Raw genomic sequence first — 144,179 nt, 5'->3', positions numbered from 1 at the left:
TCTTCTTCCGGTTCTGATTCTTCTTCCGGTTCCTCTTCGGGAACTTGTGAATCAGTCCAATATATATTCGACTCTTCGTTATTATTAGGTGAGTCAATGGGACTTGTGCTAGAGGTAGACATCTATCACACAATATCAAACATGTTAAGAGATTAATATATCACATAATATTCACATGTTAAAAATATATAGTTTCCAACAAAAATGTTAAGCAATCATTTTTAAAGAAAACACGGTCGAAGTCCAGACTCACTAATGCATCCTAACAAACTCGATAAGACACACTAATGCAGATTTTCTGGTTCTCTAAGACCAACGCTCGGATACCAACTGAAATGTCCCGTTCTTATTGATTAAAAACGTTCCATATTAATTGATTTCGTTGCGAGGTTTTGACCTCTATATGAGACGTTTTTCAAAGACTGCATTCATTTTTAAAACAAACCATAACCTTTATTTCATAAATAAAGGTTTAAAAAGTTTTACGTAGATTATCAAATAATGATAATCTAAAATATCCTGTTTACACACGACCATTACATAATGGTTTACAATACAAATATGTTACATCGAAATCAGTTTCTTGAATGCAGTTTTTACACAATATCATACAAACATGGACTCCAAATCTTGTCCTTATTTTAGTATGCAACAGCGGAAGCTCTTAGTATTCACCTGAGAATAAACATGCTTTAAATGTCAACAAAAATGTTGGTGAGTTATAGGTTTAACCTATATATATCAAATCGTAACAATAGACCACAAGATTTCATATTTCGATACACATCCCATACATAGAGATAAAAATCATTCATATGGTGAACACCTGGTAACCGACATTAACAAGATGCATATATAAGAATATCCCCATCATTCCGGGACACCCTTCGGATATGATATAAATTTCGAAGTACTAAAGCATCCGGTACTTTGGATGGGGTTTGTTAGGCCCAATAGATCTATCTTTAGGATTCGCGTCAATTAGGGTGTCAGTTCCCTAATTCTTAGATTACCAGACTTAATAAAAAGGGGCATATTCGATTTCGATAATTCAACCATAGAATGTAGTTTCACGTACTTGTGTCTATTTTGTAAATCATTTATAAAACCTGCATGTATTCTCATCCCAAAAATATTAGATTTTAAAAGTGGGACTATAACTCACTTTCACAGATTTTTACTTCATCGGGAAGTAAGACTTGGCCACTGGTTGATTCACGAACCTATAACAATATATACATATATATCAAAGTATGTTCAAAATATATTTACAACACTTTTAATATATTTTGATGTTTTAAGTTTATTAAGTCAGCTGTCCTCGTTAGTAACCTACAACTAGTTATCCACAGTTAGATGTACAGAAATAAATCGATAAATATTATCTTGAATCAATCCACGACCCAGTGTATACGTATCTCAGTATTGATCACAACTCAAACTATATATATTTTGGAATCAACCTCAACCCTGTATAGCTAACTCCAACATTCACATATAGAGTGTCTATGGTTGTTCCGAAATATATATAGATGTGTCGAAATGATAGGTCGAAACATTGTATACGTGTCTATGGTATCTCAAGATTACATAATATACAATACAAGTTGATTAAGTTATGGTTGGAATAGAATTGTTACCAATTTTCACGTAGCTAAAATGAGAAAAATTATCCAATCTTGTTTTACCCATAACTTCTTCATTTTAAATCCGTTTTGAGTGAATCAAATTGCTATGGTTTCATATTAAACTCTATTTTATGAATCTAAACAGAAAAAGTATAGGTTTATAGTCGGAAAAATAAGTTACAAGTCGTTTTTGTAAAGGTAGTCATTTCAGTCGAAAGAACGACGTCTAGATGACCATTTTAGAAAACATACTTCCACTTTGAGTTTAACCATAATTTTTGGATATAGTTTCATGTTCATAATAAAAATCATTTTCCCAGAATAACAACTTTTAAATCAAAGTTAATCATAGTTTTTAATTAACTAACCCAAAACAGCCCGCGGTGTTACTACGACGGCGTAAATCCGGTTTTACGGTGTTTTTCGTGTTTCCAGGTTTTAAATCATTAAGTTAGCATATCATATAGATATAGAACATGTGTTTAGTTAATTTTAAGAGTCAAGTTAGAAGGATTAACTTTTATTTGCGAACAAGTTTAGAATTAACTAAACTATGTTCTAGTGATTACAAGTTTAAACCTTCGAATAAGATAGCTTTATATGTATGAATCGAATGATGTTATGAACATCATTACTACCTCAATTTCCTTGGATAAACCTACTGGAAATGAGAAAAATAGATCTAGTTTCAAAGGATCCTTGGATGGCTTGAAAGTTCTTGAAGCAGAATCATGACACGAAAACAATTTCAAGTAAGATTTCCACTCGAAATAAGATTGTTATAGTTATAGAAATTGAATTAAAGTTTGAATATGATTATTACCTTGTATTAGAAAGATAACCTACTATAAGTAACAAAGGTTTCTTGATCTTGGATGATTACTTGGAATGGATTTAGAAAACTTGGAAGTAAACTTGCAATCTTGGAAGTATTCTTGATTTTATGAAACTAGAACTTTTGGAATTTATGAAGAACACTTAGAACTTGAAGATAGAACTTGAGAGAGATCAATTAGATTAATAAAATTGAAGAATGAAAGTGTTTGTAGGTGTTTTTGGTCATTGGTGTATGGATTAGATATAAAGGATATGTAATTTTGTTTTCATGTAAATAAGTCATGAATGATTACTCATATTTTTATAATTTTATGAGATATTTCATGCTAGTTGCCAAATGATGGTTCCCACATGTGTTAGGTGACTCACATGGGATGCTAAGATCTGATCATTGGAGTGTATATACCAATAGTACATACATCTAAAAGCTGTGTATTGTACGAGTACGAATACGGGTGCATTCGAGTAGAATTGTTGATGAAACTGAACGAGGATGTAATTGTAAGCATTTTTGTTAAGTAGAAGTATTTTGATAAGTGTCTTGAAGTCTTTCAAAAGTGTATGAATACATATTAAAACACTACATGTATATACATTTTAACTGAGTCGTTAAGTCATCGTTAGTCGTTACATGTAAATGTTGTTTTGAAACCTTTAGGTTAACGATCTTTTTGAATGTTGTTAACCCATTGTTTATTATAACAAATGAGATGTTAAATTGTTATATTATCATGATATTATGATATATAATATATCTTAGTATGATATATATATAGTTAAATGCCGTTACAACGATAATCGTTACATATATGTCTCGTTTCGAAATCATTAAGTTAGTAGTCTTATTTTTACATATGTATTTCATTGTTAATACACTTAATAATATATTTACTTATCATTTAACATAATTAACCAAGTGTATCAATATCTTAATATGATTCATATGTACCTAATAAGACATTATTATAACGATAATCGTTATATATATCGTTTTCGAGTTTCTTAAATTAATAGTCTCATTTTTATGTATATAACTCATTGTTAAAATACCTAATGAGATACATACTTATAATAAAATCATGTTAACTATATATATAACCATATATATGTCATCGTATAGTTTTTACAAGTTTTAACGTTCGTGAATCACCAGTCAACTTGGGTGGTCAATTGTCTATATGAAACCTATTTCAATTAATCAAGTCTTAACAAGTTTGATTGCTTAACATGTTGGAAACACTTAATCATGTAAATAACAATTTCATTTAATATATATATAAACATTGAAAAGTTCGGGTCACTACAATTTTGGATCAACAAAGCCTTCAGGCTGAACCATATAGACATGTTCCTCAAGATGTCCATTTAGGAAAGCGGTCTTGACATCCATTTACCATATTTCATAATCATAATGAGCAAAAATGGCAAGCAATATCCTAATAGACTTTAGCATTGCCACAGGCGAAAAAGTTTCATCATAGTCAACCCCTTGAGTTTGAGTGAAACCTTTTGCTACAATTCTAGCTTTATAATATCCAAGTTTCCATGTATGTCGGTTTTTATTTTGAAAATCCATTCACAATCAACTAGCCTTGAGTTAGTAGGTTGTGCAACAAGTTCCCAAACTTAATTGTCATACATGGATTGCATCTCAGCGTTCATGGCTTCCTGCCATTTATCCTTATCAATCCTTAATAAAGCATCTTGGTAGTTTGTTGGTTCATCCAAATCAACCACATAACAACCATCCATGAGAAACCCATATCTCTCAGGAGGATTACTAATCCTACCAGATCTGCGAACGTCATGTATACTTTGATCATCCATTTGATCATTCTCAACATTTTCATATTGAGTGCTAGTGTCAACCAATTGTGTATCATCTACTTGATCTTGAACCTCTTCAAGATCTATCTTCCTTTCACTATTACCTTTCATTAGGAACTTAGTTTCACGGAATTCTGCCTTTCGAGTAATAAATACATTCTGCTCGGATGGATCATAGAAATAATATCCCATATTCTCCTTGGGATATCTTATGAAGATACACTTCGTGGATCGAGCATTCAACTTATTAGGGATGTAACACTTAGGATAAGCTTCACATCCCTATACCTTTAAGTATGATAGAGATGGAGGTTTTCCAAACCACATCTCATGAGGTGTTCGTTCCACTTTCTTGGTTGGGGCCATATTTAAAATACGAGCCGCGGAGCATAGACAATAACCCCAAAATGATAGAGGCAACGAGCTTCTAGCCATCATAGATCGAACCATATCCATTAGGGTTCGGTTCCTCCTTTCGAAAACTCCATTAAGTTGGGGTGTTCCAGGAGGAGTGAGTTGCGAGATAATCCCACAACTTTTAAGATGATCTTGGAAAGCATCACTTAGGTATTCACCTCCTCTATTAGTATGAAGTACCTTGATTGTCTTATTGAGTTGATTTTGTACTTCGTTTTGATATTTCTTGAATGCTTCAAAAGTTTCGTCCTTATGTCTTAACAAGTAGACATATCCGAAACGACTAAAGTCATCAATGAAAGTGACGAAGTATCTTTCACCTTTCCTAGTCATGGGTTTAAAGGGGCCACATAAATCCGAATGTATTAATCCCAATAAGTCTTTAGCCCTTTCATAGGTCCCTTTGAAAGGTGCTTTAGTCATTTTACCTTGTAAACAAGATTCACATACATCAAACGAGTCTAGTTCATTTGATTTCAAAAGTCCATTCTTTTAAAGTGTATGCATTCGATTCTTGTTTATGTGACCAAGGCAACAATGCCATAAGTAGGAATCACTCAAATCCCTTTTGAGTTTCTTGGTGTTTGCATGGAACATTGAGCTATTGAATGATGTGTCATCATAAACCAACTCATAAATACCATTCAAAGGCGAAGCCTTAAAATAGAACACATTATCTAAATAAACATGGATATCATCATTAATGAAATTGAGATTAAAACCATATTGTTTCAAACGGGATATAAAAATAATGTTTCGTGATAAATCGGGTGCATACAAAACATTTTTCAAAGTAAGCTCCAAACCACTTGGAAGCTTTAAAACAAAGTCTCCTTGAGCTTTCACTTGCACCCTTGCTCCATTTCCCATGAAGAGACTTGTTGTTCCCGCATCTTGATTACTTCTTTTGAACCCCTGCAAAGAATTGCAAATATGAGTTCCACATCCTGTGTCTAATACCCATGTATTAGAAGAAGTAATACTAAGCTCAACGTATACCATATATACATTACCTGAGGTTTGCCCTACATCCCTCTTTTCTTTCTACTCCTTTAGGTAGACCGGGCAGTTGCGTTTCCAGTGACCCATTTCACCGCAACCAAAGCATGGATCTTCCTTGGGGTTAGCTTTACTGGCAACCTTTTGCTTCTTGTTATTGTTGGTTGGGGTAACCATCTTCCCCTTTCCCTTGACCTTGCCTTGGTAGGCGGGTCCTTTCCTCTTAGTCGTCTTTGGCTTAGAAGTGTTATTGTTTTTGGACCCGCCTTCATTGATCATAAACATGGGTGAAGCCCTTTTATCCATGCTCGCTTCGGCCTTCTTAAGCATGGAATGTAATTCGCCAATGCTCTTATCCCATCCATTCATGTTGTAATTCATTACAAATGTGTCAAACCTCTTTGACAAAGAATTAAGGATAAGGTCCGTGGCTAATTCATTAGACATGTTGCAGTTTAGACGGTTCGCTCGATCAATTAGGCTCTTCATCTTAAGGACTTAAGATGAAACGGATTGGGAGTCATCCATCCGACATGCATGAAGCGCTCGAACCGTTTCGAAGCGCTCGACACGAGCTTGTTGAAGGAACATCTCCTTCAATTGTGTGATCATGTCATATGCACTATGATGCTCGAAATCCTTTTGGAGTACTGGTATCATAGTTCCAAGCATGAGGCAAGAAACTTGCACCGAATCGGTGCAATATTTCTCCCAATAAGCCATGCCTTCCATATCATCCTCGTCCGGTTGATCGGGAATGTGGTCTTCCAACACATACGCCCTATCCTCAAGTTTGAGGACAATTCTTAGATTGCAAAACCAATCCATGAAGTTCGTATGGTTGAGTTTTTCCTTTTCGAGGATTGACCTCAACGATAGGTTGTTAAAGTTGATTGGTGCGTTTGGGATGTTGTTGTTATTGGCAGCCATCTACAAAATTTAACAAAGTTGTTTAAGTATCAATTTTAATTTAACAATAAATACCCTTTAAATCCAATTGATATATATTAAATTTTAGAATCCAACGGTAAACCAAATTTCGATTAGGTGACCTTTATCCCGTCATTTGATTTAGCTAGGTAGTCATTATATGACAATTGCAATCCTTTTGCAACTTCTAAGTTATGGAATCATGAAATCCTTTTGCATGGCATATTTATTCCATCAACGCCTATTTGTTCCTCATGCTTCGGTGACCCTAAGTTCATGATTCCCAAATCAAGTCGTCCTACTTGCGTTAACATGTAAATTCAACATACACGTGGTTAGGTGACCTTTATCCCACAAGTGTGCGAAATTCACCTTAATCATGTTAGTTTGCTCATAATGGTTAGGTAACCTTTATCCCATTATGAGTTCCCTAATATTTTTAAGTGTCACACAAAAGGATGGCGTTTAACTTGTTTGCCTTGTTAATAAGGGATTTAAGTTTTCATTATTTCTAGTTTAAGAAAACTTTTATGCCATACACCAACATGCATTTAGTGTATGGTACTTATGGAAAACCATTTTCATGTCTTGTAATTAAGCCAATTACTTGATATAAACCATTTTATATATATGATCCTTTTCATGTTCTTAATAACCGTTTATTAATGTCCTTTTGCCACTTTTAATTTAACCAATTAAATTATCATTTTGCATGTCGATAATAATGTCTAATTTAACCAATTAAAATGTCATTTTGCTTGTTGTTAATATGTGATTTACTTGTAGCAACCAAACATACAAACACAATAAACAACCATGCATGCAAAACAAATATGTTCACAATCAAGCCATTTTGGTAGACATTTGTTTAGCCGAAAACAAATGCCACCGGTTAAGGGGTTATAACACAAAGTAGGAGATTTCAAAATCTCCCACTTAATCTTGCATCCTTCCTTGTGTTCTTCATTATCATCTTCTTGTATCTTCATTTTTACAAAATATATCCAAATACATTTTTCTCTAAAAAATGAAAATACAACCTAATCTATTTTACATGCCAAATATAAAATAAATTACATGACTTAATGAATAATATTACAAACCAATTGAATAAATATTATTACAAACCAAATGAATGAATAAATCAACCAAACAAACACAAGGTCAAGGCTATGATTGTGAACAACAACATACCACAAAAATGACCAAAATGGAACAACCCAAAACCCATTTTGGGAGTCCTACAATTTGGCCAAAATCATAAACCCACCCAAACCCTTTAATTTTTGCATTTTTCAATCATGCATGTACATAAAATGCAAAGATATAGTGGGTTTTAATAACCATCTCGAAGCATATTTCAACAACTTCGGCTCTAGATACCATTGTTGGGATTTAACAAGTTCATGTATCTTAAAACCATTTAAGAATTAAATTAAAATGGAAGCATGTAATTACCAATTTTAGACTTGTTATACATTGACCATTTAAGGTTATATCCCAAGTAGGATCAAGTTATGAATTATGCTTACAATTTAAAATGATGTTTAGAGATTATACCTTCTCCAAGTTAGGAGGTTAATAAGTGATGATGAAGATGATGAACAAATGTGTAAAACCCAAGCTTTTGTGCTCCAACACCACCCTTAATTTAGTTAGGATTTAAGACTATTAATCACCTTAAACCCAAGCTTTTGTGCTCCAACACCACCCTTAATGTACACGGGTCACGATACGTATTAATTAATTCGAATATTATATATTAAACTATATATGAATTATTGGACTGTAACTGTGGACTTTGAACTATGGATTACCAACATTGGACAATTAAAATAAATTAAAATATTGATTATAACATATGAAACTAAACATTTCTTCAAGTTTGCCACTTGATTTCATCTTAAACCTCATTTGTATCTTGACGATTACAATCTGCGTTCAAACCTTTCATGATTATTGAAAACACCTCAATCGAGAGGATGAACCAACCGCACTTCATCTACGGAAGAAAAGATTGATGCATATAGCCATACACCTGGAAACACTCGGAACCTGAGTAAACATTTAACACGTATCTGTGCTAGCTTCTTTGGCGTAGCAAGTTTTGTCACAGCTCCATCAAATCAACTTCGACTTTTTGTTCGAAACAACCTTATTATAACTTTGATTTACGCGTGCTCTTTTATTGTTACTGGAGAACCTTTCATATTCCACCATATTACCATCAGCGTTTAATCATCTAAAAACACAATTCTCCTAAATGATTCAGATATGGCAGCATTAAATGCAGACGAAACAGTAAAATTGTAGATGGCCTAAATGACCAAGAGTCTGACGATAAGGAATGTAGTGTTGGGAACGCTCGATTAAAAATTTGGTACTGAAAAAATGGATTAAGCTAACCATGAAGGAGACCAAGGACAAATACAAGGACCAAACCCTATATTCAAAGAATCCAGGTAATTCTGGATCCGCCGAAATCTTTAGAGAATATCTTGTTCCGAAGTCATGTTAAAATCTTGCGAAAAATTTTTCTTCATCAACCTTCGAACTTAGAAATTCCAAAATATCATCATAAATATCTTCGATATTTTTGAGAATATTTTCATAAATATTCTTGTATGAAATTATCTACCTCTTCGTGTTTTCTGTATTCCATTATATTGAAAACTTCTGTAAAATCTAAGTATAAATTATGAATGAATTGTGGAAAGGTGTTGGGAATTGAAGCATGGGTTAATATAATATAATGACGCTTGGCCAATGTGATTATATTACAGTAAGTCATGCGGAGTTTCTAATGGGACGTGATGATTCATAGATCATAACATCATCATGTGCCATGTTACATAACTCTTTCATTCTACTTAACCTCTGAACATAGCAAGAAAATATATTCTTGATAGTTCTATCCTCTGTTATTCTGGTAATTTACCAAATCAAATCTTGCTATTACGTTCCTTTCTGCTTAGAACATTATAATCATTCGAAACTCTATATCTACGAATTTTGGATCATTATTCGTTTGACTTAAAGTTGGGAAAAGAAGACAAGAGCATGAAACTCCGATATATAAGGGAAAATACAAAGTTCAACAACAACACCAAAATAAAAAAAACCGTGGATATCAGTGCGTATAGCAATATAAAGACACGGGAGGATTATAAATACAATAATCACTAGAGCATAGTAGAAATGAACAGATTCTTTCGGTGGGAGTTGGAAAAGAAGGACGATCATTGCGATAGTCAGAATGAGAACAAGGATCAGAACCAGATTAAGCATTATTATAATCTTTTGATATATGAACTGAAAAAGAAGGTATAGAAGTGGTGAGAATAATAAAACTGAAGAAATTAATTTATAATGGAAACATCCGACATAGCAATCGAGACAGATGATCGCACTTAATTATAGAGATCTTAATTTCCATAAATTCCGAAGAATTGGATCTTATAGATTTCCAAGATTTTCTTTTAAATCCCTTGAATGCTGGAATTCAACCATGACTACTCAAAAGTATGATGAAACTAGTCTTTCTCATTTCACTATTTTATGATAACTTCATTCGTACGCTTCACATGATCGAATCGTTTTATCTATATTAATCAATAATGATAAAACTCTATTTATCCACTCAAATTCATCATGAAAACATTTTTATTGTTAGCCATGACCACCTCACTCAAATTTCGGGACGAAATTTCTTTAACGGGTAGGTACTGTGACGACCCGGAAATTTCCGACCAAATTTAAACTTAATCTTCATATGATCTCGACACGATAAGTAAAGTCTGTAATGTAGAAATCTTAAAAAAAATTTGAACTATGTTTAATATATTCATTTGACCTTCGACTGATCTCGACGATTCACGAACAATTAATTGTAAATAAATATGTATAAATATTTATATATATGTATATATATATATATATATATATATATATATATATATATATATATATATATATATATATATATATATATATATATATATATTCTATACATAAATAATGTTATATTATAGGTAATAGATATTAAAGATTCAATTTATTATAATTAGTAAATATGATAAAATTTATAATTTATATTATATTAAATAAATTACAAGCTTGAATATAATTAACATTATCTTCATTATAGATGTATATATCAATATTTGTATCATTAAAATTATTATTTAAAAAAAATAAAATATACATATAAATTGAAACATTAATATATTAAAAGTAATTACAAGTAAAGATATAGTTATTAATAGTATTATTATTATTAATTTCATTATGATTAAAAATAAATATTAATGTTTATTATTATGTTTCTCTATATACTGATATATATACACATGTTCAATATATAGTTATACAAATACGTATTTTTTTTTTTACAAAATCCAAATCAGGTTTAAACTGTTCAATTTGTATACATCATTGGTAGCTAAGTTCACTGAATTATAAGTTTTGTTAAACATCATAATCAAGTTTTTGTATCTTTCTCTTGTATTTGTCAATCCTTTTCTTACTTGTGAATCTGCTGTCGACCACTATCAAATATTACAAACATAGAACAAATCCAGTATCCATCTCAATCGAACTGTTTATAATTGATTCTACAAAACTTAATTTTTGTACGAATTAGATAAAAATCACTATCTGCTTTTTATTTTTATCTTATTCATTTGTTTCTTCTTTTCTGATGGAACCTGTCGAATCCAATATCACTTTAAAACAATTAATTTCTTGTTGTTATGGAAGAATGCACGCGAACTCACCACCTTCTCAATATCACTCGTTTCTTCATCACCACAGTCAACCGCCACCATTTCCACCACTTCGAACCACCCAAGCCGCCACCTCAACACCATTGTGTAACAACACTCAACCACCACAACCACAAACCATCAACCACCTTGTATTTGTCTTTCGTGAAAACTAAACCGAACACCAACCAAGTTGTTTCTTGCAAAACCAAGGCAAACTATTATTATTATTTTCTATTTAAACCGTCACCCTAGAGAAACACCGCAGCACCATCAATCTTTTCGACACCCTCATCATCATCTTCAATCAAAACCAAAAACTCTCAAACCCATTGTGAAGCTATAAACCGAGAACCACTTGTTGATCATGAATGAAAAAGAAATCTATGGACAACTTTGGTAATACAAAGGCCGTGAATCTTTTTCCTTTCATTGGACCGACACCCACACACCTTTCCATTATTGGGATTACATGGGTGAAATTATTATACAACAAAGGGACGTCCAAAATTTTAATCATGATAGGGACGCATTCTTGGATACTCTATTCCACATTCATCAGTACCTTTAAATTTAATTAACCAATGCATATCTCGAGTAGGGCCAAGATCAAACTTTATCATATTGGATTGCTTATCCAAACAGTCTGCTTTACGTGTGTATCTATTTGTTTCACTTGGGCCGTATTATTTTTTTTATTGATAGTAGAACAAGTGAGGCAATTTGGGATTGGTGATACTCGATCAAAGCAATAAGGGGACAAGAAAATACATAAAGGACTTCTACCTTTTATTACACCACGTCTACTTTTGTTACTTTACATGATGGAAGGGATATAGTGGGAATGGTAGCATGGCATACTGCAACTTGCTTATTTCTCTTAAAAACTGAATTTTAAATCCAAGTGTAACTTTGTTGGGCCGCTAAATTGAAACTTGAAATGCTCATCTGGTGATTGGGTCGCCTTATTATTTTTCCTAGTAGTGGAAACACTTTAACATATTCCTTGTTTCTTTGGAGCCTACAATTTAATTATTTAATAGAGTGCCATGATTTGATACCAGCGAACTAATCAAACCTATCTGTTTTAGAATCGGCCAAATAAACATTTCCTTTTGGGCCGAGAAGCTTTGTTGGACTTCTGCATTTCCGTTGTTCTCCTATTTCTCTGTTGGGCCGGAGAAATCTTGGGCTAGAACAAGAACTCACGATATATTTTTTTGGTGTTATTAGTACAAGATCTTGATAATAGCAGTATAGTATGATGATGATATCATATGAGAAAGAAGATGATGAGATTAGAGAAGAATGACTAATAGTTCGTATAGATTATATAGTTAGAGACGCGAGTTTTATCCAAAGAGAACCGATGGTTCAATGGTTGGAAGTGTTGATGTTGAGCTAGAGGTCTCGGGTTCGAACCTGCAATGAGGCATTATATTTTTTTATAAGGGCTACTTCGTTGAGGTAGTTATTTATTTAATTATTTATGATTATCATGATCTTATTATTATTATTATTATTATCATTATTATTATTTTTATGAAAATTACTATTATTATTAATTTTATGATTATTATTATTATTATGATTATTATTATTATTATTATTATTATTATTATTATTATTATTATTATTATTATTATTATTATTATTATTATTATTATTACAACAAATATTCTTTATATACATAAAATATAATTTTTACATGTAACATAAATATAACTAATATTACAAACTATCATGTTTTAATATATTAACTAATATATTATATATATATATATATATATAATATAATCTATTATAAGTATTAATGTAATTATATATAAGGATATTAATCATAACACATTATAAAATTTATAACTTAGTTGATTAATATTATGTGTTAATATATATATATAATTGATATAGGTTCGTTAATCCGAGGCCAACCCTACACTTGCTAAATGACGTCATATGTATTTTTACTACAAAATACAGTATGGTGTGTTCATTTGATTCCCTTTTACTCTTTACATTTTTGAGACTGAGAATACATGCGCTGTTTTTACAACTGCTTTATTAAATGCTTTTGAAATATATTTTGAACTGTGAATACATGCAATGCTTTTATAAATGTTTGACGAGATAGACACAAGTAAAACATTCCTCAAATGAATTATTATGCAGACAGAAGTTCTGCGGATTATCATTGAATTATGTGGACATGATAATTGCCACCATTGAATTATGTGGACATGATAATTGCCACCATTGAATTATGTAGACATGATAATTGCCACCATTAAATTATGTGGACATAATAATTGCCACCATTGAATTATGTGGACATGATAATTGCCACCAATTGATGTGAATGTTATGTGTAGAGAGAATAATTTTTATACACAGGTTATGTGTATTAGTTTTTGTGCACGAGATATGTGTACGGTTACTAAGATTTATGAAAAAAAAGATTTCGTACACGAGAAACTGTACTGTATTTAAAAGATATCGCATGTATATTACATGTGGGTATAGGATTCGGGCCCATTTGTACCATGCAGCATTTAAATCTTGTGGTCTATCAAAATAATGAATTTTATTGTTTTATGATAAACCTATGAACTCACCAACCTTTTAGTTGACACTTGAAAGCCTGTTTATTCTCAGGTATGAAAGAAATCTTCCGCCGTGCATTTACTCATTTTAAAGACATTACTTGGAGTCGATCATCGCAATGGGACCAGATGTTGGTGACTTCGTCCAGATGGATTAGGACGGGGTATGACATAATACACCCTCGTATATACTTTATTATTATTAAACTTAAATTAAAATTAAAATTAAAATTATAAATATAAATTTAAATTATAGAAGAAAGAAAAGAAAGAGTGTGAAGAATTCGTCGAGCAAACTGGCGTATTTATAGTACTTTTCCATTTCCTGTAGCCCATGCGATCACATGGGTTTGTAGTGTAGTTACCATGCGATCGCATGGGCGCCTGATCCGCTTTTGATTGCTAGTTCGTCGACATAATGTACTGTAACAAATAGTGTTTACTGTAGCAAATAGTATTCACTATAGCAAATAGTGTTTTAATGTAGCAAAGTCGTTTTCACTGTAGTAAATAGTATTTTACTGTAGCAAAGTCGTTTCACTGCAGCAGATAGTGTTTACTGTAGCAAATAGTGTTTACTGTAGCAAATAGTATTTGATGTAGCAAAGTCGTTTTCACTGTAGCAAATAGTGTTTTACTGTAGCAAAGTGATTTTTATAATTATCACAGGTGATGACGTTCGTGAATCGTCGAAAAAAATCGAAAGGTACATGAATGTGTAAACTAGTTCAAAAAGTTTTAAGACTCAACATAATAGGTTCGCTTATCGTGTCGGACACATTTATCCTGTAATTAATTTATTAATATGAAATTTTCTAGGTCATTACAGTACCTCCCCGTTAAAGAAAATTTCGTCCCGAAATTTTGAGTAGTACCTGTTTTATATGCGATATCAGTGAATAAATGTGGATATTTTTCCTTCATTTGATCTTCACATTCCCAAGTAAACTTGGGTCCTCGTCTAGCGTTCCAACGAACTCTAACTATCGGTATTTTGCTTTGTTTTAATTGTTTGACCTCACGGTCCATGATTTCAACAGGTTCTTCAATAAAATGGAGTTTATCATCGATTCGTATTTCGTCAAGAGAAATTACGATATCCTCTTAAGCTAAACATTTCTTCTAATTTGACACGTAAAATGTGTCGTGAACACTACTAAGTTCTTGCGGTAGCTTTAATCGATAAGCAACTGTTCCAATTCTTTCGGTGATTTCAAAGGGTCCTACGTACCTAGGACTTAGCTTTCCTCGTTTACCGAATCGTACAACGCCTTTCCAGGGTGACACTTTCAACATGACTTTGTCGCCCATTTGAAATTCTAGCAGTTTTCTTCTTACATCAGCATAACTCTTTTGGCGACTCATGGCCGTTTTCAATCGCTGTTGTATTTGAATGATCTTTTTGGTGGTTTCGTGAATAATTTCTGGTCCGGTAAGTTTTCTTTCTCCTACTTCACTCCAACAAATAGGAGATCTGCACTTTCTACGATAAAGCGCTTCAAATGGCGCTGCGTTGATGCTCGTATGATAGCTATTATTGTATGAAAATTCTACCAACGGTAAGTGTCGATCCCAACTGGTTCCAAAGTCAATCACGCATGCCCGTAACATGTCTTCCAATGTTTGTATTGTTCTTTCACTTTAACCATCTGTCTGTGGGTGATAAGCGGTGCTCATATCTAATCGAGTTCCCAATGCTTTTTGTAATGACTGCCAAAAACGTGATGTGAATCGGGTGTCACGATTAGATATGATGGAGATGGGTACACTATGCCTGGAAACTACTTCCTTCAAATATAGGCGTGCTAATTTTTCCATACTGTCTGTCTCCTTTATTGGTAGAAAGTGAGCTGATTTAGTTAGACGATCAACTATCACCCAAATAGTATCATGACTACTTGCAGTCCTTGACAATTTTGTAATGAAATCCATGGTTATTCTTTCCCATTTCCACTGCAGAATTTCTGGTTGTTGCAGTAATCCTGACGGCTTTTGTGATGACCCGTCCTAATCCACCTGGACGAAGTCATTAACATCTGGTCCCATTGCGAGGTACTGACCTAAATATGCCATGAATGACTCCAAGTAATATCTTTAAAATGAGCAAATGCACAGCGGAAGATTTCTTTCATACCTGAGAATAAACATGCTTTAAAGTGTCAACCAAAAGGTTGGTGAGTTCATAGGTTTATCATAACAATCATTTCAATATATTAATAGACTACAAGATTTCCGTTTATGAATATATGTACACTCGCAAGTGTATAAAACCATTCTGCTTATGTTGAGGCCTCAATAACCAACCTTAACAATAATATAATAAGTCATCTTCGCAAAGATGGATATGTACACTCACAAGTGTATAAATAATCCTCGAAGTACTAAACATCCGCCCACTAGCTCTTATGTCTAGTGCAGCCTACAGGATGGGGGTGTTAAGCCCGATAGATCTATTTTTAGGATTCGCGCTTACATGCTCTTATAACATGTAACTAAATTACCTAGAACATCAATCCGCAGAATATCATTTTTAATCACTTGTCTCTATTTCGTAAAGCATTTATAAAAGAAGTACATGTATTCTCAGCCCAAAAATATATATTGCAAAAGCAATTAAAAAGGGAGCAAATGAAACTCACCATACTGTATTTTGTAGTAAAAATACGTATGACATTGAACAAGTGTAAGGTTGACCTCGGATTCACGAACCTATACCAATTATATATATTAATACATATAATCGTAATTAAACAAGTTTATATATTATTAGTGATTTAATTATTATTTTAATTAGGTGTTTCATTAATAATCTAATTAATTATACTTATTAATATTTATTAAAAGTATTAATATTGTGATGACCCGGAAATTTCCGACCAAATTTAAAGTTAACCTTTATATGTTTCCGACACGAAAAGCAGAATTTGTAATGTTGAATCTCAATAAGTTTGGAACTACATTCATGTAATCAATTACCCTTTGACCGTGTTCGACGATTCACGAATAATTATGAGTATATAGATATGTATATATAATATATAATATTAACTAAAAACATTAACAAAGTATTAGATATATGATACTTTACATGAACGTATTTGTTTCGATATATTTATCGACAGAATTAAGAGATAATATCAAATGATTGAATTATCAGATACATTATAGTATGATTACGGGCCTATGTTATGAGGTCCACTGTGATTTAAGAAATTTATTCTTTTTGACAACATTCGGAAAATGGTAAAGTGATTTATAAGTAAGAACAAATGTGTCAATTAACGGAAACTAGACAAGGGTTAGTGGAAATTCCTGTTTAATTTCCAAGGCATGTTTTATAATATTTTCCTCGTGACCTTGATAAGATAACTATGTTAACTTTCATTTTATTTAATATAAAAATAAGAACGTGGAGTGTAAATAACTTAGATGTTGGATATCGACAAGTTAAGTAACTCGACATTTTTTATTAAGATGATTTCATACGTTTATTTAACCATTGGACTTTATCCCATGCTTCACCAACATACCGTAATTTAAAAACTTGAAACCTATTATGAATATATATAATTCTACTTTTCTAAAATGTTTTATGATATAACGATTTCCATTATTTTAACCTTTTAACAAAATGATTCTTAAATATATTTAGTTTTGGAAAACAAAATTATCATATTTATTTGATTTAGTTTCAAAAGTACAAAAAAACGTTTTCAGTTTAAAAAGAACTTTATTATTAAAACGTATATATCTTTTATAAATATATAGAACCACTTTTGACAACTTATTACTTAACCAATATGATAAAGATAACGATATTTATATTTTATTTTATTAAATATATATAACGATTTAAATTAATATTATATATATTTATACGCGTAGTATACATACATAGTTTTATACTTTTACTATACTTTACCTTTACTTTACTTTTACTATACTTTAACTTTAATAATTCATACTTTAATAATTCACTTTAATAATTCATACTTTAATAATTCACTTTAATAATTCATACTTTAATAATTCACTTTAATAATTCATACTTTAATAATTCACTTTAATAATTCATACTTTAATAATTCACTTTAATAATTCAAAAATCTATTATAAATAGAATTCAATAGGTTTCATTATTTCATAGAAACTTGAAAATATATTTCTCTAAACTCTCTCAATCGAATTACATATAAATATTTTCTTTGTATTATTTCAAGATATTATTAGTATACATAAAATACTACGACGGAGTTATATTCAGACGATTTCAAAATACGTTTTCAAATGGGATAGAGCTAAGGAAATTATAGGTTATAGCTATGGAGGTTATGGGTATTGATCGAGGGTATTGCTCGTGAGGTCAACCTAACGTTTATCATTTTCGTTGCGTCTACGTACTTTCCTGCAATATTGAATCACAATATTGATACGTTCGTGAACCCGAGACAAACCCTGCACTTGTTCAGTGCCGTCATATACATAATTGCTACGAAATACAGTATTGTGAGTTTCATTACTCCTTTTTTATATATATTTTTGGGCTGAGAATACATGCACTGTTTTATAACTGTTTTACGAAATGGACACAAGTACTAAAAACATATTCTACGTTGAGTTGTACCACTTTACATATTTTTCCCTAATAGCTTGGTAACTAATATTTACATGTTGTAAGAGCATGTAAGCGCGAATCCTATTGATAGATCTATCGGGTTTGACAACCCCAACCGGGCTAGTCGCTCTAGTATCGTAAACGGTTGCATAATACTTCATTTTTACTACACTTGGTACAGTGTAGGGAGATTTTATAATAAAGGGAATATGCCACATTAATTGTTAAGTATGGTTACCGAAGCTCTCAATAACTTATAGAATACTTTTATACACTTGCGAGTGTACGGATATTTATGGAAACTGAAATCTTGTGGTCTATTACTATTACGAAAATGATTGATTATGATAAACTAATGAACTCACCAACCTTTTGGTTGACACTTTAAAGCATGTTTATTCTCAGGTATTAAAGAAATCTTCCTCTGTGCATTAGCTCATTTTAAGGATATTACCTGGAGTCATTCATGACATACTTTGAAAGACGTTGCATTCGAGTCGTTGAGTTCATCAAGATTAATATTAAGTCAATTATAGTTGGTTGTAATATGAAATGGTATGCATGCCGTCAATTTTTGATGTAAAGAAAGTTTGTCTTTTAAAAACGAATGCAATGTTTGTAAAACGTATCATATAGAGGTCAAATACCTCGCGATGTAATCAACTATTGTGAATCGTTTATAATGTATATGAACGGGTCCTTTCAAATATAGTTATGTTATATGTAGTAAATATGGTTTTTATATAACTGATAGTTATTTGATAAAATAATATTGATAATCTTAATAAATAAATAAAATGTTGTTTTATTTTACAATAATATTAATAATGGTTATTATGATAATAATATTGATACTAATATTAATAATAGTAATAATAATATTAATGTCAAAATAATAATAATGATAGTAATAATAATAATTTTGATAAAAATGATAATTTTTCTAATAATGATAAGAAAAATAATAAAAATGATACTTTTAATAAAAATGATAGTTTTTAATAAAAATGATACTAATAATAATAATAATAATGATAATAATAATAATAATAATAATGATAATAATAATAATATCAAATTTTTTTTAAAAAAATGAAAACTACCTTAAAAGGATTTGTTAAAAAGAAATGCTTAGGACGGGGTTCGAACCCCCAACCTCCCTCTCACCCAAACTAGCCCCTAACCATTACGCTGCTGTGTGTCTCTCTACTAAATATCACTTCCAAATAAATAAAACTTGTATCCTCTAATCACCATTAACCTTGGGCACAGCCCAATAAGTCGTTCAGCCCATACTTAAACTAAAAGAATTCGTCCTGCTATAGCTAAAACCCAGTACCATTTATTATAAAGTCGGTGGGTTTGATTCTGCCCTTCTGGAACTCGACATACATAAATTAAAAAAATATTAATCAATGTAACACGTCTTCTTCGTGATAACCTCACGGTTACATCATCGTTATCTTCATCATTCATAAAATCATGGTTTTATCATTTTTTTTTTCGTTTCCTTTTTCATCATCATCAATCTCCTCGTTGTTGTAGAACAAAAGCAGCACCGTTGCAGGTGATCCTTCATGGTGATTATCGATTTAAACACTAAACAGCAAAACTTACTGCAGCTTCGTAATTAGTGATGTTGAGTGGCGATTTTTGATGGTTTACGATCAAGAAGAGGAGAGATATAGAAAGAGATGGTGATGTGGTGAACATTGGTGAAAGACGATGGTTATCGTTTTTTGGGTTCCGTTTCTTGTTGTCTGTTGGTTGAATAGGAATAGACGGTATAGCAGATTCAAGCAGAAATATAGGATTTTTGATAGTAGTTTTGAGATGACTTTCGAGTAGAAACAGAAAAATAGAACTAGAAAGAAAGAAGAACAAAAGAGAGGTAGTGGTGGATTTGATGAAGATGATAAATGGTGTTGTTGTTCTCGGCTATAAACAGACATCGAATAGCAGCTGCAAATAAAGATGATGGTTCATAATTGGTGTGGTTAATAGCTGTGAACCGAAGAGAGAGAGAAGACGAGAGAGAGAGAGAGGTGTGGTTGTATGATGTTTGGTGGTTGATGGAGTGATGAAGGTGGTCATGGTGGCATCATGGTGGTGATAACCGGTGATGGCGGTGGCATGGATGGTGGTCTCGGTTGTGAGAGGAAGATGAACACAAGAGTAGTGTGTGTGTGGGTTATCCTAACTATCTATATGTATATGTATTGTTATGTATATGTAAAAGAGAGATAGATTTAATAAATATAAAGAGTCACATGGCAACAGTAATATAAACAACTCCATTTAAAATAAAACGTGTGGAGTGTGGAAAACTGCCGACAGTTTATTTTCGAAAAGGGTATCGTGGTACATTGCTAATCAGTTAATATATAAAAGTGTTCCTAGAAATCCCAAATTTTTAAATTAAGTCCACTTATTTATTCTGGTCATTACCTGTTTGAAACCTGATAAAAAAGATTCGATAAATATTTATTTTCTGTTCCAATTTATATGTACGGAGTACAAAAACTTAGATTGAAAAGGTAAAAAAAATATTTATCAAAACTATTATCTTTTTAATCAAATTTTGAAACAACTATTATTTTTAAACTTCATATATATATATATATATATATATATATATATATATATATATTAGACTTATTTAAAAATAATTAAACGTCAACCGAAAGTTACAGACATTTACCATTTAAACTCAAAATTAATTATATTCAATATACAGTATGTATATATATAAACAGTTTTTAATAACAAAATTTACTATGCAAATAAATATATACTAACTAATTAATTTAAATGTAACAATATATTTATATACAAGAGATATACATATATTATATATAAAATAATAGTTTTTTTTAATACATTGTATTTTATTTTACATATTTATTTATAACCATAAATGTATATAATAGTTTATTAATGTTCATGTTATTATATATATTATACATATATTTATATATACACATATTTATATATATCCACATATTTACAAGCAATGGTTCGTGAATCATTAGGAACAGTCGAAGGTCACATGAATATCTGAAAATAGTTCAAACTTTTTGAGACTTAACATTATAGACTTTGCTTATCGTGTCGGAATCATATAAAGATTGAGTTTAAATTTGGTCGGAAATTTTCAGGTCGTCACAGTACCTACCCGTTAAAGAAATTTCGTCCCGAAATTTGAGCGAGGTGGTCATGGCTAACAATAAAAATGTTTTTCATGACGAATATGAGTTGATAAATAGAGTTTTATCATCATTGAGTAATATGGAATAAACAATTCGTTTATCTGAAGAGTACGAGTGAAGCTATCACAAAAGCATGGAATGAGTGAATGCAGGTTCGACTTAACCGGTGACGTAGTCATAATTGATTTCCGAAATTTAAGGGATTTAAAGAAAATCTTGGAAATCTATAAGATCTAATTCTTCGGCGAGTAAGGAAATTTAAAATCTCTATAATTAAATGTGATTATCTGTCTCAATTGCTTTGTCTGGTATTTTCACTATAAATGAACTTCTTCCGTTCCATTATTTTCACCACTCCAATTCTTTCTTTCTCGATCCATTCTTTCAAACGATTGTGTAAATGATTAATCCAGTTCTGATCCTTGTCCTCATCCTTACTATCACAACATTCATTCTTCGTTTCCAACTTCCACCAGAGGAATCTGCTTTCTTCTACTTCGCCCTTAGGGTTATAGTGTTTTTAATCCTCCCGTTTCTTTATGTTGCGATAAACATTGACATACACGGTTTGTAATTTATGTGTTGTTATCGGGCTTTATATTCTCCCTTATATTTCGAAGCTCTATGATTTTGTTTTCTCTTCCCAACTTCAAGTCAAGAGAATAATGGTCCAGAATTCGTAGGTATAGAGTTTCGAATGATTATAATGGTCTAAGCAGGAAGGAACGTGATAGCACGATTTGATTTTCAAATTTATCAACATCATGGAAGATAGAACCATCAAGAATACATTTTCTTGATATGTTCAGAAGTTAAGTAGAATGAAAGAGTTATATAACATGACACATGATGATGGTATGATCTACTGTGAACCATCATCACATTTCATTAGAAACTCAGCATGACTTACTGTAATATAATCACGTTGGCCAAGCGCCATTATATTATACTAACTCATTCTTCAATTTCCAACATTTCTCCACAATTCATTCATAATTTATTCTTAGATTTTACAGAAGTTTCCAATATAATGGAATACAGAAAGCACGAAGAGGTAGATAATTTCGGACAAGAATATTTTTGAAAATATCCTCAGAAATATCGAAGATATTTACGATGACATTTTGGAATTTCTAAGTGTGAAGGTTGATGAAGAAAAATTTTTCGCAAGATTTTAACATGACTTCGGAGCAAGATATTCTCTAAAGATTTCATCGGATCCAGAATTACCTGGATTCTTTGAATATAGGGTTTGGTCCTTGTATTTTTCCTTGGTCTCCTTCATGGTTAGCTCAATCCATTTTTCAGTACCAAATTTTTAATCGAGCGTTCCCAATACTCCATTCTTTATCATCAACCTCTTGGCTATTTAGGCCATCTACAATTTTACTGTTTCGTCTGCATTTAATGCAGCCATATATGAATCGTCGGATATCAATCCGAGGTGTTTTCAGGAGAATTGTGTTTTTAGATGATTAAACGCTGATGGTAGTATGGTGGAATATAAAAGGCTCTCTGGTAACAATAAATGAGCACGCATATATATCAAGGTTATAATAAGGTTGTTTTGAATGAAAAGTCGAAGTTGTCTTGCTGGAGCTGTGACAAAATTGGCTATTTTGAAGAAGAATTGCAAAGTTATTTTGGATAATAATAACACTAAAGGATGTTGTGATTCAAAAGATAACCAAGTTTCCATATCCATATATGTATATGTCTAAAATCATTTTTATAAACATAGAAAGCGGAAGCATGTTAAAACAATCTTTACAAAGTTTAACCATTTAAACATGAATCCCAAAATAGATCAAGTCAAGATAATATGCTTACATACAACAAGTGGGTTTAGTATTTTACCTCCTCAAGCTAGTTGAGGGTTACTACAATATGATGAAGAAGATGAAGATGAATGGAGCTCCAAATGTATGAAACCTCAAGAGATAATACCCCAAACTTATCACCAACACCCTAGCCTTTAGTTAGGATTTATTTGACACTTAAAATTGAGCTTCCAATAAACTCAAAGAACCCTTTTTGATGCTCAAAAGTTTCGGCCAGATTAGGGGAGAAGGAGAGCAAAAAAAACTTTGTTACTTGATGGAAGAGAGAAGTGTGCAAGTATCAAAACAAGTGGGATTGGTTAGGTGCATTTGTAGAAGCAAAAGTCCCTTAAGAAAGAGCCAATCACAATCCATGCAATGCACCAACCTCCCATGCCCATTTAATAATATAAATTTGAATTTTAAATAAATATAAACTTATATTAAAAGTATTATAAATAATACTTGCACCTTTTATTTTATTTTATGCTTACATTATATTTTATAAAACCTATATATAAAAAAATGTAACATAAAATAATTAATTATTTAACCTATAAATAATTAAATCCTTTATATATAAATTATTCCATAATTTATATATATACATCAAGTGATATATATTTTAGAAACCATTTTCTAAAATTCAAGTGTCGCGTATTTATTTAATGATCCAACCGTAAAGATCAAATACGTATAAGGTGTCGGTAAGCTTGTTATTAGGTATGACCCGACTTGGATCATAACATGTTAGCCACATTAGTTTAATATGTCTCTCGGGCATATGAAATACCTTCAATCTCCCACTTGCACGAGAAACATAAGAAATTAATGCAAGTGATGGATACCACCTAACGACCGTCCATCACCCCTAATATGTTATGACTTAGTGCCATTCAATAACATCATCCCTTTCGAGATCCCATCTCGAATATGATTTAGGTGAATCTTTCAATATATCCTTTTGTCCAAGATGTCATGTCAAATCCAAGAGACATAGAGTGATCACTCTCTTATAGATCTAACTTTATCAGGCCTTAGACATCCGACTCTCAACAAATAAGAGGGACAAATTCCATCTTGACTACATACGTCCTAAACACTACACTTCGTACCATACCTGAAGCCTCCCTTATGTACTACCATATTTCAGAATAGCGAAGGAAAGAATCAAGGCACAATATTCGGTGATTATCCGAACCCAATATGTGTCTCAGGTCAGAGGATATAATGATATTCTCCTTTACTCAAGATTACATGTGATCAACCACAAAGGCTCCATATAGTAAATCTTAAGAGCGGGTCTTCCAATATTTGTGTCCCACAAATATCTATGAACCTTGGTTGCAACCTTGCCCCACATTCACCATTTGAATGTTAACCAATCCAAGTTCACAATAGTCTAGACCTCACACTTGTTCCCACAAATGTGATCAACTACGGAATTTAGAATAATAGTTTATTCATGGATAAAATATGCAAAATTGGAACATGACTCATAATTAAATTAATACCATAATTATATTGATGAGTTTGAACTAATTAGTTCCATCACAATACATAAAATAGATCATTTCCAATCACTAGAATATCGAAGCCCTAATGCACAAACATATCCCTCATGTTTTGGCCCATGTAAAAGCTTCGTGAGTGGATCCGCAACATTTTGATCTGTGTGAACTTTGTGAATACATATCTTTCCCTTTTCAACCTCATCCCTGATGTAGTTGAATCTCCGCTCAATGTGACGAGTCTTTTGATGAGCACGAGGTTCTTTGATTTGAGTAATCGCACCCTCGTTGTCACAAAAGATCTCAAGAGGGTCCTGAATGGAAGGGACCACTCCTAAGTCGTCGATGAATTTCTTCATCCATGCAGCTTCCTGGGCTGCCAATGAGGCGGCAATGTACTCCGACTCTGTAGTGGATAACGCAACAACTTCCTGTTTTGAGCTCTTCCAAGAGACCGCACCACCATTCAACATGAAGACATAACCGGATTGTGATCGAGAGTCATCTCGATCAGTTTGGAAACTCGCGTCCACGTAACCTTTTACCGCGAGTTCCTCCTCACCAGACCCATATATTAGAAACATATCCTTAGTCCTTCTAAGGTATTTCAATATACATTTAACCGCAGTCCAATGACTATTTCCTGGGTTATTCTGGTATCTACTTGTCAAGCTTAGAGCGCATGACACATCCGGTCTAGTACATATCATTGCATACATGATGGACCCAATAGCAGATGCGTATGGGACTTTCTTCATTCTCTCTTGTTCATCTTTCGTGGTAGGACACTGAGATGAACTGAGAACGGTTCCCTTTTGAATAGGTACCAAACCTTTCTTAGAGTTTTCCATCTTGAACATTTTCAAGATTTTATCAATGTATGCACTTTGACTTAAACCTATCAATCTCTTGGACCTATTCTTATAGATCCCAATCCCTAATATGTATTGTGCTTCTCCAAGATCCTTAATGGAGAAGCAACTCTTTAGCCAAGTTTTGACTTCTTGCATTGTGGTAATATCATTCCCAAATAATAATATGTCATCCACATATAGCACAAGGAACATTATAGAGCTCCCACTAGCCTTCTTGTATACACAAGCTTCATCACCATTTTTAATGAAGCCAAATTTCTTTGCCTCTTCATTAAAACGATGATTCCACATTCTAGATGCTTGTTTCAATCCATAGATTGATTTCTTTAACTTGCATACCTTTTTAGGATTTTTCGGATCAACAAAACATTCGGGCTGTACCATATAGACATCTTCCTCAAGATATCCATTTAGGAAAGCGGTTTTGACATCCATTTGCCATATTTCATAGTCATAGTGAGCAGCAATGGCAAATAATATCCTAATAGACTTTAGCATTGCCACTGGCGAGAAAGTTTCATCATAATCAACCCCTTGAGTTTGAGTGAAACCTTTTGCTACAAGTCTAGCTTTGTATGTATCCAAGTTTCCATGTATGTCAGTTTTCTTCTTGAAAAGCCACTTGCAATCAACTAGCTTGGAGCTAGGAGGTTGCTCAACAAGTTCCCAAACTTGATTTTCATACATGGATTGCATCTCGGCGTTCATGGCTTCCTGCCATTTATCTTTATCAATCCTTGATAAAGCATCTTTGTAGTTTGTCGGTTCATCCAAATCAACCGTATAGCAACCATCCACGAGAAACCCATATCTCTCGGGAGGATTACTAATCCTACTAGATCTTCGAACGTCTTGTGTATCTTGATCATCCACTTGATCATTTTCAACATTCTCATGTTGAGTACTAGTGCCAACCAATTATGTATCATCGGCTTGATCTTGTACCTCTACAAGATCTATCTTCCTTTCACCATCACCTTCCATAAGGAATTTGGTTTCAAGGAATTCCGCCTTTCGAGCAACAAATACATTTTGCTCGGTCGGGTCATAGAAGTAGTATCCCATATCATCTTTGGGATATCCTATGAAAATACACTTTGTGGATCGAGCATGTAGCTTATTAGCTACATAACGCTTAGGATAAGCTTCACATCCCCATACTTTCAAGTATGAAAGAGAAGGAGGTTTTCCAAACCACATCTCATGAGGAGTTTGTTCCACTTTCTTGGTTGGGGCCATATTTAAAATACGAACCGCGGAGCTTAGACAATAACCCCAAAATGATAGAGGCAATGAGCTTCTTGCCATCATAGATCGAACCATATCCATTAGGGTTCGGTTCCTCCTTTCGGAAACTCCATTAAGTTGGGGTGTTCCGGGTGGAGTAAGTTGTGAGATGATCCCACAACTCCTAAGATGATCTTGGAAGGCATCGCTTAGGTATTCACCTCCTCTATCGGTACGAAGTACCTTAATTGTCCTATTGAGTTGATTTTGTACTTCGTTTTGATATTCTTTGAATGCTTCAAACATTTCGTCCTTGTGTCTTAATAAGTAGACATATCTGAAACGACTAAAGTCATCAATGAAGGTTACAAAGTATCTTTCACCATTCCTAGTCATGGGTTTAAAGGGTCCACATACATCCGAATGTATTAATCCCAATAAATCTTTGGCCCTTTCATAAGTCCCTTTGAAAGGTGCTTTAGTCATCTTGCCTTGTAAACAAGATTCACATACATCAAACGAATCCATTTCATTTGATTTCAAAAGTCCATTCTTTTGAAGTGTATGCATTCGGTTCTTGTTTATGTGTCCAAGGCGACAATGCCATAAATAGGAATCACTCAAATCCCTTTTGAGTTTCTTGGTGCTAGTATGGTATATAGAGCTCGATGATGTGTCATCATGAACCAATTCATAAATTCCATTTGAAGGCGAAGCCTTGAAATAGAATACATTATCTTTAAAAACATGAATATCATCATCAATAAAATTAACAACATAACCACATTGTTTTAAGCGAGAAATAGAAATAATGTTTCTACACAAATCCGGAGCATACAAAACATTTTCTAAAATAAGTTCCAATCCGCTTGGAAGCTTCAAAATAAAATCTCCTTGAGCTTTAACATGCACCTTTGCACCATTGCCCATATAGAGACTTGATGTTCCCGCCTTATGATCACTTCTTTTGAACCCCTGCAAAGAATTGCAAATATGAGTTCCACATCCCGTGTCTAATACCCATGTATTAGAAGAAGTAATACTAAGCTCTATATATACCATATATATATTACCTGAGGTTTGCCCTGCATCCCTCTTGTCCTTCAACTCCTTAAGATAGACCGGACAGTTTCGTTTCCAATGACCCATCTCACCGCAACCGAAACATGGGTCTTCCTTGGGGTTTGCCTTCTCGGCTACCTTTTGCTTCTTAGCCTTGTTGATGGTTGGGGTAACCATCTTCCCCTTCCCTTTACCTTGATTGGCGGGTCCTTTTCTCTTAGCCACCTTTGGCTTAGAGGTGTTACCTTTGGATCCACCTTGATCGATTGCTAACACGGGTAAAGCCCTTTTACCCATGCTAGTTTCCGCTGTTCTAAGCATACCGTGAAGCTCACCTATGCTCTTATCCATCCCATTCATATTGTAATTAATTACAAATTGATCAAACCTTTTTGATAGGGAGTTAAGGATAAGATCGGTGGCTAACTCATTAGATATGTTTAGGTTAAGACGGTTGGCACGATCGATAAGGCTTTTCATCTTAAGTACATAAGATGAAACCGATTGGGTATCGTCCATACGACAAGCATGTAGCGCCCGAACCATTTCGAAGCGCTCGACACGCGCTTGTTGGAGGAACATCTCCTTCAATTGCGTTATCATGTCGTATGCACTATGATGCTCGAAATCCTTTTGGAGTTCGGGTATCATAGTCCCAAGCATTAGGCATGAGACTTGAAGGGAGTCGTGGCAATACTTATCATAAGAGGCCATTGCCTCCACATCATTCTCATCCGGTTGATCGGGAATGGGGTCCTCAAGTACATACGCTTTATCCTCTTGTTTGAGGACAATCCGAAGATTACGGAACCAATCCATAAAGTTGGTATGGTTGAGTTTGTCTTTCTCTAAGAGAGACCTTAATGATAGGTTGTTCATGTTAAGTGGTGCATTTTGCATGTTGTTGTTGTTATTAGCGGCCATCTACAAAATTCAACAAAGTCCTTTTAAGTACCGATTTCAAATTTAATAAACAATACCCTTTTAATTTGTTTTATTAAATATTAGAATCCAACGGTAAATCAAATTTCGGTTAGGTGACCTTTATCCCGTCATTTGATTTAGCTAGGTAGTCATAATGACAATTGCAATCCTTTTGCAACTTCTAATTTTATGGGATCATGCAATCCTTTTGCATGGCATATTAATCCCATCAACGCCTATTTGTTCCTCATGCTTCGGTGACCCTAAGTTCATGATTCCAAAATCAAGTCGTCCTACTTGTGTAGACATGTAAATTTAACAAACAAGTGGTTAGGTGACCTTTATCCCACTAGTGTGCGAAATTTACCTTATTCATATTAGTCCGCTCATGACGTTTAGGTGACCTTTATCCCATCAAGAGTTTCCTAATACGTCTAAGTGTTTTCATAAAAGAATGGCGTTTAACTTGTTTACCTTGTTATAGTTAAAGGGATTTTAAGTTTTCTACATTCTAGTTTTAGAAAACAAAAGGCTATACACCAACATGCATTTGGTGTGTAGTATATTATGAAAAACCCATTTTCATGTCTTTTTAGTAAAACCAATTACTAGTTATAAACCAATTTAATACCTTTTATTAAACCATTTTATTTAGGTCTAATAACCAATTATTAGTGCCGTTTTGTTATGTTTTATTATAACCATTTATAATGTATTTTGCAAGTTGTAAATATGTGAAATTGTTGTAGCAATCCAAACATACAAACATAATCATACAAGCATGCAAAATAAAATGTTCACAATCAAGAGCCATTTTGGTGGACATTTGTTTAGCCAAAAAACAAATGTCACCTATAAGGGTTAACAAAAGTAAGAGATTTTATACAAAATCTCCCACTTAATCTTGTAATATTCAAATGCTCCAACTTGTAATCTTCATCTTGAATCTTCATTTTCATTTTACAAAATTTTATCCTAATACAATTTTTCTAGAAAATGAAATAACAACCTATTCTATTTTTACAAACAAATAGAATAAATTACATGAAATACAAGATTACTTACAACTTATTACACACCAAAATTACAAAATTATTACAAATTATTACAAACCAAATGAATGAATATTACAACCATGAATAATAACCAAATCATTCAAACATTCAACCACATGGTCTAGGCTCGATTGTGAACAACAACATAACAACAAATCTTGGCCAAACTTGAAATCCCAAACCCACTTTTGGGACACAAAATTTCGGCCAAACCAACAAACCCACCAAAACTCAAGATTTTTTACATTCTACTTTCATGCATGTTGGTAGATTGTAAAATAAATGAGTTTACTAGCCAAAAACAAGAAGCATATTAACAAGACTTTGGCTCTAGATACCATTGTTGGGATTCAAAAGATAACCAAGTTTCCATATCCATATATGTATATGTCTAAAATCATTTTTATAAACATAGAAAGCGGAAGCATGTTAAAACAATCTTTACAAAGTTTAACCATTTAAACATGAATCCCAAAATAGATCAAGTCAAGATAATATGCTTACATACAACAAGTGGGTTTAGTATTTTACCTCCTCAAGCTAGTTGAGGGTTACTACAATATGATGAAGAAGATGAAGATGAATGGAGCTCCAAATGTATGAAACCTCAAGAGATAATACCCCAAACTTATCACCAACACCCTAGCCTTTAGTTAGGATTTATTTGACACTTAAAATTGAGCTTCCAATAAACTCAAAGAACCCTTTTTGATGCTCAAAAGTTTCGGCCAGATTAGGGGAGAAGGAGAGCAAAAAAAACTTTGTTACTTGATGGAAGATAGAAGTGTGCAAGTATCAAAACAAGTGGGATTGGTTAGGTGCATTTGTAGAAGCAAAAGTCCCTTAAGAAAGAGCCAATCACAATCCATGCAATGCACCAACCTCCCATGCCCATTTAATAATATAAATTTGAATTTTAAATAAATATAAACTTATATTAAAAGTATTATAAATAATACTTGCACCTTTTCTTTTATTTTATGCTTACATTATATTTTATAAAACCTATATAAAAAAAAATGTAACATAAAATAATTAATTATTTAACCTATAAATAATTAAATCCTTTATATATAAATTATTCCATAATTTATATATATACATCAAGTGATATATATTTTAGAAACCATTTTCTAAAATTCAAGTGTCGCGTATTTATTTAATGATCCAACCGTAAAGATCAAATACGTATAAGGTGTCGGTAAGCTTGTTATTGGGTATGACCCGACTTGGATCATAACATGTTAGCCACATTAGTTTAATATGTCTCTCGGGCATATGAAATACCTTCAAAGGAATTAGCACAGCTACGTGTTTAACGTTTACTCAGTTTCCGAGAGTTTTTCAGGTGCATAACTATATGTATCAACCTTTTCTTTCGTAGATGATGTGTTTTTGGTTCATTCTCTCAATCGAGGTGTTTTCAAGAATCATGTTAGGTTTGAATGCAGATTGTAATCGTTAAGATACAATTGAGGTTTAAGATGAAATCAAGTGGCAAACTTGAAAAATTATTTAGTTTCATATATTATAATCAATATTTTAATTCATTTTAATTGTCCAATAATGGCAGTCCTTAGTTGATAGTCCAATAATCGGTTTATATATATATATATATATATATATATATATATATATATATATATATATATATATATATATATATATATATATATATATATATATATATATATATATATATATATATAATCTTATAATTACCCCACGACGTATTGTATATGTATTGTCTTTGCATCAACCCAGAGACGTATTATATACGTATTGTCATAGAATTAACTAAGAAGTATTGTGTACGTATTGTCTTAGGATTTATCAAAACATATTGTATACTTATTGTGTTAGGATGTACCAAAAATATTATTATACATATATACAATTACAGAATTCGTGTACATGTCTCAGACTAGATCACAACTCAAAGTATATATATTATTTTAGAATCAACCTCAACCCTGTATAGCGAACTTGAGCATTACAGCATATAGAGTGTCTATGGTTATTCCAAATAATATATATACATGCGTCGATATGATATGTCAAAACTTTGTATACGTGTCCCAATATTTAAAGTGCGTAAAATAAATAACAGAAATTAAATGACGATAAATAAAATTGCGAGAATATAAATTGCGATAAATAAATTGCGATAAATAAAATGTAATCAGTTAGCTAGGAATAGTTAGCGTGGATTCTTAACAATATTTTGTTCATAGTTAATTTGTTTGTTTCTAACAAATTTTATTTATCCAATGTTTTCTTCATTATGCCACTTGTTGGATTCTGTGAAGTCAGAATCCAAATATGAAATTGAATGAAAATGATTATTTTGTGGTGAACAGATTCGTATATCGGTGAATGTATGTAGGATAGTAAATGACTGTTGAACCAGATTCGCAGAATGTACCGTGTAACTGATTAATGTGCAATCTGAATATTCCTCGGGTATTACCTACCCGTTAAAATATTTTTACCATTAACAGTTTGTACAAAAGAATTTTTAATTACAATCTTTATGAAAACATATATACATATATATTTTCTTCAGATGTAATCATAGATTTAATGAGTTAATATGATATTAAACTCATATGATTTTCGGTTTGAGCTAGAATAAGTAATCTCTAAGACTATTAGGAACCACATATTCTTCGCAGAATATTAATGAAGTTATGGATCAATACTTCATCATTAACTATTAGGAATCATATATTCTTCGCAGAATATTAATGAAGTTATGGATCAATACTTCATCGTTCATTGTTGTTGGTACTCCTTGGTATCTATGGTGCGTATGATGTTGATGCTCGTAGGACAGATTGTGATGTTGAGGTGTGGGATGCGGATGTTGCTGTTGGTGGTACTGTTGGTGCCGGTGTTGTTGTTGAAGCTGGTAAATTTTGCACCATATTTTCTTAATTGATTACTCGAGCGCAAAGTTCGTGACTTCTTCGATTACTCCGGGATGATTATCGGTCTGAACAAGCGGGTGAATAAGGTTTAGAATTGTAAATATGATATAGTCGTGGCGAGATACTCCGAAAATGAAAGTGAAGATGATGTTTCGAACTGGTTCGCCGACAAGTGCTTCAGGTTCTTCGCCCAAAGGTGAATTCGGTTGATGGAAGGGATCGCCTTCTTCGCATCTCCATTGATTAAATTGACTACGAACCCATCAGATGAATTGGGGATGGATGATTAGTTGATCCATTCTGGTGATGATGCTTTTGGAGCTTAGGTGATTATCTATGTCGGAATAGCTGACGGATTCCGAAGAATTTGAACTAGTGGTGAGTTCTATTTCGTATGATTGAGTAAAGGTTTTTTTTTTTTTTCAATATGAAATGATTCTCGGATGTCGGATGATATTCTAATTACATAGAATATAGTACAGAAGATCCCGTAGATTACGTATGGAATTAAGGAAACGTGTAAGACAATGTTTAATGTGATGGGATATGAATTTGTCTGTACACCATCTATGCAATAGTTGCAATAAGACGCGTCGAGACTGAAAATGATAAGTAGATATCTTTCGACAAATGGTGGTAAGTAAAAAAACTTTTGACATGCAGACCAGGTTCAAGTCTAGACTTATTACTGTATCTTAACAACTACTAAGTCGAAGTCCAGACTCACTAATGCATCCTAACAACTACCAGATAGACACACTAATGCAAAACCTGGTTCGCTACGACCACCGCTCTGATACCAACTATGATGACCCGTCCTAATCCACCTGGATGAAGTCATTAACATCTGGTCCCATTGCGAGGTACTGACCTAAATATGCCATGAATGACTCCAAGTAATATCTTTAAAATGAGCAAATGCACAGCGGAAGATTTCTTTCATACCTGAGAATAAACATGCTTTAAAGTGTCAACCAAAAGGTTGGTGAGTTCATAGGTTTATCATAACAATCATTTCAATATATTAATAGACCACATGATTTCCGTTTATGAATATATGTACACTCGCAAGTGTATAAAACCGTTCTGCTTATGTTGAGGCCTCAGTAACCAACCTTAACAATAATATAATAAGTCATCTTTGCAAAGATGGATATGTACACTCGCAAGTGTATAAATAATCCTCGAAGTACTAAACATCCGCCCACTAGCTCTTATGTCTAGTGCAGCCTACAGGATGGGGGTGTTAAGCCCGATAGATCTATCTTTAAGATTCGCGCTTACATGCTCTTATAACATGTAAATAAATTACCTAGCACATCAATCCACATAATATTATTTTTAATCACTTGTCTCTATTTCGTAAAGCATTTATAAAAGCAGCGCATGTATTCTCAGCCCAAAAATATATATTGCAAAAGCAATTAAAAAGGGAGCAAATGAAACTCACCATACTATATTTTGTAGTAAAAATACATATAACATTGAACAAGTGTAAGGTTGACCTCAGATTCACGAACCTATACCAATTATATATATTAATACATATAATCGTAATCGAACAAGTTTATATATTATTAGTGATTTAATTATTATTTTAATTAGGTGTTTCATTAATAATCTAATTAATTATACTTATTAATATTTATTAAAAGTATTAATATAGTTATGTTATATGTAGTAAATATGGTTTTTATATAACCGATAGTTATTTGATAAAATAATATTGATAATCTTAATAAATAAATAAAATGTTGTTTTATTTTACAATAATAATAATAATAATGGTTATTATGATAATAATATTGATACTAATATTAATAATAGTAATAATAATATTAATGTCAAAATAATAATAATGATAGTAATAATAATAATTTTGATAAAAATGATAATTTTTCTAATAATGATAAGAAAAATAATAAAAATGATACTTTTAATAAAAATGATAATTTTTAACAACAGGAGGTAGATAACTACTACAAACAAGATATACCTCATCCAGTCATGACATTTTCTGATATGCACTTGGAAGATTTGCACCCGAACCTGAGATTTGACAGACTTTGGATAGATTATCCAAAATACCAAAGGGGTTTGCAAACTCTTCATTCTAAAGTTGTTGAGGTACCTAGGGTAATAGAATGGGGACCATTAGAAACTGTAGAATTGGCCGGGCCAATTAGGGAATTACTTGCACAGAGGTATGGTAATTCTACTTTTAACGACTGGGTACGTTTATTCACCATGCGTAGACCTGTATATAAAGTATGGTGTGAAGAATTGTTGTGTAGTATAGAATTAAATGATCGGGTAGCTAGTTTAACCGATCGATCTTTTATTAGATTTTTGTTAGGAGGTTCGATGCGCCACATGTCTTTACTAGACATGGCTCAGGCTTTACGTATATATACGCCTGAGGAGTTAGTATCTGCCGATTGTAGAGGGTTGATACTAAATGGTAGAAAAATAGATGAAAATTTTGATACACATGGTGTATGGAGTCAAATGACAAGCCATCACCGATTCAAAGTGGGAAATTACTCTTATTTGGATATAGATAGAGCTGAATTAAGAGTAATTCATAGGTTTTTAGCTAATTCGATTACACAAAGAGGTAAGAACAAGGAAAAGGTAAATGAACAGGATTTGTTTTACCATATGTGTATTCGAGACCCACAAAGCGCTGTAAGTATACCTTATTGTGTGGGTTATTATTTAGCAGCTATGGTTAGGGGGATGAGACCGCATAGCATAATAGGAGGTGTTATATTTATTACTTTGATTGCTGAATATCTCGGTGTGGATATAAGTCGGGGGGGATTATTAGTCGAAGAACCAGAACCCCGCGATACAATAGGTTTAAATGTATACCATGGTGCGAAAGTTTTGAAGAGGCGAAATAACGCCGCAGTACAATACCATGGTAGACATCCACAGGTTGAGAGAAACCAACAGCAAGGTAATGTAGGAGGGGGAAATGAAATGCAAGAAATGCAAAGGTTTATAGCTTCACAGGAGTACGAAAATGCTAGACATAGAGCATTTGAAGATTGGCAAGTTCATCAAAACCAAATCATAGCTTATTGCCAACATATAGGTAGAAACTATATTCCTACTCCAAAGCCCATATTCCCTCCCTGGTCTATAGAGATTCAACCACCGTATCCTACGTATAACCCAGCCGAAGCATTTTATAGCACCTATGGTTATGCATGGAACCCCTACTGGTATCAGTATCATCCCTAGTCTACTTAGTTTTATTTATTTTGTAATTTGTAACGTTGATACGTTTAATACTTATGTTAATATTGTAATAGTTTTTATAATTTTCTAACTTTTATTCTTAGATTTTAATAATTTTTTAATGTGGGGTAATATACCAAACTTCAAAAATATGTATATATGTTTGCAGTTTATCTTATGTAAACAACAGGGTAAAACAACGCATTTTCAAAGACTGGCATTAAGTTCAGCAAAAGCAACTAATTTTGACGACAAGATGCAAAATATATGTGAAATAACAACAAGACGGAATGAACAAATGATATGCACCATTTATCATTCAGCAAGCAAACACAAATATGTTTGGAAACTTTGGTAAAATTTAATCATTTCCACACAAATCACCCTCAATAATTTAAATTGTTACTGATTTCTTGCAAATGAGGGCATTGCAAGATCTTAAGTGTGGGAAGGGGTTAAATTCTTTCGGAATTTAAAATTTTTACTTTATACACTTGGTTACCATTAGAAATACTAGTAAAGTAGTAGTTGTATTAGAATCTAGTGCTCTCTGATAATAAAGAACAGCCCTAGTCTTATATACTGACTACCCAATTCTAGTAAAATTTTTCAAAATTTTTAATTAAATGAACTCAAAATCATGTTTATACATATTTATGAATGATAAAACTAGGTTTTAACACCGAAATTATTGTTACCTCAGAAAGGACATAAATTGATAAACAAACCAAAATGTTAAAATTCATTTAAAATGGAATAGAGGACAATAAAAAGGAAAATAAAAGCCAAGTGTGGAAAAATTCTCTAAGTTATTCAAAACATATGTCACATATTTTTGTACAAATAACTGAAAAAACTTTTGCTTTGGACTAAACTAAACGGTTTTACCCGATGAAAGAAAAGAAGAGATGGATCTACACGATGAATCAATTCCATCATTAAAAGGAAGTAAAGTCTTCTGAAAAAGAAACGCGCTTCTTGATTTAGGTCAGGAAGTTGTCGTCCAGACCAACTGTAGGTTGACAAAAACCTAGAAAAGTCATCACTAAAATCAGCAGGAAATCCACGGACCTCAGCATTAAACAGGGTCGCCAAGTGGTCAGATTTATCCTAACCATGAGAAGAATTTATCTCGTACAATGGGGGGGCACCATGCAAATTAGCTGGATAAGACTAATGAATCAGATCCCCAGAAAGGATAGTCTCCTTAAAGATTAAAAATTAGCTTTTAAGCCTGATATTACTCAATCCTTGAGATTGACCTTAAAGATTGAGAATTACAAACTCATGGAATTCAATGATATCTAAACTCGAGCCTGAACGAGAAAATATTTTGATCAAAATTACAAACCGATTTGTTTTCTAAAAACCCATTTTCAATGCGTTCATTAACATTGAACGTAAAATCCTAGGAATTCACCTGGAATTCATTAGGTCACCTGAACCAAATTGGGTGTCAACCGTAAGAACGGTGGTTGCATAGCATGGTCAAGGACAGGACCTTGTGCCAGACCGAAAAATTATAAGGGTGAGCTTTACTATTGCTCCTACCAAGGATAGTAATTGCGTCCGACACGTTATAGACCATAATTAAAAGCATGTCAGGGGACATTGCCTTAACAGTTGCTTGTTCAACGCTTTCCTTTACAACCGGACGGTAGTTTACCGAAAGGTAATACACGGGACAAGTAAACTGGACGTGTTGCTTTCTAAATTCAAGGTTAGCAAGTGGGTGACACAAAACCATAAGTTTTGAGCTAAAATTTTCAAATCTGAAACCCACCAAACCCACAAAAATATTTTGCAAACACCGGTGAAGGGTTATTCAGGAAAACTTATCTAAGGTAAAAGCTAGATTTAATTTTCAAAAGATCAAATGTTTTCATAAAGATCCAATTTCCTTAATGGATCTAAATTTTTATAGTCATGTGGGGCTGTAAACCATATCGTTACTACCATTGTTTATACCGCCGTATAGAAATCACTGATGTACAAAGTGTGAAGAATAAAGAAGTGATTCTAGTATTTCAAGACGATATTACTTGAGGACAAGCAACGCTCAAGTGTGGGAATATTTGATAATGCTAAAAACGAACATATATTTCATAGCATTATTCCTCAAGAAAGACAAGCTTTTAGTTGCAATTGTTCTATTTACAGGTGATATTCTTTTAAATAATAAAAGGTGAAGACAAAAGACAGATTCGACGAATTGAAGACGCAAACGACCAAAAAGCTCAAAAGTACAAAAGACAATCAAAGAGGTTCCAATTATTGATAAGAAACGTCTCGAAATTACAAGAGTACAAGATTCAAAACGCAAAGTACAAGATATTAAATTGTACGCAAGGACGTTCGAAAATCCGGAACCGGGACCAGAGTCAACTCTCAACGCTCGACGCAACGGACTAAAAATTACAAGTCAACTATGCACATGAATATAATATAATATATAAATAATTCTTAAAATATATATATATTATATTAATATTTAAAATCGTCGGCAAACAAAGAGCCAAGGATGAATGAGCTGTAAAAACGAACTCCGCGACTTGCGGAGTTTGAAGGCCAAATGTACCGCGAGTCGCGGAGATTACCTGGACGAAAATTCCTATAAAAGCAAACGAATTCTGATCATTTTCACAATCCATAATCTATCTCTCTCTCAATATATACGTAAATATATATATATATAATTTATATTTTAATTTTAAATCCTAATAATAAGGGTATGTTAGCAAATGTTGTAAGGGTGTAAGTCGAAATTCTGTCCGTGTAACGCTACGCTATTTTTAATCATTGTAAGTAATGTTCAACCTTTTTAATTTAATGTCTCGTAGCTAAGTTATTATTATGCTTATTTAATCCGAAGTAATCATGATGTTGGGCTAATTACTAAAATTGGGTAATTGGGCTTTGTACCATAATTGGGGTTTGGACAAAAGAACGACACTTGTGGAAATTAGACTATGGGCTATTAATGGGCTTTATATTTGTTTAACTAAATGATAGTTTGTTAATGTTAATATAAAGATTTACAATTGGGCGTCCCTATAAATTACCATATACACTCGATCGGACACGATGGGCGGGGTATTTATATGTACGAATAATCGTTCATTTAACCGGACACGGGAATGGATTAATAGCCACTAGAATAATTAAAACAGGGGTGAAATTATGTACAAGGACACTTGGTATAATTGATAACAAAATATTAAAACCTTGGGTTACACTCAGTCGACATCCTGGTGTAATTATTAAACAAAGTATTAAAATCTTGTTACAGTTTAAGTCCCCAATTAGTTGGAATATTTAACTTCATGTATAAGAATAATTTGACGAGGACACTCGCACTTTATATTTATGACTGATGGACTGTTATGGACAAAAACCAGACAGACATATTAAATAATCCAGGACAAAGGACAATTAATCCATGGGCATAAAACTAAAATCAACACGTCAAACATCATGGTTACGGAAGTTTAAATAAGCATAATTCTTTTATTTCATATTTAATTTCCTTTATTTTATATTTAATTGCACTTCTAATTATCGCATTTTTATTATTGTATTTAATTGCACTTTTAATTATCGCATTTTTATTATTGTATTTAATTGCACTTTTAATTATCGTACTTTTTAATTATCGCAAGTTTATTTTATCGCACTTTTATTATTCGCAATTTCATTATCGTTATTTACTTTACGCTTTAAATTAAGTCTTGTATTTATTTATTATTTTACATTTGGTTTTAACTGCGACTAAAGTTTTAAAATCGACAAACCGGTCATTAAACGGTAAAAACCCCCCTTTATAATAATAATATTACTTATATATATATTTGTATTTTTATAAAAGTAAACTAATATAGCGTTAAGCTTTGTTTAAAGATTTTCCCTGTGGAACGAACCGGACTTACTAAAAACTACACTACTGTACGATTAGGTACACTGCCTATAAGTGTTGTAGCAAGGTTTAAGTATATCCATTCTATAAATAAATAAATATCTTGTGTAAAATTGTATCGTAATTAATAGTTTTTTATACCCCTTAGCTTTAACTATCAGTATATACCAATAGAAATCTGCAATTATTTGTGTAATATGTCATCCATGACCTAATCAATTTAATATGTCATGCATGACTTAATACAATTTAACTTATCTTAGATATTTTCACTAAAAGTCAAAATTATAAGCTTATAAATAAGGACCATTTTAACTCATTTTTACTCCACATTTTCTTAAACTAAAAACACACACTTAAATGCTCTCATATCATACTTTAATCTCAGCAACTTTTCTCTTCATAATCAAGGTAAAATACTTCTCAAAATCCTTGTTCAATTCCTTGTATAGTTGCTATCTTATTATACTTATAAAACTTGTAAAAACTAGAACTTGTATTGGTGAACACCAAACTTGTTTGAAAAACTAATCTAATCTTTCTAACTTAACTCTAATAACACTTATTTATATGTATTATGATGTTATATTAAGTTAATATAAGAACTTATAACTTGTACATATGAAGAACACCTTGAAACTTAACATATATCATTTAATCTCCATTCGGTAAAAAGCGGGCTGTTTTGGGTTGGGAATTAAAAACCTATATTATACTTTGAGTTCGAGGCTAAGACTTTGAAAATATGTTAATATATGTAAATAAGACTTCCAGTATTTTTTTCATTATTTTAGACAAAGTGGAAGTATTTTATCAAAAATCATATATTGGGTGGATGCCGGGATTTTTCCAAATCTGTCCACCGACACAAAAAGAGGGTAAAGCTCTAAAAATTACTACTTGGGATGAACTTTTCGAATTGGTTTTGTAAAATTTACTTCTTAATAAATCCATAGCAATTTGATTCACTTTAAACGGAGTTGTAATGAATATTTGGCGAGCAAAACAAAATCTGCTAAAATTAACGTTGTATGGACGAAATTTATATTATAAAAACTATATTAACCTGTGATGACCCGGAAATTTTTGACCAAATTTAAACTTAATCTTTAACGTTTCTGACGCGATAAGCAAAGTCTGTAAAGTTGAATCTCAAAATTTTTGAACTATTCAATTACCTTTCGATTGTTCTCAACGATTCGCGAACAATTATAGGTAAATAGATACATATATATACCATAACTTGAAAACGTAACAAAGTGTTGAGTATATGATACTGTGCATTAAACTTATTGGTTTGATTATCTGATTGGTATATTTAGATACAGAGTTAAAAGATTATGCCAAATGATTGAATTAAAAGATAATTATTGAGTCCCTTAAGGATTATGATATTATTACGGGTCTCTGTTGTAAGGTCCACGTTGATTTGGGAAATCATTCATTCTTAACGGTATTCGGAATCAATGGTAAAGTGTTTGTTTAAATAACATAATTTGGACATATACAATAATAAGGAATATCAACTGTTGGAATTAGATATATGAATAACTTGCGATATGTATTTTAAAACGTGTTTATTAATATCTAAAATATATATTTAACAATACGATAAAATATAATATTAACTTGGTCATAAAAATGAATTGTTATTATATATATATTAACAAATACCGAGATGATGATTTATAGAAGTAAATGATCAAAATACTCGAAAGTTTAAGATATACTTTGAGTGGTATAGTTTAGGGATAATTTAAGGCTATATTTTGACAAAGGTACGTGACACGAAATGTAAAATACAAGTTTTCTCAGCGTACGAAAGGACATTTGAAAAACCGAAACCGGGACATAAGTCGAGTGATGACGTACGACTTATCGGAACAAAAATTACAAGTCAACTATGCATGTGAATTTAATATAATATATAATTAATTATATATATTAAATATATTATATATTGTAACATCCCGCCTTTTTCCGTTTTCTTTTCCGTTATACTAATTTAAACTCCGTTATATGTTTATAACATCTCCCGTTAATACGCGTTTTGAAATATTCCGTTTAGGTATTTTCCGCACTCGACTACAAACTCGAGGGACTAAAATTGACACGGGGCAAACTAGTTGACTAGGTCACCTAGTCCACCCCAATCACCACCATTCAACCATCTCTCTCTCTCTCTCTAGCAAGAACACACCCAATTTCCAAATTCATTCAATCATCATCTAAATTCGATCTAGGAGGCTTACAACAAAATAAATTACATATTCGTGATACTCTCTTCATCCTCTTCATTTTGGTACCAACTTCATCTTATTTGGGTAACATTTCTAAAACACTAGTTTTCTTTAAATTTGTGTTCTTGACTTAAAAGTATGTTAATTAGTGTCTATGGCTCATTGTGATGTCGTGTATGTAATTTGTATGCTCGATTTGTTGTTTTTGGTGTAACTAGATCATTATGAAAATTAATTGCTAAATCCTTGATTTTGGATGATCAAATGTTATTAGATTGTTAATGTGCATGTTTTAAAAGTGTTACTAGTATCATTAGCTTCATTTGGATGTAAAGATTGATCTAAGAAACCTCTTAAACTTGATTATGAAATTTGGTGATTTTTGGTTAGGGTTTCATGAACTAGGAATGGATTTTTGATGCATTAAATGACATGAAATGTTAATTGTAAGTGTTAGGTTGTGTTGTATGCTTAATTACCTTCGAAACGGCATATTGTTCATGTAATTTGGCTATCGAATCATTAAATGGCGTTTATGACTTGTATGCATTGAATGAGGAGCATTGATTGCGGTTTTTGGTTGTTGTAAATGAAAGTTTGAATGATAAAAAGTGCATAGTTGTGTTCCTTGTCAAAATACCTTTCCGGTGATATAAAATGCATGCCTTGAATGTTTGCGGTTTGTAAATTGTGTTGGGTTGAGTTTTGATTCGTGCACTTAGGAGTTTCAGCAACCAGGGCCTGGAAACACCTCAGGACGCCGTCCAGATACCCAGGACGACGTCCCACTTTTCTAACCTAGACGCCGTCTAGGAATTGGGGACGCCGTCCCACTCTTTTAATCGAGACGCCGTCTAGCCATTTGGGACGCCGTCCCATTGTACTAAAACTGGCTGTTGCGTTGGTCATTTGACATAAAAATGTTTGCTATGCTACGGACCTCCGATTAACATGAAACTTGGCCAACATGCTCATATATGATTATATAACTTAGAAAAATTGTCGGATACCCAACCCGACCCCGTTGACTTTTCCGTTGACTTTGACCCGACCAAGTTGACTTTTAATCAAACTTAACCAAATACTTATACAACCTTTCTAACATGATTATTTACTTGTATCTTGCATGAAACTTGACTAGTTGATTCACATGCTAATATAATCGAGTCGTAACGAGCCATAGGACTAATTGAACATCTTTACCCTTCGTGACTATCGTTATTGATACAACCTAATTGTTTAGGTCAAGACTAGCATTGTTCTTTGCACACGTTACTTGTCGAAGTACTTTTTGGTTCGTGCATACAAGGTGAGATCATAGTCCCACTTTTACTCTTTTAAACTTACTTTTGGGATGAGAAAACATAAACGATTCTTTTGAACTAAGTGAACACAAGAACGGGAAAACAAACATTCTACATACGAGTTTAGAACGAAAATCCTCAATCCGATTATCATTAGTTACATCAGATGGTGTAAGCGAGAACTTATGTTATATGGCCATATGGGTTGACAACCCTCATCTTTGACGGTTCGCTACCGTCTACGGATGAAATATATTTTCGGGAAACAGTGTTGTTCTAGCACTAATTTATGGGGTATTCAACGGACGGAATGTTAAGCTTTGATAATTGGGTGCTCGTGAATATTAACTTTTAGAATGTACTATGACTTTATCAATATTGCAACTCTTGTGGTTCAGCTTGCTTTTACTCATTTACTTATTTAAACCTATGATTTCACCAACGTTTTCGTTGACAGATTCTCTATGTTTTTCTCAGGTCCTTGAACTTAGGTGATATATGCTTCCGCTCATTATTTGATACTTACATTGGATGTCGAGTATACGTGCATTTCATGGAGCATCTTTTGACTTTACTTTAAACCGTGTCGCCTAGATTTCATTCGTATTATAACGTTGTAACTTAACTATTGGTTGAACAATTCTTGTAAACTTTGAAACAATCTTTATTTTGAAATGAAGGCGACATATTTTGGTCAAAAGTTATCTAAAAGACTTATAATCAGGTAATGGGACCCACGTAGCCGATGCCGTCACTTGACGATTTGTCGGGGTCGCTACAAGTGGTATCAGAGCCTTGGTTGTAGGGATTTAGAGTTCATTTGTGTCCACCCCGAGTCATAGGGTACATAGGTGAATCTAGACTACAACCGGCATATAGACTTGACATAGGAATTACTTGACAAATTGTGCATTTATACTCTAACTCTTCTACTCATATCTACTCTTATTCTATCTAAGTCTTGCGTTATATAATTTAATTGACACGCCACCTTGACTATATGATGTAATGTCGAATGCACATATGAATTAGGGTAATATAATTCCCGGAAATTATATTACGGTGACTCATATGAACATACCGACATTATGACATAAAGAATTTAAGGCGGGTCAAGGATAATTTTCTCTCTACCTTTATTCCATATCACGGTTAGTATTATTTAGAATACTAACCAACGGTATTCTTTTGTTTTGAAGGAACAATGGCTCCTCGTCGTGTACGCCGCAATGAAACTCCCGAACAAGCTCTCGAACGGATGATAGCTACCGCCGTAGATGCGGCCATGGCCGGTCACTCGTCTAACAACAACAATAACACCAACCACAACAACAATAACCAAGGAGCCGGTAACTCTAGCGAAGGGTGCTCCTACAAAGCTTTCATGGGGTGCAAACCTCACACTTATGATGGAACCGGGGGACCGGTTGTGCTTACTCGTTGGTTTGAACAAACCGAGGCCGTCTTTAGCATAAGCGGTTGTCGGGATCAAGACAAGGTCAAATACTCCACCCACACTTTCTCCGGAATTGCTCTAACATGGTGGAACACCTATGTTCAATCGGTGGGTACCGATGAAGCTCATGCCCTCTCTTGGGCCGATCTAAAGGAAAAGATGATTGTTGAATATTTTCCGCGCGAAGAAACCCGAAAGCTTGAGGAAGAACTAAGAGCTTTGAAAGCGGTCGGAAACGATCTTAAAGCTTATAATCAACGCTTCGCCGAACTATCCTTGATGTGTCCTAATCTTGTTAACCCCGAATCTCAAAGGATTGAGCTCTACATGCTCGGTCTTCCAAAAAGCATCAAACAAGGGGTGATGTCATCCAAACCCACTACTCATCAAGCCGCTATGAACATGGCTCGCCAATTAATTGAAACGGTTGACGAAATCGTAGTACCGGCTCCTAAGGCCGAAGACAAGTCGGGTGGCAACAAAAGGAAATGGGAAGCCACTCCATCAACTAACTACAACAACAACACCTTCACCAAAAAGCCCTTCAACAACGACGGCAAGAAGGGTTATGTCGGAAACTTACCTTTGTGCAACAAGTGCCACAAACATCATTACGGCGAATGTAACAAGCTAATTTGTCACCGTTGCCAAGGAGTTGGTCATAGGGCCAACAATTGCACAAGCACCGCCCCCGTTGCTCGAAAGGGGCCCAATCCTCCAAAAATGGTCACTTGTTACGAATGTGGCCAAACGGGCCATTATAAGAACGAATGCCCGAAAAAGAAAGCCAACCCCAACAACCGAGGTCGAGCCTTTAACATCAACACCGAGGAAGTCCGAGATGACAATGAACTAGTCACGGGTACGTTTCTTCTCAACAACTCTTATGTTACTTGCTTATTCGATTCGGGTGCCGATAAATGTTTTGTGTCCAAGACTTTGGCTCCTACCCTTTGCACTCCACCACACCCTTTAGATACTACTTATTCCATCGAAGTGGCCGACGGAAAACTCTTAAGTGCCGACACATATTACCGGGGGTGTACTTTGAACATTTTGGGTAAGGACTTTGAAATTGACTTGATACCCATGGAATTAGGGAGTTTTGATGTAATAATCGGTATGAATTGGATGGTCAAAAATAAATCTCACATTCTTTGCGATCTTCACGCAATCCGAATTCCTATCGAGAATGGTGAACCATTGATTGTCTATGGCGACAAAAATTGCACCGGACTCAATCTCGTTTCGTGCCTTAAAGTTCGAAAGCTACTTCGCAAGGGTTGTTTCGCGATTCTTGCTCACGTTAAGAAAGTCGAGGCCGACGAAAAGCGCATCGAAGATGTGCCAATTGTTAGTGACTTTTCCGATGTATTTCCCGACGAATTACCGGGTCTTCCACCTCATCGACCGGTTGAATTTCAAATCGATCTTATTCCAGGAGACGCACCCGTAGCGCGTGCACCATATAGACTCGCTCCATCTGAATTGCAAGAATTACAAAGTCAAATCCAAGAGTTACTTGACCGTGGTTTCATTCAACCTAGCCATTCACCATGGGGCGCTCCGATTTTGTTCGTCAAGAAGAAAGACGGATCCCTACGAATGTGCATTGATTATCGTGAACTAAACAAATTTACGGTTAAGAACCGATATCCTCTTCCTCGCATTGATGACCTTTTTGATCAACTACAAGGTTCTCGTGTATACTCAAAAATCGATCTCCGTTCGGGTTATCATCAACTAAGGGTTAAAGGGGAAGATGTCTCCAAAACCGCTTTCCGGACTCGTTATGGTAGTTATGAATTCCTTGTCATGCCTTTCGGTCTCACTAACGCACCGGCGGTGTTCATGGATCTCATGAACCGCGTGTGCAAACCTTACCTCGACAAATTCGTTATCGTGTTCATCGATGATATTTTGATCTATTCTAAAAACGAAGAGGAACACAAAGAACATCTCCGACTCGTGCTCGAGCTCTTGAGAAAAGAGCAACTATATGCCAAGTTCTCCAAGTGTGAATTTTGGTTAAAGGAAGTTTAATTTCTTGGTCATGTTGTAAGTGATCAAGGCATTAAAGTCGATCCCGCAAAAATCGAAGCCATTAGTAAATGGGAGACTCCTACTACTCCTACTCAAATTCGACAATTCTTGGGTCTCGCCGGATACTATCGTAAATTCATCAAGGATTTCTCCCTAATCGCTCGTCCTTTAACCGCGTTAACTCACAAGGAACGAAAATTCGTTTGGACATCCGAACAAGAAACCGCTTTTCAAATCTTGAAAACTAAGCTAACCACCGCTCCTATCTTGTCACTTCCCGAAGGCAATGATGATTTTGTTATATATTGTGATGCCTCGAAAAACGGTTATGGATGCGTATTAATGCAACGAAAGAAAGTCATTGCTTATGCCTCTCGACAACTCAAAGTTCACGAACGAAACTACACGACACATGATCTTGAACTCGGTGCCGTCATCTTTGCACTTAAGCTATGGAGACATCATCTTCTTGGTACCAAGAGTACTATCTTTACCGATCACAAAAGTCTCCAACATATCTTCGATTAAAAGCAACTAAACATGAGACAACGAAGGTGGATTGAGACCTTGAACGATTATAATTGCGAGCTTCGTTACCATCCCGGGAAGGCAAATGTAGTAGCCGATGCCTTAAGTCAAAAAGAAAGAGCGGTGCCTCTTCGTGTCCGAGCTTTAAACATCACCATTCACACCAACCTTAATAGCCAAATTCGGGTAGCCCAAGATGAGGCTCTCAAGGATGAAAACCTTTCACACGAGCTCTTAAACATTCACGTCTCTCGATTCGAAATTAGGGAGACCGGACTCCGATATTACGCCGGAAGGATTTGGGTGCCTAGTTATGGGGACCTACGAAGCCTTATTTTAGATGAAGCCCATAAGTCACGATACTCGATTCACCCCGGTGCCAATAAGATGTACCACGACCTTAAACAACTATATTGGTGGCCGAACATCAAAAGGGACGTAGCTACTTATGTTTCCAAGTGTTTGACATGTTCCAAAGTCAAAGCCGAACACCAAAGACCGTCCGGATTACTTCAACAACCTGAGATCCCGCAATGGAAGTGGGAAAGGATAACGATGGATTTTATCACCAAGCTACCAAAAACGACGGGCGGTTATGATACCATTTGGGTTATTGTTGACCGTCTCACCAAATCCGCACACTTCCTTGCCATGAAAGAAACAGACAAAATGGAGAAACTTGCACAACTTTACATTAAGGAGATCGTAGCCCGACACGGTGTACCTTTATCGATTATCTCCGACCGAGATGGCCGTTTCGTTTCTAGATTTTGGCGTACATTGCAAGAAGCGTTGGGAACGCGTTTAGACATGAGCACCGCATATCATCCTCAAACCGATGGACAAAGCGAACGTACAATTCAAACCTTAGAAGACATGTTACGAGCTTGCGTGGTTGATTTCGGAAAAGCTTGGGACAAGCACTTACCTCTCGCCGAGTTCTCTTATAACAATAGTTATCACGCGAGTATTAAAGCCGCACCTTTTGAAGCGCTATATGGCCGCAAATGTCGTTCACCTCTTTGTTGGGCCGAGGTAGGTGACGTGCAAATCACCGGACCCGAACTCATTCACGAAACCACCGAGAAAATCATTCAAATCCGAGATAGGCTTAGGACGGCCCGAAGTCGTCAAAAGAGCTATACCGACAAACGACGCAACGATCTTGAATTTCAAGTCGGTGACCGAGTAATGTTAAAAGTCGCACCTTGGAAGGGTGTAATCCGTTTTGGGAAACGCGGGAAGCTAAATCCGCGGTATATTGGTCCTTTCGAAATCTTGGAGCGTATTGGAACCGTTGCTTATCGTTTAGATCTTCCGCCTCAATTGAGCTCCGTTCATCCTACTTTCCATGTGTCCAACTTGAAAAAGTGTCTTGCCGAACCCGATATCGTCATTCCTCTCGAGGAGCTTACCATTGATGACAAACTTCATTTCGTGGAGGAACCGGTTGAAATTGTGGACTACGTCGAGAAGGAATTAAAACAAAGCCGGATCCCGATTGTTAAAGTCCAATGGAACGACAAAAGAGGACCCGAGTTTACTTGGGAAAGAGAAGATCAAATGCGAAAGAAACACCCTCATCTATTCCCAGTTCCGGAAAATTCAGATTCCGAGGAAGAAACAACGACTACTACGCCTACCTAAATTTCGGGACGAAATTTCTTTTAAGGAGTAGGTAATGTAACATCCCGCCTTTTTCCGTTTTCTTTTCCGTTATACTAATTTAAACTCCGTTATATGTTTATAACATCTCCCGTTAATACGCGTTTTGAAATATTCCGTTTAGGTATTTTCCGCACCCGACTACAAACTCGAGGGACTAAAATTGACACGGGGCAAACTAGTTGACTAGGTCACCTAGTCCACCCCAATCACCACCATTCAACCATCTCTCTCTCTCTCTCTCTAGCAAGAACACACCCAATTTCCAAATTCATTCAATCATCATCTAAATTCGATCCAGGAGGCTTACAACAAAATAAATTACATATTCGTGATCCTCTCTTCATCCTCTTCATTTTGGTACCAACTTCATCTTATTTGGGTAACATTTCTAAAACACTAGTTTTCTTTAAATTTGTGTTCTTGACTTAAAAGTATGTTAATTAGTGTCTATGGCTCATTGTGATGTCGTGTATGTAATTTGTATGCTCGATTTGTTGTTTTTGGTGTAACTAGATCATTATGAAAATTACTTGCTAAATCCTTGATTTTGGATGATCAAATGTTATTAGATTGTTAATGTGCATGTTTTAAAAGTGTTACTAGTATCATTAGCTTCATTTGGATGTAAAGATTGATCTAAGAAACCTCTTAAACTTGATTATGAAATTTGGTGATTTTTGGTTAGGGTTTCATGAACTAGGAATGGATTTTTGATACATTAAATGACATGAAATGTTAATTGTAAGTGTTAGGTTGTGTTGTATGTTTAATTACCTTCGAAACGGCATATTGTTCATGTAATTTGGCTATCGAATCATTAAATGGCGTTTATGACTTGTATGCATTGAATGAGGAGCATTGATTGCAGTTTTTGGTTGTTGTAAATGAAAGTTTGAATGATAAAAAGTGCATAGTTGCGTTCCTTGTCAAAATACCTTTCCGGTGATATAAAATGCATGCCTTGAATGTTTGCGGTTTGTAAATTGTGTTGGGTTGAGTTTTGATTCGTGCACTTAGGAGTTTCAGCAACCAGGGCCTGGAAACACCTCAGGACGCCGTCCAGATACCCAGGACGACGTCCCACTTTTCTAACCTAGACGCCGTCTAGGAATTGGGGACGCCGTCCCACTCTTTTAATCGAGACGCCGTCTAGCCATTTGGGACGCCGTCCCATTGTACTAAAACTGGCTGTTGCGTTGGTCATTTGACATAAAAATGTTTGCTATGCTACGGACCTCCGATTAACATGAAACTTGGCCAACATGCTCATATATGATTATATAACTTAGAAAAATTGTCGGATACCCAACCCGACCCCGTTGACTTTTCCGTTGACTTTGACCCGACCAAGTTGACTTTTAATCAAACTTAACCAAATACTTATACAACCTTTCTAACATGATTATTTACTTGTATCTTGCATGAAACTTGACTAGTTGATTCACATGCTAATATAATCGAGTCGTAACGAGCCATAGGACTAATTGAACATCTTTACCCTTCGTGACTATCGTTATTGATACAACCTAATTGTTTAGGTCAAGACTAGCATTGTTCTTTGCACACGTTACTTGTCGAAGTACTTTTTGGTTCGTGCATACAAGGTGAGATCATAGTCCTACTTTTACTCTTTTAAACTTACTTTTGGGATGAGAAAACATAAACGATTCTTTTGAACTAAGTGAACACAAGAACGGGAAAACAAACATTCTACATACGAGTTTAGAACGAAAATCCTCAAACCGATTATCATTAGTTACATCAGATGGTGTAAGCGAGAACTTATGTTATATGGCCATATGGGTTGACAACCCTCATCTTTGACAGTTCGCTACCGTCTACGGATGAAATATATTTTCGGGAAACAGTGTTGTTCTAGCACTAATTTATGGGGTATTCAACGGACGGAATGTTAAGCTTTGATAATTGGGTGCTCGTGAATATTAACTTTTAGAATGTACTATGACTTTATCAATATTGCAACTCTTGTGGTTCAGCTTGCTTTTACTCATTTACTTATTTAAACCTATGATTTCACCAACGTTTTCGTTGACAGATTCTCTATGTTTTTCTCAGGTCCTTAAACTTAGGTGATATATGCTTCCGCTCATTATTTGATACTTACATTGGATGTCGAGTATACGTGCATTTCATGGAGCATCTTTTGACTTTACTTTAAACCGTGTCGCCTAGATTTCATTCGTATTATAACGTTGTAACTTAACTATTGGTTGAACAATTCTTGTAAACTTTGAAACAATCTTTATTTTGAAATGAAGGCGACATATTTTGGTCAAAAGTTATCTAAAAGACTTATAATCAGGTAATGGGACCCACGTAGCCGACGCCGTCACTTGACGATTTGTCGGGGTCGCTACATATATATTATATAAAATTATGTCGACAAACAAAAAGTTAAAAGTTTGTGAGCTGGATCAGAGGGCCATGCGATCGCATGGCCATGAAGCACAAATCCCATGCGATCGCATGGGGTGCTTTTTCAGAAAAGGTTCTATAAATTGCACGATTTCAGTTCTCACACTCTTAATATTACTCCTAAGTATTTATTTATATTATTATTATTATTATTATTATTATTATTATTATTATTATTATTATTATTATTATTATTACTATTATTATTATTATTATTATTATTATTATTATTATTATTATTATTATTATTATTATTATTATTAAGATTAATATTATTATTAATCTTATTATTATTAGTATTATTAATTAGTATTATACATAAAATACTACGACGAGGTTATGAGCGTGTCACCTTCAAAATGGGTTTTCGAGCGGGATAGAGCTAAGGAAATTATGGGTAATGTTCGGGGGTTTATTTATGAATCAAACCTAGTGTTTATCATCTCTGTTATGTTTACGTACTTTTCTACAATATTGAATCTCAATATTAATGCGTAAGCGTTTGTATTTTATATTTTATAAATTAATAGTGTATACATACTAGTGCTCGAGTGTATATATTTATACATGCTTGTATGCTAAATTTCATCGTTAAACAGTTTATAATAAATCACGAATTAAATACATATATTATGGGTAAAAGGTATATGATATACATGTTTTCGGAAAGCTGGCGAAAAATCAATAACTTTTCATTTAGATATCGAATAGTTTCGAGGAACGAATCAAAAGATATGGTCAACTGAATTATAATTGACACTAATTGGAATTGCTTTTTGAATCTGCAATTAATACTTAAACAACTTGTTTACGAGATTGATAAAATAGATTTTTGAATATTAACAACCGAGTAAATGAATCCTTATATAAGGTATGTCTCGTTTGTTGAACTATTGTCAAAATTAACTTTTTGAAACAACTTGAATAACTTTTGTATGTCAATTTCGAGCATTAGGATTGTGATACACTATGACCTGACCTAGCTTGATAGACATTTATTGACCAATATATGTTCTCTAGGTTGAGATCTATGATTATTTGATATACCGAGTTTCGGTCACATTACGATGAACAACTTTATGTGCTGCTAAGGTGAGTTTCATTTGCTCCCTTTTTAATTGCTTTTGCAATCTATATTTTTGGGCTGAGAATACATGCACTTTATTTTAAACGCAATGGATACAAGTACATACTAAATTCTACACTGAGTTTGAACCAAAAATCCCTTAGCTTTGGTAACTGTTAACTGCCAGTTATAAGAACTGGTGGGCGCGAGTAGTAGTATATGGATCCATAGGGCTTGATATCCCCGTCCGAGCTAGAGCACTAGCCTTTTAACGGACGTATGCTATTTGAGAAGCGTACATGTTGGTTTGCGTGTATTATTAAGATGATTATACAAAGGGTACAAATTATATATACGTTAAGTTTAGTTACCAGGGTGCTCAATTTCGTAGAATATTTTGATAAATGTTTCTGGATGAAACAACTGAAATCTTGTGATCCATCTTTATATACAGATTATGTGAAACATACAAACTATGAACTCACTAACCTTTGTGTTGACACTTGTTAGCATGTTTATTCTCAGGTTCCATAGAAGTCTTCCGCTGTTTTCTTATATGATAGACAAGCTATGTGCATGGAGTCTTATATGGCATATTTTTCAAGAAAATGTTGCATTCACCAATTCATCATCATGTACCTTATTTTGACTGCATTGTCAACGGAAGTACTATTGTAAACTATTATATACGGTGATTGTCTATATGTAGAAATCATCAGATGTCGAAAACCTTTGATTTAAATATTCATTTATGGTGTGCCTTTTCAAAAGAATGCAATGTTTACAAAACGTATCATATAGAGGTCAAATACCTCGCAATGAAATCAATGAATGACATGTTCGTCCATATGGATTTGGAGCGATCGTCACAGTTGGTATCAGAGCCTTGGTCCTAGTGAACCAGGTCTTGTATAAGTGTGTCTAACTGATAGTTGTTATGATGCATTAGTAAGTCTGGACTTCGACTGTGTCTGCATGTCAAAAGTTTTGCTTATCATTTCTTGTCAGAAATTACCTGTCTATCATCTTAAGTCTAAACGCGTCTTATTGCATTGATTGCATAGATAGTATATAGACAAAATTCATATCTTGGCATATCTATTACAGTAAACTTTGACTGCCATCTTCCGAAAATTTCTCCGTAATTTACGGGACTTTGGTATTATATATACATATGTAAATTATGTATTGAAGAGTACCAATCTAAATTCTATAATCTATTTCATATCAAAAATCATCTCTCTAATTATACAAGATGGATCCCGTATCTAGTTCAAATTCCTTAAATTCCGACAGCTATTCTGATATGGATATTCATCTGAATTCCGAAGACAGTGTAACCGGAATGGATCAACCAATTAGCCATCATTTATTCTGGATGAATTAGGGATGGGTTCGTAGCTAACTTAATTATTGGAGACAAGAAGAAGGCGATCCCTTCCATCCACCACATTGCCCTCTTGGCGAAGAACCTGAAGCACTTACCGGCGAACCTGTTCGAGACACCATTTTCTCTCTCATTTCCAGAGTATCTCGTCATGACCATATACTATCTCAAATTCTGGATCTTATTCATCCGCTCGTCTGAACCGCCAATCATCCCGGTGTAGTAGAAGAAGTCAACGAGCTTCGTGCTCGGGTAGTGGCTTTGGAGAATATGGTGCAAAGGTTACAAACACCAACAGCATCACCGGCATCAACAGTACCACCGACAACAACACCAACAGTACCATTACCACCACCAACAACATCCGCATCGCAAACCTCAACTTCACAATCTGTTCCACGAGCATCAACGTCATACGCACCGTAGTTACCAAGAAATACCAGCAACAATAACCGATGAAGTATTAACTCATTTCCCCTGAAGAAATTTTATGTATATTTAATATATATAAATTTTAAAACCATCATAAATCTTTTCGTACTAAGCTATTATGTATGAATTGAAAAAGGGTAAATACTACTCGGTTAAATTCATATTATTAATGTGCTATGATGTACATCCTTCGATAACAACTTAACCTTGTTAACTACAATCTCTGTTTCAACGCAATGAATTCCATTTCCTAATAAACTAAGTGTATTATTCAATTACATAATTGACTCTACATTTTCATTTTCGATGTACTCAAAACTTTCCAGAAAACATCATCTGTGCCTTGTAAGGTTCACAAAAATTCCCCGAGCATCAACATCCTTCACCAAGGAATAAGAATAAATAATGAAGTATTGATTTCATTAGTGAGATACTCCGCGAAGATTATGTAATCTCTAATGTTTTAGAGATCATTTATGTAACGACCCGTCAAAATCGCTATTGACGCAGCACGTTAATCATTGATTCCACAGTGAGGTTTTGACCTCTATATGATACGTTTTGATAAAATATTGCATTCATTAAAATAAGTGACTTTCTAAACATAGAAAGTTATAAACATGTGGGCGAGTGCTTAGGTATAAGCAAAACCCCAAAATACATAAGTCTTTAATTTACAGGTTGACTTCACAGTCCAATTATTTATTACACAACGCAGTTTTATTTTGAATGCAATAAACTTTGTACAAAGCATGAGAGACTCCATGCAGGCAACAAGCACATCACAGCGGAAGCATTCTAAGGACCTGAGAATAAAACATGCTAAAAAGTCAACACGAATGTTGGTGAGTTATAGGTTTAATTGCTCGAGTCATAAACATATATAAAGATAGACCACAAGATTTCATCAAAAGTTTATCAATAGATTCTACGTAACAGAGCACCCTGGTAACTAAACTTAACGCTATAGTGATAATTACCCCATTCGTTTTAATACACGCAAACCAACGTGTCTTAAACTCAAATAACATACGTCCGTTAAAAGGCTAGCGCTCTAGCTCGGACGGGGATGTCAAGCCCTATGGATCCATATACAATTATTCGCGCCCACTAGTCCATATCCTATGTACTGGCAGCTACTAGTTACCAAAGCTAAGGGATTTTCGGTTTAACTCAGTGTAGAATTTAGTATGTACTTGTGTCTTATCGCGTTTAAAATAAATTGCATGTATTCTCAGCCCAAAAATATTTAAAGTATTTAAAAAGGGAGACTATAACTCACAGTTCAATATTGTGATTCAATATTGTAGGCAAATTGCGTAGACGTAATGATGGTAGACGACTGTATGGTTGGCCTTGGATTCAAGAACAATACCCCGAACAATACCCAATATTTTCTTAGCTTAAAGCGGTTTGAAACCCGAATTAAAATACCCTCGAATATACTTTATTATTATTAAACTTAAATTAAAATTATAATTATAATTATAAATATAAAAATTGATTAAAGAAATTTAAGTGTGAAGAGTTCGTGCAGGAATCTGGCGTATTTATAATACTTTTCGATTTACTGTAGCTCATGCGATCGCATGAGTTTTCAGTGTTTTTGCCATGCGATCGCATGGCCGCCTTTTCCGTTTTTGTTTGCTAGTTCGTCGACATCAAATAGTATTTACTGTAGCAAATAGTGTTTACTGCAGCAAATAGTGTTTACTGTAGCAAATAGTGTTTTACTGTAGCAAATCACTGTAACAAACTCGTTTTCACTGTAGCACTGTAGCAAAATACGGTTTCACTATAGCAAATAGTGTTTTACTGTAGCAAATTGTGTTTTACTGTAGCAAAGTAATTTTTACTGTAGGAAAGTCGTTTTTACTTGTACATATATATATACATACATATAATTGTTCATGAATCGTCGAGAGTAGTCAAAGGTAATTGTATATATGTAACAGTTCTAAAATTTTGAGACTCAATCTAACAGACTTTGTTTAACGTGTTAAAATAATAAATCGTATAGAGAATTGGTTTAAATAAGTCAAAAATTTTCGGGTCATCACAGTACCTCCCCGTTAAAGAAAATTTCGTCCCGAAATTTTGAGTAGTACCTGTTTCATGAGCGATATCAGTGAACAAATGTGGATACTTTTGCTTCATCTGATCTTCACGTTCCCAAGTAAACTCGGGTCCTCGTCTTGCATTCCAACGAACCCTAACTATCGGTATTTTGCTTTGTTTTAATTGTTTGACCTCACGGTCCATGATTTCAACAGGTTCTTCGATAAAATGGAGTTTATCATTGATTCGTATTTCGTCAAGAGGAATTACGACATCCTCTTCAGCTAAACATTTCTTCAAATTTGACACGTGAAATGTGTTGTGAACACTACTAAGTTCTTGCGGTAGCTTTAATCGATAAGCAATTGTTCCAATTCTTTCGGTGATTTCAAAGGGTCCTACGTACCTAGGACTTAGCTTTCCTCGTTTACCAAATCGTACAACGCCTTTCCAGGGTGACACTTTCAACATGACTTTGTCGCCCACTTGAAATTCTAGCGGTTTTCTTCTTACATCAGCATAACTCTTTCGGCGACTCATGGCCGTTTTTAATCGCTGTTGTATTTGAATGATCTTTTCGGTGGTTTCATGAATAATTTCTGGTCCAGTAAGTTGTCTTTCTCCTACTTCACTCCAACAGATAGGGGATCTGCACTTTCTACCGTAAAGTGCTTCAAATGGCGCTGCGTTGATGCTCGTATGATAGCTGTTATTGTATGAAAATTCTGCCAACGGTAAGTGTCGATCCCAACTGGTTCCAAAGTCAATCATGCATGCCCGTAACATGTCTTCCAATGTTTGTATTGTTCTTTCACTTTGACCATCTGTCTGTAGGTGATAAGCGGTGCTCATATCTAATCGAGTTCCCAATGCTTTTTGTAATGACTGCCAGAAACGTGATGTGAATCGGGTGTCGCGATCAGATATGATAGAGATGGGTACACCATGCCTGGAAACTACTTCCTTCAAATATAGGCGTGCTAATTTCTCCATACTGTCTGTCTCCTTTATTGGTAGAAAGTGAGCTGATTTAGTTAGACGATCAATTATCACCCAAATAGTATCATGACTACTTGCAGTCCTTGGCAATTTCGTAATGAAATCCATGGTTATTCTTTCCCATTTCCACTGTGGAATTTCTGGTTGTTGCAGTAATCCTGACGGCTTTTGGTGTTCAGCTTTAACCTTTACACACGTCAAACATTTGCTTACATAAGTAGCAATTTCTGTCTTCATATTAGGCCACCAATAGAACTTCTTGAGATCGTGGTACATTTTCCCATTTCCTGGGTGAATTGAGTACCTCGTTTTGTGTGCTTCATCTAGTACTAGTTGCCTTAGGTTACCATGTCTTGGTACCCATATCCTACCAGCAAAATACAGGGTTCCATCGGCTTTTACTTCAAGTTGTTTTTCTAACCCTTTGCTCATTTCACCTTTTTCGTTTTCTTCTTTTAAAGCTTCTAACTGTGCTGCTTGAATTTGCTTTGTGAGATCAGTACGAATTGTAATATTCAAAGCTCGGACCCTAAGAGGTTTTACTCTTTCTTTTCGACTTAGGGCATCAGCTACAACATTAGCTTTTCCGGTGTAAGACCCAAATATTTATTGTACATAATGTATTTAAGGTATACTATGTGTGTATGGAGTGTGCACAACATGTAGGTGTTGCTTGCTCGACCGTCGAAGGAAAACTGGACGTTGTTTGAGGTACAAGGTGTGTACGTACCTTTTCAACCCCAAATAAAGTTTGTGTTGATGTTTCAAAGCCTTACCATTGGAAAGAAAATCTTATTACGTTTCCAACGATATTTGATTCATCGAAAACGGAGCTACGGACAAAAAGTTATGGCCAAAACAAGTTTCTGAAATCTGACCTGCAGAGTGGAGCGGCGCTCCACATTGTGGCGCGGCGCGCCGAATGGGTCAGAAGCAATTTTCAGCCTTTTTAAAGGCTTTAAATGAAGGGTACTTTGGTCTTTTCACTTGGGGTCGGTTTAGGGTCATCAAAACTGATCCTTTGATCAGTTTGGATCAAATTCTCACCAACCAAAACACTCTCAACCATTTTTTAGAGAGAGAGTAAGGGTTTAGAGAGAGAGGGCTTGATTTGGGGAAGAAGGAGTCGATTTCTCACCAAAGCTCGGGTTCTAAAGTTGTTCCTTTCGTCCTTGGCTACGCGGTGATAGTATTGGTAAGCTCAAACTCCGAGTTTCAATTGTTTGATTTGATATTCAAGTTAGGGTTTGAGTTAATTTGTTGTGAAACCCTTTTAGGTGATGAAATGGGTTTAGTGATGCTAGTAATCGGGTTTGTTGTTAATTGTTGGTGGATTTCGGGTTGGTGAACTATTTGGCCATGTTTAGAACTTGAAATTTAGTTTAATCACTTAAGTTAGTGATTATGGAAGTATTGGAACCCATTTAGAGTTATTTGGTTGACTAACTTTGACTTTGGGTCAAGTTAGGGTTTCGTGGTGATTATGACCCAATTGGCGATTTAATGAAGTTTATAAACTTAAAATGGATTAAGTTGAAGTATAAAACCGAGTTAAATGTGTTTTGGTGTCAAAACTTGCAAAGAATGAGATTTTGACCTTTATGGGTCAAAATTAGGGTTTAAGTGTCAAAATGGGTATGACACGTGTTTAACACTTGAGTTCGGGTTTAATTGGCATATTAGGACCATTCTCACTTGTGTTAGTGACTATTGGTTAGTTTGGGCACGGTTTGTGCTTGGAAGTGCATTTGGGTCGAAATTGAACTTAGTGACGAATTGGGTTGATTTGTAAATCCACTCTAAGTGTATTATTGTAATTGTGGTAATGGAATAGGTACTTTCCATTGGCGAGTTGCGGATTACTTGGAAGCATTCTTCAAGACTTCAAGGTGAGTGGAATATCTATATATGTATGTATATGATTTATGTGCCCGTGGAAATGGTGTCACATAGCCGTTTGGTGACCATAGTTGTGAGATATAGACGTTTTGTCCACATTGATAGTTGCCCGTAGTAATGATGTCACATAGCCGTTTTTGTGACCGTAGTGGTGGGACATAGCCGTTCTTGTCCATAATGATTATTGTGAGTGGAATATGTATATATGTATGTATATGATTTATGAACCGCGTTGATGGTGTCACATAGCCGTTTTGTGACCAAGGTTGTGGGACTTAGCCGTATTAGTCCATGTTTTGTACTAAGGCACATAGCCGTGTTTGTGCATTTAGTGGCAAGTAATAGCCGTGTTTTACTCCCACGTTGTTATTTGAGTTACCCGTACACATAGCCGTGTTGGTGTACGAAAGCGTGAGTAATAGCCGTGTTCTACTCACATTGAGCAAGTGATGCCATAGCCGTTTTTGGAACACTTGAGGGGTGATGCCATAGCCGTTTTTGGAACACCTCGGGGGGTTAGCATGCCATAGCCGTGTTTGGAAGCTAACGAATGTTATGAACATCGATGACTTGTTTCGCGAAGTCGTTCCCTAGCGAAGAGATTGGTTAACCATGAATTGTAATTGTTGATGCTAGCATTTAATTTGATTTATTATTTATATTTATTTATGCTAATGATGTTGCTAGTTGTACGGTTTGACGTTACTAGCTATTGATTGCTTATGAGGTTGCTAGTTATACGATTTGATGATACTAGCGTTTGGTACAATGAGGTAAGTGATTTATGTGTATTTATGTGATGTCGTGGATGCGAGTAGGTAAGTTGTATATGCATGTATATATTTATTCTACTCACTAAGCATTAGCTTACCCTCTCGTTGTTGACTCTTTTTATAGATTGCATGCGGATTGGTGGCTCGGGTAAGCGCGAGGACTAGAAGACTTGCATAGTTTGCTTTAGAGACTTGCTTTTGGATTGTTTAGGATTGGGTAGCGTATCCCCAATCGCCATGCTCGGCTTCGTTTTGTATTAAAAGTCTTATGGTCAAATATTGCATTTTGGTACTCAAGGGGTAATTTGGGTCGATGTGGGACCCGCTTCGTAAATTTGATTTTATTAATTAAACGTGCTAGTTTTTCATATATGAAGTCATGGTTAAAAGCGTTTTAGCTAAATGTGTCGGGAACTAGTCAAACATTTTCATTAAATTGACTTCCGGGGACAGCGGGCTGTCCAGGTGGTTTGGCGCGCCGCGCGGCCACCTGGCGCGCCGCGCAGATGGCCTGCACCAGAAAATTTTTTTTTTTGTTTGAAATTTCGTCGTGTTTGGTCGGTTACGGTTTGGGTTGTTACAAGTGGTATCAGAGCATGGTTTAAGGGATTTAGGTGACTTGAGATAGGTGCCTAGACTTAGACTTTTGTGTGTGCTTAATTTGTTGCGGGACTTGTAGGATTACGGGTCGGAATGGGTTTAGTTAGTGCCTTGTTTATAGGTTGACTAACGTTTATATTAGTAATGCGGATATTATTAATATGCTCTTGTGTTGTGATAGTAATTCTCGCGTGTGTTTGTACCGCGTAGAATTTTAGTTGTGTTTGTTTATATCATCGAGCGAGGCGGTCGTTGTACTAACAAGTCGATGCGGCGTGTGTGCGTAATAAGAACTTGCAGACCTTATTACGGGTGCAAATCGTGTCTAACGAGTGATGTACGACGAGTGTATAGCAAGATGGGACGGAGTTGTGCGTGCGATTTTATACGTTCGTGATCTAATCGTTTTGCATTTTGAGATTGACGACGCGAAACGAGATCGAGGCGAATAACGTGGAGTTTAACGCTAGAGTTGCGGCCGCCGTTGCGGAGCAAATGAGAGCGTTTCGAGAAGAAATGGATAGGAAGTATTCCAAACTTCAAAGTAGTGGCGAAATGAAGCGTTATCTTAAGAGCTTCATGAGGACTAAACCACCGATGTACGACGGGAAACCGGATCCATTGGTAAGCACAACTTGGATTTCGGATGTCGAAGGGCGTTTTCGCACGATTGATTGCCCTCCCGAGAAGAAGACGAGGCTCGCAACTAGTTTGTTGCGGGGTAGGGCAAGGGATTGGTTGGATGGTAAGATTGATCTTGTTGGTGGTGAAACGTTTATGGTCTTATCGTGGGACGAGTTTAAGGAGGAATTCTTCGAGGAGTTCCGGACTTCGGCCGATTTGTGGGAATTGCGTAATGAGTTGCGAAACTTGCGACAAGGATCTATGGATTTGAGTACTCTCAAGACGACCTTTATGGCGAAGGCTCGTTTTTGTCCGGAGTATTTGGGAAGTGATCGTTTGTTAATGGGGGATTTCTATTGGACTTTGAATGACGACTTGAAAAGTAAAAATTAGTCGTGGTCAAGCGAAATCGTTTTCAGAATTATTCGACTTGGCTAGGGGTTTCGAGTCGCATACACGATCGAAGAAGGGTGAACCTTCAAGGGAGATAAGGGTTGTTTCTTATGGTGCTCCGAGTAAGAGGACTAAGGGTCCGAGCGTGAGCACGGGTGGTACACGGACGGGTATATCGGATTCTAGTGCGCCTAGGTGTTACAATTGTGGCGTGAGGGGTCACAAATATTGGGAATGTTCGGTACCAAAGGGTGGTAGTATGGTGTGCATTAATTGCCAAAAAAGAAGGACATCGTAAGTCGGAACGTCCCAAGTTAGCGGGGACGGGTGCGGCGAGGAGACGTTAAGGCACGTTTCATTTTAATAAATATGTCTTTTGATTGTTTATCGAGTGCCGTTTGGAAGTGAGTTGTTAAATGCCTTGGTTTGTGCATATTGTTGTTATGGGTGACGTTCCTAATGGAAGTACCCTATGGTAACGTTTTAATTGATTGGTGAAGGGTGTAAGACTTGGTGCAACCAAGCATTCCTTATTGTTTGGGAAATGTTTCTACCAAGCCACGGAAATGGTTTTGGTGTCCGATTGTTAAGCGCGTGTTCGCTTTTATGTTGAAGTGATGAACCATGAGGTTCGCCGGGTGATTGGAACCCTTGAGATCGAGTGTTTGAAATCTCGATGTATGTCGGTAATGGAGTCATTATGACGCGACATTAGGTGCCTCTTTTATACCTACTAGCGTGGTGTTCGACTCCGACTAGGTTATGGTTGTGGTTGCATTGTACTTAGGGTACCGGAGTAAAACCCTTAGATACATGAGTGACTAGGTGGAATTTGACAAACTAATGAAATTGGATGATTGCGAGGGTATAGTTTGGGTATTTGTGGTACACTTTTCATTCGAAGTGTTTAAGGATTGGTCAAGTCCTTCGTGTGCTCAAGGTTTGGAGCAAGGTATGGTAACGGGTCGTGTGAACCCAATTGTTTGTAAAGTCTACCTTTGGTAGCATTGTACGGTTGTACGAGTTGTGGATATGGAACGTAGTTCCAAGTGAGGGAGTGGCACTCCCGCACGAGGAGGTTTTAGTGTGAGATTTCGGATGATGCTTTTGTTAGATCCGGAAATTTGGTCGAGACCTAGTAGTGGTCAATTGATGGTAGAGTACAATTTTTGGCTCATTGGTACTTATGATATTGGATTTGTAAATTACCACCGAGGTGGTAAGTTTGGTGAATCTCGTCGAGAGATAATGGACGTGTTTTGGCGAGCAAGGTGAAATCCCTCGGTTAAGGGATGTGCGTATCGGATTCTCTTCTAGAGAAATATTGTTTTGTGCCTATGTTTGATATAGGTGGTTCTTGCTCGATAGTGTGGACGGTTAGCGGTATCCGTTAGGGTTCACTATAGTGTAGCGGAGCGCGATGTTGCACTACTCGTTGTGTGAGGTATTGTTATAGTGGTGAAGCATGACTTTCGGGGTCCGCTGACTTCATCATGAGGTATTGTTATATCGGTGAAGCATGACTTTCGGGTCCGCTGACTTCATCCGGTGTTGAGTGATCTATCAGTTGTTTTATACTCCTATGGTGGGATCGTGAGGACCGTATTGTGTGATTACTGATGCGATAGCCGTATTTCGCTCACATGTCGTTACGGGCGTGACAATGGTCGATTTTGTACGCCTAGGGTTTTAAGTTGTTATAGTCGATTGGACGCTAGCGGTTCTAGTCGTTCGCTTATGATGTTACGGTAGTTGCGTATTGGTTGTATTATGCGCTACAAGGGATGTTTAGTGATTGGTGTTATCCGTAAGGATTCGTTTGGTTCGGTCTTCATCGTTTCGGGTTGTTGACCTTAGGTTGAGACTTGGTTGATTTAGCACGGTACTTGGTAATGGTACGCTAGAGGAGTGATATCTCGGTTAGAGATGGGATGAGTTTCCCGATGCGAGGGAATGAGTATGGTTTTAGTGCTCGGATTGTGGATTTGAGAAAAATCGTGGATGACGATTTAGTTGTGGAAGGCGATTCGTCGGGAAGAATTGCTTAGGAAAGTCGGATTGGGACTTATGTTGAGGACCGTGGAGTGTGGTCCGTTTGGTTAAGTGACGAGGATCACGAGGACGTGATCGATTCTAAGTGGGGGAGAGTTGTAAGACCCAAATATTTATTGTACATAATGTATTTAAGGTATACTATGTGTGTATGGAGTGTGCACAACATGTAGGTGTTGCTTGCTCGACCGTCGAAGGAAAACTGGACGTTGTTTGAGGTACAAGGTGTGTACGTACCTTTTCAACCCCAAATAAAGTTTGTGTTGATGTTTCAAAGCCTTACCATTGGAAAGAAAATCTTATTACGTTTCCAACGATATTTGATTCATCGAAAACGGAGCTACGGACAAAAAGTTATGGCCAAAACAAGTTTCTGAAATCTGACCTGCAGAGTGGAGCGGCGCTCCACATTGTGGCGCGGCGCGCCGAATGGGTCAGAAGCAATTTTCAGCCTTTTTAAAGGCTTTAAATGAAGGGTACTTTGGTCTTTTCACTTGGGGTCGGTTTAGGGTCATCAAAACTGATCCTTTGATCAGTTTGGATCAAATTCTCACCAACCAAAACACTCTCAACCATTTTTTAGAGAGAGAGTAAGGGTTTAGAGAGAGAGGGCTTGATTTGGGGAAGAAGGAGTCGATTTCTCACCAAAGCTCGGGTTCTAAAGTTGTTCCTTTCGTCCTTGGCTACGCGGTGATAGTATTGGTAAGCTCAAACTCCGAGTTTCAATTGTTTGATTTGATATTCAAGTTAGGGTTTGAGTTAATTTGTTGTGAAACCCTTTTAGGTGATGAAATGGGTTTAGTGATGCTAGTAATCGGGTTTGTTGTTAATTGTTGGTGGATTTCGGGTTGGTGAACTATTTGGCCATGTTTAGAACTTGAAATTTAGTTTAATCACTTAAGTTAGTGATTATGGAAGTATTGGAACCCATTTAGAGTTATTTGGTTGACTAACTTTGACTTTGGGTCAAGTTAGGGTTTCGTGGTGATTATGACCCAATTGGCGATTTAATGAAGTTTATAAACTTAAAATGGATTAAGTTGAAGTATAAAACCGAGTTAAATGTGTTTTGGTGTCAAAACTTGCAAAGAATGAGATTTTGACCTTTATGGGTCAAAATTAGGGTTTAAGTGTCAAAATGGGTATGACACGTGTTTAACACTTGAGTTCGGGTTTAATTGGCATATTAGGACCATTCTCACTTGTGTTAGTGACTATTGGTTAGTTTGGGCACGGTTTGTGCTTGGAAGTGCATTTGGGTCGAAATTGAACTTAGTGACGAATTGGGTTGATTTGTAAATCCACTCTAAGTGTATTATTGTAATTGTGGTAATGGAATAGGTACTTTCCATTGGCGAGTTGCGGATTACTTGGAAGCATTCTTCAAGACTTCAAGGTGAGTGGAATATCTATATATGTATGTATATGATTTATGTGCCCGTGGAAATGGTGTCACATAGCCGTTTGGTGACCATAGTTGTGAGATATAGACGTTTTGTCCACATTGATAGTTGCCCGTAGTAATGATGTCACATAGCCGTTTTTGTGACCGTAGTGGTGGGACATAGCCGTTCTTGTCCATAATGATTATTGTGAGTGGAATATGTATATATGTATGTATATGATTTATGAACCGCGTTGATGGTGTCACATAGCCGTTTTGTGACCAAGGTTGTGGGACTTAGCCGTATTAGTCCATGTTTTGTACTAAGGCACATAGCCGTGTTTGTGCATTTAGTGGCAAGTAATAGCCGTGTTTTACTCCCACGTTGTTATTTGAGTTACCCGTACACATAGCCGTGTTGGTGTACGAAAGCGTGAGTAATAGCCGTGTTCTACTCACATTGAGCAAGTGATGCCATAGCCGTTTTTGGAACACTTGAGGGGTGATGCCATAGCCGTTTTTGGAACACCTCGGGGGGTTAGCATGCCATAGCCGTGTTTGGAAGCTAACGAATGTTATGAACATCGATGACTTGTTTCGCGAAGTCGTTCCCTAGCGAAGAGATTGGTTAACCATGAATTGTAATTGTTGATGCTAGCATTTAATTTGATTTATTATTTATATTTATTTATGCTAATGATGTTGCTAGTTGTACGGTTTGACGTTACTAGCTATTGATTGCTTATGAGGTTGCTAGTTATACGATTTGATGATACTAGCGTTTGGTACAATGAGGTAAGTGATTTATGTGTATTTATGTGATGTCGTGGATGCGAGTAGGTAAGTTGTATATGCATGTATATATTTATTCTACTCACTAAGCATTAGCTTACCCTCTCGTTGTTGACTCTTTTTATAGATTGCATGCGGATTGGTGGCTCGGGTAAGCGCGAGGACTAGAAGACTTGCATAGTTTGCTTTAGAGACTTGCTTTTGGATTGTTTAGGATTGGGTAGCGTATCCCCAATCGCCATGCTCGGCTTCGTTTTGTATTAAAAGTCTTATGGTCAAATATTGCATTTTGGTACTCAAGGGGTAATTTGGGTCGATGTGGGACCCGCTTCGTAAATTTGATTTTATTAATTAAACGTGCTAGTTTTTCATATATGAAGTCATGGTTAAAAGCGTTTTAGCTAAATGTGTCGGGAACTAGTCAAACATTTTCATTAAATTGACTTCCGGGGACAGCGGGCTGTCCAGGTGGTTTGGCGCGCCGCGCGGCCACCTGGCGCGCCGCGCAGATGGCCTGCACCAGAAAAATTTTTTTTTTGTTTGAAATTTCGTCGTGTTTGGTCGGTTACGGTTTGGGTTGTTACATCCGGGGTGGTAACGGATTTCACAATCGTAATCGTTTAACAACTCTACCCAGCGACGTTGCCTCATATTGAGTTGTTTTTGATCAAAAATATGCTGAAGACTCTTATGGTCGGTGTACACTGTACACTTGGTGCCATATAGATAGTGTCTCCATATTTTGAGTGCAAAAACTACTGCTCCAAGTTCCAAATCGTGCGTCGTATAGTTCTTTTCATGAATTTTTAGTTGTCGTGAGGCATATGCGATAACTTTTGTGCGTTGCATTAATACACATCCTAAACCTTGGCGTGAAGCATCACAATAGATCACGAAATCATCATTTCCTTCCGGTAATGACAAAATGGGTGCAGACGTTAACTTCTTCTTTAATAACTGGAATGAGGATTCCTGTTCCGTGGACCAATCATACTTCTTTCCCTTTTGAGTCAATGCAGTTAAGGGTTTGGCGATTCTAGAGAAATCTTGAATGAATCTTCGGTAGTAACCAGCAAGACCTAAGAATTGGCGAATTTGTGTTGGAGTCTTCGGTGTTTCCCATTTACTAATGGCTTCGATCTTGGCGGGGTCAACTTTAATTCCATGTTTACTGACAACATGGCCCAAAAATTGTACTTCTTGTAACCAGAAATCACACTTCGAAAATTTTGCGTACAATTCTTCTTTCTTGAGTATCTCCAGTACCAGTCTTACGTGTTGCTCATGTTCTTCCTTGTTCTTCGAGTAAATCAATATGTCATCGATAAAAACAATGACAAATTTGTCTAAATACGGTCTACAGATGCGATTCATTAGATCCATGAATACTGCTGGAGCATTAGTTAATCCAAAAGGCATGACTAGAAACTCATAGTGACCGTAACGGGTTCTGAACGCGGTTTTAGGAACATCTTCTTCCTTCACTCTCAGTTGATGATATCCGGAGCGTAGATCAATCTTAGAATAAACACTTAATCCTTGCAATTGATTAAACAAATCATCAATCCTCGGTAATGGGTACCGATTCTTGATCGTTAATTTGTTTAATTCTCGGTAATCTATGCACATTCTCATAGATCCATCCTTCTTCTTGACGAACAGAATAGGAGCACCCCAAGGTGAAAAACTAGGACGAATAAATCCACGGTCCGATAATTCTTGCAACTGGTCTTGTAATTCTTGCATTTCTGAAGGTGCAGGTCTATATGGAGATCGGGCTACAGGTGCAGCTCCTGGTATGAGATCAATCTGGAATTCTACACATCTATGTGGAGGTAGCCCCGGTAATTCTTCTGGAAATACTCCGGGATATTCTCTTACAACCGGCATGTCATTAATGCTTCTTTCTTCAGTATCGATCTTCTTTACGTGTGCCAAAATAGCATAACAACCTTTTCTTATAAGTTTCTGGGCCTTCATACAGCTGATAAAGTTCAGCTTTGAGTTGCTCTTCTCCCCATAAATCATTAATGACGTTTCATCCTTACGAGGGATGCGGATTGCTTTCTCAGCGCAAACAACTTCCGCTCTTGTTTTGGACATCCAGTCCATGCCAACGATTACGTCAAAACTTCCTAATTCTACGGGTATCAAATCGATTTTGAAGGTTTCACCAGCGAGATTCATTTCGCAACCATGGCAAATTTTATCGGCTTTTATCAGTTTACCATTAGCTAATTCTATAGTATATTTATCGTCTAGAGGTAATGATGCACATTTTAGTTTAGAACTAAAGTCTTTACACATATAACTTCTATCTGCACCCGTATCAAACATAATAGAAGCTAGTTGATTATTAACGGTAAACGTACCCGTGACAAGATTAGGATCCTCATGTGCTTTACTGGCACTAACATTAAATGCCCTCCCACGTGCGGGTTCTTTGTTCTTCTCCTTATCAGGGCATTGATTTATAAAGTGACCAGACTTCCCGCATCCAAAACATTTCTTGACATCGGTCAGTTTTGTCTTTACTTCAGAAACGGTGGCATAACAATCTTTCGCCACATGTCCTTTCTTGTTGCACTTATCACAGACCACTTGGCAATAACCTGCATAATGTGTGTAACATCTTTTGCAGAACGGATGGGGTCCCTTATAGTTTGGACTTGCAGTTGCCCCATCTTGTTTACCTTTAAAAGTTTCTTGTTTCTTCAGGTGAGTACTTTTGCCCTTATAGTCTTCCCATTTCCTCTTTCCTTCAGTTGTCTTGACTTCAGTAATCGGTGCCTTAATCGAACTCTCTGTGATCTGGTCAATGAGTTGGTGTGCCATTGTCATGGCTTCCTGCATCGTATTCGGTTTGGATGATGTAACATTTCCTTTGATATTGATCGATAAACCGTCAATATACATTTCTATCTTTCGTTTCTCATTTGGCACCAATTCGGGACACAACAAGGCTAGTTCCATGAAACGCTTTTCATAGTTATTGAGATTCGCGCCGATAACCTTCAGATTACGTAACTCAGATTCCATTTTTCTGATCTCGTTTCGAGGACAGTACTCCTCGATTAGCATCTTTTTCAGTTCTTCCCAAGAGATATCATATGCCGTATCTATTCCTTCCGCTTTATCATAATTGTTCCACCAAGTAAGTGCACCGTCTTGCAACGTGCACGAAGCATACTTTGACTTGTCTCCGTTCGCACAATTACTGATTTTGAAAACGGACTCCATCTTTTCAAACCATCGGGTTAGACCGACTGGTCCCTCGGTTCCACTAAACGTCTGTGGTTTGCATCCTTGAAAAGTTTTGTATGAGCATCCGTTTCGTGAGTTTGTGTTTACGGCTGCTGCTTTGGCTGCTGCTTCGGCTGTTGCTTTTGCTACTTCGGTTGCAGCAATTCTTTCATTCACACGTTTCTCGACTAGTTGCTCAAACTCAGCATCCGACATTTGAGACATGTTTCTTCAATAAACACAATAGATATAATTTAATCATATAGAATATTATAGGTAAAATGAGTTGTCAATAGTTAATCGTAGCATATTAATAATATGAACCGATTATTATAAAAGCCTTAATAATAAAATGAGTTGTCAATAGTGTTTTTTACTGTAGCAAATAGTGTTTACTGTAGCAAATAGTGTTTACTGTAGCAAATCACTGTAGCACTGTAGCAAAATACGGTAGCAAATCACTGTAGCACTGTAGAATATTATAGGTAAAATGAGTTGTCAATAGTTAATCGTAGCATATTAATAATATGAACCGATTATTATAAAAGCCTTAATAATAAAATGAGTTGTCAATAGTGTTTTCACTGTAGAACAATAGCAAAATGTGTTTTACTGTAGCAAAGTAATTTTTACTGTAGGAAAGTTGTTTTTACTTGTACATATATATATATACATACATATAATTGTTCATGAATCGTCGAGAGTAGTCAAAGGTAATTGTATATATGTAACAGTTCTAAAATTTTGAGACTCAATCTAACAGACTTTGTTTAACGTGTTAAAATAATAAATCGTATAGAGAATTGGTTTAAATAAGTCAAAAATTTTCGGGTCATTACAATTTATTTCTAAGTCAAGCCGAAAATCAAATGAGCTTAATATGATATTAACTCATTAAATCTGTATTACATCTGAAGAAAATATACATACATATATTTTCATAAAGACGGTAATAAAAATTCTTTTGTACAAAATATTAATTGTGAAATCTTTAACGGGTAGGTAATACTCGAGAAATATATAAGTTCACAATTAATATGTTACACTGTACATTCTTCAACTTTGATTAAAAAAAAATTATTAACAATGCTCACAATGATATACAATCGTTTTCATACAAATTCAATTACATATTCTGATATTGACGGATCAGAATCCAAGTCATAACTCTGAACCGGTGAAATCATTCTTAGATCTCTACATCTTTCAAAGCTATACTTTGACTTCAAAACTGTGAAAGATCCTTTAGTATTGTTTTTACCAAAAATAACCTTGCAGTTCCTTTTCAAAGTATCCAGTATTATCAACCATTCAACCAGTCAACGACAACCTTTCAGACTTGAAACTTTGGTATATACGTTTTTGTTACCGGGGAACCTTTTATGTTCCACCACATTAGCAGTAAATTTACCAACAACTTCATTTATCCTTGACCTTTCGAAAAACCCATATACTCATTGAAACCCTATCATGTACTCATCCACATCTTGTATCAATAATTGTCATACCAACTACCAGGAATTAGCAATCAGTATTTCGAATTTCGCAGCAATTCTACGCCAACAGATATATATATACATATAATGGCTATCTTCTAGACTTACATACTTCGAATGTGAAGTTTTTGAAAAACATCCCAAACTATGAACTAGCCCTCCGAATTTTGGAAAAATGCTGATGAAGCAGCAAAAACTGTAAACGACCTTAATAGTCAAAAGTTTGATGATAAATAATAGTATGGTGGTAAAGCTGAGAAAAAGAGAAGGTTTGGAACTGGAAAACGGATTGAGCAGACTATGAAGGAGGCTGTAGACAAATCACAAAGACGAAATCTACCTTCAAAGAAAAAAAATGATTCAGTGTCTGCAGAAATCCTTAGCAAATACCTTGCTCCTTACTCTAAAACCTTTGCGGACAATATTTTTCATCATCATCTTATCTTAAATATTCTAAGATATCATCGTATCTTCCATTATAAATATCATCCATATTTCTGAAGATATTTTTATAATTATTCTTATCTGAAATCATTCATCTCTTCGCGCTATCTGTGTTACATTATAAAAGAAACTATTTTAGTTTCTAAAATCTGAAAAATTTGAAAAATGGATGTTTGAAGTAGTGTTGGGAACTAAAGCATGAATTAGTATAATATAATGACACTTGATCAACGTGATTATATTACAGTAAGTCATGCTGAGTTTTTAATGGAACGTGATAAAGGTTCACAGATCATACCCTCATCATGAACCATGTTACATAACTCTTTTATTCTATTTAACCTCTAAACATATTAAGAAAATATTTTTCTTGATGATTCGGTCTTTTTCGAGGTATTCCGGTAATTTGACAAGTCAGATTGTGCCATTACCGTTTCTTTCTTAGAACATTAATTATGTTCATTTCAAAATCCATACCTACGAATTTTGGACCATTATTCACTTGACTTAAAGTCGGGAAGAGAAAACGAAAGCATGAAGCTCCGAAATATAATGGAAAATATAAAGCCTGAAAACAACCCCGAAATTACAAACCGTGTATATCAATGTGTATAGCAATATAAAGACACGGGAGAATGAAAAATAATATAACCCCAAGGTAATAGTAGAAGAAAATAACCTCCTCTGGTGGCATATGAAAAAGAAGAATGAATGATATGATAGCCAAGAAAATATCAAGAATCAGAACTAGATGAAGCATTTTCACAAATCTTTTGTAAGTATGAAATAAGAAAGAAGATTATAGGAGTGGTGAAAATAAATAAAACGGAATAGGTTAATTTATAGCAAAATATCAGGCATAGCAATCGAGGCAGATTACGCATTTAATCAAAGGAAATCCTAATTTCCTTAAATTTCGAAGAATCAAATCTTATTTAAATTATGAAGATTTTCTATTCCTTAAATTCCGGTAATCAATCGTTACTACATCAAGAGATAAGACGAATCTCTATTTTCTATTTCACTCTATTACGATAACTTCTCTCATACGCTTTGAGTAATCGGATTGTTTTATCCGTATTATTCAATGGTGATAAAATTCTATTTACCAACTCATATTCGTCATGAAAACATTTTTATTGTCAGCCATGATGACCTCACTCAAATTTCGGGACGAAATTTCTTTAACGGGTAGGTACTGTGATGACCCAGAAATTTTTGACCAAATTTAAACTTAATCTTTAACGTTTCCGACACGATAAGCAAAGTCTGTAAAGTTGAATCTCAAAATTTTTGAACTATTCAATTACCTTTCGATTGTTCTCAACGATTCGCAAACAATTATAGGTAAATAGATACATATATATACCATAACTTGAAAACGTAACAAAGTGTTGAGTATATGATACTGTGCATTAAACTTATTGGTTTGATTATTTGATTGATATATTTAGATACAGAGTTAAAAGATTATGCCAAACGATTGAATTAAAAGATAATTATCGAGTCACTTAAGGATTATGATATTATTACGGGTCTCTGTTGTAAGGTCCACGTTGATTTGGGAAATCGTTCATTCTTAACGGTATTCGGAATAAATGGTAAAGTGTTTATTTAAATAACGTAATTTGGACACATACAATAATAAGGAATATCAATTGTTGAAATTAGATATATGAATAACTTGCGATATGTATTTTAAAACGTGTTTATTAATATCAAAAATATATATTTAACAATACGATAAAATATAATATTAACTTGGTCATAAAAATGAATTGTTATTATATATATATTAACAAATACCGAGACGATGATTTATAGAAGTAAATGATCAAAATACTCGAAAGTTTAAGATATACTTTGAGTGGTATAGTTTAGGGATAATTTAAGGCTATATTTTGACAAAGGTACGTGACACGAAATGTAAAATACAAGTTTTCTCAGCGTACGAAAGGACATTTGAAAAACCGGAACCGGGACATAAGTCGAGTGATGACGTACGACTTATCGGAACAAAAATTACAAGTCAACTATGCATGTGAATTTAATATAATATATAATTAATTATATAAATTAAATATATTATATAAAATTATGTCGACATACAAAAATTTAAAAGTTTGTGAGCTGGATCAGAGGGCCATGCGATCGCATGGCCTTGAAGCACAAATCCCATGCGATCGCATGTGGTGCTTTTTCAGAAAAGGTTCTATAAATTGCACGATTTCAGTTCTCACACTCTTAATATTACTCCTAAGTATTTATTTATATTATTATTATTATTATTATTATTATTATTATTATTATTATTATTATTATTATTATTATTATTATTATTATTATTATTATTATTCTTACTATTATTATTATTATTATTATTATTATTATTATTATTATTATTATTAAGATTAATATTATTATTATTCTTATTATTATTAGTATTATTAATTAGTATTATACATAAAATACTACGACGAGGTTATGAGCGTGTCACCTTCAAAATAGGTTTTCGAGCGGGATAGAGCTAAGGAAATTATGGGTAATGTTCGGGGGTATATTTATGAATCAAACCTAGTGTTTATCATCTCCGGTACGTCTACGTACTTTTCTACAATATTGAATCTCAATATTAATACGTAAGCATTTATATTTTATATTTTATAAATTAATAGTGTATACATACTAGTGCTCGAGTGTATATATTTATACATGCTTGTATGCTAAATTTCGTCGTTAAACAGTTTATAATAAATCACGAATTAAATACATATATTACGGGTAAAAGGTATATGATATACATGTTTTCGGAAAGCTGGAGAAAAATCAATAACTTTTCATTTAGATATCGAATAGTTTCGAGGAACGAATCAAAAGATATGATCAACTGAATTATAATTGACATTAATTGGAATTGCTTTTTGAATCTGCAATTAATACTTAAACAACTTGTTTACGAGATTGATAAAATAGATTTTTGAATATTATCAACCGAGTAAATGAATCCTTATAAAAGGTATGTCTCGTTTGTTGAACTATTGTCAAAATTGACTTTTTGAAACAACTTGAATAACTTTTGTATGTCAATTTCGAGCATTAGGATTGTGATACACTATGATCTGACCTAGCTTGATAGATATTTATTGACCAATATATGTTCTCTAGGTTGAGATCTACAATTATTTGATATACCGAGTTTCGATCACATTACGATGAACAACTTTATGTGCTGCTAAGGTGAGTTTCATTTGCTCCCTTTTTAATTGCTTTTGCAATCTATATTTTTGGGCTGAGAATACATGCACTTTATTTTAAACGCAATGGATACAAGTACATACTAAATTCTACACTGAGTTTGAACCGAAAATCCCTTTGCTTTGGTAACTGTTAACTGCCAGTTATAAGAACTGGTGGGCGCGAGTAGTAGTATATGGATCCATAGGGCTTGATATCCCCGTCCGAGCTAGAGCACTAGCCTTTTAACGGACGTATGCTATTTGAGAAGTGTACACGTTGGTTTACGTGTATTATTAAGATGATTATACAAAGGGTACAAATTATATGTACGTTAAGTTTAGTTACCAGGGTGCTCAATTTCGTAGAATATTTTGATAAACGTTTCTGGATGAAACAACTGAAATCTTGTGATCCATCTTTATATACAGATTATGTGAAACATACAAACTATGAACTCACTAACCTTTGTGTTAACACTTGTTAGCATATTTATTCTCAGGTTCCCTAGAAGTCTTCCGCTGTTTGCTTATATGATAGACAAGCTATGTGCATGGAGTCTTATATGGCATATTTTTCAAGAAAACGTTGCATTCACCAAATCATCATCATGTACCTTATTTTGACTGCATTGTCAACAGAAGTACTATTGTAAACTATTATATACGGTGATTGTCTATATGTAGAAATCATCAGATGTCGAAAACCTTTGATTTAAATATTCATTTATGGTGTGCCTTTTCAAAAGAATGCAATGTTTACAAAACATATCATATAGAGATCAAATACCTCGCAATGAAATCAATGAATGACGTGTTCGTCCATATGGATTTGGAGCGATCGTCACATAACCATATCCTTGTTAACTTTTCCTATATCCTATATATATTTGGACATGTTATTAGTAGTATAACAAAATATTATAATCTTGGTTAATTATATGGTTGTATATATGTATAATAATATTCTTGGTACGTCCTAACACAATAAGTATACAATACATTTTGATAAATCCTAAGACAATACGTACACAATACGTCTTAGTTAATTCTAAGACAATACGTATACAATACGTCTCTGGGCTGATGCAAAGACAATACGTATACAATACGTCGTGGGGTAATTCTAAGAATATATATATATATATATATATATATATATATATATATATATATATATATATATATATATATATATATATATATATATATATATATATATATATATATATACTGATTATTGGACTGTTGGACATTTCGGACTATTTTGGACTACTAACATAAAAATGTTAAAAATTAATATATAAGTATTCTGTGAACTTGTTTTATTCACATGTCGTATTATTATCTGAATCATTATTATTGTTATAGGTTCGTGAATTCAAGGACGACGGCCATATTTTTAATAAGTTGAAAACTTATTATTAATATACTTTTACTACCGTGAGTATATAGTCCCATTTTTAAACTCTAAAAATATTTTAGGATGAGAATACATGCATTTTATGTTTTACGCCATGGACACAAGTACTTAAAATATATTCTACGTTGAGTTGTACCACCTTGCATATCTTCCCTAATAGTTTGGTAACTAATATTTACATGTTGTAAGAACATGTAAGTGCAAATCCTATTGATAGATCTATCGGGTTTGACAACCTCAACCGGGCTAGTCGCTCTAGTATCGTAAATGGTTGCATAGTACTTCGTTTTTACTACACTTGGTACAGTGTAGGGAGATTTCATAATAAATGGAATATGCCACATTAATGGTTATGTATGGTTACCGAAGCGCTCAACAACTTATAGATAACTTTTATACACTTGCGAGTGTACATATATTTATAACTATGAAATCTTGTGGTCTATATTTATATCGATGATAAACCTATATATCTCACCAACCTTTGTGTTGACTGTTTACGCATGTTTATTCTCAGGTCCTTAAGAAAGTCTTCCGCTGTTGCATTATCTGAGCAAGCTGTGCATGGAGTCTCATACTTTTATTTAAATAAAGTGTTGCATTCAATAAAACCTTTGTCATGTATTATATTCGAATGTTACGTCACGTGTGTAGTATTTGGAAACCGATGTATTTTGGGGATTATTTCTTAAATAATCGCCCACTTGTTTAAAACATGCATTATGTATAATAATGGTGTGCTTTTTATGAAACGAATGAAATATTTTTCTAAAATGTATCATATAGAGGTCAAATACCTCGCTATGGGACCAATGAATAACGTACTGCGTTTATAGTAATATGGACGAGTCGTTTCACACTTAATAGCTTGTAGTAAGATATTAACTAAAGTAATTAATCATTAAATAAGATCCCAGAGCATAAACTAGCTCAGTACACACATATACGCAGTTTCATGAAAGCACAAAGCGCAAAAGCAAGTCGAAAAAGTCGGGTCGTTACAAGATGTCTACATCACCTTTAGCTATGTGCATATATCGTCATCAAAACACTTATTGTTATGGGTTAAGATTAGTATAGTTATTAAGCATAATTCCATGTTAACCCACATTCTCACCCAACATTCTCCCATTTTTGATGATGACAAACACATAAGTGATGGTGGACATTTATCTATAAATACATACAAGTGTTAACATCACTTATCCAACTTTCTCCCGCTTTTGTCGAAGCAAAAATGTTAGCTCTCCCTTGAACTAAGCTCGCCCTAAGACAAATACTCACCCTTGAATCGTACATGGTGGAAAGATAGCAACCATAACACATAAAAACACACAAATTCTCATTCATTCCTAAGAAAAAGTACACACATAAGCCCGAAACAAGAGCATATAGTAGAATCATGCAAGTAATATCTCGAACGAAATTTACATGACTTTGTTTGTGATATGAGGAGCGATGATTCTCCCTGATGATATCCTCAAGATTGGTTAACCTTTAACCAATTTTAAGAATGTTTTCATGAATTACACTATTTTGTCCTTGAGGTGAGAGAGAACAGAAGTTAGGAGGATTGTCTAGTGAAGGTTCATGGACTTGTTTGATTGAAGCTCTACATATTGGGTATGAAGAGACTTGAGTAACATGGTGAAATGGAGATGTCATTCCAACATATGTGAAAAATTTGGTCAGATGAAGACCATACAGAAGGGACATATGAAGATTTTGAGCTGCAAGTTTCATTCTTGATGTCACAAGAAATGCAACATTTACTTTTAATGAGTTCAAAAGACACCATAAGAGAGTGATCTCATTTGCATCGAGTCACCCAAGTTGTTCACCCTTTCCATAGACATTTGAGGTAATGATCTGTTGCCAAAGATCATACGTTGGAGCGAGATGACGATAGAGGAATCCATCCTCACTGATGGAATCGGTTTTAAGTGTTCAATTACGTAGCGTTTCAAGAACACTATCTCTCTTTACCCATTCGGGAAATTCATTGAAGGAATTTGAGTTAAGGAAGAATGTTCGTCCTTTATTCGGAACATCTATGATGTTTCCAAACTCTTCAAGTGTCAAAGAATAGCATTTTCTATAAAGTGAAAATGATAACTTTCCATCAATTTGTGAAAATTGGAAGTTGTTGTAGAATTCTTTGATGTGAAGAGGGTAAAGTGGTCCTCTTAGATGGAGGAAGGCATCCTACTTAATTTTGGATAGATTGTCAAGAGAGTGAGTAGACAAGTGATGGGTAAGCACTTCTCTCCCCTCAACAATGGACCACATTTCTTGAGATTATATGGTGATGAGTTTCTTGCTTTGATGATTGACTCTTATAGAGAGTTGTGGTAAGAATGGTGATGAGTACCTAACTTTAATGCTTTTTTATTGATTGCATCTCAGTACTTCAATTTCCATTTGAGACTTTATTGTGCTCTAAGGTGTTGTCAAATCAACATTTTAAGTAGTAAGACAAAAAATTCCAGACTGTTCACCGTTCAGTCTACAGTCGACCGTAGGCTCAACCGTGCTCGGTATGTATTTGAATTGTTTGATCATTTTTCAAGTGTTAGAGTTTACCACAATCATGGAGCTATTGCTTATTTCAAACAGACAGTTAAATGTTTCCTAGGAGCATAGTAGTCACATATTATACAAGTTCTAAAGTTAAATTAAACAAAGACTCCTCACGTTTTGCAAATCATACATCTTATTTAAATGTCCTAAACTCTCTTGCATGAGAGTGCCTTTGCCATGTCTTTGATAGCTTTCAGGATTTTGGAGTCGTTCTTCCTGAGCTTCACTTCCTTTTCAAGCATCTTGTTCACTTTTGCGCTTTGATTTAGGTTCACGAAATCTTGATAGCTTCTTTCCATGCTTTCTTCCTCGCATTCAGAGGAGATTTCCTTCACTCCCAACGCTTACCATGATCATATTTGTCGATATCCTCTGAGTCACTGTCGGAACACGCACGTCTCTTGCGAGAAGTTCCTGATAGATGACCGCTTCTGACAAGAGTGAGTATGTTGAGTGGTTCATGAGACGAGTCATCAGAGAGATGGTGAGTGATCTTTGGATGAGTGAACAGCACGGTGAGATGAAGACCGTAGGGAAGTTCTCTGGTTGTTTCAGTGAGTACTTTGTTCATTATTATGGCCATAAGAAAAGCTACATTGATGGTCTGATCAAATTCGACAGCCCACATGACAAAAATTTGTGTGGCATGAACATTTGCATGATTTCCTCCTCTACAGTAGATGTTGTGATCTATTAATTATGTTCCAGATGTTTTACCTAGGTAATAGATTCCTTGTCATCAAACCATAAGTAAGAATTTCAGAATGGTCGGCGTTTGGGTTGCAGAAGTGATTTAGAAAGTCAGTTGGCTGGATGTATTCAGGTAGATTTTTCATTTTGTGTTTCCTACTATAGAAGCAATGTCTTGTAGTAGGAACATTCAGGATTGTACCAAATTCCTCCAAGGTGATTTATACCAGCGATTTCCTAGATGAAATTTTACTATACCATCTTCAAAACTGTAGTTGGCATAGAATTCTTTCACAATTTCTGGATACACCAATCCATCGAGGAAAAGAAACATTGTTAGTGCCAGATGTGAGAATTTATCAACAGCATCAGAAAATGCTTTGCAATTGACCACTCTTCCTTCTATGATCATTCTATTGGTAATCCATTTCTTGTTGTAAGCAATTTTTTCTTTTGCACTTTTAGGCGGATCATAGATCCCTTGATCTCTTGATTTCGCGTCTTTAGTTCTTGCCATTTCCTATACAAAAACACTCTAATTTAAATCAAAGTGAACGTACAAATGACTGAATTGTGTAATCGATGTTTTGCAAACTCAGCTAACATAAGTACACTTGTGTTTTAGTGTTAACTTTTCTTCACATTCTTACCCTCTTTTGGTAAGAGTGTGTTTGCAAATATATGAACATGTGTTCTCACAATATTCATATAACACAATGATTTGCAAACTTAGTTATAATCAATATCTAGTGTTTTGATGTTAACATTCTTCACATTCTCACCCTCTTGCGATCGACCGTGGTTTAGTCGTGTACCATTTCCTTTCATTTCATGCTTTCTTTTGGTTTTGGTCTTTTGCTAGAGCAAGTGTGGATTAGTGAACTTATTTATTTATGTCAAGATGTCTACCATCACCTTTAGCTCTGTGCATATGTCATCATCAAAACATTTATTGTTATGGGTTAAGATTAGTATAGTTATTAAACATAATCCCATGTTAACCCACATTCTCCCCCAACAATACGTATATAATCGAGTCAACAACAAGCGTCGATTTATTGGCGACTTGACTGTCGTTTAGAGCCTAAATTGAATTCTAGGTTGTATTTAAACCCATGAAAATTTGATTCTATCATTTTCATGCCGTCTCTTTTTTTTATTTATTTTTTTTATTTTATTTTTATTTTTTTATAATTTTTTCTTCTTATAAGCCGGAAGTCCTTTTGGAAGCAATCTCTCTATTCATAGAACATTGAGAGAGATGACTTTCTCTACTATTTGGACTGTTTCGTTGAAAAAATAACTTGTCTTTATTTTAAAATAGGAGAAAGATTGTGTACATCTCATCTCCTACATACTCGGATATGCAGGATTGAATGTTGTTGTAGTACATTCGGGAAAAAAAGAAAAAAGAATAGTGCCATATTAATTGGAGTATAAATTTATGTATTACAAATAGAAAACACTAGTGGAATGAGAATTAGCGTCATGTGGTGCGTCACTGATGTTGGATTTATTTGTCGAAGACGCTCTCCTTAATTATTTTTAGGGACCATTTTAATTAGTTTATAATTACTGTACGTTTTCTTTTCTATAGTTCATATTTTTAAATCATTAATGAATATTTTAATACATAAATCGAATATATTTTGTTACATTATCTGCCCACTTTTTTTTTTCCCCACTTTCTTGTTTCTATTAAACAGATTAACCGATGAAGCTTTAGCTCATGGTTCATTATCAATATAACCAAATTGTAAATAAAGATCTCCAGGGCAACTATATATTGAGAAAGGATTGGGTAAAGTTACTCTAAAAAATGTCAGCATAAAAAGTTCATATGATAGAATTTTGATAAGAAAAAAAAAGTGAGAAGACATTTTACCATTTTATTTTAGTGAAAAGTTTTTTTTTACCATTCACTTAAAATTAGCGACGAAACTTGAATTTTTTTTATAAAAGAGACAAAAAAACAATTGCAATTTGAATACATTACATTACATTTATTAAAAGAAATTGCTACCCATTATACGGATCTTGTATACAACCAATCAAGCTTTACATTGTTATACAGTACAACATTGTAAAATATGATTAATTTACATAACAAAAATAATTGTGTAGATATTATCACCAATAAAATATTCCTACAAATTCCCTCAACTAATAACACATAATATAGTTGCATATAATTGAAAAGGAAATAACTATAAAATTTTTGGGGGCGACATAAGGTAAAACATATAACGATCATTTGTAACATACACATAATTTACTCATAAAATGCAAAGCAGTCACATTATTACCCAAATGTTTTGCTAGAAAGACAATGGTCCCAAATCCATTGAAGGTTTAACATGTTTTGCTAGTGTGATGACATGCAAAACAATTACACACACTACAACAAAAATAATATTTAATCACACATGTTTTTACACACATTTTAAAGTGTGATTTTTTTATTTTTTTTTGTTAATTCTACTCAAGTATAAATGTGTACTATTCTATTAGCTATTAGCGTAGGATATTATAATATTTGCACACATAAAATTTAAGGAGAAAATGTTCACACTTATCGGTGTGTATAATCTTAAATATAATCACACTTAAGATTATTGAGTTTAATTTGTCGCACTAGATGTGTTCGCGCTACTCCTTATGTGAAGAAAAGATGTGTAACAAATTTACTCACCTTTTTAAATGTAGTTAAATTTTTCTTTGTACACATTAATAAGTGTGAAATTCTTTTCTAAATATTTTATGTGTAAAATTATGATTATAATTCAACACCTATAGGTATGACACAAACTTACAAACTTTTATAAATGTGATGAATTTAATAAAAAAAATACACACTTTTTTATAAGCGTGTAAAAATATATATGAACAAATAGTTAATTAGTTGTGGTGACATAAATTACTCATTGAATTTTACTTACACGTACATCTCTTAGTATGAATGGTAGTAATACTTTAATAAAAACGTGAAAACAAACGCACATTCTCCAAATCATGATAAATATATTAATTTGTTAGCGTGTGTGAAAGTTCCTCTGATAAATTTTTATTTCTATTTACACTAAATCGTGCATGCCCTTAAAAAAACAGTTTTAACTCGATTTTGTTTTTGAAAAGCAAAGTAGAACTTCATATCATAATAACCACTCAAGTATTTTTAACTGGAAAGTTTTCTATGTCGTCATCAATTAAACCATATATAATACATGAATATACGGATTTGATTCATGATCTACAGTGAATCATAACTGATAGTATTATTTTAATTAACGTCTACAAATCATGTTCTTGTTTAAGTAAAAGGTGATGACATAATCATTTATTTATTTATATAGTATACTTTAAATTAGTGGACTTATTGTGATTGGTTATAAACAACTCAAAAACCATTGTAACACGGTTTACGAAATCATTGGTTGAATAATTTAAGTATGACGACTAAAGATTAATCCAACTTGGACACTTGGTGTCTTTGGATCAATGAGTCACTTATGGCTAAATAACCATAATTTCCTTTTAAAACACAATAAAACCGAAGATCAGCAAAATACAATACGTAGTCTTGGAGGTTAAGACAATGAATACAATCAAAATGAAACGATTAATCTATAAATAAGAATTACATTTAAAGATTAAGAAATCACGGCTTCAAGCCTAGGGAATCGATCGCAACAAGATTAGCTGATACCACTTGTAATAGCAGGAGTCGAGTTCCACTGTAACCATCCAAGAGAGTGATGTTTTGCACGGTTTGAAATCCATTCGTACGGGATTGAACCTATTGAAACGCAAACGAGTATGACCAACAAGCTTGACCAATCCACGTTACGAAATAGCTTGTTATTCCTATTATGTCATATTTTATAGGCGCAAACCCATAAACAAAACGATAACTGTTTTTCTTATTATAAGAAGCATAATATAAATATTGTCACATGGATTTTTTTTTTTTTTTTTTTTTTTGAAAGACAAGTTGTTGGCGTCGAATAATTTCATTTATCACGCACGCACGCGCTATCGGGCAGGAAAAGATTATGATTTTATCATTACCTCCTCCGTCCCACCAGAAGTGTCTACTTTGACTTTTTTCAGTTTTCCTTATTCAACTTTGACTTTACATATTTTTGTTGGTATTATATAATATTTAATGAAAGTTATATCAATGAAAACACAATTAAAACTCAATCCATTCATATAATTTTCATTGGATATTATATATCACGAATATAAATATTTATAGTCAAAGTTGACAAATAAAGATTGTTAAAAGTCAAAGTGGACATTTCTGGTGGAATGGATGTAGTATTATTTAACATTAGATGTGAAACTATTAGGTAAAGTTTCAAATTATTTATTTTATTTTATATATATAATAATATAACAATAATAAAAATATGATTAAAATAAATGTTTTACCAAAAATATATATAACAATAAAATCGACAAAATAAAATAATAGACGCAAAAAATCGAAACCGTGAATTAAAGGGGCCAAGGGCTTCACGGCTTTCGCATCCGTCAGGCGTGTTGAATAAAGAATGAAAAAATTATAAAATATATGTTTCACCTACAGACCCTATAGTATTATAATATGTTTTGCACCCCTCCAAGTATTATTCTCACCTCTTACACCCTTGCCTGTTGATTCTGTAGCTTAACTCAGTCATGGTTAAAAATAGTTTCATGACCAAATATATATTCACATTTTTACTCAGTTATCTTGTGAAACTATGATGTTACACTTCAATCATTAATAGATAAAACATGTATGGATACACATTTTGCTACATGCTATTTAATGTTGCAATTGCAATTATCAAGAAAACATTTTTGATGATAATGTCGCGGATAAATATTTAATAGTAACGTGTTAAACAATTATCACAAATATTGACCTCAATAAACATGTCACTAAAAATTAGGCAAACATATGATAAGTCGCTAGTATGGTCACCATTATGACCAGTGGCGGATCCAGGAAAAATTTTCACCGGGGGCGAATTTTTTTTAAAACGTAGGAAATTTTTTTTTGGCAAAATATAGAGGTTTTGGGGCAAAATATAGAATTTTTTGAGCAAAATTTGGAGGTTATTGGGCAAAATACGAAGGTTTTGGGGCAAAATATGGAGGTTTGGGGGCAAAATATGAAGGGTTTGAGGCAAAAAAAATTTCAACGGGGGCAAAATCGAAAAACCGAAAAAATTTGCACTAAAATTTCGAAATTCACCGGGGGCGGCCGCCCCCTCCTTAACCCTTTGGATCCACCTCTGATTATAACGTGTATTTGTATGTTGTTAATATCAACAACATTTTGATCAACATTTGCTACCTTTATTAATTTTGCGAAATAACCTTTTTTTTAGCCACAATCCATACAATAACACTTTGAGGCCTTGTTGATCAAGAGTATTTGGCCATCACTCCATACAATTCCACTTTGAGGCCTTGTTGATCAAGACTAATATCAATTATTTAGAACTATCGTGTACTAAGTTATCAAGCTACAAGCTTAAGTGCATAACTCACTTTCAAATGCTATTGAAGGAAGAAGGAACACTCAACCTTATCCTTATGAGTCATTAATTAGTATGCACCCTATCCAATGTGAATGTTAATACTCTAATTATGAATCTTTATGAACTTTACTAATAGTTAGTATAAAACATCTGATCGGGATTCTTGTCGTTGAAGAAGTTATAAACAAATATTGGATTAAATAAATAATAACATATGACATCCGATATATGTATTAGATATCTTAAGAAGCGCATGTCCATGGTTGTAGTCTTGTTCTTATAAAATGTAAGCTTGCAATATCGAAATGAGTTAAATCATAAGGGATGCCGTTGCTATTTTAATATAATATTTGGTTGATTTTGAAAGTAGCGAAAACCAAGACGGATTCAAGAATATTCATTGGTTGGAAGTTATCTATTGTTAGAATCTTGAAAGTCGTAACCTTTCGAAACGTGCTAACGGCCACTTGTCAATTAGTCCTGACTTTTTACCACAAACAAATTTTCTCGATGCATTATTCATAGAAGGTGACGTTTTTACTTGTTTATTAATAAATTCATCATTAATACTTCTGTCCCAAAAAAACTAGGGCAAATTGTCTAAAAATGTAACATTAAAACAACATTTTCTCAATAAAGGTAATATCATTTTTTTCTTTTCCCATAAGGGTCTTTGATTTCAATTTAGTGCTTAGAAAGGTCTTTGATTGAAAAATGGTGCAAATTGAGGTAAAAATTGACAGTTGACATTTTTATTTAATTTTCTTTCCTAATTGTATATTCCATGTCAGGATAATGTAATTTTTTATTTTCCATCTCATTTTTTTTCCATGTCATTTTTATTTTAATCATTTTATCAATTGCAACAGAACACATTTTGTCAAAAAAAAAAATGCATACAAATCCATCTCATTTTATAATTTAATAAACACATCCATCATCTCATTTTATCATATATATACTAATATACAACCATCGCCGCCGCTATCGTATTGAATAACAACCATCCCCGCTATCGTATTGAATAACAAAAAATGAGATGGAAACAACCATCGCCGCCGCTAATATACAACCATCATCTTGTTTATTATGAATAACAACCATCGCCGACGCCAGCTTCAACCTTTACCACCGCTATCGTATTGATTTTTGTTTACGTAATACAAAGTTAGTTTCGTTTCCAGTAATTTTGATGTGTGTATGTATGTTTGTATCTTGATTCGCGGTGGTGGAGAACCGATACCTGCAGTTTGTTTCATGAGGAATTTGTTGAATTTGTTTCATGAGGAATTTGTTGAATTGTAAATTAGTTGATTTGTATATTTGTTGATTTGTAAATTTGAGAAAACCCATTTCTGGTTAGTAGGAATTAGAAGACGTTTTCTAAACCCATTTGAAATATAATAATACATTTTTTGTTACTAAATTGTGTTTGATTTGTAAAATTTCTTTGATTAAATTGTGTTTTGAAGTGATAATAAGCTCCTAAAAATGGATTGATATTACCCAGATTTGGTCAGATGTTTTCTGTTTGAGATATGAACATCGATGCTTCATAACGTGATGGAAATAAATAAATGGCATGGACAATAAAAAATGAAATGAAAATTAAAAAAATACAGAAAAATGACATGGAATATACAACTCAGAAAGAAAATAAAAAAAAAATGCCACATGTCAATTTTTACCCCAATTTGCATCATTTTTCAATCAAACACCTTTTAAGCACTAAATTGAAATCAAACACCTTTATGGTCAAATAAAAAAATGATATTACCTTTATTTGAAAAATGTTGTTTTTATCTTACCTTTTTGGGCAATTTACCCAAAAAGCTACAGTCTATTTTCGTTTGTTCTAAAATTCTTGTATATTTTTTTTAAATAATCATTATATATCATTAAGGTTCCAATTATATTCATTTTAATTTTGTAAATTTAACTTTAAGTATAATAATTAATTAATTAATTACTATTTATAACTACATTAAATAAAGGGCAAATTGAACAATTCATTATTATATCATAAATTCAATAAAAAGTCAAAGCGGACAGTTTTTTGGGACGGATGAAGTATTTTTTTTTTATTAAATCTAGTGGTATCGTGGGAATTCATCAAACTTGAAGTTTTAAGTTCGAGTCGCATCATAAACAAAAAAAATTTGTGTGTATTTGTGTTAAAAAAAAGCATTCGATGTTCGTCTATCTTATCATTAAAATTTTGCTGAGTTCTACACTTGCAAAATATTCACAAAAGAAGTTATTCAAAAGGGTTAAAGCAAAAAATAGGCTACAAACTTACACAAATGTACCGATGTTGCCCACAAACCCATTTCCGTCCTATTGTCGCCTACAAACTTATAAAAAATGTGCTGATGTTAACATTTCGTTACCGGTTACCTGCTGAACCGGTAAAGTTAATTATTTAACTTTTTTTATTCATTTTATATTCCCGATATCGCCCATATACTTTCAGTTGTGTCCCGATATCGTCCATATACTTTCAGTTCTGTTTCGATGTATCACCGACGTGTCATGACTACTTAGAAGCCACGTAATTAACCATTTTGGTTGACGGTTAAAAAAAGTATTTTGTTTATTGAAAGGGCCCGTTCATATACATTATAAACGATTCACAATAGTTGATTACATCGCGAGGTATTTGACCTCTATATGATACATTTTACAAACATTGCATTCGTTTTTAAAAGACAAACTTTCTTTACATCTAAAATTGACGGCATGCATACCATTTCATATTACATCCAACTATAATTGACTTAATATTAATCTTTATGAACTCAACGACTCGAATGCAACATCTTTCAAAGTATGTCATGAATGACTCCAAGTAATATCCTTAAAATGAGCTAATGCACAGCGGAAGATTTCTTTAATACCTGAGAATAAACATGCTTTAAAATGTCAACCAAAAGGTTGGTGAGTTCATTAGTTTATCATAATCAATCATTTCCGTAATAGTAATAGACCACAAGATTTCATATACATAAACGTTTTAATAAAAATATTCTAAGTGGTTGAGCACTTGGTAACCATACTTAACATTTAATCAACGTCGCATATTCCCTTTATTATGAAATCTCACTACACTGTACCAAGTGTATTCACTGAAACGAAGTACTGTGCAACCGTTGAATACTGGTCGTCCAGTCCGGTTGGGGTTGTCAGGCTCGATAGATCTACCAACAGGATTCGCGTTTACAATACCGCATGTAAATGGTAGTTACCAAGCTATTAGGGAAAAATATGCAAAGTGGTACAACTCAACGTAGAATATGTTTTTAGTACTTGTGTCCATTTCGTAAAACAGTTATAAAACAGTGCATGTATTCTCAGCCCAAAAATATATATAAAAAGGGAGTAATGAAACTCACAATACTGTATTTCGTAGCAATTATGTATATGACGGCACTGAACAAGTGCAGGGTTTGTCTCGGATTCACGAACCTATATTAAGTATATATATTTATATGTTGGTCAATATCTGTCTAACAATTTAGGTCAAGTCATAGTGTATCACAATCCTAATGCTCGAGACCGACATGCAAAAGTCAACAAAAGTCAACTTGACCCAAAATGACTTCCAAAATCTTTACATGTTTATTATATAACTTATATATAGTCATTTTATATATTTAAATATATTTATCAGATCTTATTATACTAAATAATACAAGTCATTTATTAATAAATAAAAATTTATATTTAAATTCATATATGATAAAAATATACTTTTATATATCTCAAGTAATAAAATTTATAAAATTCACTTAATATCGTAAAAATATAGTGGTATGTATTATTAATGTAATTATATTACGTGTGGTAAAAATATCTTTGTACGCATATTTATTTGATAAAATAATATTGATAATAATAATAATGATAAAAATAATAAAATGATAGTTTCAATAAAAATATTAATTTTTAGTAATAAAGATAATCTTAGTAATAACATCAACTGATAACAATTATAATAATCGTTTTAATAATAATATTAAAATTAATAATAATTCAGTTGACCATATCTTTTAATCCGTTCATCGAACCCACACGATTTCTAAATGAAAAGTTATTAATTTTTCTTTAGCTTTTCAACGACATGCATATCATATACCTTATCTCAGTAGCATATGTATCAAATTCGTGATTTATCATAAACTATTTAATGACGAAACTAAGCATATAAACATGCATAATCATATATACTCGAGCATTAGTCAGGGATACACTATTAATATATAAAAGATAAGATATGAATGCTCACGTATCAATATTGTGATTCAATATTGCAGGAAAGTACGTAGATGCAACGAAAATGATAAACGTTAGGTTAACCTCACGAGCAATACCCTCGAACAATACCCATAACCTTCATAGCTATAACCCATAATTTCCTTAGCTCTATCCCGTTTGAAAACTTATTTTGAAATCGTCTGAATATAACTCCGTCGTAGTATTTTATGTATACTAATAATATCTTGAAATAATACTAAGTAAATATATATATATGTAATTCGATTGAGAGAGTTTAGAGAAATATATTTTCAAGTTTCTATGAAATAATGAAACCTATTGAATTCTATTTATAATAGATTTTTGAATTATTAAAGTGAATTATTAAAGTATGAATTATTAAAGTGAATTATTAAATTATGAATTATTAAAGTATGAATTATTAAAGTGAATTATTAAAGTATGAATTATTAAAGTGAATTATTAAAGTGAATTATTAAAGTTAAAGTAAATTAAAGTAAAGTAAAGGTAAAGTTAAAGTATAGTAAAAGTATAAAACTATGTACGTATAATACGCGTATAAATATATTTAATATTAATTTAAATCGTTATATCATAAAATATTTTAGAAAAGTAGAATTATATATATTCATAATAGGTTTCAAGTTTTTAAATTACAGTCTGTTGGTGAAGCATGGGATAAAGTCCAAAGGTTTAATAAACGTATGAAATCATCTTAATGAAAAATGTCGAGTTACTTAACTTGTCGATATCCAACATCTAATTTATTTACACTCCACGTTCTTACTTATAGATCACTTTACCATTTTCCGAATATTGTCAAAAATAATAGATTTCTTAAATCACAGTGGACCTCATAACATTGGCCCGTAATCATATCATAATGTATCTGATAATTCAATCATTTGATATTATCTCTTAATTCTGTCGATAAATATATCGAAACAAATACGTTCATGTAAAGTATCATATATCTAATACTTTGTTAATGTTTTCAGTTAATATTATATATTATATATACATATCTATATACACAGAATTGTTCGTGAATCGTCGAACACTGTCAAAGGGTAATTGATTACATGAATGTAGTTCCAAACTTTTTGAGATTCAACATTACAAATTCTGCTTATCGTGTCGGAAACATATAAAGGTTAGGTTTAAATTTGGTCATAAATTTCCGGGTCGTCACAGTACCTACCCGTTAAAGAAATTTCGTCCCGAAATTTGATCGAGGTCGTCATGGCTAACCATAAAAATGTTTTCATGGCGGATATGTGTTGATAGATAGGATTTTATTACCATGGAGTAATATGGATAAAATGATCCGATTACTCGAAGCGTATGAGTGAAGCTATCACAAAATAGTGGAATGAGGAAAATAAGTTTCGTCATAATTTTTGATGTAGTCATGGTTGAATTCCGGAATTCAAGGGATTCAAAAAAAAAAAAATCTTGGAAATCTATAAGATCTGTTTCTTCGAGATTTAAGGAAATTAGGATCTTTTTAATTAAATGCGATGATCTGTCCCGATTACTACGTCTGATATTTCCCTTATATATTTACCTTTTCCATTCCATTAGTTTTTACAACTTCTATACTCAATTCCAATTTCAAAAGATTGCGAAAATGCTTAATCCAGTTCTAATCCTTGTCCTTATCCTTACTATCGCAACAATCATTCTCCTTTTCCAACTTCCACCGGAGGAATCTGTTTTCTTCTACTTCGCCCTTAGGGTTATAGTGTTTTTAATTCTCCTGTGTCTTTATGTTGCGATGAACATTGATATACACGGTTTGTAATTTATGTGTTGTTATTGGACTTTATATTCTCCCTTACATTTTGGAGTTTCATACTTTTGTTGTCTCTTCCCGGCTTTAAGTCAGGCGAATAATGTTCCAGAATTAGTAGGTATGAAGTTTTGGATGAACATAGTTAATGTTCTAAGAAGGAAACCGTAATGGTACGATCTTGATTTGGAAAATTACCAGAATATCCGGAAAGATAGAACTATCAAGAAGATATGTTCTTAATATGTTTGGATATTTGGTAGAATGTAAGAATCGTGTAAATGGCACATGATGACGGTATGTTCTGTGAATCATTACGTTCCATTAGAAACTCAGCATGAATTACTGTAATATAATCACGTTGATCAAGTGTCATTATATTATACTAACTCATGCTTCAGTTCCCAATACTACTTCAAAACATTCATATTTGAATTTTTTTCAGAATTTAGAAACCAACACAGTTTCTTTTATGATGCAGATATTATGGAGAGATAAATGATGTCAGATAAGAATAGTTGTGAAAATATCTCCAGAAATATGGAGAATATGTATAATGAGAGATACGAAGATATCTTATAATATTTAAGATAAGATGATGATGAAGAATAAGGTCCGCAAAGGTTTAGAGTCAGGAGCAAGGTATTCGTTAATGACTTCGTCAGAAACAGAACCATCAAGATTCTTTAAATACAGAATTTGGTCCTTGTATTTGTCCTTGGTCTCCTTCACGGTCTGCTCAATCCATTGTTCAGTACCAACTCTTCTCTTTTTCTGGGCTTTACCAACACATTATTCTTTGTCATCAAACTTTTGACTGTTAAAGTCGTTTACAGTTTCTGCTGCTTCATTAGCATTTCGAGAACTAATTCACAGTTTGAGATGTTTTTTAGAAATTTTACATTCGAAGTGTGTAAGTTTAGGAGATAGACGTTATATGTATATATAACTATTGAAGTAGAAACGCTGCGAGATTTCAAAATACTGATTGCTGATTTTCAGTAATTGGTATGGCAATTCTTGTTGCAAGATGCGGATGAGTAAGAGATGGAGTTTCAATGAATAAGTATAGTGACTTTTCGGAGAGGTTTAAGTCGAAGGTTAATGAAGTTGTTGATAAGTTTACTGCTAATGTGGTGGGATATGAAAGGTTCCCCAGTAACGATGGTGAAAGGGCAGCGTATCTATCGAAGTTATAATAAAATTAGTTTTACTGAAAAGTTGAAGTTGACTTGTTGGAGCTGTGACAAAACTGGCTACTTTGAAAAGAATCGTAAGGTTGTTTTTGCTAATAAATGCTAAAGAATTCAACGCGGGTACGTGTTAAACTATGACTTTGGGTTCGAGAGTTTTTCAGGTACAAGACTTCGGGTAATGTGTGATTGGATCATCAACTCGATTGTTCCTTATTTGAAGTGTCTTCCGAAATTTCGAAGCGTTTTAAATGCAGCTTTTCATTGTCAATATCCAAAGGATAAATTCGTCATAAATATCGATTGATTCTCGTATCCTTTTGAGTGTTACAATTAAAAGTGATGTTCTATCATAGTTTTAAAGTCAAAGTATAGCTTTGAAAAAATGTAAGGATCTAAGAGTGATGGTTTTGCTTATATCTCGAGTTGCATTCTGAGATTTCAAAAATCAGAATAGGTGATTGTATTTGAATGAGTATGGTTATTTTGATTTCTTATAAAAGAAGGTATACTGTTGTGAAAATAGGGAGTATAGTTGATGATTTACTGAATTAGAATCGAAGAATGTAATATATTAATTGTGCATTTATATATCTTTCGGGTATTACCTACCCGTTAAAAAAATGTCACAAATAATATTTTGAACAAGAATTTTTCATTACAGTCTTTATGAAAATATATGTATGTATATTTTCTTTAGATGTAATACAGATTTAATGAGTTAATATCATATTAAGCTCATTTGATTTTCGGCTTGGATTAGTAAAGAATAATCTCTAAAACATTAGAGATTACATAATCTTCGCTGAGTATTTCGCTAATGTAATCAATACTTCAATATTTATTCTTATAGATATTTCCTTAGTGAATTATGCTGATGCTCATAGAACTCTTGCTAACTTCACAAGATACGAATGTTGTTTTCCAGTAAGTTTCGAGTACATTGAAGATGAAAGTGTAAAATCAAACATGTTATTGAATGATACACTTGGTTTATTATGAAACCGAATTCATTTAATTGAATCAAAGATTGTAGTTACGATGGTTAGGTTGTTAACGAAGGATGTACATCATAGCATATTAGTAATATGAATTTAACTGAGTAGTATCTACCCTTTTTCAATTCATATTCAATAGCTTAGTACGAAAGATTTTTATAGTTTCAGCATTCATATATATAAAATATATATATATAATTTCTTCAGAAGAATGAGTTAATACTTCATAACTCGTTGATACAAAATACTCGTTGTTGATCAATGATGACGTCCACGGCGATTCTTGAACTGACGGAACTTGCGATGTTATAGGTGCTGCTAGTGCTGATGATGCTGACAGTACTGACGGTGATGGTGGTGTTGACGATATTGTTGATGCTGATGATACTGCCGGTAACTGCTGGTGATGTTGCTGAAGCTTGTGGTATTTGTGATGACCCGGGAATTTCCGACCAAATTTAAACTTAAATCTTATTTGATTTCGATACGATAAGTAAAGTCTGTAATGTTGATGTTTCAAAAACTTTGAACTGTAATCATGTATTCATTTATCCTTGACTGTTTCCGACGATTCACGAACAAATGTTTGTAAGCAACTAAATATATATATATATATATATATATATATATATATATATATATATATATATATATATATATATATATATATATATATATATATATATATATATATATATATATATATTTTTGAAATTTGGTATGAATAAGTTAATATATGAAAATTGATATATTATTATTATTATTATTAATATTGCTGTTGTTATTAATAATACTAGTAAAATTTGTATTATTGTTATTAACAATATTATTACTATACATTTATGGTAATTGTTATCATTATCATTAGTAATAATATTACTACTATTATATCATTATAATCTTGTATTATTAATATGTATGACATTGATAGTATTATTATTATAGTTATAATAATTATTAGTAATACTAATTATAAACTATCAAAACAAATATATAAATATATCAAATATAATGCGTGTGTGATGTTTGATTCCATTGCCACTTACTAATTGATGGATATTGATATTAGTTGATTGAATGTTATTTATTTATCTTATTATATATATATATATATATATATATATATATATATATATATATATATATATATATATATATATATATATATATATATATATATATATATATATATATATGTACCCTACTTATCATTATCAACCAACAACTATTTTTGTTTGTCTACTGAGACTACTCGTCTCTTACAACCACAACAACCATCATCATTTAAATTGTTCTTATTTCTACTTCTTTTCTATTTTCATATTCAAAGAATATCAATTTCATCTTCAACAAATCTTATGGTATATATATTCCTTTTTTTTTAGTGTTGGACTTTAACATCTATATTATATATATGTATATTACATTATCTGTATGATTTAACATCACCACTAAAGAGAACCACTTCTAAGTCTCCTATTATATATTTTTCATATATTCGATGGAAACAAAAATCTTACTCAAAATTTCATTGCTAGACACTAGTACACCTTTATGTTAGCTATCACAATCTATCACAATCTATATTTATCTACCTTCATATATCTTTATCTACCTATATTATAGATATATAAATACTTATACATTGAACCAATTCACTCATGAACCACTTTGACCCATGACCATCTTTCTTGCTCTTTCATCCTCTTCTGTAACCAACTGCCATGGTAACTTCTCATGTTTTTGGTTTCTGTCTAACTGGGAAGCCACGACTACAACCTGTAAACCTGCGACTGTTGCTAATGCACATGTTCCTTTTGATCTCGGTTTATTCAAACCCCATTAAAATCACCACCACCAGAGAACACCAAACCACCTCTCCACCTTAGTTACTTCAACTGCTGCGATTACCTTTGTTTGAAACCACAACACGTCATGAATTTCAGGTAACCTCTGCTGCAGTTATTACTCTACTTCTGTTCGAATTAAATCCCAACCGGCACCATTAACTTATTAAAATATGATGCTGCTATTATTTCCTTTTGTTTGATCAAACCACGAACCTGCATTCTTACTTTTTGTTCCTGTGCTGCACAAAACCAAACATCATTAAACTTCAATCTAACACTGCCCGTTACCTTCTCTTGTGATGCGATAAACCTGCTGCACATACAAGAACACCAACGCAAACACATACATATAATAATTAGTCATTACTATTAATATTTCCATATCGAATTACACACCAACGGTATCATCATCACCATCAAAATAAAACCACCTTCATCACTATCGTCCTATATTTGCCTATTCAATTTCTGTTTTATACGAAGATCACCATAAACAAAGGATTGCTACTTGTTACTGTGTCAGTCGATTATTACCATATTTCATCATCAACCATCTCCTGTTACTTATTCGATCATCACCACACACACACAAGCAATTAAAGTCATACAACTACTGCACTTACAAAATTATGTTCGAATCATCAATAATTGATTGATAACTAAGATTGGGTAAAGCAGAACTTACCAATATGGAAATAGGTTGTTAATTAGTTAAGTTCTAACAATACCGATACGCGATGAAGATGACTAAGACTAAGGTAAGAATTACAGCCACCGTAATCTGGTTGATTATTTCGGTGATGATGACAACGATCTGTGGTTGCGGCGGTGTAAATTGGCGGCAACTGGAAGTGAATCTAACCGTGAATTGTAGAAGTCATTGGAAACCAAGACGAATCCACTTAAAAACCTTAACTACACACAAATTCATAATAAATTACAGTTAGGGTTACACAAATCATACGGACTCAGAGGAAATTGAAATTTAAACTAAGATTGAAATTGAAATTGAAATTCAAACTAGTGTAACTGTACCGATAGAAATTGGGAGCTTGAAAAGATGAAGATCATGATATAGAAGTAAAGATAAGATGATGATGATAATGATTGATGATCGAGTGTTCTCCTCTCTGTGGATTGCTTCTGCTACTTCGATCTGTCTGAGCTGTTTGGAAACCCTAATTAAAACACGTACTCCTTTATATTAGGTATAATCATAATTATATTTATTATTATTATTATTATTATTATTATTATTATTATTATTATTATTATTATTATTATTATTATTATTATTATCATCATTATCATTCTTATTATTAGTATTATTACTAATATTTTTATGAAAATAATATAAATTACTATTATTTTCATAAATATTAGTATTAGTAACATTTTATAATTATTAGTATTATTATTATGTATTGTTATTACTATCATTATTAACAATGTTTTTAGATCATTATAAGTATTATTATTAATATTATTTTACTAAATAAATATTTCGTATATAAAAGTATATTTATAGGAAATATTACATATGAACATGTATTAAACATATTAACAAATTTTATACGAATATTTATATATATAACAAATTAGTTAGTTTTAATGTAATACCAACTGAATATATTAATATAACTATCTAAACACCAATCTTTTTAAACACAAAAGTTAATATATATAATATATAACATAAATTATAATATATGAGTTTGTTCAATCACTTGTATATATTAATATATCCACAAATGATATAGGTTCGTGAATTCGAGGCCAACCCTGCATTGTTCAATGTCGTCATATGTATTTTTACTACAAAATACAGTATTGTGAGTTTCATTTACCTTTTTACCCATTATATTTTTGGGCTGAGAATACATGCGCAATTTTTATAAATGTTTTTACGAAATAGACACAAGTAATCAAAACTACATTATATGGTTGAATGATCGAAATCAAATATGCCCCTTTTTATTAAGTCTGGTAATCTAAGAATTAGGGAACAGACACCCTAATTGACGCGAACTCTAAAGATAGATCTATCGGGCCCAACAAGCCCCATCCAAAGTACCGGATGCTTTAGTACTTCGAAATTTATATCATGTCCGAAGGAGGATCCCGGAATGATGGGGATATTCTTATATGTATATTATGAATGTCGGTTACCAGGTGTTCAATCCATATGAATGATATTTTTGTCTCTATGCATGGGACGTATGTTTATGAGAAATGGAAATATGAAATCTTGTGGTCTATTAAAATTATGAAATGATTATTTATGCTAAACTAATGAACTCACCAACCTTTTGGTTGACACTTGAAAGTATGTTTATTCTCAGGTATGAAAGAAATCTTCCGCTGTGCATTTGCTCATTTTAAGGACATTACTTGGAGTTAATCATCGCTCTAGGATCAAATGTTGATGACTTCATCCAGATGGATTAGGACGGGGCATTTCAGTTGGTATCAGAGTGGTGGTCTTAGCGAACCAGGTCTTGCATTAGTGTGTCTAACCGATGGCTGTTTAAATACATTAGTGAGTCTGGACTTCGACCGTGTCTGCATGTCAAAAGTTTTGCTTATCATTTCGTGTTAAAAATTACCTGTTTATCATTCTTAGAGAATCACCTGCTTATCATCCTTAGTCTAGACACATCTTATTGCATTGACTGCATGAATAGTGTATAGACAAAATTCATATCTTAGTGTATCTGCTACGTCATATCTTAGCGTATCGGTTACTGTAACTTTGCCTGACAACTTCCGTAGATTCCTCCGTAACTTATGGGATTTTAGTATTATATATGCATATGTAAATTATGTATTGCAGGGTACTAATCTACATCCTATAATCTAGTTCTTATCGAAAATCCTTCATCTGATCGTACTAGATGAATCCTTCAACCAGTTCGAATTCCTCGGATTCCAACAGCTATTCCGATATGGAGTTTCACCTATCAGCGTCACCAGAATGAATCAAACAATCAGTCATCCCCAATTCATTTGATGGGTTCGTAGTCGACTTAATCAATGGAAACGCGAAGAAGGCGATCCCTTCCACCAACCGAATTTACCTCTTGGCGATGAACCTGAAGCACTTACCAGCGAACCTGTTCGTAATACTATTTTCTCTCTCATTTCCCGAATATCTCGCTAAGATTATATTCTATCTAAAATTTTAAATCTTATTCATTCTCTCGTTCCAACCGACAATCATCCCGGAATAATAGAAGAAGTCAACAAACTTCGCGCTCGAAAAATAAATTTGAAGAATATGGTGCAAAACGTACCAGCTTCAGCAACATCAACAGCATCAACAGTACCACCAACAGCAACATAAACCATCAACAATCCATGCCTCAACATCTCATTCTGTACATCAATTATAATCATCAATCTACGTATCGTTCTACATCAATTATTTTCGTTCTTCATGACAGTTATGTAATCTCTAAAGTCTTAGAGATTATTTATTCTAGCTCAAACCGAAAAGCAAATGAGATTGATATCATATAAACTCATTAAATCCATGATTACATCTGAAGAGAATATATATGTAAGTATATTTTCATAAAGATTGTAACTAAAAATTCTTTTGTACAAACAATTAATGGTGAAAATATTTTAACGGGTAGGTAATACCTGAGAAATATTTAAATTTCACATTAATAAGATACACTGTACATTCTTTGAATCTGATTCAACAGTCACTTACTATCCTACTTACACCCACCGATATACAAATCCGTTCACCACAGAATAACCATATTCATACAATTTCATATCGGGATTTTGTTTTATCAGAATCCAACAAGTGGCATAATGAAGAAAACATTTGATAAAATAAGATTTGTTAGAAACAAACAAATTAACTATAAGAAATTTTGTTAAGAATCCACGCTAACTGTTCCTAGCTAATTGTTCCTACCTAACTGATTACATTTTATTTATCGCAATTTAATTATCGCAATTTACATTCTCGCAATTTTATTTATCGTCATTTAATTTCTGTTATTTACTTTACGCACTTTATTTATCGTTATTTAATTTCTGTTATTTTTTTTACGCACTTTAAATATCGGGACACGTATACAAGGTTTTGACATATCATATCGACGCATCTATATATATTATTTGGAATCACCATAGACACTCTATATGCAGTAACGATCGAGTTCTCTATACAGGGTTGAGGTTGATTCTACAATAATATATATGCTTTGAGTTGTGATCGAGTCTGAGACATGTACACGGGTCACGATACATATTAATTCGAATACTATATCTATAATTATATATGAATTAGTGTATTGCTAACTGTGGACAATCAACTGAGGACTATCAACATTGAACAATTAAAATGAATTAAAATATTGATTATAACTTATGAAACTAAACAATTCTTCAAGTTTGCCACTTGATTTCATCTTAAACCTCATTTGTATTTTGATGATTACAATCTGCGTTTAAACCTTTCATGATTCTTGAAAACACCTCAATCGAGAGGATGAACCAACCGAACTTCATCTACAGAAGAAAAATTTATGCATATAGTTATGTACCTGAGAAACTCTCGACAATTGAGTAAAAGTTTAACACATAGCCGCATCAGATCCTTTGGCATTTATTAGAAAAAATAACTTTGCGATCCCTTTTCAAAGTAGTCAATTTTGTCACAGCTCCAGCAAGTCAACTTTGACTTGTCATTCGAAGTAGCCATACTATAATCTTGATGTATACGATTACCATTTTGATACCAGAGAATTCTTTTATATTCCACCATATCACCAGCAGACGTACCAGTAACCTCGTTGCTTCTTGGCATAAATCTCTCTAACAAATCATTATATTTATTCATTGAAACCCTATCATATAATCATCCGCATCTTGTAACAAGAACTGCCATACCAATTACCGGGAATCAGCAATCAGTACTTTGAAAACTCACAGCATAGCTACATCAACAGTTATATGTATGACATTTATCTCTAAGAATTACGATTTCTCATTCTGAAATTCTGAAAAGCACTCAGTCACAAATCAATACTCTGAATGTTGAAAAAGCTAAATGAAGCAGTAGAAACCATAGACAACCGTAAACGACCTTAATCATCGGAAGTTTGATGATAAAGAATAGTATGTTGGAAAAGCTCAGAAAAAGTGGAACTGGAAAACGGATTGAGCTAACCACAAAGGAGACCAAGGACAAATACAAGGACCAAACCCTATATTCAAAGAATTCAGGTAATTCCGGATTCGTTAAAATATTTAGTAAATATCTTGCTCCTTACTCTAAACCCTTGCAGCTAATAGTTTCTATCATCCTCTGATCTTAGATATTCCGAGATATTATCATATCTTTCATTATAAATATCCTCGATATTTATGAATATATTTTTATAACTAATACTATCTGAAATTATTTATCTCTTCGTGCTATCAGTGTTACATCATATAGAAACTATTAGTTTCTATATTCTGTAAACTTTCGAGCTTAAAATATGAATGTTATTGAGGTAATGTTGGGAACTGATGCTTGAGTTAGTATAATATAATGACACTTGATCAACGTGATTATATTACAGTAAGTCATGCTGAGTTCTAACGGGACATGATGGTTCACAGTAGATCATACCACCATCATGTGTCATGTTACATAACTCTTTTATTCTAATTAACTTCTGAACATATCAAGAAAGTATATTCTTGATAGCTCTATTCTCAATGATCCTGGTAATTTGACGAATCAAATCGTGCTATTACTTTCTTTCTTGATTATAACATTAAATTCATTCGAAACTCCATACTTACAAATTCTAGACCATTACTCGTTTTACTAGAGATCGAGAGTAGATTAAAAAGACGAAGAGCTTCGAAACATAAAGGAAGATATAAAACTCGACAACAACACCGAAATTACAATAATTAAAAATTTAAAACATCACGACAATTAAAAATTAAAAGATTACAATCAAACTAATCGTCGTCGTCAATTGTCATCTGCAAAGTAGTGTTCACCAGTCATTTCACCATCCGTGAGGTACTCTGGAGACATCGGTATTTCTCTTGATGCCTCAACTGCTGTTTCAGCTGATTCATCGAGGTAACGATAACCCAACATCTCTTCATCTTCAAGAACCGCATACAAAGAAATACGTTTACCGCGATCTTCAATGGTATCTTTTATAAAGTACCATTGATCATCGGTACACAGAAAACTTGCCCTACAATCCGCATCATAATCATCTTTATAAAAGAACACAGACGTGAATTCACACGGAACTTTTTCCTTCAGAAAGGATAGCAAGTCTTGTAAACCAACATCACGAATGTCGATATCTTCAAACGAAATACTGTCGCCCCACTTATATTCCTTCATTTGATTACGGAAATCACCTCCGTAATGAACATTGAATGAAACAATCATTGGGGGAAGTGTTAACATTTTGCAGTTTGGGAGTGTTTGATTTTGATTTTGAGAAAGGTGGAAATATAAAAGAAATATATGTTTGAGTGTATAAAATGATGTATATGGTTGGTATTTTTATAGTGTAAAAGTGACCGTTGGGATAGCCGTTGGAATTTTTTTTTATTTTACTAACGGCTAAAAATTTGGGCAAGTTTTTGGGCGAAGGTGGACGATGCCCGTTGGGACCTCTCTCATGATAGTTTCATTCGTGCTCTTCGAATAATCGAATTATTTTATCTGTATTATTCAATAATGATAAAACTCTATTTATCAGCTCATATTCGTCAGGAAAACATATTTATTGTTAGCCATGACGACTTCACTCAAATTTCGGGACGAAATTTCTTTAACGGGTAGGTACTGTGATGACCCGGGAATTTCCGACCAAATTTAAACTTAAATCTTATTTGATTTCGATACGATAAGTAAAGTCTGTAATGTTGATGTTTCAAAAACTTTGAACTGTAATCATGTATTCATTTATCCTTGATTGTTTCCGACGATTCACGAACAAATGTGTGTAAGCAACTAAATATATATATATATATATATATATATATATATATATATATATATATATATATATATATATATATATATATATATATATATATATATATATATATATATATATATATATTTGAAATTTGGTATGAATAAGTTAATATATGAAAATTGATATATATTATTATTATTATTAATATTGCTGTTGTTATTAATAATACTAGTAAAATTCGTATTATTGTTATTAACAATATTATTACTATACATTTATGGTAATTGTTATCATTATCATTAGTAATAATATTACTACTATTATATCATTATAATCTTGTATTATTAATATGTATGACATTGATAGTATTATTATTATAGTTATAATAATTATTAGTAATACTAATTATAAACTATCAAAACAAATATATAAATATATCAAATATAATGCGTGTGTGATGTTTGATTCCATTGCCACTTACTAATTGATGGATATTGATATTAGTTGATTGAATGTTATTTATTTATCTTATTATATATATATATATATGTACCCTACTTATCATTATCAACCAACAACTATTTTTGTTTGTCTACTGAGACTACTCGTCTCTTACAACCACAACAACCATCATCATTTAAATTGTTCTTATTTCTACTTCTTTTCTATTTTCATATTCAAAGAATATCAATTTCATCTTCAACAAATCTTATGGTATATATATTCCTTTTTTTTTTTAGTGTTGGACTTTAACATCTATATTATATATATGTATATTACATTATCTGTATGATTTAACATCACCACTAAAGAGAACCACTTCTAAGTCTCCTATTATATATTTTTCATATATTCGATGGAAACAAAAATCTTACTCAAAATTTCATTGCTAGACACTAGTACACCTTTATGTTAGCTATCACAATCTATCACAATCTATATTTATCTACCTTCATATATCTTTATCTACCTATATTATAGATATATACATACTTATACATTGAACCAATTCACTCATTAACCACTTTGACCCATGACCATCTTTCTTGCTCTTTCATCCTCTTCTGTAACCAACTGCCATGGTAACTTCTCCTGTTTTTGGTTTCTATCTAACTGGGAAGCCACGACCACAACCTGTAAACCTGCGACTGTTGCTAATGCACATGTTCCTTTTGATCTCAGTTTATTCGAACCCCATTAAAATCACCACCACCAGAGAACACCAAACCACCTCTCCACCTTAGTTACTTCAACTGCTGCGATTACCTTTGTTTGAAACCATAACACGTCACTAATTTCAGGTAACCTCTGCTGCAGTTATTACTCTACTTCTGTTCGAATTAAATCCCAACTGGCACTATTAACTTATTAAAATATGCTGCTGCTATTATTTCCTTTTGTTTGATCAAACCACGAACCTGCATTCTTACTTTTTGTTCCTGTGCTGCACAAAACCAAACATCATTAAACTTCAATCTAACACTGCCCGTTACCTTCTCTTGTGATGCGATAAACCTACTGCACATACAAGAACACCAACGCAAACACATACATATAATAATTAGTCATTACTATTAATATTTCCAGATCGAATTACACACCAACGGTATCATCATCACCATCAAAATAAAACCACCTTCATCACTATCGTCCTATATTTGCCTATTCAATTTCTGTTTTATACGAAGATCACCATAAACAAAGGATTGCTACTTGTTACTGTGTCAGTCGATTATTACCATATTTCATCATCAACCATCACCTGTTACTTATTCGATAATCACCACACACACACAAGCAATGAAAGTCATACAACTACTGCACTTACAAAATTATGTTCGAATCATCAATAAATGATTGATAACTAAGATTGGGTAAAACAGAACTTACCAATATGGAAATAGGTTGTTAATTAGTTAAGTTCTAACAATACCGATACGCGATGAAGATGACTAAGACTAAGGTAAGAATTACAGCCATCGTAATCTGGTTGATTATTCCGGTGATGATGACAACGATCTGTGGTTGCAGCGGTGTAAATTGGCGGCAACTGGAAGTGAATCTAACCGTGAATTGTAGAAGTCATTGGGAACCAAGACGAATCCACTTAAAAACCTTAACTACACATAAATTCATAATAAATTACAGTTAGGGTTACACAAATCATACGGACTCAGAGGAAATTGAAATTTAAACTGAGATTGAAATTGAAATTGAAATTCAAACTAGTGTAACTGTACCGATAGAAATTGGGAGCTTGAAAAGATGAAGATCATGATATAGAAGTAAAGATAAGATGATGATGATAATGATTGATGATCGAGTGTTCTCCTCTCTGTGGATTGCTTCTGCTACTTCGATCTGTCTGAGCTGTTTGGAAACCCTAATTAAAACACGTACTCCTTTATATTAGGTATAATCATAATTATATTTATTATTATTATTATTATTATTATTATTATTATTATTATTATTATTATTATTATTATTATTATTATTATTATTATTATTATTATCATTATCATTCTTATTATTAGTATTATTACTAATATTTTTATGAAAATAATATAAATTACTATTATTTTCATAAATATTAGTATTAGTAACATTTTATAATTATTAGTATTATTATTATGTATTGTTATTACTATCATTATTAACAATGTTTTTAGATCATTATAAGTATTATTATTAATATTATTTTACTAAATAAATATTTCGTATATAAAAGTATATTTATAGGAAATATTACATATGAACATGTATTAAACATATTAACAAATTTTATACGAATATTTATATATATAACAAATTAGTTAGTTTTAATGTAATACCAACTGAATATATTAATATAACTATCTAAACACTAATCTTTTTAAACACAAAAGTTAATATATATAATATATAACATAAATTATAATATATGAGTTTGTTCAATCACTTGTATATATTAATATATCCACAAATGATATAGGTTCGTGAATCCGAGGCCAACCCTGCATTGTTCAATGTCGTCATATGTATTTTTACTACAAAATACAGTATTGTGAGTTTCATTTACCTTTTTACCCTTTATATTTTTGGGCTGAGAATACATGCGCAATTTTTATAAATGTTTTTACGAAATAGACACAAGTAATCAAAACTACATTATATGGTTGAATGATCGAAATCGAATATGCCCCTTTTTATTAAGTCTGGTAATCTAAGAATTAGGGAACAGACACCCTAATTGACGCGAACTCTAAAGATAGATCTATCGGGCCCAACAAGCCCCATCCAAAGTACCGGATGCTTTAGTACTTCGAAATTTATATCATGTCCGAAGGAGGATCCCGGAATGATGGGGATATTCTTATATGTATATTGTGAATGTCGGTTACCAGGTGTTCAATCCATATGAATGATATTTTTGTCTCTATGCATGGGACGTATGTTTATGAGAAATGGAAATATAAAATCTTGTGGTCTATTAAAATTATGAAATGATTATTTATGCTAAACTAATGAACTCACCAACCTTTTGGTTGATACTTGAAAGCATGTTTATTCTCAGGTATGAAAGAAATCTTCCGCTGTGCATTTGCTCATTTTAAGGACATTACTTGGAGTCGATCATCGCTCTGGGATCAAATGTTGATGACTTCGTCCAGATGGATTAGGACGGGGCATTTCAGTATTGAGGCTTGCGATGTGGATGTTACTGGCAGTATTGGTTATGCTGCTGGTGCTGCTGATGGTGTTTGTAATCCTTGCACCATGTGTTCCAAAGCCACTACTCGGGCGCGAAGTTCGTTAATTTCTGCTAGTACACCAGGATGATTGGCGGTTGGAACGAGCGGATGAATAAGATTCATAATATGGGATAGTATATAATCATGACGAGATACTCTAGCAATGAGTGAGAAAATGGTGTCTCGAACAGGTTCTCCGGTAAGTGCTTCAGGTTCATCGCCAAGAGGGCAATGTGGTGGATGGAAGGGATCACCTTCTTCTTGTCTCCAATGGTTGAGTTGACTACGGACCCATCCCCAATTCATCCAAAATAGATTATGGGAAATTGGTTGATCCATTCCGGTGATGCTACTTTCGGAGCTCAGGTAGATATCCATATCGGAATAGCTGTCGGAATCTGAGGAATTCGAACTAGTTGAGGGATCCATCTCGTAGGATCAGGAAAAGAATTTTTGGTATGAAATAGATTGTAGAATTTAGATTTGGTATTCTTCAATTACATAATTTGCATATGTATATATAATACCAAAATTCCGTAAATTACGGAGAATCTTTGAAAAGATGTCAGTCAAAGTTCACAGTAATAGATGTGCTAAGATAAGAATCCGTCTATACATTATTATGCAATAAATGCAGGAAAACGCGTCTAGACTTAAGATGATAAGCAGGTAATTTCCTAAGGATGATAAGTAGATGATTTCCGACTAGAATTGATAAGCAAACTTTTTGACATGCAGACACGGTCGAAGTCCAGACTCACTAATGCATCTTAACAACTATCAGTTAGACACACTAATGCAAGACCTGGTTCGCTAAGACCACCGCTCTGATACCAACTGAAAGGACCCGTTCATATACATTATAAACGATTCACAATAGTTGATTATATCGCGAGGTATTTGACCTCTATATGATACATTTTACAAACATTGCATTCGTTTTTAAAAGACAAACTTTCTTTACATCTAAAATTGACGGCATGCATACCATTTCATATTACATCCAACTATAATTGACTTAATATTAATCTTTATGAACTCAACGACTCGAATGCAACATCTTTCAAAGTATGTCATGAATGACTCCAAGTAATATCCTTAAAATGAGCTAATGCACAGCGGAAGATTTCTTTAATACCTGAGAATAAACATGCTTTAAAATGTCAACCAAAAGGTTGGTGAGTTCATTAGTTTATCATAATCAATCATTTCCGTAATAGTAATAGACCACAAGATTTCATATACATAAACGTTTTAATAAAAATATTCTAAGTGGTTGAGCACTTGGTAACCATACTTAACATTTAATCAACGTCGCATATTCCCTTTATTATGAAATCTCACTACACTGTACCAAGTGTATTCACTGAAACGAAGTACTGTGCAACCGTTGAATACTGGTCGTCCAGTCCGGTTGGGGTTGTCAGGCCCGATAGATCTACCAACAGGATTCGCGTTTACAATACCGCATGTAAATGGTAGTTACCAAGCTATTAGGGAAAAATATGCAAAGTGGTACAACTCAACGTAGAATATGTTTTTAGTACTTGTGTCCATTTCGTAAAACAGTTATAAAACAGTGCATGTATTCTCAGCCCAAAAATATATATAAAAAGGGAGTAATGAAACTCACAATACTGTATTTCGTAGCAATTATGTATATGACGGCACTGAACAAGTGCAGGGTTTGTCTCGGATTCACGAACCTATATTAAGTATATATATTTATATGTTGGTCAATATCTGTCTAACAATTTAGGTCAAGTCATAGTGTATCACAATCCTAATGCTCGAGACCGACATGCAAAAGTCAACAAAAGTCAACTTGACCCAAAATGACTTCCAAAATCTTTACATGTTTATTATATAACTTATATATAGTCATTTTATATATTTAAATATATTTATCAGATCTTATTATACTAAATAATACAAGTCATTTATTAATAAATAAAAATTTATATTTAAATTCATATATGATAAAAATATACTTTTATATATCTCAAGTAATAAAATTTATAAAATTCACTTAATATCGTAAAAATATAGTGGTATGTATTATTAATGTAATTATATTACGTGTGGTAAAAATATCTTTGTACGCATATTTATTTGATAAAATAATATTGATAATAATAATAATGATAAAAATAATAAAATGATAGTTTCAATAAAAATATTAATTTTTAGTAATAAAGATAATCTTAGTAATAACATCAACTGATAACAATTATAATAATCGTTTTAATAATAATATTAAAATTAATAATAATTCAGTTGACCATATCTTTTAATCCGTTCATCGAACCCACACGATTTCTAAATGAAAAGTTATTAATTTTTCTTTAGCTTTTCAACGACATGCATATCATATACCTTATCTCAGTAGCATATGTATCAAATTCGTGATTTATCATAAACTATTTAATGACGAAACTAAGCATACAAACATGCATAATCATATATACTCGAGCATTAGTCAGGGATACACTATTAATATATAAAAGATAAGATATGAATGCTCACGTATCAATATTGTGATTCAATATTGCAGGAAAGTACGTAGACGCAACGAAAATGATAAACGTTAGGTTAACCTCACGAGCAATACCCTCGAACAATACCCATAACCTTCATAGCTATAACCCATAATTTCCTTAGCTCTATCCCGTTTGAAAACTTATTTTGAAATCGTCTGAATATAACTCCGTCGTAGTATTTTATGTATACTAATAATATCTTGAAATAATACTAAGTAAATATATATATATATGTAATTCGATTGAGAGAGTTTAGAGAAATATATTTTCAAGTTTCTATGAAATAATGAAACCTATTGAATTCTATTTATAATAGATTTTTGAATTATTAAAGTGAATTATTAAAGTATGAATTATTAAAGTGAATTATTAAAGTATGAATTATTAAAGTGAATTATTAAAGTATGAATTATTAAAGTATGAATTAATAAAGTGAATTATTAAAGTATGAATTATTAAAGTGAATTATTAAAGTGAATTATTAAAGTTAAAGTAAATTAAAGTAAAGTAAAAGTAAAGTAAAAGTAAAGTTAAAGTATAGTAAAAATATAAAACTATGTACGTATAATACGCGTATAAATATATTTAATATTAATTTAAATCGTTATATCATAAAATATTTTAGAAAAGTAGAATTATATATATTCATAATAGGTTTCAAGTTTTTAAATTACAGTCTGTTGGTGAAGCATGGGATAAAGTCCAAAGGTTTAATAAACGTATGAAATCATCTTAATGAAAAATGTCGAGTTACTTAACTTGTCGATATCCAACATCTAAGTTATTTACACTCCACGTTCTTACTTACAGATCACTTTACCATTTTCCGAATATTGTCAAAAATAATAGATTTCTTAAATCACAGTGGACCTCATAACATTGGCCCGTAATCATATCATAATGTATCTGATAATTCAATCATTTGATATTATCTCTTAATTCTGTCGATAAATATATCGAAACAAATACGTTCATGTAAAGTATCATATATCTAATACTTTGTTAATGTTTTCAGTTAATATTATATATTATATATACATATCTATATACACAGAATTGTTCGTGAATCGTCGAACATGGTCAAAGGGTAATTGATTACATGAATGTAGTTCCAAACTTTTTGAGATTCAATATTACAAATTCTGCTTATCGTGTCGGAAACATATAAAGGTTAGGTTTAAATTTGGTCGTAAATTTCCGGGTCGTCACATTTATATTAGCACATTTTTATAAGTTTGTAGGCGACAGTAGGACGAAAATGAGTTTGTAGGCGACATCGGTACATTTGTGTAAGTTTGTAGCATATTTTTGACTTTAACTCTATTCAAAATGACATATGTATCAATTATATAAGGAGAAAAAAGTAAGAAAGAGAAATTGAGAACAAACATGATTACGTAGGAGTGTAAATGAGTCGAGCCGAGCCGAGCCCGAACTCGACTAGGCTCGTTTAGAATTCACAAAGCTCGAGCTCGGCTCGGTTCGAGCCTCATATTTTAAGCTCGAGCTCGACTCGTTTGATATTATAGAAGCTCGAGCTCGGCTCGAGCTAGACTCGTTTATTACATAATATTTTTTGTTGATAATTTTTTATTTAATTATATTAAATATTTATTTTTGTATATTTGTTTATTCACATATAATAAGATTTACTATTTGTTTTTTTAACTATATAAAAATAATGATAATTATAATGAAATATATTATACAATATATTTATATTTATATATTTATATTTATATTTATATTATTATAAAATAGTAATTTAGTGCATATAAATAAAAGCTCGTTTAGGCTCGCTAGCCTGTTCGAGCTCGAGATATGAAGCTCGAGCTCGTTTACTAAACGAGCTTCAAAATATGTTCAAGCTCGGGCTCAAGCACGAGTCGAGTTTTTAACGAGTCAAGCTCGAGTAGCTCGCGAGTAGCTCGGCTCATTTACACTCTTAATGATTAGTTAATTTAGGCATTCATGTCATTTTGTAAATTTTTATGTGTAAACTTCATGTAATCAAAGAGTTTATCTTATAAAAATATGTAATTTAAGTGGATCTCTAAAAAATGTTGTGGGAAATATCAATTCCTTTTATTTAAAGAAAAAGTTCAACACGAAAAGGACTAGTACCATTCAATAATTCAGGTTGTATCAAGTTTCAGATACATTTGTACGCGTTATACAAAAGATTGAAGAATACTATTTCGAATATTTTTGATTTTTTCAAGGTCGTGAGTTCTATATCAGGTGGTTAGGGATTGCAATGGGCGGAAAAAAACCCGTGACGCGCCGATACTTGTGCTCGTGATGGGGGGTATTTATGAAAAAATGTACCCGCGGGTACGGGTCGGGAAAATTTTTGTACCCGTTAGCGAGTCGCGGGTATTTAATACCCGTCGCGGGTAAAACCCGACCCGTGAATCCGTGATGCCCGTTTGAGCTACCCGTGGATATACCCGTTTAACCACATACATATACTTAATTATACATTATAAATTTAAAATTTTTAATGTATTTTTATAATTATTCGCGGGTAAAACCCGCGGGTAGTGGGTATCCGTGAATAAAAAATAGTTAAATTACGGGAAGAAAAGTTTACCCTTTGGCGGGTAAACGGGTACCCGCAGGAGAAAAATCTTGGCGGGCGGGTCGCGGGTACTAAGGATCCATGCTCGTCGCCCGCAAGTGCCATCCCTACAGGTGATAGATTAGCCTTGTGTGATAATTATATGATGTGTTTGAGATTAGTTATTTAAGCGTTGTTTAGCATATTTAAATACTTTCGATAATTTATAAAAGAGAATATATTATCCTTATATACTAATTGCCCTCTGAATTTTTGTCGTTCCCTTCACCAAAAACCCCAAAACGACATAATCCCCTCCCCTCCACGCCAATCCGTTTGCTTTGTCGCCTAAAAAAATTAGGGTTTCCTCCTCGCGACTTTTGTCCCCTCCATCTCCTCGCATCCACTCTTCAACGGCACCCGGTTGAACAGCAAAATCACCATCACCATCTTCATTTGTTCATCCTTGCCCTCCCTTTTTTCCATTGGTTCGCTGATTGAACAAACTAGGGTTCATCCCTTTATGGGCTCCGCGTTTGCTCATGAATATATGTGATTGTCAGATATGAAAAAATAGGGTTATTGACGTTTAACCTCAAAGCTTTAATTTAACTGATTTTCTTGCAGGGCCGTTCAGGTAGCGTCATGGTTGCCGCTGCGACTGTCGGCATCGTCTTCTTCATCTAAGTTGTTGCTCTTCCTACTATTTATCTTCTGTTTTGTTGCATAATCGGTGAGTGTTTGTTGATTTGTTCTTTGATTTAAAAATTGTTGAAGCACATATTTCTTTTCATCTTTGTTAGGTTTCATTTATCTGCCTTTGCTGCTATAAGGTATCGATTTCTTTCCAAATATAGATTAGTGTGGCTTAATTATATTTTCTCAATATGGTGACGAGGTGTTTTTTTAGTTTTTTAAATTTTTGTTGTATTTTAAATTACTTGCTAAGAATTTATGTGTTAACTAATTTATGATTTTTTCTTGCAGGCTGTTTTGATGGAGTTATTAGTGTCATCTATATTATGTTTTCGCTCTTTGGGTTCGACTGAAAAGACCTAGCGAAGGAAATGCTAGGTCAAATGGAGACTAAATTTGCGTCGACGAGGTTCTATTATCCCTTCTTCTTGACTTGCTAAATACAATAGATATTAATGTCTAAAATATTAGTATTGGTACTCTGAGTTTGTTGCTACTAACATGGGTCAGTGGTGATGTTGTAGTTATAGCAAACTCCCCTCATCTGTCATCACCTGGATTTCGGGTGGTCAACTTATATAGTTAACAGCATATTCTTTATAAAAACTGTAAGAAAGATGTGTGATTATTTCTTCTGATTTACTTTTAAACCAATTATATGCAGGTTGTCATATTTAAATCATGTGTTATGGCTTTTGTTGGTCCCTTGATAAACAACAGGAGTCTTGTAGAGGGGGGTGAATACAATTCTTTTAATTAACTTAACTGTTAAGACACAGTTTAGTATTCAAGCAAGTAAATTAAATAGAGTCACAGGTAATTTTCAACAGTTTATTCTTTATTGACTGAATCACAAAGAATTACAACAATCCTTGGCGGAATGATAGTTGGTTGATACAGATTTACCTAGTTTATAGCTATGAGGATAAACTTAAAGCTATTACACGTTTTGAACTCTAAATAATAAAACCCACACCACTAGTTGTTACCATAGTGGATACATCAATTTATAGTAGTCATATTGTCCGTGTAATTGTTCTATTGTCCATTGGTACATAGGATGTCTGTACTTGTGGAGAAAACTGCATCAGAGAGCGTGCTCTCCTCTTTCCTCTTTGGTAGCTATTTGCAGGAACACCATAATTCGGTTTGGCACCACTATTTGATTAAACAAATAGAATGTTGTGTTCCCTAGGCGTTGACAAAGGATAACACATGTCTGCACATGCGTTAAACTTCTGCATTCCCACGTGGTCTTGTAAGGTCACTTGTCAGCCGCCGACACGTGTCATTTTCTGTTCAACTTTGTCTTTGACTTCTATTGAATAGTATAATTGATGTAGACCACTCAAAAAATCACTATGCTTGTAATGGAGCATAGCTGTCTTGTGTAGTAAGCTGCTTTCCAGCTTATGCTGGTTCTTCATTGCTGAGTCACTTGATATTCTTGAATTGATGGGTACACATCCTGTGCTAATTGAAGAATATTGTCTACCTTGTGCTGATAGACTAGGCAGCATACTAAACACTTGACACAACGACATCTGCTGTCTATACATAAACAAACTTGTGCTGGCTGCACATTACATTTTAGTGCAAATAAATTCTATTTTGTCATAATTAAATCTTTAATTACTTTGAAGACTCAACAATCTCCCCCTATTTGATGATGACAAAACCTATGACATATAGAGAAAACACTAAAGCCAGCACTAAGGGACCTAATGAAAAATAGGCAGTAAATTTGTCCCTTTTTGGTTTGTTTTGGGATCTTTTGCTGAGTTATCTATATCTTATAAACTGATATGATTTTGAAGATAAACTCATTTCATTTTCATTACAACAGAGTATATACAATAATTACAAAACATTATAATGAAGAATGAAATAATCAAAAGATACAATTTTAAGCACTAGAAGGCTATCTGTCCTTATCCTTGTCTTTATCTTGTTCTTCTTCAGATAGCTCTTCTTCTTTTACTTTGAGGGCTGCCCATGCCTCAGGGAATAGGTAAGGTAGCTCAGCAGGGTCATACACTGGAATTTGAGGGGGTAGAATGATGGGACCTCTCCTTTGTGGACCTGTACCAATAGACTTCTTCCTTTTAGGCTTTTAAGAGAGAAATTCTTCTACATTCACTACTGGTGCATTTCCATACTTTACTGCTTTGTTGAAGAGCTCTTGAAGTTCAGGTTTCAGTGTATCTTTAATACCACTTTTACCTTTACCAATAAAGTACTGCAGTATCACCATCCATTCACTGAATCCTAAGGATCTTAGATCAGTGTAATCTACCCTCTCCTGAACATTATTTCCCTGCTAACACTGAAGGCCCTTTTCATGCATTTGTGTACCTTGATGATCTTGCTAGGATTGAATCTTCTGGTCATCACATCACCATACTTGCTCCTATAGTAATGATCAGATAGCTCTATTGTTCGTTCAGTTTCTATAGGAGCTACAGTAGGTGCTTTCTCAGCTGATTCCTGTTCATCAAGTGCCTTATCCTGAGCTTTGACAATGGCTTTTGCTAACTTTAAAGATTCAGTTTCTTGTTGTCTGTCAGCAGCCAATTTGTCTTCTTCTTCCTTAAGCCTCAGCCTCTCAGCATATTCAGCATCATCCCTTATTTGCTGTTCAAGCTGAACCCTTGTAATATACTCATTAACCGTCATGTTCTGGGATTTTGCTGTAGCAATCAACTGTCTGCCTTCATCAGTAGTCATGGCATTACAGTATTGCTTTAGGTCCATATCTAGCTGCAGAACCTCATAAAAGTGAGCTTTCTCTTCATCATTATGTAGCCTTTGACCACTGTTGTATAGATACACACCAACTTCAATGCTGAATTCCAAGGCATTGATGTAGAATTGCTGATCAAGTGGATGGTAAAACAATCTGATTTGGCGTATCCTTTTCAGGTATAGCTGCTGCTCTTTGTTCAAGCAGTTCAGGAATAGTGATCTCCAGCCTGTAAGCCTCTCTTTCGTCTGGATTCATCTTTCTTAAGTCTGGCTCACCTTGTGTAGCTGAATCATCTTCCTACGTAGTGTGATAATCATGACATTTTGGGGAAGATGGAGGATATTTGAAGAATGATTCTGCTGTGCCAGAAGGACCCACGGATTCAAAATCAGGATCATCATGTATCCTATCAAAATAAGCAAGAGTTCGGGTAGAAATAGGTGATTGAATAAAAGATGAACTCCCTCTGCCTCAGACTGTGAAATCAGCAGCATCAACAGAATAAGCATCATCATTAGCACCCAACTCAACCACCTTAGCTGGGTCTTCATCACTTGTTACACCCAGCAGTACACTTCTTACTGGGTCTTCATTCACAGCACTTATTGCTGTTTCTTCAGTACTAGCTGACTGATTAGTATCAGCTGGCATAACTGCCACAGTATCTTCACCAGCTGCCTCAAATAAGGGCTCTTTTCTTAGGGGCTGATTATCCCAAGGGCCAGATTTTACCCTTTGTTTATCGATTGGCTTGGGTTCAGATGGTGGTTCTTATGTTGATACTGTTTCTTGAGGAGGCAGATAGGGAGTAATAGCAAGATACTGTCCCTCAATAACATCATCATCAAGGTTGATGACTTCTGCTGGCTGTTGTGGTGCAGCTGGCTGGGCAGTAGATGCTGGTCGAGAGGATTGGCTAGTTTCTAACATAGCATCCAGCCATTTCATGAATACATCAGCTCTAACTCCTCCTGACTCAGTAGATTGCAAATAATCTTGCATCTCTTCAGGTGTCTGCTCTCTCAGCATACAACTTTGCCTTCTTTTTATCATATTTCACCATGAACTTAGCATTTCGTTTTCGAGCATCTCTCTTGTATTCGTTTATGCTGAGCAGTTCATCATGAATATCCATATTTTCAGGGACTAGGCTTCTCCTATGCTCAATTCTGTGTCTTTTGCGAGCAACATAGGCCTCCCATTTTGCATTAAAGGCATCGTTCAGTTCCTGCTGTCTCTTCTGATGCCTCTCCATTTTCCTTTTCATTTTTCTTTCAGTTGTTTGAGAGACAACAAAAGATTCAGCAACAACCAGTTTAGAAACATCACTGGGCTTACTGCCAGAACCAATATCATCTATAGATATGGCAGATACACTGGGTTGAGATTCACCTGCAGTCTTGACACCTGCTTCAGTATGAGCTTTGCTGGGCTAAGTGCCAGTACCTTAACCAGTACCATCATCACCATCATCACCATCATCACCATCTCTCCTTTGCTGCTTTGGAGCTTTTTCATGCTCATGCTCCCCTCAGTTTGTTTTCTCTTTTTGTGCTTCTTAGATTTCTTCTCCCCCTTTTTGTCATTAGCAGGGGCAGAAGGATGGTCTGGCGAAACATGTGCATCAAGGTCACTATCTGACTCTGGAATAGAAAAGGAAAAGTTGTTCCAGTCAGCATCAGCAGGAGATAGATGGGCACCAGGATCCACGCTATATTGTCTGAGGCATAGGTTTGAAGAACGAACTTCATTCCTTGCAACACCCATGGCCATTTGATTTACGCTGGCTCTTACATTAGCTTGAAGAGCAGCCATGCATTGCATTACCTCCACCATTTGAACATAAGCAGAGGTAGGAATCATTGTAGCCATCTGCTGTTCCTACGAATCCAACCTCTCTTCTAATACCCTATTCTCCTCATTAAGAAAAAGAATCCTGCGATTAGCAGCATCAAGATCAGCTTGAAGACGGGAAATATGATTAACATATTCATTATGAGAGATGATCTGCTTTTTAAGATCCTCCGCTTCTTCATGGTGTTGGACAATGGCATCCACCGCTAGATCTGCAAAAGCGCATACTTGTTTAAGCTGGGCTTCAATAGTGGACGTTGTAACGTTCCTAGCTCTGTGAATGGCTTCAGACATGCGATCAATAAGAGTTTCATGGATGGTTCTCTGGATGTCTGGTGTGATTCTGGCGATAGTGCGATAAACAGCCAGAGTGGAAATGGCAGCCACCTCAGTAGGATCAAAACTACTGGTTGAGGGGCGATCACTATCAGCTACAACAGGAGTACCTTCGTGGGGTGGTGGAGGTGAAAGGTCAGAATCTGACTCATCACCATGATCACCATCATTTTTACCTTCACCCGAAGGTTTAGAACCACTGGTATCCTTTGCAGTATCATCTTTATCATCATCATCATCACTGAGATCCACTGGTTTGTCTTTGGAGCCAGTCACATTATCATGAATGACTGGCTCTTCCTTACAAGTACCTTTATCAGCATCGCCATCAGATGAAGAAGATGATGAGGAAGAAGCTGAGGAATTAGAAAGTGCTGGCGAATCAGGAATGTTTTGCATTACACACTTACCAGTAGCAGGATCAATGATAACTTGAGAGGCCTCCATGTACTAGGCCATGGAGAAGCAGCAGGAGCCATACCAAAGTAATGGTAGTATGGCTGCTCATTAACTTGCTGTAGAGTGGCCAGCCTCTCATATACCTCTTCACGAGCTGGTTGATCAAGCTGAGATAGTAGTTCAGTCAACTCCTCTGTAGGTAACTTGCTGGCTGAAACTAACGCACTTTGAGGATCAATAGTCAGCTGATCCACCAGCAAGGTAATTTTGGGAGTGATAGAGGCTCCCATGTAAATGAAGTTGGGTACAACTTCATCTGGATCTGTTACCTGGCACACATACTTGGGCTTTTCACTAGAAACAGAAGCCGGAGTAGTGTCAGTAGTAGCGGTAGTAGAGGTACCAGCATCCATAGTGGGTTCCGTAGAACCAGTGACATGTGCATTATAGGCAGCATTTTCTGCAATAAGCTTATCAGTAAGCACCCCGTCATCCTGGTCACCACCTGTAGTGATTTCCTCAGTAGCAGCAGCTGGAGGAATAACAGTGGTAGAGCCAGTAACATCGGAATCAAGAACCTCCTTAACAATATTATCAATAACTGTTTCAAGGGTAGGAGGAGGTTCCATTATCATTTCATCAACTACTTCAGAATCAGTAGTTGGGACAACAATACTGGGAATATGTAACGACCCGGATTTTTTGACTTGCTTTTGTGCTTTGTGCTTTCACGAAACTGCGCATATGTGCGTACTGAGCTAGTTTATACTCCGGGATCTTATTTAATGATTAATTACTTTCATTAATATCTTACAACGTGCTATTAAGTGTGTAATCACTTAACTTGATCCTCAAATGCTTTTATGACCGTTAGTGTCACTGGACATTTGAAACGAGCTATGTTTTTCGGTACACGTTTAACATTGGTCATAATCGGAATATTATGACTATGTAACACTAATTGTTATTGTATAATGACAATTACTTAAGTTTTTGGATGCTTAATTATGCTTAGTAATTTACTAGAACACACTAGTTAGTCTTGTTGGACTTTCTACCTTGTTGGACTTTAGCCCACCCTACTCTAGCTAGTGGACTATTTAATTAGCCCAATTATTAATGGATTATGACCCATTTATATGTTAAATAAATACTCAATTATAAGAGCCAACATACTAGCATTTTTGTTTACCATCATCACTAATGTTGCATGGGATCCCAACATAAGCACCAACTTTAGACAACCAATAATCAAAAAGCAAAAAGGTGTCCCCTTGTCCCCCTCCCCATGCCAACGGCCATAAGGGCCTCCCCACACCCATTTCCACTATAAATACAAGCCTTAGCTCACCCATTTCACACTTGATCCCATTCACAATTTACACGCACTTACTCTCTTATTTTCTCTCTAGTATTTCTCACTCTAAAAAGTGTAAGTATTAAATTTTCTTTCTCTTCTTCTTCTTCTCCTAGTCACGAAATCATCATCATCATGTGAAGATCAAGCTTTTTAGCTTTTTGATCTTGTTACATCTTGTAGATTCGAACTTGGATTTGAATCCTTCAAGAACATGGAAGATTCAAGCTTTCTAGCTTTGAATCTTCACTTATTTTGTTAGATCTAAATTTTTTAGCTTTTAATCTCTTATTTTGTTGTAAAGATTCAAACTTGTGTTTGTAATCTTCATGTAACTTGAAGATCTAGCTTCATGCTTCAAGGATCTTCAAGAACAATCAAGATTCAAGCTTTCTAGCTTTGAATCTTCATTACTTTTGCTAGATCTAAGCTTTATAGCTTATGGTCTCTTTACTTTATTATAAAGATCTAAACTTGTGTTTATGGTCTTCATGAAACTTGAAGATCTAGCTTTATGCTTTCAAGATTTTCAAGAACATAAAAGATTCAAGCTTTCTAGCTTTGTAATCTCATAACTTTTGTTAAAAGGATCCAAGCTCTCTAGCTTAGGGTTCCATTACTTTATTTGATCAAGTTTGTGTTCATACTTGTTTGAATGAAGGAAAGTTTACAGCTTTAGCTGTAAATAGAACTTGTAATTGTGTTAAGACTAAGAATATGATGCAACCTTGTTTCATCATCTTTCTAAAACTCTTAAGTGAGTTGTATTCTTGCTTGGTCTTATCATATTGTGTGTTGATGGTTGAATCTTGGTCAAAGTGATGCTAGCACATCAATGAGTTGTACACTTGAAGCTTACACGCATCAAGGATGAGAACCGTGATGAGCATCAAGCACCAAGAAACCTACCGGAGTAGTTGTTTGCTGTTTTTCGGAGTTTGATCAGACTCCTAGACTTCTATAAAATTGATTTTCAGATATTTCGTTTCGAGTAGATGACTTTTCATTTAGGCCTCACTCAAATCCGATATACGGTTTAGGATTTATAGCCTTCCGAAAGTCACTACGCCTTTGTAACGACGTGCTGAAAAATTCTGACCTACTCGCACTTAAACCATCGCCACGGTCAAAGAAAGACGAGTTAGATTCTGAAAATTAGTCAGTGGTTAGAGGACTCACATACAGAGCCTTGGCCACTGACTACGCGTCTTTTCGATTTTTATAGAGGTCGTAGCATCTGATCGAAGTCAGCCATTTGTTTCAATCTCTATTCTTGTTAAACTTACTTAGCTTTTATGAATGATGAATGATGATGATGATGATGATGATGACACTTAAACTCAATTTATGCACTTTTAAACTTATGGGGACAATATACTGACTTAGCGACCTTTGAATTAGGTTGACGACCTTTCAGACCGACTTACTATTTGCATACTTTTCGTATCGATTTTTACTGCTTATTAACTGTGAGTTATAGCTTCCCTTTTTTACTTTAACTATTTTTGGGACTGAGAATACATGCGTTTTTTATGTTTTACATACTAGACACGAGTACTTAAACTTTATATATGTGTGGGTGATATAACGACACAAAGATTCCCCTAAGCACGGTAACGCTCAATCATTGATTTTTGAACTAGTGAATGTGAATATTAGATATGGATCCATAGGGTTTGACAACCCCACTCGGGCTAGTCACGCTAGCAGACAACGGGTGTTTAATACTTCAAGGACAAATGCACTCGCCAAGTGCACTTTTAGGGGGTGATATACATACGTTAAGTCTAGTTACCGGGTGCCCACGGTTAAGCATATACTTTTCATACTGATTTAAACTGCTGGTTGAAGCACTGAAATCTCGTGGTCTACATTACTTTACTGATTACAAACAAACTATAGCTCATCAACATTCGTGTTGACTTTTTAAGCGTGTATTTCTCAGGTGCTTAGATGTTGTTGCTTCCGCTGTTAGACTTGCTGTCTTGATGTTTTAGACTTGCTGTTACAGACTTGCTGTTACTGACTTCCGCTGCATTACTTAGAGATGTCTCAATCATGGAACTTTTATTGTGCATTCGCAACTTACGTTATTTTCAAACAATGGCTTTGTAACGACCTTTGTGTCACATACTTATGTTAATGCTTCTATTCATAGGAAGCACGTTATCTTTTGTAAAATGCTATCTTTTTATAAATGCAAAACTGGTTTTCAAACAACATATAGTGTTGACCTTGTAATGATCCTGTTGTTGATGAACTGTACAACATGGTTTTGTACGGGGTGTCACATTTGGTATCAGAGCATTGGTTGTAGGTAATTAGGTTGCATTAGTGAGTCTTGACCGAGTCGAGTAGGATTCACTAATAGGACTAATCTATAACTTGCTCGTTTACTTATTTCTGCGGACTTCTGCATGCTACTGTATTATATTATTGCATGTTACTGCTTACTACAACTGCATGTTACTGCTTACTTTTACTGCTATGTGAACTTGCTGTAAGCTATTGCTTATTCTCACTACCGCATGCTACTATCTACTTTTGATTGTTTGTTACTTCTGCTTAATACTGTTAATATTGCCATGCTATGTACTACTGTAGACGATCTAGGCTGTTGTGGTTATTATGCCTGATTACGTACTCGCTACATGTCTGCTACTTGCTGTACCGACTTGGAAAACTTATCTTGTAACATCCCGTTTTCCTTATACGTGGACTAAAGGTACGTATTTTACCTTGTAGACCTTTAATATAGATCGCAAATGAATATTAATAGTTTAATTGTTTGAAAATGTAGAAAATGGTTTGATCAGGCATCCTGTCGCGTTTTGGGAGGTTCCATCGCGTTCTGGCCTGTCGCGTTACGCGACAAAGGTGGCTGGAATGCGACAGTTTCAATATCCCCGACCTATCCCCTTTATCGCGTTTGAGTAGCGTATGTCGCGTTTGGGTGTGGCGTAACGCGACAGACTGTCGCGAAACGTGACGGATGTCGCTGTTAGACATTTTTGACCCAATTAAATGGCATCTTTTAGGGGTGTTTTGGTCTTTTCACTTATGGACGGTTTTGAATCTAGAAAACTGATACAATGGGTTATCATAACTCATTTAACACATTTTCAACTACATCCCATTCAATTTTAGAGAGAGAGAGTTAGGGTTTAGTGAGAGAGAGCTCACTTGGAGAAGAAGATGACCAAATCTCACCCAAGTCCGAGTTTTAAAGTTGTTTCCTACGTGTCTAGCTATGATTTGATAGTGTTGGTAAGTCTTAACTCTATGTTTTGAGTTTTAATTGGTTTATGGCTAGGGTTTTGGTTACTTGAGACTTGTATGACCCATTTGGGGGATAAATGGGCGAATTTGGGTTATATGGATGAAAGGAAAACCCTAAAAGCTATAACCTAGGGTTTGGTCTTGTAGTTTGAGATTTGTAAGTGTTAATTGTGTTGTTAGGCACTAATACACTTGTTAAATGTTGAAAGATTTGTAAATGGGTTAAGTTTGACTAAATTTGTAAGTTTAAGTGTTAAAATGGGTCAAATGGGTAATGTTGACCTAGTTTGGGCAAGATGGGTATGAAAATACCCTAGATGGTGTTAGTTGTTGATATTGGACTATAATCACTAGCTTTTAGTAATTTATAATGGGCCTTGTCCATTAATGGGCGGTTTTAGAGTAAATGCGTCATTTAATGCAATTGGGTCATTAAATGCTCAAGTGTTAAATGTTGGTGTCTAGTCCAACTAGTTTATGTATTGAAAGTGTACTTAATATAATAGGTACGTTGCATTGAAGGTTGCGAGCTTGATTCCTTAGTTCACCAAAGACGATAAGGTGAGTGGAGTAATTATACGTATGTGTATATGACGTATTTATTTGTGAATGTTATGGTATGAACCATCGAGCCGGTAGTGCCATAACATATATGTGACAAGTGTCAAGTGTGAACCATTGAGCCGGTAGCACTATAAAATGAGGCGTGAACCATCGAGCCGGTAGCGTCGAAGTGTGAACCAAAGAGCCGGTAGCACTATAAAATCATGATGTGAACCATCGAGCTGGTAGCATCAAGTGTGAACCATCGAGCCGGTAGCACTATTAAACAAAGTGTGAACCACGAGCCGGTAGCACTATAAAAGAGTATGACTCAAATGCGTATGGTGTGAACCATCGAGCCGGGAGCACCATAGCATTTATGGTTAACCATATGGGGGTCTATTGATTATTAGCATATTATATATAGATTGTGTTGAGTATATTGTAATGCGGTTTTGTGATATTGTACGACTTGTTAGTATTACGAGTATGATGACATGCTATTTGAGTTACAAGTTTGTATACGATATTGTGTAAGTGGTTGCAAGTAAGTAGGTTATATATGTATATGTATAACTATTGCACTCACTAAGCTTTAGCTTACCCTCTCGTTGTTTACATTTTTAGGTGCGAACACGGAGAAAGGAAAAGGGGTTATTGGGCATTAGATTCCCATGATGTGTGCTAGTTAAAGCTTTTGGAAGATGACCTAATGCATTTGGATAGTTTAGCCCCAAACCATTCTCGGGTGTAGTTTGGATTAAAACTATCATTTCAAATGGGTCGAACTTGTATTACATTTGATTAATGGCATTAGTGTCTTTTTGTAAACATTAAACTCATTGTACGTTTTGAGGGGTTGAATGGAATGGTTTATATCATTCCAATGGCATGTTAATGATCGTTACTTTTTAAAAAAAAAATTTCCGGTTGAATACGGGTTGGGATGTTTCAAGTGGTATCAGAGCATGGTCTAAGGGATTTAGGCGACTTGAGATAGGTGCCTAGACTTAGACCTTATTGAGTATATATTTTATATGGGACTTGTAAGGGACGGGTCGGACCGGGGGGTTTGTTAGTGCCTAGGTTTAGGTGGAATAACTATGCGCTAATTGTTTTGTGTTGTGTGTTTTGCAATCATCAAGCGAGATAGACGTTGTACTAGCGAGTTAATGCGACGTGCTCGCGTAACAATGATTAGCTACCATTGTTACGGGTTCAAATCATATCAAACAAGCAATGTACGCCGATTTTTGAGCAAGATGGGGAGGTGAGGTGAATATGTATTTGTGTCATGTCTTTTCGTTCGTTGTTTAATATTTTTCGTTTTATAGAATGAAGATGAGAAATGGACATGATACCAATGAGGGAGGCACAAGTGAGGACGTTGAACTCACGGCCAAGGTTGAGGCCATCTTTAAAAAGCTAAAAGCGGAATTTCTCGACGATGTCCGAAAGGTCTTCCAATAATCGGTTGATGGGCAAGTAACCGAAATGATCAATGAGCAAATGAATGCCGCGATTGAGGAGGCATTAGAAGCTAGAAACATTCATCCTCGTGGTGAAGGGGGTGATGGTATTGGTGGTTATGGAAGGCGAGACTTCTGCTACAAGAATTTCAAGGATGCTCAATCTCCTATGTTCAATGGGGTACGAGATCCGTTGAAAAGCACGTGTTGGATCTCCGACATCGAGGGGGCTTTCCGTACCGTGGAATGTCCTCCCGAGAAAAAGACGAGATACGGTTCTAGCATGTTACGTGAAGAGGCCAAGTTGTGGTGGGACGATAAAATTAAGTTTTATGGTGAAGAGCAATGCATGAGCTTGACGTGGGAAGAGTTCAAAAAGGAATTTTTCAAAGAATACCGAACTCCTTCCGACCTTGATAAAATCCGAGACGAGTTGCACAATTTGAGACAAGGTTCAATGGACTTGGTTACCCTCAAGTCGACCTTTTTGGCAAAGACTCGTTTTTTCCCGGAGAATGTTGGCGATGATCACAAGTTGATGCTAGATTTTTATCGTACACTAAGTGATGAGTTAAAGCGTAAGATTAGTCGGGGAATGGCTAAGTCTTTTGAGGAATTGTTTGAGTTAGACTGGGGCTTCGAACCGGAAGTCCCAAAGCAAAGCGATTTCTCTTTCTCTAAGAGAAAATTTGTAGGTTCGAGTCATTCGAACTTTTCAAACAAAAAGTTTAAGAAAGGGTCCGAAAGTGTTAATAGCGTGAAGAAAGGTGATTCTTTGAGTTATGGGCCCACGTGTTTTAATTGTAAACAAAGGGGGCACTTGGTCCGTGATTGTACCAAGGCGCCGAGCAAACTCACTTGTTATAATTGTGGTAAAGAAGGGCACCGAAGGCCAGAGTGTCCCGATTTGAACACCGATCATTTAAGAAGTTGGAGAAGGCAGCGGGTACGGCTCGAGGACGTAATTATTTGATGACCCATGATGAGGCCAAGCAATCAAACGAAGTTGTCTCATGCACTTTCATGGTTAACTCTAATCCGGCAAGGATCCTATTTGATAGCGGTGCTAATTTATTGTTTATTTCTCCAAAATTTGTGCCTAAACTTAATAAGCCGCTAGCTAAGTTAAGTCATCCGGTAGAAGTTGAAATAGCGGATGGTAAGACGGTGCTAGGGGTTGATGTTTGTAATGATTGTGATATTGTGTTCGGTTCCGAAGCGTTTAAAATCGATCTCATTCTGATGACATTGGGTGAGTTTGATGTTATCGTTGTTATGGATTGGCTCAATCGTAATAGAGCCGATATTTCATGCCATGAAAAGTCTATTATGGTAAAGACCCCAAGTGGGGGAGAACTAATTATTCATGGCGAGAGACAGAGAAGACTTGTGCCGATATGTACTCTTGCACGGGCACATCGTTTTCTTAATAGTGGTGGTATGGCTTTTCTTGCCCATGTAGTTGATACTCGTGAAGAGCCACCATCCATTCATGAAATTCCGGTGGTTAGTGAATTCGAAGACATTTTTCCGGACGAATTACCCGGTGTTCCGGCGGAAAGACAAGTTGAATTTCGCATTGAGTTGGTTCCGGGTGCTACTCCCATTGCTAAAACTCCTTATCGTTTAGCGCCGACCGAAATGCAAGAATTGTTAAATCAAACCCAAGAGTTACTTGAGAAGGGTTTTATTCGACCGAGTGCTTCGCCATGGGGCGCTCCGGTTCTATTCGTGAAAAAGAAGGACGGTAGTATGCGGATGTGCATCGATTATCGGGAGTTGAATAAAGTGATGATAAAGAATCGTTATCCATTACCTCGGATTGATGATTTGTTTGATCAACTCCAAGGTGCAACTTATTTCTCTAAGATCGACCTACGGTCCAGCTATCACCAAATGCGGGTCTGTGAGGAAGATATTGAGAAAACGGCCTTTCGAACGCATTACGGGCATTTTGAGTTTGTAGTTATGCCTTTTGGTCTTACGAATGAAACGGCGGCATTCATGGATCTTATGAACCGAGTGTGCCAACCTATGTTGGACAAGTCGGTAATTGTGTTCATTGACGACATACTTATCTATTCGAAAAGTATAAAGGAACATGAACATCATTTGCGTGGTGTGTTGAAGACGTTGCGGAAGGAGAAGTTGTATGCAAAATTCTCCAAATGTTAATTTTGGCTAAGGGAAGTTCAATTCCTTGGCCATATTGTGAACCAATATGGTATTCAAGTAGATCCGGGGAAGATTGAGACGGTAAAGAGTTGGGGACGACCGACTACGCCTACGGAAATCCGAAGTTTTCTCGGATTGGCCGGTTATTATCGTCGGTTTATCCAATACTTTTCTAAGATTGCTTCTCCATTGACGAAATTGATGAGGAAGAATGCTAGATTTAATTGGGAAAATGAGCAAGAGATCGCTTTCCAATTGTTAAAAGAGAAGTTGTGTCAAGCTCCGGTGTTAGTGTTGCCAGAAGGTGTGGAAGATATGACAGTCTATTGTGATGCTTCATTAAATGGGCTCGGTTGTGTTCTGATGCAAAGAGGTAAAGTCATCGCTTACGCCTCTCGATAATTAAAGGAACACGAAACGAGATATCCAACTCAAGATCTTGAGTTGGCGGCGGTTGTTCATGCGTTGAAAATTTGGCGCCATTACTTGTATGGTGTCAAGTGTACGATTTATTCGGATCATAAGAGTTTGAAACATCTTTTTGATCAACGAGATTTGAATTATCGTCAACAAAGATGGATGGATGTGGTAAAAGACTATGATTGTGAAATACTTTATCATCCGGGCAAGGTGAATGTGGTTGCGGATGCGTTGAGTCGAAAGTGTCAACATTCGACGATACGAGTAGGCTCGTTACGCATGATTATTACGAACGATTTCCTTGAAAAGCTCGGTGAGATTCAAATTGAAGCTTATGTTAATAATAAGCATGAAGAACAAATCGTGGGGCAAACGGAGTCTATTACCTTAGGCCCACATGGTTTGTTATCCTTTCAAGGACGGGTATGGGTGCCTAAAATGGGTGACAATCGATGAGTGCTACTTGATGAAGTGCATAAGTCAAAGTATTCCATTCACCCGGGCGCGACGAAAATGTATCTTGATTTGAGGAAAGAGTATTGGTGGCCGGGCATGAAACGTGATGTTGTTAAATATGTTGAACAATGCGTCACGTGTTTGCAAGTTAAAGCTGAACACCAAAAGCCGTATGGTACGTTACAACCTTTGGAAATCCCAAAATGGAAATGGGAGCACATTACCATGGATTTCATTACAAAGTTACCAAAGAAGGCGAGAACCCAATTTGATTCAATTTGGGTGATAGTTGATCGGTTGACGAAGAGTGCCTTGTTTCTTCCCATTCGGGAAGCAATATCATCGGAGACTTTGGCTAAGTTGTTCATCAAGGAAGTGATATCACGGCATGGGGTCCCTATATCTATTATTTCGGATCGAGATACTTGTTTCACATCTCGGTTTTGGGAAAAGTTTCATGAAGATATGGGTACACAATTGAAATTGGGCACGGCGTACCATCCTCAAACGGACGGCCAAACCGAACGTACGAATCAAACATTGGAGGATATGTTACGGGCGTGTATTATTGATTTCGGTGGTAGTTGAGATGAGCACTTACCGTTGGTGGAATTATCGTACAATAATAGCTATCATGCTAGTATTGGAATGCCACCGTACGAGATGCTTTATGGGCATAGGTGTCGAACCCCGATTTGTTGGGGTTAGGTGGGTCAAAGAGAAATCGGGAGTACTGATTTGGTTTTAGAGACGAATAGCAAGATCGATATGATTCGGGCTCATTTGAAAAAGGCTCAAGATAGACAAAAGTCGTATGATGACAAACGAAGACGACCGATCGAATTCCAGGAAGGCGACATGGTGATGCTTAAGGTTTCGCCATGGAAAGGAGTTATTCAGTTTCGAAAATGAGGAAAGTTAGCTCCTCGGTTTATTGGTCCGTTTAAGATTTTAGCTCGTGTTGGCGAAGTTGCGTATCGTTTGGAGTTACCCGATGAGCATGCGGGGATCCATAATACATTTCATGTTTCCCATCTTTTAAGTGTCTTGCGGATGGTTCTTCATGGGTGCCGTTAGATGAGATTGAATTAAACAACAAATTAGAGTATGTTGAGAAGCCGATTGCTATACTCGATGAAAAGGTAAAGAGGTTGAGAAATAAAGAGGTGAGAACTTTTAAAGTTCAATGGAGTCATAGTAAAGGTTCCGAGTTTACATGGGAACCCGAAGAATTTGTATTGGTGTATCTTCCGGCTTGTCATGCGGCTTGGATCGCGAGGACGCGCTCCGATTCAAGTGGGGGAGAGTTGTAACATCCCGTTTTCCTTATACGTGGTCTAAAGGTACGTATTTTACCTTGTAGACATTTAATATAGACCGCAAATGAATGTTTATAGTTTAATTGTTTGAAAATGTAGAAAATGGTTTGATCAGGCATCCTGTCGCGTTTTGGGAAGTTCCATCGCATTCTGGTCTGTCGTGTTACGCGACAAAGCTGGCTGGAATGCGACAGTTTCAATAACCCCGACCTGTCCGTGTTATCGCGTTTGAGTAGTGTATGTCGCGTTTGGGTGTCGCGTAACGCGACAGACTGTCGCGTAACGCGACAGATGTCGCTGTTAGACATTTTTGACCCAATTAAATGGCATTTTTAGGGGTGTTTTGGTCTTTTCACTTATGGACGGTTTTGGATCTAGGAAAATGATACAAGGGTTATCATAACTCATTTAACACATTTTCAACTACATCCCATTCAATTTTAGAGAGAGAGAGTTAGGGTTCAGTGAGAGGGAGCTCACTTAGAGAAGAAGAAGACCAAATCCCACCCAAGTCCGAGTTTTAAAGTTGTTCCCTACATCTTTAGCTATGATTTGATAGTGTTGGTAAGTCTTAACTCTATGTTTTGAGTTTTAATTGGTTTATGGCTAGGGTTTTGGTTACTTGAGACTTGTATGACCCATTTGGGGGATAAATGGGCGAATTTGGGTTATATGGATGAAAGGAAAACCCTAAAAGCTATAACCTAGGGTTTGGTCTTGTAGTTTGAGATTTGTAAGTGTTAATTGTGTTGTTAGGCACTAATACACTTGTTAAATGTTGAAAGATTTGTAAATGGGTTAAGTTTGACTAAATTTGTAAGTTTAAGTGTTAAAATGGGTCAAATGGGTAATGTTGACCTAGTTTGGGCAAGATGGGTATGAAAATACCCTAGATGGTGTTAGTTGTTGATATTGGACTATAATCACTAGCTTTTAGTAATTTATAATGGGCCTTGGCCATTAATGGGCGGTTTTGGAGTAAATGAGTCATTTAATGCAATTGGGTCATTAAATGCTCAAGTGTTAAATGTTGGTGTCTAGTCCAACTAGTTTGTGTATTGAAAGTGTACTTAATGTAATAGGTACGTTGCATTGAAGGTTGCGAGCTTGATTCCTTAGTTCACCAAAGATGATAAGGTAAGTGGAGTAATTATACGTATGTGTATATGACGTATTTATTTGTGAATGTTATGGTATGAACCATCGAGCCGGTAGTGCCATAACATATATGTGACAAGTGTCAAGTGTGAACCATCGAGCCGGTAGCACTATAAAATGAGGCGTGAACCATCGAACCGGTAGCATTGAAGTGTGAACCAAAGAGCTGGTAGCACTATAAAATCATGATGTGAACCATCGAGCCGGTAGCATCAAGTGTGAACCATCGAGACGGTAGCACTATAAAACAATGTGTGAACCACGAGCCGGTAGCACTATAAAAGAGTATGACTCAAATGCGTATGGTGTGAACCATCGAGCCGGTAGCACCATAGCGTTTATCGTTAACCATATGGGGGTCTATTGATTGTTAGCATATTATATATAGATTGTGTTGAGTATATGCTAATGCGGTTTTGTGATATTGTACGACTTGTTAGTATTACGAGTATGATGACATTCTATTTGAGTTACAAGTTTGTATACGATATTGTGTAAGTGGTTGCAAGTAAGTAGGTTATATATGTATGTGTATAACTATTGCACTCACTAAGCTTTAGCTTACCCTCTCGTTGTTTACATTTTTAGGTGCGAACACAGAGAAAGGAAAAGGGGTTATTGGGAATTAGATTCCCATGATGTGTGCTAGTTAAAGCTTTTGGAAGATGACCTAATGCATTTGGGTAGTTTAGCCCCAAACCATGCTCGGGTGTAGTTTGGATTAAAACTATCATTTCAAATGGGTCGAACTTGTATTACATTTGATTAATGGCCTTAGTGCCTTTTTGTAAACATTAAACTCGTTGTACATTTTGAGGGGTTGAATGGAATGGTTTATATCATCCCAATGGCATGCTAATGATCGTTACTTTAAAAAAAAATTATTCCGGTTGAATACGGGTTGGGATGTTTCATATCTTTCCTAGTTCAGATGTTTTTCTGAACCCTTTTCCCACTCGTCTAACCCTGAGGACTAGTATTGTAATCCACCTGTTACTACCGTTCCACCGTTCCAGAGGTCGAAACATTTCTTCACGCAACCTAGGAGGAGTACCCCTCGGATTACACGCCCGCTAAAGTTGATCCTCGGAGGAGGAGATATGTGAGGACTTGTCGGAGTAACCGCACCCCGAGCTCACTCTAATTAGCCACGTACAACGTATGAACATTAGAAGGTTGTTCAGTTCCCGCAAGCTGACTCGTATCCCGTACGCTTTCATGACCGTCACTTATCTCTTTCATTCTTCACCACTACTCGACGATCTAATGACACTTCTGGACTTAGGTCCCTAACACCCTTAGGCATTGGAGAAGTTGGGAGGATATCTCCTTTCACAAGGTCAGAGTACCTTCTACTGATGCTCAGCCATACCCAAAGACTTGGGAGTCACCTTGAGACATATCGTATTATTACTCGCTACATGTACAGCTCAACACGAGACCCAGATTGAATTTCTAGAAAGGAACCCAACGACGTTACCTGAACCCGAACATTTTGAAGAAATTTTGGGACATTTAGGCATTGATACATGACCTACAGAACCTACGCACCCACACCAAGAAACTGTGAGGTTAATTATGTAGATTTTGTTTTAAAATAGCATAGATAAAGCACCGTTAGTGAAATTGAGTAGAACTTGAAGTGATCACGTTACATTGACCATATGGAGTCATATTGGAATGAACGTATGATTTAGTATAATATAATGACGCCTGGCCAGCATGATTATATTGAAGTAAATCATGCAGAAGTCCCAATGTTACTATATAAGGAATATGAAGTGATTCAAAGAAAATTTTGGTAGGAACCACTTGAGTATACGCAGAATTGATAACCCGAAAATTTGTTATAGACACCCTGGATACTTAAGGAAAAAGTTCTCAAATAGGAAAAAGTTCTCAAATAGAAAAAACTTTACTTGCGGTAGAGTAATTGTTATCTCAGTTATGGAGACTCGCATGGATCCTGATTTTAGTTATGGTACGTTTCTTCACAACGATTTGTTGTCTCGAAGTTGTTTAATACTAGAGCGATAGAAACTTTATATCTAAGGACCTTAGCATTATGACTAATAAGCCGTTAACAACCATGAGAGTTAAGTATTCTATAGGATAAGCTAATGGTAAGCTGGCAGAGATAGAGGAATAATTTAAGGTAGTACCTTAGAATTAACGGGTGGGTCATTTGGAGATGACCTCATATCAACAAAGCTTGGAAGTTTTAAAGTAGTACTTGGAAAGGATTAGTTACCTATGCACAAACAGATGTTATTTGAGAAGATTGATAGAATTTTTCACGGCAGTATAATAAGATTTGGTTGGAATGAACCTTAAGATTATCCTAACGCCCGTCAAGATAGGAAGCTTGATGTAAAAGTTGGAATGGACTTTTGGATTAACCTAATACTCATCAAGTTAGGAAGCTTTGATGAAATAGTTGGAACGGACTGGCTTTCAAGGAAGGAAGCGAAAGTTATTTACAGTGAGAAGATTTTTTCGTATACCTCGTGAGAATGGTGAGTCATTAGAAGTTTACGGGAAGGGAAGTAGCCCGAAGCTGACCCTTATTAGTTGCATGACAACAACCCGAGATCCCATAATAGAAATGGGAAGGAATGACAATGGATTTCATCACGAAGCTACCAAAAACGGTAGACGGTTAGGACACTATATGGGTTATGGTTGACCGTCTCACCAAATCTGCCCACTTTCTAGCCATGGACAAACTTGCATAACGATACATGAAGGAAATTGTATCCCGTCACTTCATCGATTCAAATTCTATATTAAAGACTACCCAAGAATCTTATTTGATACTCATTCTTACGCGACTCTAAATATTAACTTATTTCGAGAGATTTCTTAATCAATGATAATCACACCATCATCCTTCTTACTTCAATATTAGTCATGACAGTTCAAAATTTCCAAAATCAATGGGTAGTTAATTCTCATCCTCATACTCTCCCTTTCGTATCTCACTTATAAGCAACAACTTCACACTAATAGCCATCAACCACATTTAAATACAATAGTTTTTATTACCTCAAATATCACCCGAAATTTTCAAAAATCTTTTACTCAATCCTCATCAATCTTTTTCCAACTTGTAGCCTCCGAAATATGAAAATTTTGTTTGCTAAAATTTTACACACACTATTTCACTGTGCGATCCTCTCAAAGTTTTGTAAAAATAAATTTATTTTATTTACCATACGTGCAAATTTTAGAAACCGTATATGTTAAAGTAAATAATTACTTATTTTGACGAGTACACATGAAATTTTACTTTCACATTTACTAATCCATTCTTTTATTCGAAAGATATGTTACTTAGAACAGTACATGTTGTACATAACTCCAGTTTACTAAGAACTTCGTTTCTTTTCTTACATTGTCACCTTAAACGATTTCCATAAAATTTTTGTTGCTTGTCATATAAAAAAAAAATTTCGTTGCTTATTCGTATCCAAATCATCATGAAGACTTTACAACCGTCGAAATTGAGAGATTCTTGTGTGTGTGTATGTGATGAAGGCACTTACTACCACGCTAAGCAGAGCCATTGGGCACCCACTAACACTTAAACCATTCAAAATTATTGCGTTATCCCAAGGATCTTATTTGCCACACCTGTTGGAACGATGCTCTTTCTTACATAACTTGAAGTCCTGACTTATTCCAGGGGAATTCCCATTTAGTGATATTAACACCATCAGTATTCTGACTTCAATATTAGTCATAAGTTGTCTGGCATTTTGCAAAATCAAGAATCGATTAACTTCTCATCCTCATGCTCTATCCTTCATATCTCACTTTTTAGCAAGACTTCGCACGTGAACATTTTTGGCCTAAAGACTTGTGTCCTGATAATTATCAAAACTACAATTAATTCATTAGTTTTCATTACCTAATTACATGTCAACCGATGATTCAAAGATTTTTCACTCAATCTTTTTCAACTCGTAACCTTTGAAATACGAAAAACTATGTTTATCAAAAATTTTGCACGTTGTTTATATTGTGCGTCCTCACGAGATTTATGGACAAATGAAAATAATAAAATTTCCTGTCACTTATTCGATTTATAAAATCATATATGTATGTATATATTTAAGTTAATAAATTTACCTTTACTTATTTTGGTTGGTACATACTAAGATATACCTTCAAATTATTTAAAGATCGCTCCTTTAGTGAGCTGTTTAACTTAAATCAAATAGTTTTGTGCAAAATGGTACACATTGTACATACTTCAAAATTTACTAAGAACTTCGTTCCGTTTATGTTGTCACATCAAACGTTTAAAGGTTTTTCGAAACTTCCTTGGTTGACTTTATTAAAGGTTTTCGTATTGGACTACACCATGTGTGGATCACACTTCTTCTCGCCCTTTGTTAGGCACAAAGCTTACTATTAAGATCTTTATTAAAAACTCTTGAGCCACTTTGGATGGCAGATTTATAAAATTTGTTAGGAAGTCTTTGCGCTCGTAAAATATTCCTTTTAAGGTTAGACTTGGTAAAAATGCGAGACGATAAATCAGTTTTCTGGTAAACACTCAGTGGTCACCCTATTGTAGAAAAGGCACTAGGCGGGTTTCTACTCTTAATATTTCACGACTAAACGCAACACCCTCGTAAACATCATCTCTATGAATCAGTATGTTGAGGTACAAGAATCATTTTTGAGATTCTTTTCACTCGGAGAAAACCATTCTTTATGACCTAGGGTTCATATATCTTCTCATCCGCGCATCCCCTTAAGTATAAGGATAAATTCAGAACAAACCGCTCGAAGAGTTCACTCTAGTTCAAAGACCACACCTTTCGTGCGATTTTCTTTCGGAAATGTAATATAAGATACTTAAATAATCTATGAATCTTGTTATCCTCTTGGAAGGGGACTGCTTAAAACATCTACGACACTAATGTGGTTACTCTACATATTCTTTCCTTCGTTGGTTACAACTATATGTTATTCTAGTTAATGTTAACCCTAACTTCAACATGTAACTGAAAGAATAAAGTTACATTATGGAACTGTGCTTTCATTCCTTCTAAGGATAAGTTCACCTGCAGTATGGTAAACTGGGTGATATCTTTCATTGCTCGTTCAGACCGTCCTATAAATAATCATGGCTTGCATTGCATATAATTCTGATTAGTCACTTTTGAAATGTCCCGTTCATATTGATTATAAACGTTCCATATTAATTGATTTCATCGCGAGGTTTTGACCTCTATATGAGACGTTTTTCAAAGACTGCATTCATTTTTAAAACAAATATAACCTTTATTTTATCTATAAAGGTTTAAAAAGCATTACGTAGATTATTAAATAATGATAATCTAAAATATACCGTTTACACACGACCATTACATAATGGTTTACAATAAGAATATATTATATCAAAAATAAGTTTCTTGAATGCAGTTTTTACATAATATTATACAAGCATGGACTCCTAATCTTGTCCTTATTTTAGTATGCAACAGCGGAAGCTCTTAATAATCACCTGATAATAAACATGCTTAAAACGTCAACAAAAATGTTGGTGAGTTATAGGTTTAACCTATATATTATCAAATCATAATAATAGACCACAAGATTTTATATTTCAATATACATCCCATACATAGAGATAAAAATCATTCATATGGTGAACACCTGGTAACCGACATTAACAAGATGCATATAAGAATATCCCCTATCATTTCGGGAAATCCTTCGGACATGATAAAACGAATTCGAAGTACTAACGCATTCGGTACTTTGGATGGGGTTCGTTAGGCCCAATAGATCTATCTTTAGGATTCGCGTCAATTAGTAGATCGGTTTACTAATTCTTAGGCTACCAAGCAAAAGGGGCATATTCGGCTTCGATCATTCACCCATATAATGTAGTTTCATTTACTTGTGTCTATTTCATAAAACATTTATAAAACTGCATGTATTCTCATCCCAAAATATTAGATTTTAAAAGTGGGACTATAACTCACTTTCACAGATTTTTACTTCGTCGGGAGTAAGACTTGGCCACTGGTCGATTCACGAACCTATAACAAATATATACATATATATATCAAAGTATGTGCAAAATATATTTACAACATTTTTAATACATTTTGATGTTTTAAGTTTATTAAGTCAGCTGTCCTCGTTAGTAACCTATAACTAGTTGTCCATAGTTAGATGTACAGAAATAAATTGATATATATTATCTTGAATCAATCCATGACCCAGTGTATACACGTCTTAGGCTAGATCACAACTCAAAGTATATATATATTTGGAATCAACCTCAACCCTGTATAGCTAACTCAAACATTACTGCATATAGAGTGTCTATGGTTGTTCCAAATAATATATATACATGGGTCGATATGATATGTCAAATCATTTGCATACGTGTCTATGGTATCCCAACATTACATAATATATTAGAATACATGTATAATACAATATAAGTTAGCTAGGATATGATTTGTATAGAATTGTTACAATATTTCTCGTAGCTACAACAATCAAAAAAATATCCAATCTTGTTTTACCCATAACTTCTTCGTTTTAAATCCGTTTTGAGTGAATCAAATTGCTACGATTTCATATTAAACTCTATTTTATGAATCTAAACATAAAAAGTACAGGTTTATAGTCGGAAATATAAGTTACAAGTCGTTTTTGTAAGAGGTAGTCATTTTGATTCGAAAGAACGACGTCTTGATGACCATTTTGAAAAACATACTTCCACTTTGAGTTTAACCATGATTTTTGGATATAGTTTCATGTTCATAAGAAAAATCATTTTCTCAGAAGAACAACTTTTAAATCAAAGTTTATCATAGTTTTTAATTATCAAACCCAAAACAGCCCGCTGTGTTACTACGACGGCGTATGTCCGGTTTTACGGTATTTTTCGTGTTTCCAGGTTTTAAATCATTAAGTTAGCATATCATATAGATATAAAACATGTGTTCAGTTGATTTTAAAAGTCAAGTTAGAAGGATTAACTTTTGTTTGCGAACAAGTTTAGAATTAACTAAACTATGTTCTAGTGATTTCAAGTTTAAACCTTCGAATAAGGTAGTTTATATATATGAATTGAATGATGTTATGAACATCATTACTACCTCAGGTTTTGTAGATAAACCTACTGGAAATGAGAAAAATAGATCTAGCTTCAAAGGATCCTTGGATGGCTTGAAAGTTCTTGAAGCAGAATCATGACACGAAAACAAGTTCAAGTAAGATTTTCACTCGAAATAAGATTATTATAGTTATATAAATTGAATCAAAGTTTGAATATGCGTATTACATTGTATTAGAAAGATATCTTACTGTAAATAAGAAAGATTTCTTAAGGTTGGATGATCACTTTATAAGATTGGAAGTAAGCTAGCAAACTTGGAAGTATTCTTGATTTTATGAAACTAGAACTTATAGAATTTATGAAGAACACTTAGAACTTGAAGATAGAACTTGAGATAGATCAATTAGATGAATAAAATTGAAGAATTAAAGTGTTTGTAGGTGTTTTTGGTCGTTGGTATATGGATTAGATATAAAGGATGTGTAATTTTGTTTACATGTAAATAAGTCATGAATGATTACTAATATTTTTGTAATTTTATGAGATATTTAATGCTAGTTGCCAAATGATGGTTCCTACATGTGTTAGGTGACTCACATGGGCTACTAAGAGCTAATCATTGGAGTGTATATACCAATAGTACATACATCTAAAAGCTGTGTATTGTACGAGTACGAATACGGGTGCATACGAGTAGAATTGTTGATGAAACTGAACGAGGATGTAATTATAAGCATTTTTGTTAAGTAGAAGTATTTTGATAAGTGCCTTGAAGTCTTTCAAAAGTGTATGAATACATATTAAAACACTACATGTATATACATTTTAACTGAGTCGTTAAGTCATCGTTAGTCGTTACATGTAAATGTTGTTTTGAAACCTTTAGGTTAACGATCTTGTTAAATGGTGTTAACCCATTGTTTATTATATCTAAAGAGATGCTAAATTATTAAATTATCATGATATTATGATATATTAATATATCTTAGTATGATATATATACAGTTAAATGTTGTTACGACGATAATCGTTACATATATGTCTCGTTTCAAAATCATTAAGTTAGTAGTCTTGTTTTTACATATGTAGTTCATTGTTAATACACTTAATGACATGTTTACTTATCATTTATCATGATTAAACAAAGTGTATCAATATCTTAATATGATTCATATGTATTTAGTAATACGTTGTTATAACGATAATCGTTATATATATCGTTTCGAGTTTCTTAATTCAATAAACTCAATTTTATGTATATAACTCATTGTTAAAATACCTAATGAGATACTTACTTATCATGATATCATGTTAACTATATATATAATTATATATATGTCATCATATAGTTTTTACAAGTTTTAACGTTCGTGAATCACTGGTCAACTTGGGTGATCAATTGTCTATATGAAACCTATTTCAATTAATCAAGTCTTAACAAGTTTGATTGCTTAACATGTTGAAAACACTTAATCATGTAAATAAAAATTTCATTTAATATATATAAACATGGAAAAGTTCGGGTCACTACAGTACCTACCCGTTAAATAAATTTCGTCCCGAAATTTTAAGCAGTTGTAGGTGTTGACGTATCTTCTGGAAATAAGTGCAGGTATTTCTTCTTCATCTGATCTTCTCATTCCCAGGTGAACTTGGGTCCTCTACGAGTATTCCATCGAACTTTAACAATTGGTATCTTGTTTTGCTTAAGTCTTTTAACCTCACGATCCATTATTTCGACGGGTTCTTCGACGAATTAAAGTTTTTAGTTGATTTGGATTTCGTCTAACGGAATAGTGAGATCTTCTTTAGCAAAACATTTCTTTAAATTTGAGACGTGGAAAGTGTTATGTACAGCCGCGAGTTGTTATGGTAATTCAAGTCGGTAAGCTACTGGTCCGACACGATCAATAATCTTGAATGGTCCTATATACCTTGGATTTAATTTCCCTCGTTTACCAAATCAAACAACACCTTTTCCAAGGTGCAACCTTAAGCATGACCATCTCTCCAATTTCAAATTCTATATCTTTTCTTTTAATGTCGGCGTAGCTCTTTTGTCGACTTTGGGCGGTTTTCAACCGTTGTTGAATTTGGATGATCTTCGTTGTAGTTTCTTGTATTATCTCCGAACCCGTAATCTGTCTATCCCCCACTTCACTCCAACAAATCAGAGATCTGCACTTTCTACCATAAAGTGCTTCACACAACGCCATCTCAATGCGTGAATGGTAGCTGTTGTTTTAGGAAAATTCTGCTAACGGTAGATGTAGATCCCAACTGTTTCCAAAATCAATAACACATGCTCGTAGAATATCTTCAAGCGTTTGTATCGTCCTTTTGCTCTGCCCATCAGTTTGTGGATGATAGGCAGTACTCATGTCTAGACGAGTTCCTAATACTTGCTGTAATGTCTTCCAGAATCTTAAAATAAATCTGCCATCCCTATCAGAGATAATAGAGATTGGTTTTCCATGTCTGGAGACTACTTCCTTCAAATACAGTCGTGCTAACTTCTCCATCTTGTCATCTTCTCTTATTGGCAGAAAGTGTGCTGATTTGGTGAGACGATCAACTATTACCCAAATATTATCAAAACCACTTGCAGTCCTTGGCAATTTAGTGATGAAATCCATGGTAATGTTTTCCCATTTCCATTCCGGGATTTTGGGTTGTTGAAGTAGACCTGATGGTTTCTGATGCTCAGCTTTGACCTTAGAACACGTCAAACATTCTCCTACGTATTTAGCAACATCGGCTTTCATACCCGGCCACCAAAAATATTTCTTGAGATCCTTGTACATCTTCCCCGTTCCAGGATGTATTGAGTATCTGGTTTTATGAGCTTCTCTAAGTACCATTTCTCTCATATCTCCAAATTTTGGTACCCAAATCCTTTCAGCCCTATACCGGGTTTCATCTTCTCGAATATTAAGATGCTTCTCTTATCCTTTGGGTATTTCATCCTTTAAATTTCTCTCTTTTAAAACTCCTTGTTGCGCCTACTTTATTTGAGTAGTAAGGTTAGTGTGAATCATTATATTCATAGCTTTTACTCGAATAGGTTCTATGTCCTTTCTGCTCAAGGCATCGGCTACCACATTTGCCTTCCCCGGGTGATAACGAATCCCAAAGTCATAATCATTCAACAATTCAATCCATCTGCGCTGCCTCATGTTCAGTTCTTTCTGATTAAATATGTGTTGAAGAATTTTGTGGTCGGTATATATAATACTTTTGACCCCATATAAGTAGTGCCTCCAAGTCTTTAATGTAAAAACAACCACGCCTAATTCCAAATCATGCGTCGTATAATTCTGCTCGTGAATCTTCAATTGTCTAGATGCATAAGCAATTACTTTCGTTCGTTGCATTAATACACAACCGAGACCTTGCTTTGAGGCATCACAATATATCACAAAATCATCATTCCCTTCAGGTAATGACAATATAGGTGCTGTAGTTAACTTTTTCTTCAACAATTGAAACGCTTTTTCTTGTTCATCCTTCCATTCAAATTTCCTCCCTTTATGCGTTAATGCAGTCAAGGGTTTTGCTATTTTGGAAAAATATTGGATGAATCTCCTGTAATAACCAGCTAGCCCTAAAAATTGGTGTATGTGTTTCAGAGTTTTCGTGGTTTCCCACTTTTCAACGGTTTCAATATTTGCTGGATCCACCTGAATACCTTCTTTGTTCACTATATGATCGAGGAATTGAACTTCTTCCAACCAAAATGCACACTTTGAAAACTTAGCGTACAGTTTTTCTTTTCTTAGCAACTCTAGCACTTTTCTCAAATGTTCTTCGTGCTCTTGATCATTCTTCAAGTAAATAAGTATGTCATCGATGAAAACAATGACAAACTTGTCAAGATATGGCCCACACACTCGGTTCATGAGGTCCATGAACACAGCTGGTGCGTTAGTCAATCCAAACGGCATAACCATAAACTCGTAATGACCGTAACGCGTCCTAAAAGTAGTCTTCGGAATGTCATCCTCTTTCACCCGCATTTGGTGATATACAGAACGTAAATGGATCTTTGAATAAACCGACGAGCCTTGTAGTTGATCAAATAAGTCGTCGATTCTCGGTAATGGGTAACGGTTGTTGATTGTAAGTTTGTTCAACTCTCGGTAGTCGATACACAACCTGAATGTACCATCTTTCTTCTTGACAAACAGAACAGGAGCTCCCCATGGTGATGTACTTGGTCGAATGAAACCACGTTCTAAAAGTTCCTGTAACTGACTTTATAATTCTTTCATTTCACTGGGTACGAGTCTGTATGGAGCACGAGCTATTGGTGCAGCTCCCGGTACAAGGTCTATTTGAAATTCAACGGATCGATGTGGGGGTAATCCCGGTAATTCTTTCGGAAATACATCGGAAAATTCTTTTGTGACGGGAACATCACGGATGTTCTTTTCTTCAGGTTTAACTTCCTCGATGTGTGCTAGAATGACGTAACAACCTTTTCTTATTAGTTTTTGTGCCTTCAAACTACTAATAAGATTTAACTTCGCGTTGTTCTTTTCTCCGTACACCGTTAAAGGTTTTCCTTTTTCATGCATAATGCGAATCGCATTTTTGTAACAAACGACCTCTGCTCTTACCTTCTTCAACTAGTCCATGCCAATTATTACATCAAAACTCCCTAACTCGACTGGTATTAAATCAATCTTAAAAGTTTCATCACCCAGTTTAATTTCTCTATCTCGACATATATTATCTGCTGAAATTAATTTACCATTTGCTAATTCAAGTAAAAATTTATTATCCAAAGGCGTCAATGGGCAACTTAATTTAGCACAAAATTCTCTACTCATATAGCTTCTATCTGCACCCGAATCAAATAAAACATAAGCAGATTTATCGTCAATAAGAAACGTACCCGTAACAAGCTCCGGGTCTTCCTGTGCTTCTGCCGCATTAATATTGAAAACTCTTCCAAGGCCCTGCCCATTAGTATTCCCCTGATTCGGGAAATTTCTAATAATGTGGCCTGGTTTTCCGCATTTATAACAAACTGCGTTGGTATTACTTGCTCCGACACTATTTGTTCCGACATTACTTGTTCTGACACTATTTGTTCCTTTAGTTCTGTTAAACTTTGGTCCGTAGACCTCACACTTTGTCGCGCTATGACCATTTCTTTTACACCTGTTGCAAAATGTCGTGCAAAACCCCTGATGATTTTCTTCACACCTATGACATGGCTGTTTTTGGTTTTTATTGTAATTGTTGTTATTGAGGTTGTTGTTGGTATTGTTATTGTTGTTGAAACGGTTGTTGTAGTTGTTGTTGTTGTTGTTGGGATGTTTGTTATAGTTATTGTTATGATTGCGGTTATTGTTGCGATTGTTGTTGCGGTTGTTGGTATAGTTGTTGCGATTGTGGTTGTAATTGTTATTGTTGTTATACTGGTGACTCTTGTCACCGTTTTCCTCCCGCTTCCTCTTGAATTGTTTCGTGTTGGCTTCTTCGGCCGCCTGCTCTTTAATTCTTCCCTCAATCTGATTTATGAGTTTATGAGCCATTCGACTTGCCTTTTGTATGGAAGTGGGCTCGTGTGAACTCACATCTTCTTGAATCCTTACTGGTAACCCTTTTACAAACGCGTCGATCTTCTCTTCTTCTTCTTCGAATGCTCTCGGACACAATAGGCACAACTCTGTGAATCGTCGTTCATACGTGGTAACGTCGAACCCTTGTGTTCGTAACTCTCTAAGCTCTACCTTGAGCTTATTGACTTCGTTTCTAATACGGTACTGATCGTTCATCAATTGCTTGAATGCCGACCACAGTAGTGCGTAAGCAGCATTTTGTCCTACATGTTCAAGATAGGTGTTCCACCACATTAACGCAGTACCTGTAAAGGTATGCGTAGCGTACTTAACTTTGTCCTCTTTAGTACACTTACTTATGGCGAACACCGATTCAACTTTCTCGGTCCATCGTTTCAATCCAATTGGTCCTTCGGTTCCATCAAATTCCAAAGGTTTGCTGGTAGTGAATTCTTTGTAGGAGCATCCTACACGATTTCTTGTGCCGTTAGCTGCATTGCTAGATTCAGAGTTATTGTTGGTATGTAGCACAGCCTGTACTGCGGCTATGTTTGCAGCAAGAAAGGTACGAAATTCCTCTTCGCTTATATTCATGGTGTGTCGAGTAGTCGGTGCCATTTCCTTCAAAATAGACAACTGAATCGAGTTAATCATACAGAATATTAAGAGTAGTCAATAGTATTTCGTAGCATAATAGGAACTCATTTATAAAAGCTTTTTCTTCATATTAGCGTTTTATAAGTTTAAATTCGGGTACTACCTACCCGTTAAGTTCATACTTAGTAGCTAATATACAATTCAACTACTATAATTCCATATGAAAAACTGATTATAATAATATATCACATATAAATATTCTTAAAACTTACAACATCGCTATATTACATATAACATGAAATATAGTACACTTTGATACAGGACAGTTTTGAAGATAAATCTAGTTAATACGCAAGTTGTTCAGCAAAGGAAATAAAGACACATAATTCATAAGTCCAAAAACAAGTCATGCATTCTGGTTTTACTAAGACGACTTCCCATCCTTGGTTTTGTGGAAAATAACCATTATGACCATTGGCTAGGAAGCGTGTTGTAATGTCGTCAAAATGACGAGGGTTTCGTAATGTCTAACAGCCCCGTAATAATCCAAAAACCCTGTTTCTCACCCCAACTACTGAATCTGTCACTAATGGGAAGGTTTTATTTAAAAGCTGCAATCCGATGTTCTTTTTCTCACTTTGGTAAGAAGCGAACATCACTAACCCGTAAGCATAACATGCTTCTTTATGTTGCACGTTAGAAGCTCTTTCTAATTCACGAAATCCTATGTCGAGATATGTTGAGTCAAAATAGGTTCTTAACCCGTAGCATAAAATTGCATTTGGGTTCCCCGAATTTAACGCTTTAAAGAAAACACGGCATAACTTACGGTCTCCCCAATGTGATATACTCCACCTATCAAAGGAAAGCCTTTTATAAACTAAAGCATTTCTGGAAAGTCTTTCAAATGTTTGACAAGTTAATTTTGCCATAATTAATTATGCTGATGAATTCTGACCGACTCTAGACAAGATTTCCTCAATCATATCCTCTGGTAGATCTTCTAAAATATTCGTTTGTCTACCCTTAATGTCCATTTTGTTTTTATACTGTAAAATAGACAAGGATTAGATTCGTAAAAGATAATTAACAAACAATACAAGTAATTTTTATATAGAACATAAAATTACAAGCACACTACAATACATATAATACACAACATGATTACAACCCTCTAATCTGAATCACTGGTTTCTTCTTCTTCGAACTTGGTTCGTTTTCCTAATTTTCTAGGAATATATGGTGTTCCTCTAATACGAGCAGTCATTTTCCAAAATGGTTTAGAAAAACCTGGTGGTTTAGAGGTTCCCGGGTCATTGTTACATTTTAGGAAATACAGATGTTGCCGATACATATAAAGTTCATCGGGGTTGGAATCGGGTTTCTCTATTTTTATACCTTTTCCCTTATTATTTTCTTTCGCTTTATTAAATTGGGTCGAGGTAATTTCTATAACATCATCGGAATCCTCATCGGGATCCGATTCATCAGAAAATTGGTAATCTTCCCAATATTTTGCTTCCTCGACAGAAACACCATTGACCATTATTAACTTTGGTCCTTTGGTTGAGGATTTTCTTTTATTTAATCGATTTACTATAGGTATCAATATTTCTTCCTCCGGAACCTCTTCTTCT

The sequence above is a fragment of the Rutidosis leptorrhynchoides genome, chromosome 10, assembly GCF_046630445.1.
Source record: "Rutidosis leptorrhynchoides isolate AG116_Rl617_1_P2 chromosome 10, CSIRO_AGI_Rlap_v1, whole genome shotgun sequence".
NCBI classification, from domain to species: domain Eukaryota; kingdom Viridiplantae; phylum Streptophyta; class Magnoliopsida; order Asterales; family Asteraceae; genus Rutidosis; species Rutidosis leptorrhynchoides.
Note: the sequence above shows the minus strand (reverse complement) of the source record.